Below are 118,907 nucleotides of genomic sequence, written 5' to 3' on the forward strand. Positions count from 1 at the left end.
CCAATGAAATAGTAACAACTCCCCATAGCCAGTCCCAGTATCTCTGTTGAGTCCATACACTTAGCTGCTTACTTGACTTTCATTTGAATGTCTCAAAAGTCCCTCTCAACTCAGCATTTCCAAAACCAAATTCAAGTTATTTTCCTCTCGAACCAGACTGTGCATGCCCCAGGCTTCTACCTCTGTTCCACCGCTTATGAGTGGCACCACTGTCCGTTCTGCTGTGCATTCTGGAAACCTCCGCTTTTTCCTCATATCCATTCTATCACCAAGTCCTGCTAATGTAACGTCTTAAGTACTTTTCTCCCCCTCTACTACCACCACATTGGTTTAAGCTACCCTCCTCTCTCACTATCTCTACTGAGATGACTTTATTACTAATTTTGCTATTTTAGACATTGCCCTGAAGTTCTTCGATATATCTCACGTTGACAAATGAGGTTTTATGTTCTGTGCCCCTGAAATTGGCTGCATTTGAGACTGCCCTGACCAATAAAGTCTCGTTTAAGTAGCACTGTGTTACTTTAGAGGTGGGTCATAAAAGGCAGGGCAACTTTATCTTGCTTGCTAGAATGCTCATATTGGAGCCCTGAGATGCTCAGATCACCATGTTCTTAGGAAGTCAAGCCACGTGGAGGGGCCACATGTAGGCATTTTGGCTGGCAGTTCTAATTTTTGCGCTGTCTCAGCCAAAGCCTAGACAAGTGAGCGATCAAGTTATTTAGATGATTCAGACCCTTCACTCCCAGTTTTTAGTCTTCCCAGCAAAGGTCCTAAGCATCATGGAACAGTGGCAAGTAATGCCTGTTCTCCCTCTGCCTTCTGCTCTCTCCATCTCCCACCTCCACCCCAACTGTACAAGTTGCAGAAGCACTAAATCAATCAGCATAATCAAAGATGGTTCTAGGAGATGAAAGGTACAGCGTAGGGAATATAGTCAATGGCATCATGATAATAGCATTGTATGGTGTCAGATGTGGCGAGCGTAGCCTAATACACAGACTTGTCCAATCACTATGTTGTGCACCTGAAACTTATGTAATATTGTGTGTCAACTATACTTCCATAAAAAGAAAAGCTGAGAAATTTAGCGGTAATTTGTTGAGCAGGAATAGTAATTGAAACACTGATATGTCCCATCTATGTCTGCACATTGCTACTTTGTTCTTGACACTGCAGAGCCAGAGTAATCTCCCTACTTAAAAATTGTTCAGTTGGGTCCCACTGCTCTTAGGCTAAAACTGGAAATTCTTTTGTTTTTTCAAGATTTATTTATTTATTTTAGAGAAGGAGAGAGAGCATGCAAGTGCACAAGCGGGAGGGGTGGGAGAGGGAGAGAGAATCCTCAAGCAGACTCCCTGCTGAGCGCAGAGCCTGACACAGGGCTCAATCCCAGGACCCTAAGATTGTGACCTGAGCCAGAATCAAGAGTCAGCCACTTAACTGAGTCAGCCAGGTGCCTCTAAAGATGGAAATTCCTAATGTGACCTCAAGGACTGAGCCAGGCGTCTCCACCCTCATCTTGTAGCACACACACAAACTTTGTCCTCTCGTTTCAGTTCTCTGTGTCCCCCACCCTCCTTCCTGCCATGGTGCTCTGCTCTGTTTCCTTTGCCTGCTCTACTCTTCCCCCACCTCTTCCCCAGAAAAGGGCAATTCATGCTGCAGGTCATACAGCAGTCATGCTTCCTCAGGGAGACCTCCCTTGGCTGCACAACTCTAGGTCACATTTCCTCATTGCATGCTTTCACTGACTCCCATTCCTCTCCGCAGGACAGTTCCCACTGTCAGAGAGTTTGCACTTTATTTGGAAGGTAATAGGAAGCCACTGAATGATTTTGAGCGAGTAATTGACAATGAGATGTAAAATATACCCAAGCCAGAAGCATGGATACATTTTACATATTTTGTTGTGGTTGTTCGTTTTTTTTTTTTTTTTTTTTGGTAAATATCGCATTAGTTTCTGTTTCCTGCATTAGACTGTCAGCTCAACATGTCAACAGACCATGTCTGTTTCTGCTCCCAGGAGTATTCTTGCTGCTTTGCCTGGGTCTTTGGTTTTTAATTCATATAACATGAGTATATCCTTGGAGGATCAATGAACAAACCTTGGGGGTTTAGTTACATGGTCAACGTTTTTAACCATTAGGGTTTATGGCACAGCTTTAGGTTATGGGGAGGGTAAAGAGATGAAGTAATAAGTCTGTTCTTCAGGAAATTACAGTCTGCTTGGGGAGAGATGCATTACTAGGATACGTACGTCAATACCTCTGATGGTTGAGCTTCTATTGTAAAACAGACACTATGCTAGGTGCTTTATATCAACTATGGTATTTATTCTTCACCACTCCTATTTTATAGATCAGAGAACCAAACCTCAGGCAGGGTTTGAACCAAAGACTCTGATTCTAAAAACTAGGCTGAACGCATGAGATTTTTCTTGGTAGAAAATATTTTAAGAACAGCAGTGGGAAATAAAGTAGATTGAATCTGATTTTCAGGATAAGGAATTTTGAGTTTATTCTGTAAATAGTGGTTGATCTACAAAAAGATTTTGAGCAGGAGACTGCTGTAATCAAAATTGATTTTTCAGTACCGTGACAGAGCATCTGGTGTTGGACTAGCCTTCTTACCACAAATAACTAGAGAAGCGGACAATACTTATTAAAAATTCATCCAGACTTTGGACGGCAGGCACTGTATACCTTGAAAGAAGGAAAACTGTTTAGGTAACTCCCACATTGCCTGAGATTTTTGCTTGCAGGCACTTTCTGAACTGTGGTGCAGGGCAGGGAGCACAAACGTTAACTGTGGTCATCCTTAGCTGATAAGACAGTGATCTGAGTTTGGAGATGTCTTGATGGGGAAAGAATACCAGAGAAAAGGGAACTATACAGAGAAGCACCAGAAGTCCTTTTGGGGATTTGGCTAAATATGAAGCTGCACACACACACACAGTTTGAACAAAGAACATCTATTGAAGCTGGAGCTAAAAATGAGATCCAAGTCTCTGTGAGAGGTAGGAGATATTTAAGTTTTTATCAGCCAAGCCAAAGTGGAGAAACCTTGCTGAAACTGAGTAGTAAGTAGAGTTAGTCCACCGTTGGTAAAGGCTAATCTAGACCCACCCAAGGAAGCTTTATAATAAGCTTTCAAAGGATCAAGTGGATCTACAAGTAAATTACTTCTTACTACAACAATAGTCACAATTCAAGGAAAATAACAAAATCCAGACACAAAACAGCATAGCATCCCAAATATCCAACATAAAATTAAAAAATCACAAAACATTCAGAAAATCAGGAAAATGTGACCCCCAAACCAAGAGAAATAGAAACAAATATGAGAGAGATGCTGGAATTAGCAGACAAAGATTTTTAAAATAGCTATTTTAATTACTTTCAAAGCTTTAAAAAAACGTGACCATAGTAAGGACCAAATAGGACATCTAAGGAAGGAAATGGCAATGAAAAGTTTAAAAAAAAAAACCCAAAACCAGTATCTGCCATGAAAAAGTCTTTCAGTGGGCTTAACAGTAGATTTAATCATGCAGAAAAAAAAAATCAGGGAACTTGAAGACAGGGTAATTGAAACAAAGAGACTGTAGCTTAGAAAAAGGAAGAGAAGGTGGAAAAAAGGAAAGAAAAGAAATTCAGGGACTTGTGGGACAGTAAGAGTCTAACACAACATCAAGAGTCTCAGAAGAAAGAGATTTAAATACAAAAAATATTTAATGAAATAATCCTGAGAACATTTCAAAATTGGATGAAAAAAATCCGCAATTCTAAGAAGCTCACCAACCACAGATAGAATAAATACAAAGCGATGGCATGCATAAGCAAATTGTTGAAAACCAGTGATACAGAGAAAATTTAAGCCAGAGGGGAGGAAAATATATTACTTATCGTAGAATGATAAGAATGATTGCTGTGTTGTGAGAAACAGTGCAAGCCAAAAATAATGAAACAACATCTGTAAAATGCTGAAAGAAAAAAAAACCAGTTAACCTAGAATTTTATATACACAGAAAATATCTTCTAAAAAGGAAGGTATGTGTTGTGGTGAGTGCTGTGAATTGTGTAAGACTGATGAACCACAGACCTGTACCTCTGAAACAAATAATACATTGTATGTTAATAATAAAAAAGGAAGGTGAAATAAAAAATATTTGTATGCAAAGCAAAATTGAGAAAATGTATTACCAACAAACCTTCGTGAAAAGGCAGGTTAAAGGCAGTTCTTCAGGGTAAAGGAATGTGATCCCAGGTGGAAACAAATTACACGAGGGAACGAAGAGAGTAAAACATGGTAAATATGTAGAGAATATGTTTGATAGTGGATTTAAGACATAATTTACTGTTTAGAGGCACCTGGGTGGCTCACTGGGTTAAGCATCTGCCTTCAGCTCTGGTTGTGATCTCAGGGTCCTGGGTTCGAGCCCCATGTTGGGCTCTCTGCTCAGCTCTCTCCCTCTCCCTCTGTGTTCTCTCTTTCACTCTCTCTCAAATAAATAAATAAAATCTTTAAAAAAAGACATAATTTACTGTTTAAAGTAAAAAGTAACTAACCATGTACTGTAGGGCCTTAATACATGTACAAATAATATGTATCACAACAATAGCCTAAAGGGGGAGATAAAACATATTGCTTTAATGGCTTTAATGTTCTTTCATTTTATTTACATGGTATGAACTACTGGAAGGTAGACTGAAAAGTTAAAATGCATCTTATAAATCCTAGGAATCTGTAGCAATATTAAAAATAAAGAGGTTGAGATAATAAGCCAATGGGGGGAAAATGCAATATTAAGATAATTAATCCAAAGGATGCCAGAAAATGATGAATAAAGAATAATAAATAGGAAACAAACAGCACGATGATAGCACAAACTCAATATTAATATTTACATTAAAATATTTACTTTGCTAATTAAAGACAGAAATTGTTAGACTGGGTAATAAATAATACATAATACCAATACTAATAATACAAATTTCTGGTGTCACTCAGATAATGCTCGGCTACTTACTAAGTAAGTCAAGTCATGGTGGCACTTATCATTTTACACAGTGCCTCTCTTGAAGAAGAAAATCTCCGTGCTAACAATGCTTTTGATTTCTTCCACAGCAAATAGAACTTGCAAATTCAAAACTAATCTTCTGTAATTCAATTCTGCAAATATTTGAAAAAAAATTAGGAATGTTTATAATTCCATGTAGTTACCACATCTGTTTTGAAATAATGTTTCAGAGTAATGAGAATGTATAAAACAAAGCATTTGGCTATGGAAACATTGGAAAAACAAACAGAAATTTAAAGGATGTTGTAAATTCTAGATCTTTATCTGGTAAAGTTAATCATTTTGAGTACGACCTGAATAAACATTCATAGTGGATTCAATAATATGAAGCTAGTAACGGGATAAAGAAAGGTTTATGGAGAGGGGAGGAAAGTAATGGGAATTCAGTTCACTGTGTGCATGAAGCAAATACAACATAGACATGTGAGTGTCTAAGATATCCTTAATGTTACCAATGAGTAGGATCCCAATCCACTCAAGATAAAGTAAATTATAATACAGAATCATAGGATTTTAGGGCAGTTAAAAGAAAAGAAAGTAAATGGACTAAATCCCCCAATTAAAAACAGAAAGTGTCAGTCGGAATTATTAAAGCAAAGCCCAAGCACATGGTGTTTACAAGGCACATAGCCAGTAAAAAGACACAAGTAAAATGAAAGTGGGAAGTATGCCATATAAACTTTATCAGAAAGCAGGAGTGGCTTTATTAATATCAGACAATGTAGATTTTTAGGACAAGGAGTACTGTCAAAGAAAGAGACATTTCATAATGTTAAAAAAAAGCAATTCATCAAAAAAGTAATAATTATAAAGGATATGTACCCAATAACAGGGTTTCAGAACACAGTAAATAAAAATTGCCAGAGCTGAAGTGAAAAATCACCAAATCCACAATCATAGTTGGAAATTGCTTTGATTTTCTTTCAGTAATATACTCTTAACCTTAAAATAGATCCAAAACACCCTCAACCTCTTTATGATATAAAAAACTCGATAAACACAAGTGATTGACCCAAACCAACCGACATTTACAACATTTCACCAATAACCACAGAATATTCTTTTCAAGTGCATATGGACCATTCACCATGATAGACTATATTCTGCATCATAAAACAAGTCTCAACACTTTAAAAGTATTAAAATCATACAGAGTGAACTATCTGACCAAGAGAGAATGAAATTGGAATTCAATAACAAATAGGTGTCTGAAAAATTCCTAAATTATTTGGATATTAAATAACGCACTTTTATATAATCAATGGGTCAAAGAAAAAGTTATGAGAGAAATTAGACAATACAGGGAACAGAATGTGTGCACATGTGTATATGTGTTTATATGTATATATTTGTGTGACAAAATCAAAGCAGTGCTTAGAAATACATAGCTCTGATTTATAATATTCATGAGTTATAGTAGAAGAGAGGGAAGGATTAAAATCGGTGACCTAAACATCTATCTTAAGGAAGACAGGAAAAGAACAACATTGCAGTTGACCCTTGAACAACATGGGATTGACCTGCCTGGGTCCATTTATACCTAACTTTTTTTGTGATAAATACAATATAGTACTGTAAATGTATTGTCTCTAACTCCTGCATTGTTCAAGCGTCAGCTGGAATCAAACCCAGACTTTATACTTAAAGGTAGAAAGCTGAATATTTTCTCCTTAAGAACAAGCAAGATATCTGCTCCTCCCATTTCTATTCAGTATTATACTAGAGGCCCTAGGCCGTATAGTAAGAGAAGAGATAAAGGACATAAATATTGGAAAGGAAAAATAAAATTATCTGTTTCCCAAAGAAATAAGTCTATATGCAAAAAAAAAAAATCACTCAAAGGAATCTAAAACATAAAAGCTTCTAGGGCTAATAAGTGAATTTACAAGGTCATAAGATGAAAGATCAATAAATGGAAATACTTGCTTTCTATACCAACAGTGAACAGTTAGAAAATAAAAATTTTTTAAAGAATATGATTTACAATATGTGTAAAACCTTTACATTTCAAACTATAAAACATTGGTGAGAGAAATTAAAGTAGATATAAATAAATGAAGAGATACAAAACATGTTTATGGGTTGAAAGTCTACATAATTCTAAAATGTCAATTCCCTTCAAACTGATCTACTGATACAATATAACTCCAATCAAAATTCTGGAAGATTTTTTTTCTTTTGCAGAAATTGCCAACCTGATTCTATAACTTATATAAAACCATAAGGAATCTAGAATAAGCCAAAATAATTTTGAAGAAGAAAAACTTGGGAGACTCATAATACCTGATTTTAGCTCTCACTATAAAGCTATGGTAATCAAGACTGTGTAATACCAGCATAAAGATAGACAAACAAATGAATGATGAAATAAAGAGTCCAGAAATAGACCCACAAGTATATAGTTTTGACTAAGACCTTAAACTACTTTATTGAAAAAAAGATTGTTTTAAGAAATAGGAATATAAGAGCTACATACCTCTATAAGAAATCTACCTAGATTCATATTTTACGTTACATAAAAAAACCTTAATTTAAGATGGATTAGAGGTTAAAGGTAAAAATTAAAAATATAATACCCCTGTAAGAAAACAGAAAAAAATTCACTTCACAATCTTGGAGTAAAAAAGATCTCTCAAAAAGGACCTTAAAAGCCTTAACTTAGAAAGAAAAAACATGTATTCGACTTCATCAAAATGAAAAACTTCTGCCCATGAATATTCACACAGCATCGTTATTTATAATAGCCCAAAGTGGAAACAACCCAGTGGCCCATCACCTGGTGAAAGGCAAACAAAACGTGGTCTATCCCTATGATGGAATACTGCTCAGCAGTAAGAACAAGTGAAGTTCTGATACACAGTAAACATGGAAGGGCCTCCCAAAACATCCTACTAAGTGGAGGAAGTCAGGCACAAAGACCACAGAGTGTGTCTCCCCTTGCATGAAAGGTCTACAGCAGGCCAATCTACAGAGACAGAATGCAGATGTGTTTGCCTGGCACCAAGAATGGGAAGAGTGGTTCGCTCTAAGTGGGCCCTCAACTCTCTTGTTGCAGTGGTGGGGATGTCCTAAAACTGGATTATGATGGTGGTTGTACAACTTACTAAATTCACGAAAAATCATTTGATTGTACACTTAAAATAAGTGAATTTTGTGGAATTAAATTATGCCTCAATACAGTTGTTGAAAATCATTCCAAACTGTGCAATGAGTTGGAAGAAAGAAATGAAAGGACAGTACAAAAGATATAAATGGAAGGCACCTTTTAAAATGTTTACAGTGAGTACGTGTAACCCATTTCAAAATTAAACACATTTAAAAAAAACCCAATGCCTTTGGGGGTAAACAAGAAAGATGTTATTGATAACAATGGACTATAAATATCAAATAAATAAATATCAAATGTTTGAACAAGGGATCTGAAAGACTTCTGTGATTAAAATCTCTAAATCTGTAAAACTTTTTTTTAATTTTAGGTTTTTTTCTTTTTTTATTATGTTATGTTAGTCACCATACAGTACATCATTAGTTTTTGATGTCATGTTCCAAGATTCATTTTTTGCATATAACACCCAGGGATCCCTGCAATACTTTTCCAAAAAGCACGGAAGAGGACTTAAATACATGGAATGGCATGCCAAGCATCTGGAAAAGGACCCTCATCATTGTAAAGACAGCCATTATCACTAAATCAATCCATAACCCAAATCAAAATTCTGAAGACTTCACAAAATGAAACCTAGAAATGACTCTAAAATTTATCTTTCCCTATCAAATACACACATATATTAAATAGAAAGTTACTGGTCTAGTAATTGACAAATAGAACAACAGGGGAAAAATAAAACTTTCCATAAGAAGATTCAAGCCTGGAAACAGGTTCAAATATTGGAACACATGAGGAGGAGGACTCATCATTGAATTTGATTTTACTGCCAACCCAGTAAAAACAAACTTAAAGTATAGATTCAAGTTAAGTACACAGGGTAGAGGGTGTGGCACACTTCTAAACCCGGTGCCTGTTTTCATGTCACATTGGGATGCCCTGAGTACAGCAAAGTCTCTGTCAACCTTGTCCAGGTGTCCCACATCCAAGCTAAGGGCCCAAATGTGGGATGAGCTGGGGAGCACCTGACAGGGGAATGGGTGGGGTGTGTTGACAGCCTTTACCCGCCTGCGGAGTCTCCAGGAGGTATTTGGATCTCCGGGTCTTTTCCCAGGAATGGTAAAGCCCCAGCCAAATGAGCCTGGGATCAGGAAGATGCTGGCAAAATACCTTTATCCCTTATTGGGACAGCCAACTTGGCCTCCTCTGTACCCTTTCAGAATCCAGTTCATAGACCTGGAATCATGGAGAGATCCAGCTTAGTTGCGGCCACTCTTAGAGAACCACTTGGATCCAGCAGATAATACATACATACATACATACATACGTATATACTTCTGCTCATGTTGGAAGACAGTGTTAAGAAAATGAATAGGCAAGGTACAGAACAGGAAAAATATTCACAAAAATTTACATTTGAAAAAGTTCTTTTATCCAGAAAAATAAATATATATATCCAAAATAGATGTCTGTTCCTTATGACCCCACAGTTCCATTTCTAGGTATATGTTCAAGAGAAAAGAGAGCAAATATTCACAAATAGACTTGTACAAGAATATTTTTAGCTGCCTTTTTTTCATAGTATCCGTGAATTAGAAACAATTCAAAGTCTATCAACAGGAGAACAAATGAACAAATTGATATAAATCCATAAAATGAACTATTATTGCTCAGGAATTCAGCTGAATAGGGATCAAACCATTCTGAACACCTACGAACTCAACAGGAGATCAAAGAGGAGAGTAGCAACAACTATCTGAACAGAGAAGCGACCACTTTCTGGAAGGTAGGACGTGCGGAGAAGTGAATCCGAGGTGATATTCGGGAGGATAGATGGCGGGGGAGGGGCCTCCGCCGGCCGCTTCTGGCAAGTGATAGAGCCGCAGAGCACAAAATCAGAACTTTAAGAAGTGGCTCCGCTGAGGGACGTCGCTCCAGTGGCTAAGCGGGGGGTGGAATCCTCCCGGGACAGTGTGGTCTCAGGACCCTCGGGGTCACAGAAAGACCGGGGGTGCCTGAGTGCGCCAGAGCTCCCAGGTATCGGAGCGGGGAAGCCGGCTGCAGAGACGGAGCTGAGGCGCGGGCTCTCAGCTTGGGGTGGCCATAAACCGTGATCCGCGGCCCAGTCGGGCCACTGCTCCTCCAGCAGGGACCCAACAGGCAGCAGATCCGGGGAGACTCCCCTTCCTTCCCAGGGAGGAGCAGTGCGGGAACGCACCGCAGGGATCTGCTGGGTTTGGAGACTCCACACGGGGTCGGGTGCCAGAGATAGCAACGCTCGGTCACAGGCCGGGTGAGCACGGAGAGCGGCCGGAGACCGGGGACAAGGGAGTGACTGCTTTTCTCTGTGGGCGCACTGAGGAGCGGGGCCCCAAGTTCTCAGCTCCTCCGGGTGGAGATTGGGAGGCCACGATTTTTGCCCTGGTCCTCCAAGGCTGTACGGAGAGCTTGCAGGGAACAAAATTTCCTGAGATCAAACCCGAGCAGCTTGCTTAGCCCAGACCGACAAGGGCGGGGCAATTCAGCCTCCGGCAAAGACATTTGGAAACCACAGCAACAGGCCCCTCCCCCAGAAGATCAGCGAGAACAGCCAGCAAGCCAAGACCAAGTTTACTGATCAAGGAGACCGGGAGAACTCCAGCGCTAGGGGAATACTGCACATAGAATTCATGGCTTTTTTTTTTTAACCGTGATTCATTAGTTCATCAAAGTTAATTTTTGTTAACTGTTTTTTTTTTCTTTTTCCCTTTTTCAACCAACATCTTATCAATCTTTTAAAAAAAAAAATTTTTTTATTTTTCATTTTTGAGTCATATTTTATCCCTTCATAGTAGTTACCCTTATTTTTGGCATATATATATAAGTTGTTCTCTCTAAAATTTTGAGATACAGTTTCTTCTAACAGATCAAAATATACCCTAAATCACTAGTGTATGGCTCTGTTCTAGTCTCCTGCCTGATCACATTCTCTCCCTTTTTTTTTTTTTTAAATCTTCTTTCTTTTTTCAAACAACTTCTTATCTTATCAAGTCCTTTTATAAAATCTTTTATAATTTTCATCTTTACAGTCATCTTCTATCCCTTCATTGTATCAACCCTTATTTTGTACATATATGTCTTTCTTCCTTTAAAATTTTAGGAGGCACTTTTTTCTAACAGACCAAAATACACCCAAAATCTAGTGTGTGGCACTGATCTATGCACTAGCCTGATCATATTTGATCACATTCTACTTTTTTTGTATTGTTCTGTTTTTGTTTTTATCTTTTATCTTTTTTTTTTTTTCTCTTTCTTTTCCCCTGGTTTCAGGTCTTTTCGGATTTGTATACAGTATATTTGCTGGGGACGTTGTAAACCTGTTAGCATTTTGTTCTCTCATTCACCTGTTCCCCTCTGGACAAAATGACAAGACGAAAAAAATCACCTCAGCAAAAAGAACAAGAGGTAGTACCGTCCACCAGGGACCTACTCAATACGGACATTAGTACGATGTTGGACCTAGAGTTCAGAATCATGACTTTAAAGATACTAGCTGGGCTTGAAAAAAGGGTGGAAGTTATTAGAGAAATCCTTTCTGGAGAAATAAAAGAACTAAAATCTAACCAAGTCGAAATCAAAAAGGCTATTGATGAGGTGCAATCAAAAATGGGGGCACTAACTGCTAGGATAAATGAGGCAGAAGAGAGAATCAGTGATATAGAAGACCAAATGATGGAAAATAAAAAGGCTGAGAAAAAGAGGGAGAAACAACTACAGGATCACGAGGGCAGAATTCGAGAGATAAGTGATACGATAAGACGAAACAACATTAGAATAATTGGGATCCCAGAAGAAGAAGAAAGAGAGAGAGGGGCAGAAGGTATATTGGAGCAAATAATAGCAGAGAAGTTCCCTAATGTGAGGAAGGAAACAGGCATCAAAATCCAGGAGGCACAGAGAACCCCTCTCAAAATCAATAATAATAGGTCAACACCCCGACATCTAATAGTAAAACTTACGAGTCTCAGAGACAAAGAGAAAATCCTGAAAGCAGCTTGGGAGAAGAGATATGTAACCTACAATGGTAGAAACATTAGATTGGCAACAGACCTATCTACAGAGACCTGGCAGGCCAGAAAGGACTGGCATGATATCTTCAGAGCACTAAACGAGAAAAATATGCAGCCAAGGATACTATATCCAGCTAGGATGTCATTGAAAATAGAAGGAGAGATAAAAAGCTTCCAGAACAAACAAAAACTAAAGGAATTTGCAAACACGAAACCAGCCCTCCAAGAAATATTGAAAGGGGTCCTCTAAGCAAAGAGAGAGCCTAAAAGCAGCAAAGATCAGAAAGGAACACAGACAATATACAGTCACAGTCACCTTACAGGCAATACAATGGCACTAAATTCCTATCTTTCAATAGTTACCCTGAATGTAAATGGGCTAAATGCCCCAATCAAAAGACACAGGCTATCAGATTGGATTAAAAAACAAGACCCATCAATATGCTGTCTGCAAGAGACTCATTTTAGACCCAAAGACACCCCCAGATTGAAAGTGAGGGGGTGGAAAACCATTTACCATGCTAATGGACACCAAAAGAAAGCTGGGGTGGCAATCCTTATATCAGACAAACTAGATTTTAAAACAAAGACTGTAATAAGAGATGAGGAAGGACACTATATCCTACTTAAAGGGTCTATCCAACAAGAAGATCTAACAATTGTAAATATCTATGCCCCGAACATGGGAACAGCCAATTATATAAGGCAATTAATAACAAAAGCAAAGAAACACATTGACAACAATACAATAATAGTGGGGAACTTTAACACCCCCCTCACTGAAATGGACAGATCATCTAAGCAAAAGATCAACAAGGAAATGAAGACTTTAAATGACACACTGGACCAAATGGACTTCACAGGCATATTCAGAACATTCCATCCCAAAGCAACGGAATACACATTCTTCTCTAGTGCCCATGGAACATGCTCCAGAATTAATCACATCCTAGATCACAAATCAGGTCTCAACCGGTACCAAAAGATTGGGATCATTCCCTGCATATTTTCAGACCACAATGCTTTGAAACTAGAATTCAATCACAAGAGGAAAGTCGGAAAGAACTCAAATACATGGAGGCTAAAGAGCATCCTACTAAAGAATGAATGGGTCAACCAGGAAATTAAAGAAGAATTAAAAAAATTCATGGAAACCAATGAAAATGAAAACACAACTGTCCAAAATCTTTGGGATACAGCAAAGGCAGTCCTGAGAGGAAAGTATATAGCAATACAAACCTTTCTCAAGAAACAAGAAAGGTCTCAAATACACAACCTAACCCTACACCTAAAGGAGCTGGAGAAAGAACAGCAAATAAAGCCTAAAACCCAGCAGGAGAAGAGAAATAATAAAGATCAGAGCAGAAATCAATGAACTAGAAACCAAAAGAACAGTAGAACAGATCAACGAAACTAGGAGGTGGTTCTCTGAAAGAATTAACAAGATTGATAAACCCCTGGCCAGACTGATCAAAAAGAAAAGAAAAATGACCCAAATCAACAAAATCATGAATGAAAGAGGAGAGATCACAACCAACACCAAAGAAATACAAACAATTATAAGAACATATTATGAGCAACTCTATGCCAGCAAATTAGATAACCTGGAAGAAATGGGTGCATTCCTAGAGATGTATCAACTACCAAAACTGAACCAGGAAGAAATAGAAAACCTGAACAGACCTGTAACCACTAAGGAAATTGAAGCAGTCATCAAAAATCTCCCAAGAAACAAAAGCCCAGGGCCAGATGGCTTCCCAGGGGAATTCTATCAGACATTTAAAGAAGAAATAATACCTATTCTCCTGAAACTGTTCCAAAAAATAGAAATGGAAGGGAAACTTCCAAATTCATTTTATGAGGCCACCATTACCTTGATCCCAAAACCAGACAAAGACCCCATCCAAAAGGAGAATTACAGACCAATATCCTTGATGAACATGGATGCAAAAATTCTCGCCAAAATACTAGCCAATAGGATCCAACAGTACATTAAAAGGATTATTCACCACGACCAAGTGGGATTTATCCCTGGGCTGCAAGGCTGGTTCAACATCCGCAAATCAATCAACGTGATACAATACATTAACAAAAGAAAGAACAAGAATCATATGATCCTCTCAATAGATGCAGAAAAAGCATTTGACAAAGTACAGCATCCTTTCTTGATCAAAACTCTTCAGAGTATAGGGATAGAGGGTACATACCTCAATATCATAAAAGCCATCTATGAAAAACCTACAGCGAATATCATTCTCAATGGGGAAAAGCTGAGAGCTTTTCCCCTAAGGTCAGGAACGCGGCAGGGATGTCCACTCTCACCACTGCTATTCAACATAGTATTAGAAGTCCTAACCACAGCAATCAGACAACAAAAAGAAATCAAAGGCATCCAAATCGGCAAAGAGGAAGTCAAACTCTCACTCTTTGCAGATGATATGATACTTTATGTGGAAAACCCAAAAGACTCCACCCCAAAACTGCTAGAACTCATACAGGAATTCAGTCAAGTAGCAGGCTATAAAATCAATGCACAGATATCAGTGGCATTCCTATACACCAACAACAAGACAGAAGAGAGACAAATCAAGGAGTCAATCCCATTCACAATTGCACCCAAAACCATAAGATACCTAGGAATAAATTTAATCAAAGAGGCAAAGGATCTGTACTCAGAAAACTATAAAATACTCAGGAAAGAAATTGAAGAAGACACAAAGAAATGGAAAAATGTTCCATGCTCACGGATTGGGAGAACCAACATTGTGAAGATGTCAATGCTACCTAGAGCAATCTACACATTCAATGCAATCCCCATCAAAATACCATCCACTTTTTTCAAAGAAATGGAACAAATAATCCAAAAATTTGTATGGAACCAGAAGAGACCCCGAATAGCCAGAGGAATATTGAAAAAGAAAAGCAAAGCTGGCGGCATCACAATTCCGGACTTCCAGCTCTATTACAAAGCTGTCATCATCAAGACAGTATGGTACTGGCACAAAACAGACCCATAGATCAATGGAACAGAATCGAGAGCCCAGAAATGGACCCTCAACTCTATGGTCAACTTATCTTTGACAAAGCAGGAAAGAATGTCCAGTGGAAAAAAGACAGTCTCTTCAACAAATGGTGTTGGGAAAATTGGACAGCCACATGCAGAAGAATGAAACTGGACCATTTCCTTACACCACACACAAAAATAGACTCCAAATGGTTGAAAGACCTAAACGTGAGACAGGAGTCCATCAAAACCCTAAAGGAGAACATAGGTAGCAACCTCTTCGACCTCAGCCGCAGCAACTTCTTCCTAGAAACATCGCCAAAGGCACGGGAAGCCAGGGCAAAAATGAACTATTGGGATTTCATCAAGATAAAAAGCTTTTGCACAGCAAAAGAAACAGTCCACAAAACCAAAAGACAACCGACAGAATGGGAGAAAATATTTGCAAATGACATATCAGATAAAGGGCTAGTATCCAAAATCTATGAAGAACTTACCAAACTCAACACCCAAAGAACAAATAATCCAATCAAGAAATGGGCAGAAGACATGAACAGACATTTTTCCAAAGAAGACATCCAAATGGCCAACAGGCACATGAAAAAGTGCTCAACATCGCTCGGCATCAGGGAACTCCAAATCAAAACCTCAATGAGATACCACCTCACACCAGTCAGAATGGCTAAAATTAACAAGTCAGGAAATGACAGATGTTGGCGGGGTTGTGGAGAAAGGAGAACCTTCCTACACTGTTGGTGGGAATGCAAGCTGGTGCAACCCCTCTGGAAAACAGTATGGAGGTTCCTCAAACAGTTGAAATTAGAGCTACCATTCGATCCAGCAATTGCACTACTGGGTATTTACCCCAAAGATACAAATGTAGGGACCCGAAGGGGTACATGCACCCCAGTGTTTATAGCAGCAATGTCCACAATAGCCAAACTGTGGAAAGAGCCAAGATGTCCATCGACAGATGAATGGATAAAGAAGAAGTGGTATATATACACAATGGAATATTATGCAGTCATCAAAAGGAATGAGATCTTGCCATTTGCAACGATGTGGATGGAACTGGAGGGTGTTATGCTTAGTGAAATAAGTCAATCAGAGAAAGACATCTATCATATGACCTCACTGATATGAGGAATTCTTAATCTCAGGAACAAACTGAGGGTTGCTGGAGTGGTCGGGGGTGGGAGGGATGGGGTGGCTGGGTGATAGACATTGGGGAGGGTATGTGCTACGGTGAGCGCTGTGAATTGTGCAAGACTGTTGAATCACAGATCTGTACTTCTGAGACAAATAACACAACATATTTTAAGAAAAAAGAAAAAGAAGAAGATAGCAGGAGAGGAAGAATGAAGGGGAGTAAGTCAGAGGGGGAGACGAATCAGGAGAGATGATGGACTCTGAAAAACAAACTGAGGGTTCTAGAGGGGAGGAAGGTAGGGGGATGGGTTAGCCTGTTGATGGGTATTAAAGAGGACACATTCTGCATGGAGCACTGGGTGTTATGAACAAACAATGAATCATGGAACACTACACCAAAACAAATGATGTAATATATGGTGATTAACATAACAATAAAAAATTTTTAAAAATGAACTATTATTCAGCAATAAATAAGCAAGAACTACTCGAATCCGATAACAACATGGATGAACCTCAGAACCCTTATGCTAAGTAAAAGAAGGCAAGCACAAAAGAGTACTGAATATTTGTTTTTACTTATATGAAGTTCTAGAGTAGGCAAGTGGAATCTATGGTGAAAGAAATCTGAGCAGTGATTTCCATCAGAGGGCGAAGAGGTGGGAGTGGTGGAAATTGCCCAAGGTGATATGGTAGCCAGCCTCCAAGATGGGCCTCGATGATTTCTCCCCGATATTCACAATGTTGTATAATTCCCTCTCACATGGTACCAGGCTTGGCCTGTAATAGAATAAAGCAAAAGTGAAGGCATGGTATGCGTCTTCTGAGATTAGGTTACAGACATCGTAGCTTCAGCCTTATATTCCTATTCTCTCTCTCTCTCTCTCTCTCTCTCGATCTTCCTCCTTTTGTCTCATTCTCTCCACTACTCTGCATCATGTCACGAACATCCCTATGCAGAGGCCAACGGTAAGGAGTCAAACCTTTTGCCAACAACTGAGTGAGCTTAGAAGTGCATCCTCCAGGTCCAGTCAAGTCCCCAGAGACTGTGGTCCTGGCGCCCTGCTTGACTGAAGCCTTGGGATAGAGGCTGAGCCAGAACCACCCAGTTGAGCCAGAACCACCCAGTTAAGCCACCCCCAGACTCCTGACCCTCAGAAACCATGTGAGATAATAAAACAGAAAGCTTATTGTTTTACATTGCTAAGTTTTGGGGGATAATGGGTTATTTAGCAAGACGTAACTAGTACTGGTGGGCACAGGAGAGCCGTTGGGGGTAACAGAAGTGTTCTATATCTTGATCGAGGTGTCAGTTATACAGGTTTATGTATATGTTAAAAAAACCCATAGTGCTATACTGTGAATATCTGTGAATTTATGTAAATTGTAACTCAAGACAATATATTGTCTATATAAAAACATTTAGGTTTAAGAAGTTTCTTAAATATCCAACACTCAGGCACAGTCTTGGGAAGATGTGAACCTTTTGGCAGACACCAGAGACAACTGAGTAGTAGATACTATTGCTTCTCATGGCTTCCGCCATACTTTGTAATATCTGAGCAGACTCTTCAGGTCTCTCCTATGGCTGGCAGTTTGGGTGGTGAGAACGTCCCTGAGAATAGGTGCCCAATATGAAAGTATAATTCTCAAATTGTTAAAATCAGAATTCTCATGGGAGTAGGTAGTATCTGTCAAAGTTTAATTAATGGGGGAAACAACAGGACATTGGAATAATTCCATAAGTTTATGAGAAACTGGAATGTTGAGATAATATTGCTGAGTTGGTTACAAAATTGCTTAAACCATGTCTGTTATGTTATCTTATATGTCAGACAGGAACCAAAAACTCATCTGACTTATCAGTTTTCTGCAAACTAATCTCTAACTTTGCAGAGTTGCAAAATAGCTGAGCTCTAACCAATTTTGAGTCAAAATTATGGTTTTTTTGGTGTGAGAAAATGATGATTTCCAGACTGGCTTGTTAGAAAATGTCTTACTCTTTATTTTTTTTTTTAACATTATTTTCAATATACCTTAAACACCAGTAAACCTTTTGTTGATTTTGGATTGAGGATCTCCAACTCATTTTTGTCTTTTGTCTTTGGTGTTCCTTAGAATGAATGTGTCGGGAAAACCAGTCGGCAGAGGGTGTGCAGGAAATAAGAGGAGGCCTCAAAGATGGTCCAGGGTATGGACTCTGAATGCCTGAGGAGAAGTTGGTGGTGCAAAGTAGGAGGACATAGGAGAAAGATACTGTGTTGTTAGAATCAATAAGATTTGGCACCTGGTTGAACACGAAGGGCAAGGGAGAGAGTTCCATCGTGTTGAGCCAGGGGACCGGGGGCCCATTAATAAACACAGAAACCTTCTGCGCTTAGAGGCAGAAGGAGAGGGAGTGGAAGTTGGAAGGAGGGGTCAGTGAGGAAGGAGTAGAGCCAAGACAAAGTAGCAACTTGACTTGGGGCACCCTTATTTGATGGTTCAGAGCATGGTGTTGGAGTCCTATGGATAAGGGTTTACACTTACGTACACTGTGTACGCTTAAACAAGTTACATCATCTCTTCAAGCCTGTTTCCTCTCTTATAAAATGGGGGAAATAATAGCTCCTTCCCTGGGTTGTCCTGAAGATTAAAGTAAAATCGAGAGTGTAACTATTCAGCACAGTGCCTGCCACATAAGAGCAATGCAGGAATAACTTCATAGCCAGCACGTTCTCACGGAGTCCCGGGTGTCTAGCATCGAAGGGGAGAGCCAAAGGACGATGTGGCAAAGACAAATTCAAGAGACTGGAGACTGAGAAGAGCCCACTGGATTTTTGTACTTAGGGCATTGCAAACTTCAATGAGAACAGTTTTACGAGACACGCAGGTGGGGGTAACTGGACTCCAGGGTTAAGCAGTGAGTGGGGTCTTGAATGTAGGGGTTATTTTATTATTATTATTATTATTATTTTTTTTTTTTTTTTTTTTGGTGGAGTTGGGAATGCAAGCCTAGGGTGTAGATCAGGGAGTGGCAAGGCTGAGGAATGTTCTTTGTTCTAGCTTTTCTGAGAGCGGGGAAGACTGGGATATGCTTGTAGACGGAGAAGAAGAGCCTCGTGGAGGACACAAGGAATGACAGCGGGCAAAAGATTTTGGGGAGATGAAAACAGAGTGGGTTGAGAGAAATTTTTTTCCTCAGCACCAGGAGGGAAGAAGGAGAAAAATGGGAGAAAATAAAGGGAGCTTGAGTTGAAGAAAAATGCGGTGAAATATATATCTGTGTTATCGTCATAGAGGGGTGACAGGCTGGTCTGCAGAGACTGTGGAAGTGAGGTGTGCACTTGAGGGAGCTGGGAGCTGCATGGCGTGGGCCCACATCGGGGAGAATCTGATAGGGAGACCATGCAAGAATTGAGAAGCAGGTGTGGGGGCTGGGTAGGAAGGAAGGAGGGGTGACATGGCCTATGTGAACAGGAACGGACTGAGGACGGGGATGGTTAAGGTCAGGACAAAGAGCAGCCTAAGGAAGAGTGAGTAAGGCATATGGGAGGCTGGAAGGAGGCAGAGAAACTTCTAAGATCAAGTTTGAAGTCCAAGGATGATCAACTACAGATTGGTTCCAAGGTATGTCTCTGCTTAAGTGTGGTTGAGGCAGAGTGGAGGTGAACTTTGTTCAAAGTATAGGAACTTCCAGATGTGAAATAAAGCCACAGAAATGGAAGCAAGAGAAGTGGGGCAGCCAGCACCGGGGCTCACACCCTCTTAGTGTGGGGGTGTCCAGGCCAGAATCACCTTGTGGGAGTCCCGTCAAACGGTCAAGGTGGGGCCAATTTTGAAACCCAGTCTGTCCCCTGGCCTGTGTGCAGAACAGCTTCAGAAGGCCTGCTGGGGACAGGAAACTTTTGGCTCGTGTCAGGGAAGCAGGCTCCATTCTCCTGTGATTTAGCTTTGCTCAGTGAGAACTCTCTTGAAGGGTCTGGGATACCAAGTTGCTCTGCCAGGTGATACTCACCAGAAATAGAAGTCTTGTGTTTAGAGCACCCAGAAACCCCAAACCCCTTGTAACTACCACTGCAGTGGGGGGGGGGGGGGATGACTGTGTTTCCAATTAAGCAGTATGGGTGGAAAGGCTGGGAATTCCTGAAGAGAGGAAGTTGGTTTGCCCTCAGAGTTCCTTTCCTGTTTGTTTGTTCAAATTGACATTTCAGTTTGAAAGTCTTAAACCTCCTGGGGTTATGATTTCTGTTTGTTTCTGATGGGACTGTTTTCACCCTGGAAATAGAAGTATGGGACAGGCTTGAGGCAAGTTTGCAAAACAGAAGACTGCCAGGAATCTCTTTTTTACAGATAGTCCCAGGCAATTCTGGCTAATTATGTGTGGGAATCACAGTTGAGAAGTACTGCTCTAGGTGCATATTCCAGCTAAAACTCCTCTCACCTATGTCATAGGCAAGGAAAGGAACCTGTACTGATTCATACTAGAATGTGAATGACTAATAGGAAATTATTGCATTCAGCCTCCTGTATCTCAGGATACAGTTACATCTCAGCAGAGACACACACTTAACTCAAAGGAATGACAGTGGTGGTGGAGTGTCTTCCCAGGTCCTGTGAAATCACATCACATGGCAGAGGACTATAAAGAAACATGCCCTCATGAAGAATGGAATATGTTCTATAAATGATGAATGAGTAAATATTCTCTTGATTGTAAAGAGTTTATATGGGTACAAGGCTTTTCTACCACACACATTCATAAAAAAAAGAAAGAAAGAAAGAAAGAAAAAGAAAGAAAGAAAGAAAGAAAGAAAGAAAGAAAGAAAGAAAGAAAGAAAGAAAGAAAGAAAGAAAGAAAGGAAAGAAAGGAAAGAAAGAAAGAAAGAAAGAAGAAAGAGAGAGAGAGAGAGAGAAAGAAAGAAAGAAAGAAAGAAAGAAAGAAAGAAAGAAAGAAAGAAAGAAAGAAAGAAAGAAAGAAAGAAAAGAAAGAAAAGAAAGAAAAGAAAGAAAAGAAAGAAAGAAAAACAACATTCTTTGTGGATTTACGTCTTTTAACGAGCTTCCGGGCCAGATAATAGATCAATGAGATAGGAACCACACCTTATGACTGCATAACTCTGTCATTTTAGAGTGTTCTTCTTACTAAATGCCCCAGCAATTCTACTAGTACCCTGATTATCTTTATTTCCTAGATTAGGGTCAGAAAGCCTGCTTTGCTCTCAGTGGTAGAACTAGAACCCAAACCCCTGTCTTCTCATTTTAGCACCAAATCTTTCTGGCACTTCACAGCGGTCCCTGACATCATAGCTGACCCCGTAGAACCTTCTTCAGACCTGTCCTCCAGCAGCGTGGTCCACAGGCCGCCACTTAACCTGTCAGGTATCTTCTGTTTCCAGGAGATCATCAAGTTCCCAGTGTTTGTAAATACTTAGCTAAATTTGTTGCAGATGTCTTGTTTCATGTTGAGAAAGAAGACTTTTTTTCTGTTAGGAAAATATATCTCGATGGAGAGCAGTAACAGCAGTGTTCGGCATTAAAGAGGGTGAGGCTTGAACTTGAGTATGAGAAACCAAGCAGCACAGCCAGTAGGTCTGGGAGTGGAGGGAAGGGTTACTAAAGATGTCGGAGAGAGGAAAAGAGGCACAGAGAAAGGGGTGTGGGAAGTAGGCAAAAGAGAAAGGAAGAGAGCCAGGAAAGAGGAATGATTTCTTTCAGGAAGGGGTGAGGAAGTATAACCCGCCCGATGGCAGGTGGAGGGTTTCTATGTGGATGACTCTTAACAGTTTAACTACTTCTTGGGGGAAGCAGTTACATGGGAGTGTGATATGGGAAATGCGATGTGCTACACCTTTGTAGCTGGCATAGATGCCATCAGCAAGAAGCACTTCTTGTCAAAAAACTTTCAAAACCCTCTTTGTAGTGTCCCTTGGAGAATATGTCACCAAAGCAGATCCCTGCAGTCTGAACATAAATAGTATCTACTTAGAGATATAGTGCACGGAAACCTCCCCCAAAGTCAACAATGAAAGATTCATCACTGAGACTAGTAGCAATGCTTTATTTTTTATTTTTTTTTAAGTTTTTATTTAAATTCCATTAGCTGCCATGCAGTGTGATTTTAGTTTCAGGTGTACAATTTGGTGATTCAGCACTTCCTTACATCACCCCAGTGCTCATCCCAAGGGCCCTCCTTAATCCCCTTCCCCTAGCTCACCCAACACCCCACTCCCCTCCCCTCTGGAAACCACCAGTTTGTTCACTATAGTTAAGAAGGAACAAAGGGGCAGTGCCACGCTGTCAGGAGCAACCCCACTGGTAAATACTGGTGACATAGGTTTATCTTTGTAGTCTTAGTGATAGGAAGCATGTCCTTTAGAACTCTGTCAGCTGAGCTTTTTAAACTGCCTTTGAGGGCAGTGTTTTTTCCTTGGGCAAAAAAGACTATTCTGAAGTTGTTTTTGGTTTAAAACTAATATTCAATTTATCAAAGCTAGAAATTTTTAAATATCTACTTTACTAAGGGGCGCCTGGGTGGCTCACTCTGTTAAGTGTCTGCCTTAGGCTCAGGTCATGATCCCAGAGTCCTGGGATCGAGCCCCACGTCAGGCTCCCTGCTCAGCGGAGAGCCTGCTTCCCCCATCCCTCTGCCTGCTGCTCTGCCTACTTGTGCTCTTTGTCTATTTCTCTTCAAATAAATACATAAAATCTTAAAATAAATAAATAAAAATCTACTGTATTATGGGTGAAGTTCCTTTAAAAATCATATTATGCCATTTATGCGTCTAACATTTTAACAAACTTTAACCCCAGGTTACTCCATTTACAGATTTAGTAAACTAAATATCTTCAAATATTTTCAAACTTCATTTATAAATTTAATGTATTTGATTATGTTTCTTTTCTTTGGCTAAGATCTTTCTAAGTATTTAATTCATTAATTCTTACATGTTTAAGTTCTCTCAGGGCTTCCAAAGATACATATAAACTTAAATATTCTGTATAAATAAGATTAGTGAGGATTCTATTTAAAATTGCAAGTCTAAGTCAATTACTCAATTACATTTTTTTTTTTTTAAGTCCCTCTATGTCCAACATGAAACTCAGGACCCAGAGATCAAGAAGTTTGTGCTCTACCAACTGAGCCAGCCAGGTGCTCCTTAATTATATCTTCTGAAATAGATTTAGAAGACTGTCATTCCAACAGGTTGATCTCTTAGGATTCAAAGTACACGATTTCAAACATGCTAATTCCTCAACACACAAAAGTCATGCTACGGTCACGATTCTCATTACATAGATGTGTACATCTCTTCCTCCGCAGGTCTAAGTACCAATGAGCCCAACCTGGGCCCTGCATTTGTAGTGCCTCAAAACTTTTAATGATTATTAAAAAGTGACCCAGTTATTTATGGATATACTTTTTTGTTTGGTTTGGTTTTTAGGAACTTTAATTAAGCACTTTATTTTGTATTTCTTTTTTTTTTTATGGATATACTTTATGGCTGTACCTTGATATGTGGTCCCAAATCCAAGGTCATTCTATTGACAAATTGTATAAAAAATATGCAAAATAAATTGCATAGACTTCTCATTTCAGTTTGTGTGTTCAGATTTTGTTAATGAAGCCACTCGAATTGTATATAACGTCCTGAGTTAGAGAAGCCGTGACTGCTATTGCCATACTTAGTACTGCCAAAATGGTATTCACCTCTTAGGGTCACCATGCTCATGCCCAGAGCAAGCAAAATGAGGCAAGCAGCCTCCCTTTCAGAGGGATGTCTGGAGTGTAATAAGCCAAAAAAACATTTGAGGTTTCGCGGTGAGGATTAAACGAAGTTTAATCTGTAAAGGCACCTAGCCGGGATTCTGGTAAGTAGCAGGTGCTCCAAAAGCTAGTTGCAAAAAGAATGGCCTGAACAGAAATTGAAATAGAAAATTAGAGATTTTCAAGTAGTTCTAGTTCCCTGTTATGGTCATCTGCTTGATCTGTCCTTACCTTTACTCTTCGGGAAGAGACTGTAAACATTCCCAGGCAAGTTGTATTTCAAATCGTTAGTCACGATCAACATGGCTTAGTCACTCTGTATACGTGATGCCTTTCATGTCAGGATGGAAAAAGAGCTCAAAAATAGAGGGACTCTTGTCTCACATAACAGTGATCAGGTAGCCAGGTGCTCTGGGGCTCGAAGATGGATCCACTTCAGGAAGTCATTCAGAATCCTGGATTCCATCCAGCCGGCAGCCTAGTCATTCCCCGGGGTCCAGTCCTCATCCGCATCGAAGGAACTGATTCTCCACCGTGGCCCATTGAGAGGAGAATGTATACTGTTTCTGTTCAACTTGTGACATGGATACCAGATGCTTGTCATACAGAAGTTAGTCAAGAACCTTGGTATTCATTTTATTGATACTACAACACGTCTTTCGACAGAAATATTTAGTTTAAAATTTTATTCTGTTACTGTATAAGCCTCAGGATGAAGGCCTAGCTTGTAAAAAGAGGAATTATCCTATATTTAGGCAAAACATGCTATCCGTGTGTTATAATTGGAGAGGACGTCAAGAAGTGATTTCTTCTTTAAGATAGCTCCCCCAAATTCATATGGATTTGAACACACAACATTAACTGTGTGTTCAACTCTCCCCATTTTTCTTATTGCTCCAGTGGAGGGAGTACATGTAGTTATTAACTTAACTTGTATAATCTGTGCTCCGAAGTAGTTAGTCTACAGTCGTTTGGGAATAATGTCTTTAGGGTTGGAAAGGAAATGAACAGTTAAGTTCCTACTTTTACCAGACATTGTGCTAGCTTTTTTCACATTATCTTAGTACCAACAACTTGGTACTATCCCCTTTTTACAGATAAGCATCTGTGACTTATATTAGAATTTAAGGGACTTCCACCAGATTAGACAGGTAGAAGGTTCCTGGGTGGAGCAGTGGTCCTAGAGATAAAAGGAAGGTCAAAAGACACGTGTCGACTACTTTGAGTAAAGAGCTCGGGTCCAATGGCCTTACTGGGTCTGCCTTTGAATTGGTCACAAATTGGTTGTATATGGCCTTGGACACATCTTATCATATCAGCAGGCTTCGTTACAAAAGAGAAAGTTGGGTGTAGATATTCTTTAAATTATCTTTTGTTCAAGATTTCTACTCCATTTTCTCAACTTTGACTTCTACTGAGTATTTTGAACACATGCTAAACTGATACAATCCATTTTACCAAGAAGATTATCTGATGACACTTTAGCTGAGTTTCTGAAAGTGCAATGTTGTCTTTTTGGCAGCCTTTTTGAAACAGTGTTCAAAATCTCCTGTTTCATTTTTACAGTTGGCCTTTCAGTGTCAAGTGTAATAGGAGGCTGCTGAGACGCTCAGATGTTCTCTTACCTAATGTCACTCAGCCGATGAGGGAACTTTGATGAAGGAAACACTAGGCTTCCTCTCTGATTTGGCCCTCTAACCCAACTATGGATCCTAGAGAGTTAACGCCTTTACTCTTAAGCTGAACATTAAAAAAATTCCTGATCTTTACCAGTTTAGTAGTAAAATGTTGGTACTGTAAAATCCTGGTACTGATCAGAACTCTGCACCCAATTCCAATATGTGTGTGTGTGTGTGTGTGTGTGTGTGTGTGTGTGTGTGTGTGTGTGTATGTTGGGGTGCGGTTCCCACACCAACAAACAATTCTCAGATAGCGTCTGATCCCGCAGGTTAAGGGTTCAGAACCATAAGACTGCCCCCATCCCCACCCACCCCCACTTCAAACACCAGTTGCAAATCCAGGTGTCTCCCATGCTTCTGACAAACAGGCTGTAGATCAGAGGTTCTAATGATCCCCTCCTTGGGTTTGATTAATTTTCTAGAGTGGGTCACAGAACTCAGAGAAGCATTTTACTTACTAGATTACAGGTTCATCACAAAAGGATATAACACAGGGACATAGGGGGCAGGGCTAGTAGCGAGCTTCCACGCTCTATGAATGCACCACTGTCCCCAGATCTCCGTGTATTCACCAACCTGGAAGCTCTCTGAACTGCCTATTTTTGGGATTTTATGGAGGTTCTATTTCCAGCCCCTCTCCCCCCTCTCTGAAGGATTGGGAGAAGGTGGAACTGAAGATTCCAAGCTTCTAATCATGGCTTGATCTTTCTGGTGACCAGTTCTTATCCTGGAGTCTACCCTGAGCCGCCTCAGTAGAACCAAAGATGCTCCTACTGTTCTTCTCACATAGGAAATTACAAGGGTTTTAGGAGCTCTGTGCCCGAAACCAGGGGCAGAGACCAAAATGTGTACTTTCTGTTCTCTCACAGGTAGATAAAAAAAATGCAGTAATTCTTTAAATTGCATTTTTCATAGGATGGCTCAAAACATTTATATGCACTTATTTGACCATTTGCATTTTTCCTTTGTAAATTGTGGAGTTTTTTTTTTAATTTTTTTAAATCATTTTTCTTACTGACTGGTAACATCTCTTAATGAATTAAATAGGAAATGAATCTTTTTTCTTCCAGTTTTCATTTGCCTTTTAATTTGTTTAAAGGTTTATGTACTTATTTAAATTGTAGATGAGAAACAGTTAACATTTTCATCCTGGGAGGCCTCAAATTTGGGGAGATACCATAATTCCCAAGGTTTTATTGACATATAAAATTTAAAATTTTATGTGATTATAACTATCTTTTCCGTGATGCTTTCTTGTGTATTTTATCATGGTTACCAGTCTAGATATGTCTCCATGAAGATAGGAAATGCCTGTTATTCCAGCTTATTCTTTTAATACTTAATAGTGACCTGAAATATAGAACATGCATAATAAAAGTTTCTCTAGTAGATAAATAGAAGGTGTGTGAGAAACAATTGTCCTATTTGCATATTGTCCCCTGAGTCACACTTCAGCATCGTTTGAATAGTTAGAGTCCATGTTCATCCTTGTCTTGGCCACAGTGGGCTTGGACAACCTGGAATAGAGGTGGTTGACCACTGGCAGTCGGGTATAAATTATACATGAAGACAGGAGAACAGAGTTTGTAAACTGGTTTTAAATGATTACAGGTTACTGGAGGAAGAATTTCCCCGTAAGAGACAATAAACCCCCTATGCCATTACTAAGGCATACATTATGCCATAATTTCCTCTTCTTGAGTCTTTACAATAGGGGATTTGTTGTCTAAATTTAGGCTAGGTGTCATTTTGCCTGGACTTAGAAGAAGGATGGGCTACTCTCTTATATTTACTTGGGACATGCCCTTCTGTGGACCTTCTACATCTCAGAGCCAAAATTCAGAAATTTGCCAATGCCCTTTTCATTGAGAATATCATAAAAATGTGTGTGTGTGTGTGTGTGTGTGTGTGCGCGCGCACGTGTGTGTGTGCGCCCGCACGCAGGAAACAGGAACCCTCCTGATATAAATAGGGGTATCTAGGGTTATCTTTTGCTTTAGCGTACGTGGTCTTGAATCACCTTTTAACTCATGTGATATCCTTGACCCACAGCTATATCCTTGACTTTTGAACAGCACAAACTTTTGGATTTGTATATATTCTAGGGTCTGCTTTTGCAGGAATAGAGGTGTCTTTTCCCAGGGTGGAGACCAAAGTTGTTCATCATCACTCTTACGCAGACATAATATATAGAAATGTAATTTAAAAATTCACAAGTTAAAGTCAGAAACACATTTGCTATAATACAGTCCACAAATAATACATTTCACTGTAGGAAAGTAGAAATCCTGAAGGGGAGAAAGGAAAACGAAAATCATTTACACTCCTCATGCAGATAATCTTGGACAAGAGTTTAGAGTTACTTCTCATAGAGCTTTTTCTGTGTGTGCGTGTGTGTGCACATATGTACCCGCTGCAAGTGTGCATGTTATTACAAATTGAGGTCATAACTTATATTCCACTTGAAACCTTTTTTAGAGCTTTATTGAGATATAATCAACATACAGTAAATTACACATACGGAAATTGTACAATCTGATAAGCTTTGACGTATGCATAAACCTTTGAAACCATCATCACAATCAGAATAATTAACATATTCTCTACACCCAGAAGTTTCCACAGGTCCTTTTAAAGTCCCTCCCTGCTGCCTCTCCCACCCCATCCCCAGGGATCCACTGATCTTTCCGTCCCCATAAATTAGCTCACGTTTTGTAGAATTTTATGAATGGAATCATACAGCATGTGCTCTTTTTCATCTAGCTTCTTTCATTTGGCACAATGATTCTGAAATTCATCCATGTTATTGCATGTATCAATATGTCATTTCTTATTATTCATTTAAAAATTTTTATTAAAATTATTTTATTATTTTCATTGTTCATAGTGGTGTCAATGCTCTCAATAATCCTGATATTAGAAATTTATGTCTTCTTTCTTTTTTTTTTTCACCCAATCAGTGTGGCTAGAAATTTATCAACTTTATTCATTTTCTCAATGAACCAGCTTTTGGTTTCATTGATTTTTCTCCTTTGTTTTTCTGTGTTCTATTTCCTTGTTTTATGCACTGATTTATATTATTTCTTTCCTTCTGCTTACTTTATGTTTCCTTTGCTCTTCTTTTTTCTAGTTTCTTTGGGTGGTAGCCAAGACTATTTATTGATTGGTGGACTTCATTCTTGTCTAATTTAGTGCTATCAAATTTCCTATAAGGACCACTGAGCTCCATTTCCCCAGTTTTGATATGTTGTGTTTTTGCTTCCACTCAGTCAAAATACTTTTGAGTTTTCCTTTTGATTTCTTTGACTTGTGGGTTATTTAGAAGTGTATTATTTAGTTTCCAAATATTTGAGGATTTTCTAGATACCTCTGTGGTATTGATTTCTGATTCAATTCCATTATTGTCAGATAATATACTTCCCTTTTATGCCTTGAACTTTTTCAGATTTACTGAGACTTGTTTTAGAGACCAGAATATGGACTCTCATAGTAAATTACCCATGTGACTTTGAGAAGAATAAATATTTTGCTGCTGTTGGGTGAGAGTTCTATAGATGTCAGTTAGGTCCAATTTGTTGACAGCGTTTTTCAAGTTTCCTATATGCTCACTGATGTTCTATTTATTCTATCAGTTACTGAAGTAAGGATACTGAAATCTCTGACTCTAATTCAGGATTTCTGTATTTCTTCTTGCAGCTTTATCAGTTTTTCTTTCATGTACTTTGAAGCTCTATCATTAAAAGTATAAATATCAAGGATTGTTGCTCTATTTTCTTGATAAATTGACTCTTACACCTTTATGAAGTAAACGTCTTTATTTACAGTAATATTTTTTGCCCTAAAATCTACTTTGTCTGATATTAAGATTGTCACCCCAGTTTTGTTTTCATTGGCATTAATATGGTATAGTATTGTATATCTTTTCTCTTCCTTTTACTTTCAGCCAATTTCTAGTGCATTTAAAGTTGGATTTGTACAGGTAGTTTTTTGCCGGGCTTTCCTTTTTTAATCCAATCTGATAGTTTAATCCAATCTGATCCACATTTAAGGTGGATATTGAGATGGTTGGGTTTAAAACTCTCATCTGAGGTTGCCCGAGTGGCTCAGGCAGTTAGGTGTCCGACTCTTGGTTTTGGCTCACGTCATGATCTCAGGGTCATGAGATTGAGCCCCACATTGAGCCCCCCAGTGGGTTCCCCGCTCAGTACTGAATCTGCTTGAGATTCTTTCTCCCTCTCTCTCCCCCTCTGCTCTGCCCCTGCTCACACATATATTCTCTCTCTCAAATAAATAAATAGATAATAAATAAATAAATAAATAAATATCTTTAAAAAATTAAGTTCTCATCTTGCTTTTTGTTTTCTGTTTGAGCCAATTTCTCCTTTTTCTGACTTTTTTGGATTAATTTTTAAAGCTTTTTATGATAACAATTTTCCTCCTCTTTAAGCTCTTCACTGTTATTCTGTTGTTATTTTAGTGGTTTTTTTGAGAGCTTGTAGAATACATCTTTATTTTATTTTATTTATTTTTTTGAGAGAGTGTGCATGAGTGCATGAGCAGGTGGAGAGGGTGGGCAGATGGAGAGGGAGAAAGAGATTCTCAAACAGACTCCACGCCTAGCATAGAGCCCAACAAGGGGCTCAGTCTCACAACCCTCAGATCATGACCTGAGCCGAAATCAAGAGTTGGATGCTTAACTGACTGAGCCCCCAGGTGCCCCATGTACTCTACATCTTTAAATACAGTCTACCTTCAGGTGGTATTTTACTAGTTTACTTACAGTATGAGGGATTTAGGGCAGTACACTTCCATTTCTCCTCTCTTGGCTTCTGTGCTATTGTTTTCATATATTTCACTTCTGCCTGTATTATAAACCCCACATAACATTGTAATTCATTTTTATTTAAATGTTACATTACCTTTTAGGCGATCCTAATGGTAAGAAATAAAAATCTGTATCTTTACCCACATAGTTAACATTTTTGGTTAGCGTTCCTATCTGTAGATTCAGATTTTTATCTGGTATCATTTCTTTTTATGTGAAGGCCTTTCCACTGAAATATCTCACAGTACTGTTCTGTTATTGATGAGTTTTTTTCAGCTGTTATATGTCTGAAAAAAATATTTCACATTCATTTTTGAACAATGTTTTTATTGGGTTGAAGGTTTCTAAGGTGACTTCTTCTTACAGTACTTTAGAGACTTTGGTCTAGGGTCTTCTTTCTTGCAGGAAATCTGATATAATCTTTATCTTTGTTGCTCTGTAGTAATATGTTTTTTCCCCCTCTGACTTTTTTTAATTTTTAAAAATTTTTTAAAAATTTTATTTTATTATGTTATGTTAGTCACCATACAATAGATCATTAGTTTTTGACGTAGTGATCCACGCTTCATTGTTTTCCTGTAACACCCAGGGCTTCATGCAGTATGTGCCCTCCTGCATGGTTCTGGCACAAAAACAAACATATAGACAGTGGAACAGAATAGAGAGCCCAGATATGGACCCTCAACTCTATGGTCAAATAATCTTCAACAAAGCAGGAAAAAGTATGCAATGGAGAAAAGACAGTCTCTTCAATAAATGGTGCTGGGAAAATTGGAAAGCTATATACAGAAGAATGAAACGCGACCATTCTCTTATACCATACACAAAGATAAACTCAAAATGGGTGAAAGATCTCAGTGTGAGACAGGAATCCATCAAAATCCTAGAGGAGAACAAAGGCAGTAACCCCTTTGACATCGGCCACAGCAACTTCTTTCAAGATTCATCTCCAAATGAAACAAAAGTAAAAATGAACTTTTGGGACTTCATCAAGATAAAAGGCTTCTGCACAGGAAAGGAAACAGTCAACAAAACAGAGGCAACCCACAGAGTGGGAGAAGATATTTGCAAATGACACTACAGATAAAGGGCTGGTATCCAAGATCTATCAAGAACTTCTCAAACTCAACACCCAAAAGACAAATAATCAAGTCAAAAAAATGGGCAAAAGACACGAATAGACACTTCTCCAAAGAAGACATACAAATGGCTAACAGACACATGAAAAAATGTTCATCATCATTAGCCATCAGGGAAATTCAAATCAAAACCACATTGAGATACCACCTTACACCAGTTAGAATGGCAAAAATGGACAAGGCAAGAAACAACAAATCTTGGAGAGATTGTGGAGAAAGGGGAACCCTCTTACCCTGTTGGTGGGAATGCAAGATGCTACAGCCACTCTGGAAAACAGTATGGAGGTGCCTCAAAAAAATTTTTTCCCCTCTGACTTTTAAGAGTTTCTCTTTATCACTGATTTTGAGTGATTTGATCCTGATATGCCCTGGGGTAGTTTTATGTTTTTAATGTTTGAGTTTCACTGAGCTTCTTGGACTTAGGGTTTTTATAACTTTCATCAGATTTGGAACATTTGGGGCCATTATTTCTTCAAATTGCTTTTTTCCCCCTGTCCTCCTTCTTGCTCTTTTCCTTCAGACTTACATTATACTTATAATACATGAGTTGAAATTTTCCCACAACTCACTGATGCTCTATTTTTCCTGGTCTTTTTTCTTTCTGTGTTTCATTTTAGATAGTCTCTATTCCCACATGATATATTCTTTTCCGAAATATTTCATTTTTATCTGCAGGAGTTCTTTTTTGTTTTCATTTTTTTGTGTTTTCTTTTTTAATAACTGCCATGTCTCTGCTTAAAACAGCCTTCCATGTGGTTTTTGAAAACATATAGAATTCAGATATAATAGCTGTTTTCATGTCTTTTTCTACCGATTCTAACATGTTTCAGTTCTGGGTCAGTTTTCATGGACTCTATTTTATTTTCATCAGAGGTAGTTTTCTCCAGCTCCTTCATGTCTTGATATTTTTTGATTGGATGTCAGACCACATTAATTTTACTTCGCTGGGTACTAGATATTTTTGTGCTCCTATAACTGTCCTTTGGTTATGCTCCGGTGCACTGTTAAATTGCACAGAAACAAGTGGATCCTTTTGGGTCTTCAAGTTTTCTCGTGTAACCAGGGAAGTATTTAGTCTAAGGTTAATTTACATGACTGCTTAGACAAAACCTTTTTTAGTAGGCTGTTTGATGACTCATGAATTACATCATTTTCCATTCTGGATAGTAGGAAGAGGTACTATTCCTGGTTCTGTATGAGCTGTAATGATTATTCTCTGTAATCTTTTGGGTGTTTCCTTCCTTGGCTTCAGATAATTTCCTCACAAGTGTGAGCTGTTCAGTACCCCCTGAGTAACTGACGGGCCCCTCTGCAGATGTCTCTATGCAGTGCTCCCTAAACTCATTACCTTGGCCTTCCCAGACCCCCAGCTCCGACACTTCAACTTGGAGTGCACTGGGCCCCATTTCTTTCCCACTCCCATGCCACAGTCCAAAAACTGTCCAGGCGATCAGCCAGAGTGACCATGGGCCTCTTGTGCCTCTCATCTCTCAGAGTCCATCGCCATTCATTGCCTGAGGTCGGTATCTTGAGAGCTGTTGGCTCATGCATTTTGTCCAGTTCTTAGTTGTTTTAGGAAGGAAGATGAATCTAGTCTCTGTTACTCCATCCTGGCTGGAAATGGAAATCACAAGATCTGTTCTTTACACACTTCAAATATGTCACAAACATCTCCTGTTTCTTTAAATATCATTAGTCTACATAACTTTTTGATGACTGCAAAGTATTTTATTAGTTAGAAGTAGCAAAGATTATTCAATCCATTAATGTGCATGGTTATTTCCCCACTCTTACCCACCACATTGCCAATGAGAAGCTCAATATTTTTGAACATCCATGATTTCCTGATATATATTAACAGAAAACAAATTGCCAAGTTGAAGAGGATTTTGATTTAAGTGTATATACTACCCTCTAGAAAGGTTGTGCCCGTTTGCACACCCAGCATCTCCCTTCCCTTTTTTGCCAGTATCAGATATTATAATTTCATAAAGCTTTTTATAAATTTGGTAAGTAAAAATGGTACTTTTATTGATTTTAATTTGTATTTTTTTATTACTTTTGAGGCCTAATATTTATAAGTAGCTTATTGAAAGGTTCTATAACCTCTTTTTTATATTGCCTATTCCTATCCAATTAAAAAATTTAAGTTATGCTTTGTTATTGATTTATAGAATATATTTCTATAGAAAGTTTGTGTGTGTGTATAAACCATTTAAGCCATATACAAACATATAAATATCAAATATTTCCCCAGGCTTTTGCTTGCTATTTGGAATATAGTCAAATGTAATGAAATTGATTTGACCTTTGCCATTATTGTTTCTGTCTTTATCATTTTGCTTTAGAAAGCCAAATATTACTCCTACCTCATAGCCAAGTCAATATTTTGTTCTATTTGTTGACAGCCTAAATTTCTTTTTTTACTTTAAAAAAACTACTTTACTTTTTTACTTTACTTTTTTTAAAGGTTTACTTTAATTCATTTGGAACTTAATTTTTTCATCAATTGAACTTTATTTTTCCACTAATTATATTTTGTAATGCTTATATTAAAACATTTACATTGCTTAGGTAAATTTAAATACCTTGAACATTATTTATTTAAAACCTGTTCTTGCCCCCAGATTTGTTATACTGTTTTTTATCATCTTGTGATAAATTCTTCTGAATGTTTACATCTGCTTCTAAATTTTCTATTCATTCCATCAAGCAATTTGTCCCCTCCTGTGGCTGCTCCATATTATTTTAATATTGGAACTTTATTGGACAGCAGTAGGCCCATGAGAAAATACTTGGAAGGATAAATCATCCATTTCCTTACCCTTTTATTATTCTTTTATTATTTTTAACATTTGCCTGGGAAATGCTATTCATTTTTTCAAGTATTCCTGGAAAGTTGAGAAGTGCAGATATTGGGTATAGTGTAGGCTGCACTTTCCTGGTAACTGAGTTCAAATCCCAGGTCCCCAGCTGACCCAGCAAATTAATTCAATTCTTCATGGCCCAGTTTCCTTATCTAGAAAGTGGGGGTACTAATAGTCACTACTTAATAAGTTTATTATGACAATGATTGCTCATATGGTGGCTGGAACCAATGCCTAGAACACATGAGAACTTAATAAAGTGTTAGTTTTGCTGTTTTTATTTATTCTCCAATTTAATTTTAGAATTATTTTGCCAAAGTCCAAATCACTCATTGTGTTTTTTATTGTTTTATATTGTTATGTTTTTATGATTTATTATTATTATCTCTTCTAAAAACATAACATGACTCTTCTTTTCCTTGTTTTTTTTGGTCTCTTCCATGTCTTTTTGTTGTGTGTGTGTATATATATCATGTTTATACATAATTATATATATCTTGCACAATTATATTCATACACAGACTCTTAGAAGTAGGGCTTAGAAATATATGGACACGTTAGAAATTATTATCTGAGAGTACTAGAGATAACATTCAGAAATACTCAAAACATCTTCTCTAAACAACGCTTAAATAGTCAGAAACACATGATTTAAGATGACTGTGGTGCCCTAGTATTCTGTTGTTTTGTGCTTCAGACATTAAGGGCAGTACCGGTTAGATATTATGAGCTATGTATTATGCAAGTACGTTGGCAAATAAATTGTTTTTTTTAAAAAAAAAACAAAAACAAAATATGTTATTGATGAAGGAAGTTGATTTTGGGAGAATTGGACTTGATCTCAGAAGGTGGCCTGTTATGAATATTTACAGGAGTGAAGAATTTCAGCAAATAAAGGCCATGTTTAAGCGTTTACCAGCCCCAGAGAGAGCTTGCTTCGGGATTTCTAGGTTTAGGAGACGTAGGGTCATGAAGGAAAATGTTGACATTTATTTAGATAAGAGCAAAGAATGAGAAGATGACTACAGGTTGGCCTTCCTCTTAGGTTCTTACAACATGAGAAGGTAAGAGAAGTAACTGAGATGCCAGAAAACACACAGTGGAAATATGGAGGACGTGACCTACAGATTGGATTTTCCTCTTACACACTCACTGTGTTAGAAGCCAGAGCATTTGCTTGAGAGTCCAGGGAGCAAAGTCCACGACAAGAGAAGCATCACATCACGGTAAGAACATTTCTGATCTAGACAAACATGGTTTGCCCGAAGTCACAGACCCCCTGCCCCCAAGACCAGGCTGTGGCTCCCACCCACAGCTCTCACTAGACCTTCCCTTTCCTATTGCAACTTGTGCTGTCTCTGGCTGTGCTTCTGGTAGCCACACATGGGTCATCTCACTGTCCTTAGAGACCTGTCCCCATGAGGCCTCTCAGATGCCATTGCTGACCAGTACAGACATGGTACAGACCCTAAACTTCAAGGAAACCACCATGCAATGCTGCTTTCTATGATAAAACAAGTTTGTTTCCTTCATGGGGCACCTGGGTGCTGCAGTGGGTTGTCTGACTCTTGGTTTTGGCTCAGGGCCTGATCTCAGGGTTGTGAGATCAAGCCCAGCTTTAGGCCTCATGCTCAGCGTGGAGTCTGCTTAGGATTCTCTCTTCTTCTTCCTCGCCACTCGCATGCACTCTATAAAATAAATATGTAAATCTTTAAAAAGTGAATTTGTTTCCTTCTGATAAGTGGGCAAAGATCTGTTTAATAAATAGATTGTTCATGTAGATACTTGATCTGATGAGACTAGCAGAGGAGTGCTTTGAAGAGCTGTGGAGCAGTTTCTCAGGTAGGAAGTCCTGACAACCCAGAGAACAAAAGACCTATTAAGTAGGAGAAGAAGTTGAATTTTTGATACTTTGCAAGGGAAATACAACGCAAAAACCCATGGAGGTCAAGTCATTTTATGTTAGCAAGGACCCCGACTTCTATCTCCTCATTGACAGAACCACAAGGGAAATAGTTGCAGACACGTTATTATCAACTAGTAGTTATCTACTGCTGTATAACAAATTTGGTAGCTTACACAATAAATCTTTAGTATCTCACACATTTTCTGAGGGTCCGAAATCTGAGAGTGCTTTAGCTGGGTGGTTCTACTTCAGGGTCTTTCATGAAGCTGTGGTCAACCTGTTGGCCAGAAGTTGTCATCTCTCCCAAGGTCTGGCTGGGCCTGGAAGATTTCCCTCGAGCTCACTCATGTGACTTGTTGGCAAGAGGCTTTTTTACCTCTCCACGTGCACCACTCCATGAGCTGGTCACTGCCCGGCTTCTCTTAGAGTGAGTGATTCAACAGGGAACCCTAACCTAATCTTGGAAGTGGCAAGTGCTCACTTGTTCCATATCTTATTGGCCACATGGACTTGCCTGGTACAGTGAGGGCAAGGACTACACAAGGGAGGCAGACATCACTGGGGGCAATCTTGGAGGCTGGCTGCCACACCTACTGAAGGTGCTTTTTCTTGGGACCTCACAATTTCTAGCTACCCAATTGCTCATTCTTTTGTTTAAACTACTCAAGTCTGACAGGGAACACATGAACCTCGTTAAAATGTGGAACAGTCTAAATATATTTTATAGAAGTTGCTGTAGGTTATATTAGGATAAGTGGGAGTCAATTATTAAGGGTAATTGCTTCAATAAAATCATGAACAGCCAATTAAAGTCCTGAAGATAGAAAAATTTTTACCTATATATCCAATCATAAAAGATCTGAAAGAACTTACTATAGGGTGACTATGAAGTAAGGTTGAATTTTTATTCCCTCTTAAATACGATGAGAACAGGGACTCAAGGTGAAGAATGGGGTAGAGACACACAGGCTAGTTTAATGAAGAAGTAAAGTTTCCAGTTATATGTTCAATTTGATTTGAGTTTTCTGAGTTAAAACACTACTCCTACAGTTTTCTGGGTTTTTTTTTTTCCATAGATGCTGAGATTATTTTATAAGTTATTCAGATTTTGTATTTATAAGGCTTTCCTAGTTTTCAAGTAATTATCTACTCTTTGGGAGAATAAAGCAGCAAGGCTTACCAGTCAATGTATTCAGTGGGTTGTAGCAAACAGATAAGAGGTGAGAAGGTGCTAGAAGGGGGAAAAAGTGATCATCAGGAGGGAAAGGTGGAACAAAGGTGGATGTGATAGAGAGAAATGAATTGGCAAGTTATAGTTTCAGCTTCTTTCTAAAAGGGATTGCAGCCTTTTTTAGCTGCCTAGCACCTTGGTGAATTTGGGGTGCGCTCATAGGAGGGCAGGCACTGGGAAGAAGTGAAAGGCTTCTGAGCCCCTCTGGGAGAGAAGGGGTAGTGATGGGGCAATGAAGGAAAGAGCACCCGCAGATGGTAGGAGGCCATGAAATCTGCCATGGTGCACAAGTCTTTGCTTGGTGCCCCACATTTTAGAACTGTTTGGTGTAAATGGATTTCTTGTGTACACACTGGAAAAGGAACTGAATTCTAGGCTGCTGCCGAGCAGAGCAGAGATGGGACTCATGGGGACAGCTGCCGGGGACAAGGGGGGACCTTGACATAATTAGCCCAGGAATTAGTGGACATCATAGGGAGGACCTGGGTTGTCATTTGGTTGTGAAATTGGCCGTGACTCTGAGCCAGTTATTCCCAGTTCTCCAAGGTGCAAGGAAGACCAACTAACCTCTCAGTTTGGGCAGTTTGGTGAGATTTTTGACATTTGATGTTTTGGGTTTGGGTGCAGAGCTAAGATGTCCTCTCCACGTGGACAAAACTCACATGTAAACACACAAACAAGCACCTGTATATATGCGCATGTGCACTCGCGCTCGCGCGCACACACACACACATGCACGCACACACTCCCCAGACACATTTCTGCTGTTCCAACACTGCCAATCTTTTGTTCTCATTTCAGATGAATGAGTTCAACCAATTTTGATCTTTCCTTTCATGTCATTGAATGGCGAGTTGCCACAGTATGTTGCTCTGCTTTCTCATAGAGAAGCATCACATTCTGTTGGTTCTGGGGTGCTTTTGTTTAGGAGAGTCACCTCCAAGGAGTCCAGTCATTTCTAGTGGGAAAATCATACTTGAAGTGCACCATCTTCAGGCCTGGGAAGAAACTCTTGAGGGGTGGGCTCTCGTCTCTCACACAGTCCTGTAGTCTTTCCTTGCCAGCTGGGTGCATCAGCAGGCATCTCTGAATTCCACATTTTTCAGAGCTCTTGCAGATAGAGAGATGGTTAAAGAGAAATTTCCTGAAGCTGCCCATGGCTATGAGGCGCCTCTGTGTTCCTTCAAATAAACCTGATAGACTGCGAGAGGCATTGGCCTCGCTGAACTTCAAATCGTTTAAACTGTTGATGGAAACACTGAAAGTACCATTACTCATTCTGATAACATTAAAGTATGTAAGTAACAATCCTGAGAGACTCTTTGAAAGATAAATTCCACAGCAGAGTTGTCCCGAGTTTCTAAACACTGCTGTCTCAACACTCCTATGATGGTAAAGTATATCAAAAGATCTAGAGTTAGAGGAGACCAGTAGCTCAACCAAGCCAGAAAGATTTTTAGAATTCCATCTTGAATAAAGACGACTCAATAGTCTCCCAATAACCTACCCTGTTTTTAAAATATATCCAGATTGTTGTGAATTTCTTTCTAATTTAAACTAAAAACTTTTAGATATGTAAAATGCTACATCCCCCCCCCACACACACATCTTATTTTTTCTTTATAAAGTTTAAATTCCTTGAGGTCTGGAATGAGTCTTAGAGTTCTCTCACATGTTTCACAGTGCCTGATAAGATGTTGGGTGCAGCCATGAGTACTGTTTGGTTTCTTTTTTTCTTTTTTTAAAGATTTTATTTATTTATTTGACAGAGAGAGAGATAAGGAGAGCAGGACACAAGCAGGGGGAGTGGAAGAGGGAGAAGCAGGCTTCCTGCTGAGCAGGGAGCCCGATGCGGGGCTCGATCCTGGGACCATGTCCTGAGCCGAAGGCAGACGCTTAATGACTGAGCCACCCAGGCGCCCCTACTGTTTGGTTTCTTGTTTGAGCATATTTTCCCCAGGTCTCTAGCAGCGGACAAGAGATGATAGATGACCTCATGTAAAAACATGTTCCATAAAAAGATGATGTAATGTGTAATTAGATTCCACTGTCAGTTTTTCATCTTTTATGTATAGTGGCCATAGGTAAGGAGAGGAGGTAATTTGACTTCCTTGTTGAGACTGGGTTCTTGAAGCAACTATGAAAAAAAGTATTTTGGGGGAGTGTTGCATGCATATGTGTGTATATGTGTGTATGTGTGCACATGCATGTGTTTAGTATAATTGTGATGGGCAGAATAGGTTGAGTATATGATAGGGCAGAAAACCATCGGTAGCCATTAATATGGCTGACCCCTTATACAGATTATTCATTTAGTATTGATAACAATACCCTTTGCACAAAGATGTAGAGAGATTAAGGAATTTGCCCAAGGTCACACTGCTGGTAAGGGGAAAACCAGGATGCATCTAAAGCTCATGGTCTCTCTGCTATAACAGAGAATTCTTTAGCAGATGGTACGTCCTGATTGTTTGAAAGTCACCAACACTTTGAACCAAAAATCATGTAAGTGATTAATGCTGGTTCATCCAGAGCTCTAATGATTGTAATATGTGTTCACGGATCTGTATTACCGCCATCCAAGGCTAGCTATCCGGTGGCACATGGAAAAAGCTCAGTTGCGGAGGCTTTGGACCCTGGCTTTTCCTGGTACTGCCTGTTGCCTTGGGTAAGGGAATCATCAGCGTCTCTGAGCCTCCGATAAGGCTCTGAGGAGTGCCTGGGATTGCATGTGCCAAATCCCTGCCCATGGAGCCTGGCTCCCACTTATGTGCCAGATACATATTAGGATTTTCAAACCATTCACACTGAGGAACCAGCAGTAACACTTGCTGCAGGAACGTGCACAGTTGCTTTAGGAGCTGGAGCTTCCAGGAAGTTACAGCTGCCAACTCACCCTCAGGGCACTGAAAGACCTGCCACCTACAAGCAGTCGGGGAGGTTTTGCTGAGAAAGTCACCCACAAGGGAAGAAGAGTCTACTTAAGTTGAAATGTAACCATTTAGGGAGATGATGTGAACATTGGGAGGGGAGCATCATCAGAGATCTTTGAAATAGACAATGTGGTGAAAACTGTAGTCGGCGTCTGTTAACAGCACTGTTCATGAGTTTAGCTTATCAGGAACCTGGTTCCTGTGTCTTCACTGATAAAGAAAATCAGAGGCTTTTTAAAGAAACAGTGGCTTTTGTATCTAGCAGAGACCTATTAAACAAATTGGTGTTCAGAGTTCAACTCTGTTGGTAGAAAGTGGGGGAAGAAAGAGCTTAAGTATGACTCGCTGATGGTAAGTGCCCTCGGGTTATTTTTTAAATACTTTTATCTCAAAGGGAATGACATTTTAAGGCAGAAAATTAGGTTAAAAAGAATAATTGCTAGCCATCTTTTTTTGTTGTTTATGGAAAAATAGTATTACCCATGGGAAAATCCCGTTAGAGATTGATGGAGTCTTTGGTAGTCTTGTTTGTATAATATGGAACTTTGGCCTCATCTGTTGGAAAGTTCTGGGAGAGGGTGGGAAAGCAAAGGGGCCTTGCTGTGGACACAGAGAGCGTGCATATTCCAGCTATTCTTTCTGGAGTCCCTGAAAATCCCAATGTGTTGGGGGAAAGAACTCAGAAAGTAAGGAGCTTCAGGGCAGTGGGGGTGAGGGAGAGGCGCGTGGTGTGGGAGAGGAAGTCAGTCATCAGGGAGAAGGAAACACAGGATGGAAAACAAGTGGAGGGTTTAAGGAGGAGGGCTGGGGTGAATAATTGATTTCAGTTCACATTTGTCATTGGTGCCTGCTCTGAGGCTCTTCTTTTTTTTTTTTTTTTAAAGATTTTATTTATTTATTTGAGAGAGAAAGAGAATGAGAGATAGAGAGCACGAGAAGGAAGAGGGTCAGAGGAAGAAGCAGACTCCCCGCTGAGCAGGGAGCCCGATGTGGGACTTGATCCCGGGACTCCAGGATCATGACCTGAGCCGAAGGCAGTCGCTTAACCAACTGCGCCACCCAGGCGCCCTCTGAGGCTCTTCTTGATGGCTCCATTCTCTTTCTCACTGAAGGCTGCCCGACCAAGGGTGTCGATCACAACATGGCAGAGCTGGCCCCCAGAGCCTTATCCACTGAGCGTCAGCGTTTCCTAATAATTTCCTCCAGGAGCAGAGACATGGGAGGTGTGCTTCTCCATGGTTGCCACGGTTCTCTTACCAGCTCCTGAGGCCAAAATGTCCGTGTGTCGTTGTCCCCCGAATATCAGTATGAACATTGCTATCCCATTTCTGCTATTCTCTGTAGAGAATTTGAGTCAGAAAGCCCTGGGGTTGTGCAGAATTGCATCTAATCCCTGCTCTTGCCCTTAGGTGATGCATGACTCTAGGCAATTCATCTAACTGCTTTCATTTTTGTATTCCTTACTCACAAAACCAGCATGTTAACACTAATGCCAAACTCCAAGGGTGGTTTCTAAAGATGAAATGAATGCAGAGTATTTAGTTCAGTACCTCGCTGACAGTAAATGCTGAGTAATGTCAGTCCTCAATGTTGTCATTATGTTTTTCCTTTCTGGCTCTGGGAACTCTTATGTCTGTGCCCTGCAGACTGGCTGTCGGGATGCTGATTTGGACTTTACAGAATCCCCATCAAGTCATCAGGTTCTCTGTGTTCTCAAACTGGTTGTTTCGATGAGGCGATTGGTCCCAAAGTATTTTCCTAACTGGCGCCTCTACTCTTGGAGACATGGGCCAATAGCTCAAGCGGGTCTGAGTGTCTGGTTTTCAGATATCTGCTTCTCCAGGAAGGGAGCTCTTCATCTATGTCCTTCCAAATACTCATCCTGGGATTGGGAGGGTCTTTCTTTCTCTGCTCACCCCTGCAGACTTCTCAGTTTTCTGTGAATGCAGAGATGGACAACTTCAAAGGAGAGAGTCTGCAAAGTTTTGGGTGACATTGGGATCCAAGAGCAAACGCACTGCTGTGAGTAGGCCCAAGGTGGGAGTCTACCAGCAGGAGTGAGGCTGAAACGGTGTGAGTGTAGCGGACGTGTGTGCACATGCATGTCATAGGGTCCTCGTTCAAGGTGAAGGGGAAGGTCCCTCTGGTCTGGAACAAAACTCTGACAGCAACCAAGTCCAGTTTCCAGAAAGAAAAAGGGAAAAGGGCCAGCCAGGTTATTTGGATTCTAAACAGGGGCCTTTAATTTTGTTTTTAAATTTTATTGTGGTAAAAATTCTTAATATGAGACCTACCGTTTTAACAAATTTGTAAGTGTGCCGACATTGTTAACTAAATGTTAACTAAAAGCACAGTACTATAGAGCAGATCTCTAGAAATTATTCATCTTGCTTAACTGAAACCTTATGCTCGTTGGTTACCAACCCCCACCTTTTACCCTCCCCTAAGCTCCAGGAAGCCACCATTCACTCTTTGATTCTATGTATTTGACTTTGCATCAGTGGAATCACGTAATATTTGTTCTTCTGTGACTGGTTTATTTCACTTAGCATAATGTCTTCAAGGTTCGGGCTGAATATTATTCCACGGTATGTATGTACTTCACTTTCTTTACCCATTTAACTCCCCATGGACTTACATTGTTTCCACACCCTGGCTATTGTGAAGAGTGCTGCAGTGAACATGGGAGGGCTAATATCTCTTTGAGACCCTGATAAGTACCCGGAAGTGGGATTGCTGGATCACTCGTTCTATTTTCCGTTTTTAACTTGTTCAGGAACCTTCATGCTATCCTTAGCAACTGTCCCATTTTGCATTCCCCCCAGCAGTGTACAAGGATTCCAATTTCTCCACGTGCATACCAACGTTTATCTTTTGTTTCTTTGATAATAGCCACCCTGGCAGGTGCGAGGTGCTATCTCATTGTCGTTTGGGTTTACACTTCCTGGATGGTTAGCAATGTTGAGCATCTTTTCGTGTACCTGTTGGCCATCTGTGTGTCTTCTGGGGATAAATGTCTATTCAAGCCATTAGCCTATGCTTTAATTGGGTTGTTCTTTCTTTGCTATTGAATTGTAAGAGCTCCTTATGTATTGTAGAAATCAATTCCTTATGAGACATATAGTGTGCAAATGTTTTCCTCTATCCCATAGATTGCCATTTCTCTCGGTTGGTCATTTCCTTTGTTAATGGAGACATTTTTAGTTCGATGTAGTTCCTCTATTTTTCTCTTGATTTTTGTCTATTTTACTATGCTTTTGGTGTCTTATCCATGAAATCATTGCCAAGACCAATGTCATGAAGCTTTTCCCCTATATTTTCTTTTAGGAGTTTTGCTGAAAACTGGGTGCAGACTCAGGAGAGACTGGAGATGTGGGGTGATGAAGGGGAGCTGGGTCATGGTTGGGGAGGCTCCAGCCTGTGTGGGACACAATTGTCTTTAGTTCACTTGTAATAACATAGCAGAAGCAGCAACAATAATTATATACTGAGGGTGGGCTCTGGGCCAGCACCTGAGCCACGTGCTCTTCATCTACCATATATCCTGTTGTCCTTATGATAATTCTGTGAAGTAGGGGTGACCCAGCTCTGGCTGATTCAAATCCTGTGCATTCAACTCCTATGCCATGCCAATGCTGGTGAGAGCTTGGGCTCACTCTAGCAAGACTGCATATGAGCACAAAAAGGGTTGGGTTGAGTCTGTGGGGTTGGCTCTGGAGCCCTGTGTGGCTGAGCTCCAGGTGAAAGGGGACAGTGCCGCGATGGAAAAACAGAATAAAGATGGTGTCCACTACAGTGTAACTGAGATTTAAACAAGACCTTATAACTTATTCCCTGGGTGGATGGTTAACTTTGAATTTCAACAACCACAGACCCTATCCAAGGCCACTTATGACAACTTCCTTCAACGTGACTGAAGTGTGGGTGTTAGGTGCCCATTTGAGCCCACTGTAAGCTGGCAATCAAGACTTCTCTCCATGTCCCTCTCAGAAGCCTGTGGTCAAGGTGCTGAAGGGACTGGGGATGAGCCACGGTGTACCGGAGTCTCCACACTCTTGGCCCCACTCACCCAACTGAGGATCCCAGGACAGAGGCTTATCCCTGAGGAAAGGGAACGGGATGACGTGTATGGATCTGAGCTTGTTGGTCCCTCTCCCTGCTCCTCACACTTCTGGCCCACTCCCAGGACCAAACAGCGCTTTCTAAAGTCTTCTTCACCCCAAGTCCTTAGTTGGCCAGAAAACATCAGCCACTATCTGCTGGAAGCTTGGTTTACTATACACTGGTATATGAAAGCTTCAATTCACCATCTGAGCAGTAACCTTAAATGCTAAAAAAACATCAGTCTCTTGACTCCTGCATTTAGGGGGGACAAGTTTCCTTGGGTTTTACTACTCCGTAGGAATGATAAGCAGAGAAGTAAAAACAAAGCGTTCAGTTGTGAATTCCCTCATCTTTTTTCTCTCCTTGTGCAGGACTCTGATAGATTCTGGCCTGGAATGTTTCAAAGTGCCTTATCTTCATTTTCATTTATTTTTTTGGCGGGGGGCATTGTTTCCGGGAAATTTAAGCATGTCACACCCAACAAGTCTCTGTTAGATCACTGCTGACATAAATACCAACTTTTAAAAGACATCAGGGAAATTACTTTTCAAAAGATAAAACAAAAAAATTTGAGGTTTTCAAAAAGTGATCAACATTAAGCTTTATATAATGAAGACATTTTAAAGTAAATCATGGTGACCAAGCAAATGATCTTAGAATGACTTTGCCTCCTCTGTCGTTAAGGAGTATTTTGAACAAATCAGAGGTTGAATTCAAACCTGACTCCTTTTGGCTTTTTGTCTTTCGCTGTCCTTTAGTATATGTGTGTTCCCACTTTAATTCTCCCTTTCTTCAATCTGTTAGTGATGGTTTGTGCCCCTGGCTTCTGAGCCAAATGCAGAGCTACTTCACCTACCTCCTATTTCTCCTTCCACCTTTATAATGAAAACATCCTTAAATATGGGATTCAATTCAGTAACAATCTATTTGGAGAGTAAATTAATCTTCATGCTTGCCTAACAATGTTTGTTCATTTGTTCATTCAAAAGCTATTTATTGAGGACCTATAATAGGATACATAAGGGAACAAAACAGAAAAAAATATATATGTGATGCATAAGTCAAGGATTTTGTGTGTGAGAAGGTTATAAAAGTCATGGAAAAAAATAGAGCAGAATAGGGAGACTGGGAGTGTAGGGTTAGTTGAGGAGGAGGTAGACCCCATTAAGGAGAAAGTGAGGGAGTGACCTGGACAGATGCCTGGTGGGAGGGAATCTCAGATAGAGGAGCCAGCTAGTGCAAATGCTCAGAGGTGGTGGCAGGTGTGGGGTGTTCAAGGAAGAGGGAGGAGAAAGGTGTGCATGGAGTGGAACGAGGGTAGGGAGCACGGAAGAACCTGAATCAGAGAGGTGTGAAGGGTGGCAGACCACGGAAGGGCCTTCTTGTCCATTACAAAGAATTTGGCTTTCATTGGATAAAAGGGAAGGCTTGAGGAGAAGGGTGATCGACAGGATCATGATGGTTTCTGTTCCAAACAGATTATAAGAGGCAAGGGAAGGACCAAAGAGACTAATTTGGAGGCAAATGCAGTCATCCAGGCAAGAGATGGAGGGGGCCTGGACCACCGGTGAGGGCTGTGACCAGGGGGCACATGCTTGGGGCCTGAATATACCTGCAAAGTAGATTCAGCGGGACTTGCTGATAGATTAGAGGGAATGTGTTGGAGAAAAATAAGCATAAGGACACCTCCAGGGATTCTTATTTATGCAGCCGTAAAGACGGAGTTACCATCAACCAGGATGTTAAAGGCTATTAGAAGAACAGGTTTTCAGAGAACAGCAGGAATTCAGCCTTGACAGGTTGATTTTGAGAGACCTAGGACATGGTGGAGGTGTCAAGTCTGCAGGTGACTACTTGAGTCTGAAGTTCAGGGGAAAAGTCAGCACAGCAGGTTTACCAGTGTGTAATCAGTGAGTAGGTGATGTTTAAAACCAGGAAACTGCTGGGGGAGGTCACCGAGAGGATGTGACAGTTGGTTGCCCCTCAAGCTGGGAGTCAGAGGCTCCTCCCCTCCTCCCCCAACCTTGGAATGTGGGTCCCGCTTGCTTTCTCCACTCTCAGAGTCTGTTCCCAGGGCATCCACTTGAGAGAGCAATGTGGTGCTGAGACCATCTGGAGGGTATACATTCCTGAACCCAGTTAAGTCCTCTATACAAACTTCTAAGATTTGGCGGGCAGGTGCAGAGGTCTATTCGTCTTGCTGTTACCTCGCGAGTAAGTTCCTTTGCTCATTAAGACTGCCACCTACCTATCCAGGGTGGCCTGCCTCTTTCTTCAGCCTCTCTCTGCGCACCCCCCCCACCCTGCCCCATGTATGGGAGCCAGTTTCAGATGATGCCTGGGAAGCGCCCGAGGAGTTTGGGAACCAACAAAAACTGGATGACATCACATCAGGGATGAGTGAAGGTAGAGAAGAAAGGAGCTCCAAGGACTAAACCATGAAGTAAAGGGAGAGGGGAGGCATGAAAGAGCAGCCAGTGGGGGTCCTGCAGGAAGATGCAGGAGAAGTCGCTCACCTGTGACCGAGACACCTTCAAGGGAAGGTGAAGGCGGAGGACTGACCCTGGCTTTAGCAAGGACATGGGGGTAATCATTGACAATGACAATAGCATAATGCCATTATGATCTTGTCGATTTATTAACAAATTGAAATTTAAAGAAACAAATAATGCAGTGTTCCCAAAGTGGATTCAGATTCCATCAAGTTATTTACAAAACAATCAAGCAAACAATCCAAACAAGAAAAAGAAACAGAGAGAGAGGATGATAAATTAACAATTTATTTTAACTTATGCTGAATTCTCAACACTCCTCCAGTATTTTACACAGAGAGATCCAAATTTATCTTTTAGGGAAAAGTGAATACTTCTCTGCAGGGAAGTTTCATGGTGAAAATAAGAAGTTGCTCTTTTGTGCCCTCCTGGTCTGTCTCCTTTCGCTCTTGAAGATCTCATTTAGTCTCCTGGACTTAATTTCATCTATACACTGGTATCTCCCAAATTTGTTTCCTTAGCCTGAATGTGTTTCCTGAACGTCAGGAGCAAGGACCCCCCTGTTGACTTGCCATCTTCAGTAGTATATCTAATAGGTATGTCAAGCTGAATATGTCCCCCACCGAGCCAATCTCATTCCAAAATCTGTTCCATCTGCAGTCTCCCCATCTCAGTGTCTAGTAACCCCTTTGTCCAGTTGCTCAGGTCAAACCCTGGAGTCACCTTTGGCTGCTCTCTTTCTCTCACATCCCAGATCCTATCCATCAAAAAATCCTATTAGCTGTACGTCAAGGTATATCCAAACTCCAGCCTTCTCTCACCACCTACACTGCCATCTGCCTTTTGCCTGGAGGACAACAGAGCCTTCTGATCTGTTCTTCTCCTTCACCCCTAGTCCTCCTTAAGGACATTTTCAGCTCCCATGCCATTCCTTGGCTTGAAATCCTCCAACGCTTTCCTTCTCACTGAGTATAAATCCAAGGGCTCAAGATGACTCATGACACTTTGCAGGCGTGGATCGTCAGACCTCCAAACTGCTCTTACTTTTCTGCCATTTCTTCCTCCACTCGAGCACATGGCTCCCTGCTTCTCCTCTGACCCACCAGGCCCCCTCCACTCCGGCGCATCCACATGGCCTGCCCCTTCTGCCCAGGCTCTGCTTCGGCAGTGTATCCAATGTCCCCTTCCTGGTTGGCCTTCCCAGGCCCCCCTACTTAAAATTCCATGTCTCCACCTCTCTTTCCCTCCCTCCTCTGTTTTCTTTTTCTATTTGTAATACCATCTAAAATCGGTTATAAATATTTTTTACTTCTCTATATTGTTTATGGTCTTTCTTCTCTGCCAGGAGGTAAATTCCATGTGGGCCGATATTTTCTCCTGTCACTGTTTTGCTTGGTGCACTGCTGTACCCCCAGGATCTGAAACAGCGATAGACATCTGAGAGAGGCCCTCACAGGGTTCTGGGTTCAACATTTTGTGCTTCCAAGCCCTATTGATGCAGAATTGATATGCAGGTCCATGCTAGTTACTAAAACACTGAAATACTTCCTTACTGATGAGTAAGGAAGTACCCCTCCCCACAACCACAATACCTTCCACTGTACTCCCCTGGGACCTCCCCATGATCCAGAAAGCACAGGGTTAAGCCCAGCTCCTTTGCAGTGGCCAGTGTCCTTGTCACTGGTCAGTGCCAATGTGATGTTGTTTCTGTCAGATATTTCAAGCACTACCCAAGAAATGACCAATGAGCTTAGCTGGTTGCTCATAATCTTAGATAAAAAATTGGAAATAAATTCAGGGAAGAAATTTACCTAAAAGTTTTTTTTTTTTTTGCGGGGGTGGGGGTGGAGAAGGACAGACCACAGAGTTTGTTCCAGATAACTTATTCCTGGAATCATTCTCCTCCCTCCCACAAAAAAATTAATAGTTTTCTCTACAGATCATTTATTTGGGGAAGTTTGATGACAAAACACTGGCAAGACCTCCAGTGGAGATTTCTGACGGTATCCCAGAAATGAAGCTGGGTCTCTTGACTTCAATAGAGTGCTTCTTCTATTACATATGTTGGAAAATAAGACTTTATTTTATTTTATTGTTTTACTGGGAAATAACTAACTCAATTGAAACCACAGATCTTAAATGTCGAATGTGATTTAATGATTATATTCACTCAAGTAATTACCATCCCAAACACCATAGAAAACATTTCTTCTTCCCAGAAAGTTCCTACCCACCCTTTTCCCACCAAATTCCCACAATTTCAAACACATCCTTTCTGATTCCCAGCAAGAGATAATTAGCTTGCCATTGAGCTTTATAGAAGTGCAACATGTGATATATATTCTTCATGTTTAAGCATAATTTGGGGGGGGATGGGCAGTGCTTTATTATTTTTTATTTTGCAACAAACTCAAACTTACTGGATGTGATCTTTTCAAGATTCATCATGGTATTATATCAGTAGTTCCTTTTTTTTTAAATGCCTTTTCTTTATCCATTCTCCTGCTGATAGATGTTTGAATTGTTTTCTGTTTCTGATACATGAGTATGGCATTCATAAACATTCTTTTACAAGTGTTTTGTGGACATGTGCTTTTAATTCTCTTGGGGCAATACTGAAAGTGGAATTGTGAAGTCGCAGAGTAGATGTTCCTTAACTTTTGGTTTTGTTTATCGACTCACCAAGATGTACATGCAATCAAGTGCACACATTTTAGGTGTAAAGTTCAGTAAGCTGTGACAAATGTGTACCGTATGAAACCATCATCTTAAATTCAGATATCATCCCATCAATTTCTCTTATTTCTCTCAAATTCTCTTCCTTTACGGTTCATTGACTCCCACAAACTCCCTCCCATTACCTTTGCAGTTTTAGAACATTATAGAAATGGAATCATACAGTGTGTACTCTTTTACACCTGGCTTTTTTCATGCAGCCCAGTGTTTCTGAAATCCATTCATATTGTGTCCTTCCTTTATTTATTGTGAGCAGCATTCCATCACGTCCATTCACGTGTTGCTGGTCATCAAAATTCTGTGACTGTTTGGGTACGAGTCTTTTTGTGGGCATAAGTTTTGATTTCCTTTGGGTAAATCCTTAGAAGAATTTCTGGGCCACATGGTGAGCAGTTGCCAGAAGCTTCCAAACTGTGTTCCAAAGTCATTTATCGTTTTACATTCCCACCAGGGATGTATGGGGGTTCTAGTAGCACCACAGCCTTTTGCCAACGCTTGGTATTGTCAGTCTTTGTAATATCGTCAAATAGAATCTCATCGTAGTTTTAACTATTTACATTTCTCTAATGACTAGTAATTCTTAGCATCTTTTTTATGTGTTTGTTGGCCATCAGTATATTTTGTGAAGTCGCAGTTTGAGTCTTTTTCTCATTTTTTAAAATCAGGCTGCTTTGTCTTCTTCACATTGATTGTATGAGTCATTTATAAATTATAGATACAGGTTTTCCATCAGATATATAAATTGTATTTTGCCTGCCTGCAGCTTGGCCTATTCAAACCAATGAATTTAGTTTTCGTTCATGATTACTGAATTTAGTTTTCTTTCATGATTACTGATTTTTGCATCTAGTCTAAGAAATATTTGTCCTTGTCCAGTAGGAAAACGATGAAGATTTTTCACCATGCAATTTTTACAAATATGATCCATTTTAATTTTTACTTGTGTATAATGTGAGATAAAGATATGTCTTCCATCCATACAGATAGCCCGTTTTTCCATCATCACTTGTTGAAAACTATGCTTTCCCATAGACTTCTGTTGTTGCTTTTATCAAAAATCAATTTTCTGCATGTGTGAGTCTATTTCTGGACTCTTTTCTTCTGATCCTTTGATCTATATGTCCATCTTGATGCCAACACCACACTGTTTCATTATTATAGCTTTATATGAAGTTTTAAAGTCAAGTTATGTAAGTTCTCCAACTTTGTTCTTATTTTCAAACAATATTTTGGCTATTCTATGCACTTAAACTCCCAGGTACATTTTAGAATTCTCACATAAATTATAGATGCTGATTCTAATGTTGGGAAAATAAAGGCCAGACTGAGCCCAAGAGAAAGGAAGATATACAAGAAATAAATGAAGAATGAGAGATGCAGGCTACAGGTTATAAAATCTTCATAAAGTATTAGTCTTAAGGGGATCTTGGTTATAATTTAGTCATTGCACAAGACGGCTGGCTGGTTTTCATATGGCCAGCACCTCTGTTTCTCCCTCCTCTCTGTCCTCAGTCCTCAGAGTTCCTTCTGGCTTGCACGACACTCTCTTCTTGGCCTCAGGAGTTCCCATGGGATGTTCCAAGAGTGACTTAGGCCTCACCTTATCATAAGATAGAACAGAAAAGCTAGAGTTTCAAGGAAGAGATGGAAAAGCAAAGCCCAAAGTACATTGCTCCTGCTCAGATTTGTATACAGACCTTTCCTTTCCAGACCAAATATTTCAACCCCTAGTTGGTTGTACCAGTTCATTCAACGAACATTTCCAAGCATCTACTTTGTGCTGGGCACTCTGCCTGGTGTGTGAGCTGTATCCATGGACACAACTCACAAAAATTACCTCTCCTTCTAGAGCTCATAATCAAATGGTGGAAAAAGAATACAAACAAGAAACACAATTCATAAGTAGAAAATTAAAAGCTCGTGGTTGCCCCGTTAAAAGGCCAGAGCTGGGTAAGAAAATAGGGAATGGGGGAGGAAACACAGCCATTTAAAGTTGATTGATCAGATACTCAAATGAATGTTCTGACATCAACGTCCATGACTGCACTATTCACAATAGTCGAAGGTAGAAGCAACTCAAATGTCCGTGAATGAATGGATGGATAAAGAAATTGTGGTATATTCATACGATGGAATATTATTCAACCACTAAAAGAAATGAGGTACTGATATATTCTTCAACATAGATGAACCGTGAATATAGTCTGCTAAATGAAAGGAGCCAGACATAAAAGGTACTTATCGGATGATTCCATTTATATGGAATATTCAGAAGAGGCAGATCCATAGAGGCAGAAAGCAGACTGGTGGTTGCTAGGGGCTGGAGAATGAAAGGAAGGGGGAGTAATTACTAATGGGAATGGGATTTTATTTGGAGCGATGAAAATGTTTGGGAACTAGACAGATGTGGTAGATTCACAACATTGTGAGTATACTAAATGCTACTGAATTGTCACTTTCATCTGATTGATTTTGTTCTGTGAATTTAAGCTCAATAAGAAAAAAGTTACTCAGAAGTAAGAGAAAGGAAGGAAAGAAGGAAGGAAGGAAGAAAGGAAGGAAGAAAGAAAGAGAAAAAGAAAGGGAGGGAGAAAAAATAAAATTAAGTAGTCAGGGTAAGTCTTTTTGAGACGGTACCACAGGAACACTGACTTCGAGGAGGTGAGAGAATTAGCCTGGTGGGTAACTGGAAGAAGCTGTCCAGACAGAAGGAAGAGCAAGGGTACAGTAGAAACTGCCCTCGTGTGTTTAGGGTTGAAAAAGAGGAGTCAGGAGAGTGATGGATATTCTCAGAGCTGCTGTAAGGGGGTTGGCTCTTCTTCTGGGTGAAGTAGGAAGACATTGGAGGCCTATATGATCTGACAGGTTTTAATAGAATTTCTGAAGCCTCTTTATTAGGAGCGGTCTGAAGGGGGGGACTGGTGGAAGCAGGGATAACTCTTATAAGCTATGGTTGCCATCGAGGCTAGAGGTGATGGTGGCTAGGGAGAGGAAGGTGGCAGAGGAGGTGGGGAGAAGTGGTTGCAAGTAGGTTGTGTTTGAAGGTGAAACCTATAGGATGTCCTGATGGATTGCAGGTCAGGTGTGTGAGGAAAAGAAGAGGCAATCACACACGGCGAGTTTTGGCTTGAGCAACTGGAGGGATGGAGCTGCCATCACTGAGATTGAAGAAGCCTATGGGAGAAGTTGCTTTTCTTAGGGGTGAGGCAGGGAAGGAGCGTTGAGATCTCCTAGAGTTTGAAGTGTGGCAAAGAAGAATCAAAAGATAAGTACTCTGCCCAAGGTGACACAGTGGATGGTGTTGCCCCCCAGAGCCTTCCCCCAAGACCACCTACCACCACACAGGATCTGCCCGCCATCTGTTGCAGTCTCTACAGACACCCCATCAGGAGAAATGGGAGAAAAGGGACATCCAGAATGCTCTCTAATGAAATGGGGAAAAGATTTCCCCTTTGCTTATTCTTGTGAAAATTACTGAGTAAAAACCTGACCCACCTGGATTCATGTATGTGTAATATGACAAAAATGTCCTCGTTTTTAACGTGGCTTACAGGAAGACCAGGCCATACATGGCCAGCTCTGGAATATGATACTTACATCTTGATTTAGTTATGATACCAGGCAAGACAAATGGAGAAGTCTTGCATGATATCTTGTAAGTTATGAAATATTTGAGTGCCACAGTCCAAATGCAAGTTGCTAGCTGTTACTCCGAAAATAAGGGCTTTTGGTTTTTGTTTATTTTTTGGCAGAAATGTCAGTGTGTTAGATTATAAATAGGGACACACCAGATTTCAAAATTATAATCCAAAACCTGAAGAAAATTATGGCCAAACTCAAAAGTCAGATCAAAGTTATGGCCAAATTAAGTGAGATTAATTTTTTTTATTTTTCTTTTAAGATTTTATTTATTTATTTGACAGAGAGACACAGCGAGAGAGGGAACACAAGCAGGGGCAGATGGAGAGGGAGAAGCAGGCTTCCCGCCGAGCAGGGAGCCCAAGGTGGGGTTCGATCCTAGGACCCTGGATCATGACCTGAGCCAAAGGCAGACGCTTAATGACTGAGCCACCCAGGTGCCCCTAAGTGAGATTAATTTTTAAAATGAAGAGTAGTTCTGAGAAATCTTAAGAAGAGGGTATCTGCTAGAGAAACAAGCAGACACTGAAAGCTTTCTTCTTAACTTGACAGGAATCAAAATCTCTGTTGTATTTATTAGTTAGAAGCCCTTGCCTTTCACATTTTGTCTAAGTTATTATGAACCATTATATGTTTATGTTGGATGGTGTCATAGTAGTGAGAAGCCAAAGTGGGTTAGTTATTTATAAAAAAGAGGCTTTCGGGAAATTAGACTAACTTATTTTGTTTAATAACCCAGCCCAGAATTATAAGAAAGAAAGTTTGACTATTTTTTTTCTCTTTTTTAGTTGATTTTCAAGGAAAAAAAAAAGCTTTGGCTTCCACAGGTTTTATTTTAATCTGTAAAAGTTGAGTGGTGTTGATAAGTACTTCAGTACTTTGAGTGAAAGGACTTAATTGTTGAATGGATTACTGGATTATTTTACCATAATCATTAGATTTTACGAAATGTTTCTGCCAGATTTCAGGATCATGTTAACATTCTAACTGAAGCCTGATTTTTTTAAAATTTTTTATTGTTATGTTAATCACCATACATTACGTCATTAGTTTTTGATGTAGTGTTCCATGATTCATTGTTTGTGCATAACACCCAGTGCTCCACGCAGAATGTGCCCTCTTTAATACCCATCACCAGGCTAACCCATCCCCTCTAGAACCCTGTTTGTTTTTCAGAGTCCATCATCTCTCATGGTTTGTCTCCCCCTCTGACTTACTCCCCTTCATTCTTCCCCTCCTGCTATCTTCTTCTTTTTCTTTTTTCTTAACATATGTTGCATTATTTGTTTCAGAGGTACGGGTCTGTGGTTCAACAGTCTTGCACAATTCACAACACTCACCATAGCACATACCCTACCCAATGTCTATCACCCAGCCACCCCATCCTTCCCACCCCCCACCACTCCAACAACACTCAGTTTGTTTCCTGAGATTAAGAATTCCCCATATCAGTGAGGTCATATGATACATGTCTTTCTCTGATTGACTTATTTCAATCAGCATAACACCCTCCAGTTCCATCCACGTCATTGCAAATAGCAAGATCTCATTCCTTTTGATGGTTGCATAATTTTCCATTGTATGTATATGTATATATATATATATATATATACACATATACAGACCACATCTTCTTTATCCATTCATCTGTTGATAGACATCTTGGCTCTTTCCACAGTTTGGCTATTGTGGACTTTGCTGTGAAGCCTGATTTTTAACTAAGAAATCTTATTTAAAACTAGGAAACCCATGGAAATGTGGTCTAGTCTCATGAAGAAATGCCTACATTTAATCAAGCTTTTTGAAAGATATTTTAGTGTGCAAAATAAAAGTTCATATTCAAGTATAAGAATGTTCAAGTTCATATTATTTTATTTAACAAAATGCTATGCAGAGTTTAACCATGCCATGGGCACTGTTCCCAGTTCACCGGCTCCTGATTCTGTGGTCTCAGCGTGAAACTCATATGATCTTGATAATAAGAGCTTGGACAACTAAATCAAGACTAGAGATAAGCAAACCCAATTCCTCAAATTGACACCAAATATGTCATGGTAAATCTCCTAGCCGTGACAGGACTTTCTATTTCTTCCTCTCAGAGCACATGACTGATGTCCAAATTAAGACTGAATCCCCAAGCAGATGGGCATGCCTGCTCAAGAGCACTTCACCTTGCTCACCCAGTGGCAGTGTGACCTCATGATTAGGCATCTAGCCTTTGGAGCCAGCCTGCTTGGGTTCCATCTCTTAGCAGTATGTGACTCGGCCAAGTTGCTTAACTTTTCTGGGCCTCAGTGTCCTTATCTGTAAAATGGGCATTGTGACAATAATGCTTGCCTCCGTGGGTGTTGTGACAATGAAGGAGTTAACACATGTAAGTCACTTAGGACTGCATCTTGGCATAGAGTGAGTTCTAGATAAAGCTTCACTATTATCATTACATTATTGCGCGGGTCGGCAATTAGTCCCTGAATCCTTCGGAGATGTGGTAAGTTTTAAAAGTGAATTGAATTTACTCTTGATAGAGTCATTCCAGTCATGCATAGCTAGAATCTAATTTTGCAATTAACATTCGTTTTACATGGGGTCCGAGAGTTGAAGGTTATGGTCTTCCTAACAGCCCCCTTGAGGTAGCCTTCTTACTCATAGTTTTCCTCTACGCTCCTGAACTCCTTAGAAAAACTGCCCTTTTCCATTCAAACTGATCTGAGTCCCTACAGGGACTTATATTGGAGGAGCTGACATGTTGGGGGAACCTGGTTTTGGACGAGACTGTGTCACATTCTGGACCATAAGCAGAGCCTTTACAAACCTCTGTAAAGTCTGGCTTACTTCTCATTGCTTGTCCCCTCATTCGTTTTTGGAACTCTTTGCACCAAAGCTGCCAAAACTGGATGAGCTTGTTTAGCTAGTGTTTGCCAAATGAAATGTTGAAGGATATCTGGAAAGGCAGACTCAAGGTCCCAAGACTTCAAGATCACTGAGAACCCAATGAGTAATAATATAAGGGCAATAAACAGCAAGCATTATTTAGCTAAACAAACTGATGCTAAAATAAGGGGAGGTGGTTTGATTGCTTCATCCAGAGGGATTACTCAGTGTTGTCCTTATGTTCAAATATTTATGTACCAAGGTCAAGAATTCTCGGGACATGATGCACCAATATTTTTCAGCAAGTCATGAATTGTGACTACAAGTCAAATTTCAGTGTGGGTGGAGTGATGAATTGCAGGATGCCTTTGAGTGTCTCCCCTTCAAAAGGAGAGAGTGTGTGCACCTGAGGAGACTTCGGGGGCAGAAGCCACAAGAGTTGGAAACTATTCTTAGCTCAGCCTTGGACTTGGAGTTCATTCCCTTCCGTCCTTCAGTTTAGGTAAGCATCAATTACTTATCTAAAATTTATGATAAAAACTTTTCCATACACGTAATAAGAAAAGTACCAGTAATTGATGTTTAGAGGAAATGTGCTTTCTTGAAGTCTGCTTAGGGTTGTTGTGTCTATTGTTCTATTTGCTAGTTTCTGTGTTAGCTCAATCCCTTCCCTGACTTTTTAAGAAAAAACCATCTAGTTTAATGATTCTCTTGGTGAAAGGAAAAAGAAAACATGTAATATTTTTCACAGACCTCCGACTATTCTCAGAAAAACTCTGGTGAACCTTGGGGACAAGTGGAAGCAGGTACACATTTTTGAGGGTTTGGCGTTGTGTCTAGGGCAATTACTTAATGATTAACGGTCGACCCATCACTTTCCTATATTTTTAGTTGCTTTGTGATGACTATGTGCGTGTACCCCTGCATGTGGGTCACACAGCCCCCAGCCTGGATGGCTATCTGTGGTTTTACCTTGGCATTTATAACATCGTATTTTCCAGGGTCTGTTGAATTTTATAGTTTTAATTTGTTTCAAAAATAGAAACTAGTTTTCTTTCCTCCTAATTCAGTTTCTTCCAGTACATTCTCATGATACTATGAAATAGTATGACTATTGTAGGGCCTACGTGGCCCAAAGTTTCAGTAGGAATAAGTGCAATGTTTCAGGTCTGAAATCCTGCTGTTATACATATTTATACCTAATAAATACCTGTTGATTGATTAGTTCTCCTGGGGGGGGTATTGAACAAGCAAAAATCATGACAGTAAGTATTTTGCTTGTGATTTTGTATGATTTATGTTTCAGTAAGACCTTGAAACTCTATCCTGCTGTAAATCTCAAGGGATAACATCAACCTCCTAGGGGAGACCTTCACCATCATATGTCACGGATTCACCTTGAGTAATCTCAACAATCAGTTACCAGCACTTGCTCTGGATTGATAAGCTGAGAATGAGACTTTGGGTTGTGGCACTTTTAACAATTCTCGTACATTCCACAGCAGCTAAGTTTAGTAAGTACTGCTTTTCAACTAAAATTGTAAAATTTTAAAATTAAGTAATTCCAAAAATATTTGCCTTGTTTTCTTTCTTAAAGGTTTTATTTATTTATTTGAGAGAGACAGCATGATTATAAAATTTTAAAATTAAGTAATTCCAAAAATATTTGCCTTGTTTTCTTTCTTAAAGGTTTTATTTATTTATTTGAGAGAGATAGTGTGATTATAAAATTTTAAAATTAAGTAATCCCAAAAACATTTGACTTTTTTTTTTAAAAGATTTTATTTTTTATTTGAGAGAGAGAGGTAGCACGAGCTGTGGGGAATAGCAGAGGGAGAGGGAGAAGCAGACTCTCAGCTGAGCAGGGAGCTTGACACAGGGCTCGATCCCAGGACCCCGAGATCATGACCTGAGCCGAAGGCAGATGCTTAATATAACCAACTAAGCCACCCAGGCGCCCCATCATTTGCCCTGTTTTAAACTGCTTGCTTCTGGTTGTTCCTGGAAAATTCATTTATGCCCTGCAGTCATTCTTTATCACTAATCTCTCAGGACAAATTCTTCACAAAAAATATATCATAATTTTAGTTTAACCTATTTAAATACATCAAAACTTAACCTGCTGCCTGCATGTAGGAGAGAGAGAGAGATGTGGCTGCTTTCTCACTAGAGCAATGTAGGAGGGTTACCTCCAAGTTAACGCACTAATCTGTGGTACCCAGTAGAACATTTCATAGAAGATCTTTATCATTTACTATTCTTTCTCAGTGAAATTGTCACAAAAATGGTCCTTTCTATATTTAATCCTAGAAGGACAGAATATAAGAATTATAATGTTCTATGATCATTTCAGGATCCCATTTATGCTTTGTTTGTTTGTTTGTTTGTTTTTTGTATCTGCAGGCAAATCATCCTGGGGCCTGGAAAATGAGGCTTTAATTGTGAGATGTCCTAGGCAAGGAAAGTCTCGATACCCTGTGGATTGGTATTACTCAAAAACCAACAAAAGTATAACCACCCAGAAAAGAAATCGTGTATTGGCCTCGGGGGAACGTCTTAAGCTTCTCCCGGCCAAAGTCAATGATTCTGGAATTTATACTTGCATTATCAGAAGGTATTAACCAGGCAGCCACCATAATCTTCGGCTTGTTCCCTTTTCTTTGATAATTGATGGTGTGAGCTGTCCTTCCTTTCTAGACCTTTGTGGGACAGCTGGATTTATAAAGTGGTTTGAATAAAAGAGTACTTCTAGGAATGCCATCAGATTGGGGCTTGGGTGATTATGAATTACTTAGAGGTAGAATGGCAAGAATTAATTTGTAGTCCAATTAGGAAAAGACCTAGCTTTCCTAGTGACCAAGAGAACTGAGAGCAATCACTCACTTTGGCTGGAAGTAAGAACAAACCAGCAAAAAGACCCAGTAATCTAGATGTTGGGCATCAAGGAGGCCTATGTGGGTGCAAAAGGGCTCTCACCAGTGCCTTAAACCTGAGAGGTAAGCTGAAGAGGGTTGTTTAAGATTGTGTGCTTGCAAATTACTTACCCTACATGTATATTGTTAAATGTTTTGATCTTGTGTCTGTATTTGGTACACACAATATGTCAGATGAACTACATCAAAATGCAGGATGTGTATAGTTAGGTGCCTAGGTTCTGAGGTCAGACCAGTTTTAGTTTCAAATTCATGTTCTGTCACTAGTTGGCTGTGTGATGCCAACAAGCGACTTCTCTGTCCCTCTCTGTCATCTGTGAAATACATATGATAATATAGCCTACTTCAAAGCATCCTTATGAGAATAAAATAATGTAATGTTAGCACCATGAATGGTACATAGAAAGCTCTCAATAAATACCACTTAAATCTTTGTAATATCCTTGGCATGAAAAGGAGATCTGTTGTATAAAGAAATGGTGAGGGAGTCATTTTCAGGGCTACCACAGGGGCTATGTTTTATCTCAAATGCAACACAAAAAGTATTTAAAACTCTAGATTTTTATAGATATTTTTAAATAAGAAAACAACCCCTGTACATCAGTTGTTTGAAGGAAAAAAAAAAAGCAATATTAAGTAAAAGCTTAGAATTGGATAAAGTCATTTCATTTCATAATCCTGAGTAACTTCTTAAATCGTTTGACTTATCTTAATAGTCCTACCTTCAATAAGATTGGATATGTAAACGTCACCATATATAAAAAAAAACCAGAATGCAATATTCCAGATCATCTGATATATTCAACAACATCTGGATCAGAAAAAAATTCCAAAATATATTGTCCTACAATTGACCTCTACAACTGGACAACACCTGTTGAGTGGTTTAAGGTAAAAGGACATTTGGGGGAAATGGATGAAAATTACACAAAACAGGTGCAAGTAAAGAGTCGCTGAAAATGGAATGGAATTTTTCATTGCAGAATTGTAAAGCTCTTCACGGGCCAAGGTATCACATACACAAGACCTTTGTGCTGATTGACAATGCGACTAGCAAGGACACAGGTGATTATACATGCAAATTTATGCACAATGAAAATGGACTCAGTTACAGCGTGACGGCAACCAGATCATTCGTCATGAAAGGTAAGCTACTGAATTTAACAAAATACAATATTTGAAAAAAAATAATGTGGGAGGAATTGTACCCTTCTTGTTGATTTTCCTAGACTGCAGACCCCCTTATCTGCAGGGGATATATTCCCAAACTCCCAGTGGATGCCTGAAATAGGGGATAGTACTGACCTTATATATACTATGTTTTTTTCTATCCATACATACCTATGATAAGGTTTAATTGATAAATTGGACACGGTAAGAGATTAGGAACAGTAACTAATTAAAAAACAGAAGGATTACAAGAAAATACTGTAATAAAAGTTACCATAGATCTTAGCAAACTCAGCATGCGATGTTTTTGTCTTTCCTTATTAAGTCGAGAGCTTTCACCTTTTCACCTCAAGGAAGCGCTCAATGGCCTCTCTCTGGCTTTTCTGCATCGCCTGCATCATTACTCTTGTGCTTTGGGGGCACTAGTAAGTAAAATAAGTGTTACCTGAACACAAGCAGTGGGATACCGTGACAGTCTGCTCATAACTTAAGAAAGCTATTAAGTGGCTAAAGGGCATGTGGCAGATAGAGTGTGGATCTGCTGGACAAAGGGACGATCCATTTCCTGGATGGGACGGAGTGGGGCATTGTGAAATTTTATCATGATACTCAGAACACTGAGCAATTCAAAATCTATGAGTTGTTTATTTCTGGAATTTTCAATGTAATCTTTTCAGACTGAGGTTGACCGTAGGTAACTGAAACCCTGAAAAGTAAAACCGGGGATCAGGGGCACTACTATGCTTCATGGTCCTCCCTGAGAGGTCCTCCAGCTTCATCTCATCTTGCACATTCTCTACAACAGAGCAAAGAGCTTTTCTAAATGTGCTGTCAAGATCTCAGGAATGTCAGAGGGAGTTTACACTACTAATTTAAAGCCAAATCTGTTCTCTCCTCTATGACTTAAACTTTTCAAAGATGGCATGATCTGAATCCTAATAAACTTTTTATGGATGGCAACATAAGTATTTGCAGAGCTAGATTAACTTTCCTTCTCCCAGTTTGTTGTCAGAAGTTCTGTAAGTAGAAAAAAAATCTATTTAATCTCTAATATAACTAACTGGATTAGAAATTTAGTGAGAAGTTCTATAAAGCGATGGATAGATATTGTTGGGTGGTTTTTAATTGTCAACCCAAAGTTATCAGGAGGCAATAAGTCAGCCAGAATGTTTATTTGGGATCAAATAATTGCAGTTTGGGGTACACAGATTTGGGGAGCAACCCAACTAGTGTCCCACTAGGGAGCAAAAGTCGGGGGATTTTAAAGCAAAGAGGGAATGCATGTAGACATCGTTTACAAATAATTCTAATGGGTATTAGCAGTAGAAAGCTAACCTTCATTTAATATAATTGGTGACTAAGGCTATCACAAGCAAGTCTCTTATTGTACCAAGTTGCGCATGTTTGGGTTCATTCTTGGAATATTTATAGTCTCACTAGTTCAAAAGTTCATAGTTCTACCAGTGAGGACATGGGGCCCATCTCCTTATTGGCCTCCTGGCTCCATTTCAAAACCTCCTGACATAAGTGACACCATTCCATTTCACCTTTCACACAATCCTGGTTTGCAATACTTTCTACATTGTCAATGACCTCAAGTAGATAATTTGATTCTAAAGAGTGCTTTTCAAATGTTAAAGTCTCTAAAACCTATTGGTGGTGAAATACCTCACCACCAAGGGTATCAAATCTACAAGGAGTCGGGGTTTCCTTAGTATCACATTATTCTGAAATAAATGAGAATCAAGGGGTGTAGGAATGCAGCAATCCTTCAGAAAACCCCCTTCACTGTCTCTAGGCATCGGTGCCACAGAATTTCCACAATGGTGAAACTCTGTGAGCGGAAGGGTGGACCTATGTGTTTATCATGGTCATAGGGCTTTTTTTTCCCATTCAACAAGCATTTATTAAGTACCTTATATGTGCTGTTGTTTCATGGGACTGTTGAAATCTTCCTTCCTGTAGTGTTGTGCTTATTCTGTAGAATTGTGCTTTTCTAGAAATTGCCAGGTCATGTAGTTTATTTAATGTGTTGGATTAACATTTGTTTTAATGATATAAAAGAGAACAGAAAATATGAAAGAGTATCATAGGTAGTAAGGGAAAGTATTACTTGAATGTTTTCCTTTTCCGTTTGTGTGTATGTGTGTGTGTGTGCATGTATTTGTTGCTGTGTGTCATTGTCAGAAAAATATGAGAAACATTGCTATGAAATAGGATAGAAATATGAAAACACAAGCTTTGCATTGATCACCATCCAATGCTCTCTTAATATTTATATTCTCTTTGTCTTTGATTTAAGAGGAGGAAAGCTTTTCTTGGTTTCCAGTAATTATAGCCCCTCCGCAAAATGAAACAAAAGAAGTGGAAATTGGTAAGAAAACTTTAAGAATGCTATACGTGTTACCTGAAGAATCCTTCCGTATGACTCTTGATCTGAATTCCCCAAGCATGGGTCAGGCAGTTAACGTGCTGGATCTTGGTGATTAAATGAAATGTGATGTGTAGAAATATTCACCTGAGCACTTGCTTAATATTAGGAATACCCAGCATTTATATTTGTATTGTACTTGTAACTCATGGTGCTTTCACACATACTATTTTACTTCATTCTTCTCTCCAGGAGGTGGACATTGTTCCCAATTTATGCTTGTGGTTACTTAGGCTCACGTAGGATCAATGACATGCCCAGGGTTGTGAATAATCAATGATAGAAGGATCAGAACCCAGGTTTCCGACTCTGCCCATCTCTGTGTTCTCTGGTTCCCCACCGGAAATGAGATACAGCTCAAAGTTCTTGGCCTATAAGATTAAGTCCCTTCATGAACTGGTTCTTACTGCATCCTGGCTCATCCACAGCTGTTAACCCCACTTGCCCCGTGTCCCCACTGCGCTGACCCCCTCACAGTTGTTACACTAATTAAGGCAGCGTTTCCACGCTCTTTCTTGCTTTTGTTCATGTTGTTCCTCCTTCTCATCTCTCAACAGTGAGCTCAAATACCACTCCCCAATGCCACCCTCTTCGCCTGCCACCAGAACCTCCATCCGATCAGGTCCAAGGAAACCATTTTCGCATACGGCCATGGCAGTGCTGCTCCCTAGAATGACCTCTCCCTCTGTATTCCCAAGTCGTTTGTCAGTTTTTCCATAGAAGACTAGAATACCTTGTATTTTAATCATTTGAGTGTGCTGTTGTCACCTTCTGAGACACTCTGCATTCCTCACCCCTCTGCATACTTCTGGACCCAGGAACCAAGGGCTCAGTAAGGGATGGCTGAATGCATGTCCCCAAGCATGAGGGCAGCCCCCATGCTTTCAGCTCAGGGTGGAGGAAGCCTCAAGTAAAAGGAGTTGTAATAATGGAGAGTGCTCTTGAACGATTCAATACTGGGATTGTAGCTGGGTCGAACAAAACAGTTTTACCAACCAAGGGGCTTCCAGAGAGATGAAGAGAATTCAGTAAAAGGAGAAAGATGTGGAAGAAAGAAGTCACAAAGAAATTCCAATTTAGATTAAAAAGAAGCCCTACCTTATAATCTGGGATTGATGAAGCCAGAGTTATTTATCTCCTTAGTTTACGCAGCAGATGAGAGGCAAGTGGGAGCAGAGCTTCCTCCAAACTGAATGAAGGGGGTGGAGGCAAGGCGAGGGCCTGGGACAGGGAGGGAGGTGCTAACAATAAGGGAGGGGAATGGAATCAGTTCCCGGCACACACCAGATGTTCAATGATTTTTTTTCCCACTGCACACACTATTGGCAGAACTGAATTTTACCGGTGAATTTCGTCACTTCTCACCTAGGAAAACGAGCAAACATACTTTGCTCTGCTTGTTTTGGGAAAGGCTCTCGGTTCATGGCTGGCGTCCGGTGGAAGGTGAATGGAACCACAGTTAAGAACTTTGGTGAAGCAAGAATTCAAGAGGAACAGGAGCAAAATCAAAGGTATTCTTATGCTGAGGTTAAAACATCCCCTTTTCCTCCCACACAATTTGCAACAGCAAAGTAAGCATTGAAAGTAACATGTCCTCTTTTTAATTTTAGCAATGAGCTGACTTGTCAGAACACCATTTTAAGAATAGATGATGTGAGAGAGGAGGATTTGTTGCTGCAGTATGAATGTCTGGCTCAGAGTTTGCATGGTTCGATACGGCACACCGTAAGACTAAAGAGGAGAAGTCCAAGTAAGGAGTGTTCCTGAGACTTTGGTCACCCGAGTTAGCTGCATCAACTGTAAGCTGAAATCATTTGCTTAGAGAACAATGTGTTGGAGTGTGGCTCTCAAGACAATGGAAGTGGCCCATCTCGTAAAATGAGCATCTCCTCTTAAGAATCCTGACCATTTGTCGTATGGTTTCCCAGTTGCTTCTCTACAGCTTTACTTTCCGCTTCTTCCTCCCCTCCCTTCTCTCCCTCCTCCCACCCACCTCTTCCTTCCCTTCCTTCCCCCCCACCCCCACCTTCCCTTCTCGTGTTGGCTCCTCTTTAACACCCAACTGCTTCCTTGGCCATCCTTCTGCTTTTATTAGCTCTCTCTGTCTCACTATATATGAAAGACAACACACTAACAGCAAACGTGAACATGCTCTTTGTTACCTTTCATGACTTTTATGACATGTCATAAACGCGTTCCCTTTTATAATTTTTTTTTTTGGTCCTGAAGAATGCACATTTTGTTAGTGAGGCCTGCAGAGTGGATGAAAAAGTGAAGTGCTTAATTACTGCCCATTCCAGGAAGAAGATCTTAGATGCTACTTTGTAGTAAGACATCGTATGCTGTCATTGTTAAACTTTATAAAACATTAAATTTATCTATTTATTTATTTTTCTACTTGCAAAACCGAAAGTATTTACCATCTGGTCCCTTCCAGAAAAAGTGTGTGACCCTTGTATCCTGTCTATTTGAAAAAAAAATTACTTGTGCACTAATACCATACTGTCTTATTTCCTGCAGCTGTACAATCAACTTTGATTTTGGGTAGAGTAAATCTTCCAATTTTGTTCTTCAAGATTGTCTTGGCTATTCTTCCACCTTTGTATTGCCACATAAATTCTCTTCAGATACATTTGGATTATAAACATGTTTTGCTACAAGTTACATAGAAAGTTTTATAGCTTGTTTTATAATTACTTAATGTGTAGTAGAAATCTTTCCATGATACTAAATGTTCTACACCATGATTTTTAATGGCTTCATAGTATCCCATTATACAGAGAAACCATCATTTATTTCACCAAATACATTGTTTGGCTACGTGTCATTCTTTTTCTGTCTTTTTAAAGATTCAATGTATTTAAACTAAAAAAAGAAAACACAACCTGTTCACCCATTTCTCCCACACCCACCCCTATCTCTGGTAACTACCAATCTAAATGTAGGTAAAACTCACGGGAAGTGTGGTAGTTCAGCTCATTTCTTTACTATATCTGTTATTCAACATGCAATTCAGGTACCACCTTTTGTGAGGAGACTTCCTTGGCCACCAGTTTGGAGTCTGTACTCCTTCCAGGTGTTCCTGTAGGGCCCTGTCTCTATCTTTATACTCATCACACTTACAAAAATCTATCTGAGAGTCTGCTGAATGTGACTCTAAGCTCCATGAGGGCAGGAACGGTGTCTCATCCATCTTTGTGGCCTCCATCTGTAGTGCAGTGCCTGGTACCTAGCCTGCACTCAATAACAATTTGTTGAATGAATAAATGAACGCATACCAAAGTTATCAAGGAAAACGAATTTTGTACATTTCCATTGCTCTAGCTATAAGGCCTAATTATTCAACAAAGCAACAGTTTACATTTATGTTTGTTAGGGTGGATAACCTTCCCAGTAACTTGGAAAGGCCAAATTGGTTAGTTTTATCTGAATCTAGCATGCCTTTAATGACTTCATTATAATTTGATGCAATAAAATATAATTATAACAAAAATAGGAAACTGACTACTCTTCAGTAGATCACGTTCAGACACTATATATAATCTTTTACAATGTAACATTCTCTTTCACAAATAATCAGCAGCATATGGAAGCAAGGTGCAGAGAATGATCTGTCTTGGGTACAGGTAATAAGAAGACACATTGTAAAGAATCTGAAACAGCAATAAGACCATCTAAGAGTCATTGTGGGTTTTTTTAAAGATTTTCTTTATTTATTTGAGAGAGAGAGAGAGAGAGTAAGTGAGTGAGCGAGAGAGAGAGAGCACGAGCGGGGGAAGGAGCAGAGAGAAAGGGAGAAACAGACTCCCCTGCTAAGCAGGAAGCCTGACACGGGGTTTGATGCAGGTCTTGACCCCAGGACCCTTGGCTCAACTCCAGGATCCTGGGATCATGACCTGAGCTGAAGGCAGATGCTTAACTGACTGAGCCAACTGGGCACCCCAGAGTCATTGTGCTTTTAATCATCACCTTACCCAGACATCACTAACCAGTGTCAGTGATGACATACTCCTCCTCTGGGGGCGAAGACTGCTTCTTCCTCCCACTCCCTTGGTATGTCATTGCATGCAATGATGTCAGCAAAAATAGTTTTACAAACATTTCCTTCCTGAGCACCTGTCAACTTCCTCTCCTGTTTGCATTTCCAGGCAAAGACATCTTGTTTGTTAGACGAAGCATTGAATCTAGTATAAATGGGTGGGGAGAAAAATATGGTATTTTTACACTTGTCACTCCACGCACAACTACGTGGAAATTATTTAATGTGTTTGTCACGTAGCCAAAGGGAGAGTTAAGCCCTCAGTTTATACCCCCAAGTGGGATAGAGCCCAGATTGATTTGGATAAACACACAGAGGTACAATGTGATGAAAAAAAATCGGGGGTGATAGATAAGCAGACCACCAATTTGATGTGTTCATGTTAAGTCTCTGCCTGAGGTCATGCTTGGAATTTTCCCTTTAATTTAGACTTAAACCACTGATTTATAAGTTTTTATCAAACAAACAGAATCATGACATTGAGTGCTATCGAGTTCCATGGGTTGCCAGGTTTCTACCAGTAATAACAGAGTCGCCCCAGGACATATGGACCACATCATAATGTAATATCAGGGCAGTCTGGTGGTGGTAGCTGGCACCGTGGATCCCCAAAGAGAGGGGAAGCTGTGCCCTGCCCCCCTGCCCCCCCCACCACCAGAGCTGCCATTGCCTCGATGTCCCCATGCCTTGCTTACGTTGTCACTTTTTGAATGTTCTCTGATGACCTGTGTATTGGAATTGTTTTCATGTTACATGTACTTGGTGACTTTTTTCCTTCTAGTTTATTTGTATGTGCTACCCTTCCCCTGGTTTTCTTTAAATAACATGGTTACACTCTGTTTTGACAACTGTGTACATTAAACAAAAACTGTTGCTACAGCAGTTTGTCACAGTGAATTCCTTTGTTTCTCATCACAAAATAAATTACAGTATCTCGAATTTCAACAACAAGAACTTTAAAAGCTTATGTTCCCGTGATTAAATAAATACTTGACACTCATAGTAATAGTAGTACACATTTATTCATTGTTTCCTTTAGACCTGTCTAAATATTTTCCATTTCATTTCTTATTTATTTGATCAATATTCCACGAGGAAGAGACTGTTACTACCATCCAATATTGCAGATAAGGAAACTGAAGCAAGAGGAGGTTGAAGAACTTACCAAATTAGAGTTAGAGCCAGGACTCAAACTTAGGCAGTGTTTTCTTGTTTTTAAACACTTTCAGAAAGTATTTAATGTTTAGTCACCATATACAAAATTATTTATACAGGTATAAAGTTATGAACAGAAAGATATTGAACTTCAACTTTCTTTACTGTCTTGGATTAACTTCTTTCCTCCCAGTGGAGGCAGCCAGCCATACGTGCAGTTACTTCACCACGATCTCCCCCAGAAATGTGGGTTCCCAGAGGGTATCCAGATAGGACTTTTTTTTTTTAAGATTTTATTTATTTATTTGACAGAGAGAGCGAGAGAGCACAAGCAGGGGGAACAGTAGAGGGAGAGGGAGAAGCAGGCCTCCCGTGGAGCAGGGAGCGCGAGGCAGGACTCAATCCCAGGACCCTGGGATCATGCCCTGAGTCGAAGGCAGACACTTAACCATCTGAACCACCCAGACGCCCCCAGATAGGACTTTTAGAGAGAGTGAGCTGGAGGCGAATCCCGTCGAAATGCTTTCCTTAGGGAGTATTTATCATTTATACTGATGACAGTGCAGGTAGTAAGCTCTCTGCCAATTTCCAGTAACAGGCCTCCTCCATTGCCCTCTGGTTTTGAATCTCTTCGCCTTGGCCATTCTTGATTTCACAGGGCTGGATACTCAGGATGCTGATGAGCTATGGGGGGAATCTGTGAATACGGATGAATGATTTTCTATGGCAAGACCGGGACCGCTTTGCTTTGAGACTTCAGACAAAAAATGCAGGGAGAACGCTATAAGAGACAAATCTCCTTTGAGAGTCTTCTTTAAGTGCAACTACTTGTAAGAGGACAGTTAATTCTAAAGAGAGAAGGAAACTTAAGATAGCCAAAAATACCATTAATGAGTACAACTCTTGTATTCAATTTGTGCATATCCGTTACAAGTCCTTGAAATCGGGAACCATCTTGTGCATGCACTTTGTGAAGCAGTGAGTATGTGACACAGTTCGGTGATGAGAAGAGTAGGGGGTGGGTTTAGAACCTAGAACCCCAGTAATCTGACTTCTCCATCAATCATGCTTTAGAGACGTACACGGCCCCTGTCTCTTCCCTGTTTTCCAATGCTGTAAGACCCCAAGACCTTTTGATTCGTTCTCCTTAGTGCCCCGACACCAGGCATATCCGTTCCTTTCTCATTATTACATGAGTCTGAACCCTCCTTATCTTTCACCACAAGTATTGCAGAAACTTCCTGTCCATTTTCCTCTAAGTAATTATGGTCTCTTCTCACATAGACAAATCTTCCCCTACCTTCAGATTAATCTTGTTTGTCAACCCCTCTCATTGTTAACACCCCACTCAACGCTTCTCAGTGGCTCCCATAACGTTCCCGAACAAAGGCAAAATGCCTTAACGGGAGCCTCAAGTCTGGTCAGAACCTAACCCTGAACCACATTTCTTATTGTGTCTTCCACTAATTCCCCAGACTGGATTACTCTAGTTCCTCAGAGAGCACACCACATCTCTGCCCTCGGGCTCACAGCAGCCCCTCTTGCCAGGAGTACATTTTCCTTGTTTTGCGGTTCTATAAAACTTCCCTCCTCCTGCAGGAAGGCTCCACTGCCCAGCCTAGCATGGAGGGAGCACTCCTAAAAGCCTCTGCCAGCTCAAATTACATGTTTACCTCCTATCTTAGTGAAGTTTACATTTCCCTCGACACCTTTTATGCTTTGAGAATCCCCTACAATGCCTAGCCTGCTGCCTTACCCAGAGTAAGCGCTCAACAAATGTTCACTTATTGATTCTTAAAGCAGCCATGAAAATCCCAGGTAGGCATCTCTTGTATGAGTCTCTTGTACTCCCAGTGGAGGTCAGCAGACATGCATTTGTTTATTTTACCGTGTTTTAGTAATAATAGTGATCATTTTTGTCCTCCCCTTATCTTTTGAATAGATGACCAGCAGAGCACCTACTACATACTGGCGGGATTTAGCACCTTGTTAATGCTAATCAATGTCATGGTGATAACGCTGAAAGTGTTCTGGATTGAGGTTATTCTGCTCTGGAGAGAAATAGCTAGATCTTACAAAACTAGGAATGGTAAGTGGCAAGTTTCACCTTTTTCTTCAAAAGAAAAGGATCCATAATGGCTGTTGGCTACTTGTCTGTTGATCCCTTAATAGCTATGCTACTAAACCCAGATTTTGCTTGCTAACTTATTGTCGGCAGATCTTTTTGTTTTTCAGTCCACTCTGAGGCTGTTCTCTATCCTTTTTTGTTGCTCCTTATGGTTCTGAGATTCATCTCAACAGCTCAAATTTCTTCCCCAATAGGCTTACTGTTCCTACTAAATCAAGAACAGAATCAGCCGAAGTCCAGAAAAGTTTAAACATACTGGAAAATGTGTATTGGTAAAACTTTATGGAATTCAAAACATTAACAAAAGTGTTCCTGCTTTCCAGATGTGAAGAGCTTAGAAAGGGCCATCAGAATGCAGGTGTATTTTACCAGAAAGCCCACTCCATAAAGAGTCCTACCTATGTGCATAAGTATACACATGAAAGAATACATTTATGCCTGCTAAATCAGACATTCTTTCCTTTGGAGGCAGATATACTTTACATTTTCCATACGGTCCAATCAACGAGGGCTAATTATTTGATTCTCCTTTCGCATTTTCACTTCCTAAGTTAGGTGAAAACAATAGCTAAAATTGAGATCGACTCCAAACAACAGAAGACTCCTTATCCATGACAATAAATATTTACCAATAAATTATTAATTAAATTTGACAATATGGTGGGTGCTAAACTGGACTGACTCTTGCCTATTCTCTACCATTCAGTCTGAGACAGTAAAGGGGGGAACTTGGGATTAAGATGGATTTTTCTGATAATATTTGGTGGCGGTAGATTTTTGTCACCATCTCTGGATTCTAGAATATTTTGGGGGATAGGATACAGGCAACAACAACAATAAAGTTCAGTGAAGAATGTCTAGGAAGAGTCAAATGGGAATTTTCAGAGCCAAGTAATAAAGTTGTACTTCTTGTTCTCATTTTCAGATGGAAAGGTCTACGATGCTTATGTAATCTATCCACGGAACTATAAAAATAATCCCGAGAGGGCCAATGCCGTGGGGCACTTTGTTCACCAGATTCTGCCTGATGTTCTTGAAAATAAATGTGGTTATAACTTATGCATTTATGGGAGAGATCTGCTACCTGGAGAAGGTAAAACTATCAACATACATCAAGGACAGAAATTCACATTTGTCAGAAGGCCAAGAGATAGGTGGTCTTACCCCTGTGTTGGGCATAAGACAATCATTATTCCAGGTCTTAAGACCAGAGTTTTTAAATATTTCTCCAGAAGAAGGAGATACTCATTCTTGTTCCTCTTGCTCCCATGGCCAACCTGATCATGAGGTCTTCACAAGAGTATCAGTGATGTGAAGACACGGCGAGGTGGATTGAGCAAAGCACTGCCCCTACTTGACTTCCCATGTCCACCACTAGGGATAACTGACATATATCTTAATTCTTTCTAGATGAACCAAAAGAAGACTCAAAAAACAAAGAATTTTGTTCCAATATCCAGAGGCATTGGCTAAAATATTTGCAAGGATTCAGAGAGTCTTTATGATTTTCCTTGTATTGGAGAAACATTGCAAATGTATATTCTCACAACAACCACTAGAGCTGTCTTCTGTTTCTTAGTATTCCTAGTCGATTTCATGTACCTTTGACAGTTTGTCACAATTCTGGCCTCTCAGTAGCTGTTCTCCTCCTCCTCCCTCTATATTTATGTCAAGTACCCATGAGCCGTCCTTATAGCTCTTCTCAAATTCCTGAGAGAGCAAGAAGTGTTTGGAATGTGAGTGAAGCAGGAGCATCATGAGGGTAAGTCCACTAAAGTTAATGCTTAGTAGACTGTGAATTTAAACTGGCATTTCCACTGCAAAGAGGGATTCAAGCATCTAGAGATTTAAAGGAACACACAGCAGGTGAATCTGGTTCATCCTGGGATATTTGGGCAATGTTAATCACCCCACAATGGTGGGGGAGACTTGTAAAATGAACAATTCAGGAAAATGGAATCCAAGTTTTCTCTAGAGGCTTGCTTTCTCCTCCAGCTCTCCCTTCGGCTCCTCATTCCAGGAGAGAGAAATGAGTCGCAGTGCTCAAATGCTCTTTTCATGTTACACATCTGCTCAGGGAGCTGTTTGCAATGTCACACCACCTGCCACATCTGGCTGCAAACCTTCATCACTTTCGTCTCAGATCCATCGCCCTCATTTCTAGTTTTACCTCCCTCCAGCCCAACGTGAACACCAGCTCGCTGAGGCCCAAGCTTGCGTGGCCTGCATTGTGCTGTTTTTCACCAGGGGACGTTCCCACTTCCCCTCCCTCAAGGATGTCTTCTGACCTTACTTTAACCAAAATAAGATCAGATCTAACAAAACAACATCAAACTTCATTCGTCCCTTCGGAAGAGTTCATGACTGACTGCATCAGTGTATTTCTTCCCATGCTAGTTAACTTCCGGAAGATTGCTCCTTCAAATCCACTCTGTGCCCCCCTCCATCTAGTGGCCCTGGGGGGGGGCTGGTCATTATGGAATCCATCACGCCCCTGCTGGGTTTGGCCAATGGAAGCACTGGCAGGAGTTCAGAGGCAGGCATCCCGTGAGGTTGCCAGGGTAGCTGGGCTCTTCTCTCCCAGAACATGGGCTCCTTTAGCTGCCTTTATATTCATTAGCTTCCATAACTGTTTCCTCCCCTTCACACCTGGAGGAGGGTAATGCTTCCCTGTTATTTCCCCTGCTGGGGTCCTGAGGCATCTCTCACTGATTTCCCTTGGCTCTGCCCACATCTTTTACAAATTGTCCTTCATTAACCTCTCTTAAGTCCGTCCTTTTGAGTGTGCCAAGTTTTCTGTTAGGATCCTGAGGTCTGTACCTGGCACTATTCAACATTTATTTCCCTCGTTCCCACTACATGGTTTGGCAGTCTTTCAGCTGCCACCCTCTGAGAATATCTGGAGTGGTTTCCTTTGTGGTTGCGTTTCTTTGTTGTCTCTGTTCCCTCCTTGCTGTGAGAGCTGAATATTTTACACATTCTTCCTAAGTCTGCCCAGAAATTACCTGCCATCACCATGGAGTTGATGCTGTATAAACTCTAACTTGATAAGGGGATCTGGTCTTCCTTAAGATTTTTTCTAGTCTGTATCAAATCAGTTTCTCAAACAGAGATATTGGGGAATGATGTGACTCTAGGACTCCCTTAGAGACTTTAGTCAGTTCAGAGGAGCAAGGGTTCCTAAGAGTGAAAGTACTAAGCCCTCGTAAAACACATAAGCTAATATTCTAAGAAGATAATATGTAGCTAATGAACTTGAATTCTAATTCTCCCACTAAATATCTCTACGTAGCTGCCATTTAACTCCAAAGACTCTGTTTTAGTTAGGACTGATCTACATGGTAAGGAAGAGGGGCTTGGGACTGATGTGCTGCTCACAGCGAGATGGGTAAGTCGAACATAACAGGTGGTCCATCCAAGCCCATTCCCCCTTTCCTGAGTGAAGAACTGATCAGTGTCAGAATGTCATGCCGGATTGAAACCATAATGTTTTTTTTTTTTTTTTTTTTTTTTTTTTTTAAGTTCAGAACATTTATGATCAAAGCATTAGACTTAAAAATGCAGCAACAGGAAATGTGATCTTTGTCTTTTATTCCCAGATGCAGCCGCTGCAGTGGAAAGCAACATACGAAAGAGTCGGCGGCAGATTTTTATCCTGACTCCTGAGATGGAGCAAAGCAGGGAGTTTGCCTACGAGCAGGAGATTGCCTTGCACAGCGCCCTCATCCAGAATGACTCCAAGGTGATTCTTATAGAATTGGAGGCTCTGAGCAAACCCGGTGGACTGCAGTTTGGGGAGCTGCAAGATTCCCTCAAGCATCTCATGGAAGTGCAAGGTACCATCAAGTGGAGGGAAGACCACGTGGCCAACAAACGGTCCCCGAATTCCAAATTCTGGAAGCACGTGAGGTACCACATGCCTGTGCCATACAAACCGCCAGAGAAGATACCCAGTTTGGCTTCCCTGAGTGCCCAGGGGCAGTAAGGTTTGCTTTGATGTGCTGATAATGCACCTGATTTCCATTGACCTGAACTCTTCCTTGCTGGATGACGCCACTGGACAGGACACCAGAGCAGAGCCACGAGGAGTGGGGATGTTAAGAGTGTGCAGGCCTCCAGTTTCATCTAGCAACTTTACTTCCATTTTCCTGATTCTGGGGGGATGCAAAATGCCCAGAAATTTTTATCCTCCATCCCCCTCTCTTCACCCCACTTTTCCTTCCTTTTCCTCTTTTGCTGGTTTTTCTCCATGTGGCCTAGGATCTTTCATTATGCTTTTTTCCCCCTCTTTCTCTCTCTTTCCTGTTCTCCTGCTCTTGATTCCTTGTCAATATTCTACATGTGGAACTTTGGAACTTCAAACTGGAAGTGTTAGAGCTAAATTTTCATGTAACCTTGAAGAACACTCAGATTCCCACAAGCAGAATATTAGCAGTGCATCTCGTTCCCAACAGACCAGAATTTATTACATTTTATTTGACTGGATGCTAGGTTTTATCATCCCAATGTTGTCGATGTTATTGGAGGGACTTATCCGGTTACCATTATGATCAAGTTTTTGCGGTTCTAAAATTTCTTACAGAGATGTTCATTCTCTTTAGAAATATGTTTTTTCTCACTCTAAAAGTTACGGAAGAACAGAAAATATGAAAGAAGAAAACAGCAAAAATTATCCATAAATCCATCATCCTAAGATAATGAGTTTTAAACGTTGTGGTAAATTTAGTATTTGAAAAAAAATTGAATTTGTGCTGCAACATACCGTTTATGTAGCTGAGCTCCCACAGCATGTAGTTTTACATATTTTTCTATTTTATATCATGGTAAAAACATTTGATGTGTCACTTAAATTTTAACATTTTAAATATTCATAGAATTCTATTTCATGGTTGTGCCACAGCTGATGTGCCTCATTAGTTATCATTGTATATCTGAGCTGTGTTGAATTTAAACGGCCCTCATTATAAGTAATTCTTCAGTGACCATGTCAGTATATCTTAGATTTCCCAATTATAAGTTGTTGTTGTTTTTTTAATTTGAGGAACTGGTTTGTTGTGACATTTCTATGAAATCAGTAGGGCATTTTGGCAGAACCATTTGGCAAAAGTGAAGGTTAAGGTGCACGGTCAAGGCCACTCCCATTAATTCCCTAAAGGAGTTCAAATGTCCTCAAGGGGCACAGAGTCCCACTGTGGATCCAGAACTCAGCAGTGTCTTCTCGGCCTGGGAGTCCTGTCAAGAGTTCAGATTTTACAAGTGGATGGAGATCCTACCCTCAGCTGAGCTGCTTCAAAAAGTGTATGATTTGGGTTTGGTTTTTTTATTTTATTTTATTTTATTTATTTATTTGACAGAGAGAGGGAGAGCAAGAACAAGCAGGGGGAATGGCAGAGGGAGAAGGAGAGGGAGAAGCAGGCTCCCCACTGAGCAGGGAGCCAGACATGGGACCTCCATCCCAGGACCCTGGGATCATGACCTGAGCCAAAGGCAGACGCTTAACCTACTGAGCCACCCAGGCGCCCCTATGATTTGGGATTTAACTGCAAAAGAAAACTACATGCCAGACCCTTGACGAGGAGTGTAATTTTGAACTGTCATTCAATGCCTGAAAAGAAATTTCTGTAAGGTTGCCTAAAGAATCTGTAGTTACCCATCCCTCTATATACGGTATAATCTAAATCTATACTCCCCGGATTAAGGTTGCCAGATAAAATACAAGACATCAGTTGAATTCAAAGAATGAAATTTCATCTGAAATTGATCTGAAATTCAAATTTAACTGGGACTCTTGTATTTTTATTTGCTAAATCTGGTTCCCCTACACTGGTTGGTTATTGTGCTTTTATATGTTGATATTTGATTTTATTGAACTACTAAAACAATTAACCTGTGGGAAGGATGCCCTCTAGTTGATTAGTTAACATCACATAATTTGGAATCAACAAGCCATCCTCTGCTATCAACCAGCTGTGTGACTGTGAGTAATACCATCAGGAAGAGATGTGCCTTTAATCCTGCTTCCCCACCCACCAAGACTTACAGACCTGTTTTTGATCTGTGGACATAGAGAATTTTGGAACTGATTTTATTTTCCTCTTTACTTTAGCTACTTGAACGCATAGAGCCAAAATTGGGCTCTTTCTCCAGCAAGTATGTAGGCTATAACAAGGAAGTTCTAATAATCTCTTTCCTGTTTTTGACGTATTTTATTTTTAACTATATTTTAACTGTCTATATTGTAAGCTGCTTTGCAAATATTTAGCGCTTGCATTTTTTGAACATGAGCTGAATATCTCTTTGAGAGGGGCAGGGAAAGGAAGGGCGGTGGAGGGGTACACAGGGGAATCAGGCACACTCCTTATTGACCTTATGGGGTTTGAATCCACTGAGGAAACCCAGAGGGATGAGGGAAACACTTCACAGAACCCAGACAGAGCTGGCCCCAGGGCAAACTCGCACATTGCTGAGCTCACTTCTCCAGGACTTCTTTTCCCAAACCTACACATCACCTCCCAAGTCACCTGAGCTACAGTTTCTGCAACTAAAACATGGGAGGATGGAGGAGAAGAGCTCTGAGGGCTTTCTCAGCTCCAGGAGGCTGATTCCAAGTGCCTGCTCACAGAGAGGCTGCAGAACCTCCAGAAGTCTGGCTTCTCTGGCACCACAGACCTCTCCCGGTTTCTTCATCTGTGCGGCGAGAGTAACAGATGCTTCGCCTACCACACAAGGTAGTGTGAATAAAATGAACTCAGCCAAAACCAATGGGGTACCTACCGTAGGACCCTGGTAAAAATTCTGGTGAATTATAAAAACACAAGGAATTGCCCTTACTCGAGTCAGATTTGCCTACGATAAAATGTAGATCCTAAGTTTGATGAGTCTTGACAATTACATATACCCGTGTAGTTGCCATCCCAAACAAGGTAGAAATATTTCCACCAGGGGAGCCTGGGTGGCTCAGTCAGTTAAGCATCTTAGTCTTCATTTTGGCTCAGGTCATGACCTCCTAGGTCATGAGCTCGAGCCCCAACGTTGGGCTCCCCAGTCAGTGGGGAGTCTGCTTGAGATTCTCCCCCTCCTCCCTCTCCCCACTCGTGCCCTCTCTCTCCCTCTAAAATAGAGGGATAAATAATAAATCTTTTAAAAAAGGAGAAATATTTCCATCACCCCCCGGGAAAGTCCCATCCTGCCATTTCCCAGCCAATCCCTCTCCTTCCTGAGAGGCAAACAATGTTCTGATTTCTATCTCCATGGATTAATTTTGTCAGATCTTGAAATTTCTATCAATAAAGTCAGAGAAGGAGCACCGGGACTCCCTACTTCCACACAACATAACGTTGTGGAGTTGCATCCATGTTTTGCATGTGTCCATACTTTGTTCCTCTGTGTTACCGAGTTGTATTCCATTGTGTGGCTGTACACAGTTTAACCTCTCCCTGGTGATTGACGTATGGGTTGTTTCACATGGTACCTATTGTGAATATGGAGACTGTGAACATTCTTGTGGACATGTGCTCTTATTTCTCTTGGCTCGATAGAGTGGTCCCTTTTAGGAAATCGTCAAATTGGCAAACTAATTGTACCATTTTACTTTTCCTCCAGTCATGTACGAGACCGCTCTTGTTCCAACTCCTCACCGATGATTGGTACTGTCAGGTTTCTTTGAATTTTAGTTATTTCAGTGGGTGTTAAAAGAATCTCATTGTGGTTTTAACTTGCAGTTGTCTGATGATTAATGATGTTGAACCTTTTTCATGCTCTTATTCATCAGGAAGATTCATGTATCACTCAGTGAAAGTAAAATCTTCTACACATTTTAAAATTGTGTTGTTTCTCATGTTGTTGATGTGTGGAAATTTTTTAATATATTCTGGATACAATTCCTTTTCAGATAGATGTAAGGTGACAATTTTTCCAGGTTTACCTTCTTACCTCTTCATTTTTTTAATGGTATTAGCAGATGGTTTTAATTTTGATAACACTAAATTGATCAGTTTTCCTTATATTGTTAGCACTTTCTGTGTCTTATCTAAGTTGTTTTGTTTTGTTTTGTTTTAACTTAAAGGTCTGGAGATATTCTCCCATGTATCTTTATGAAATATTCATGGTTCCAGATTTTATATTTAGGTCTATGGTGGCGTAGGTCTATGATATTTGCATATAGGATGAGGTAAGGGTCAACCTTCATTCTTTTTTCTCCATAGAGATATGCCAGTTGCTCCACTATACTTGTGAAAGACTTCTCTTTCTTTATTGAATTGACATGGTGCCTGGTCAAAAATCAATAGGCTATATATGTGTGGGTCTATTACTCTACTTTCTATTATTTTCCATTTATATACTCATGCAAATATCACACTGTCAAGATTAGTATTGCCTTACTCAACAAGTCAGCATAAATCCTCTAACTTTGTTCTCTTTTCCCGATTGTTCTAACTATTCTAGGTCATTTGCATTTTCACATAAATTTTAGTAACAACTTCTCAATTTTTTTTGAAAATTCCTCCTGGGATTTGGATTGCATGAAAAATACAGACTCTATAACCTATAGAGCCTAAAAATGTATAGACTCTATAAACTCCACAGTTTGTGCAGAATAGCTATCTTAACAATGATGAAGTTACCTGCAGGCTTCTTATAGATGTTCTTAATTAGGTTAGGGATGTTCCTTTCTATTTTCAGTATTCCTAGTGTTATGAATGAAGAAAGGCTATTGAATTTTGTCAAATGCTTGTTCTTACTGTGTTTATTGAGATAATTGTATGATCTTTCTCTTTCATTATATGATGAACTATTTTGCCTGAATAAAAAGGATGAAAATCACTGTCTCATTAAACCCTCTCCCTGTCATGGGTTTCATTCTTCACTCTTGTTGGACAGATCCTACTACAGACCAGTCTAAAAATGTATCCTGAGTTCTACCACACTATAAAAACTTTGAAACACATGTTCTCCTTTGCCCTCCTTTTCTTCTAAACAATTTAAAATCTCAATTCAACACCTCTGCCCCCTCTCTATTACTTCCCAAGAGAGAACCCCACCCCCACCCCCAGCCTAAGCAGAAGGCCTCAGCACAGATCTGAGACTTGAGTGCCTCAGAGAACGGCGTCCTCCTCACTTTGGACGACCTCAGGGAACCGTCCTCTGTCTTTGGGGCTCTTCCTTGGCCTCTTTCTTGTCTGCAGCCCTCCCCAGCTCCTTCCCCTTGACCAAAGACAGTGCCCCTCTGCCCAGTGCAGGCTGATTCCCTCCCCACCTAACTCTAGTGCAAACCTCTCGGTGGGCCTGTAGGGTGCGCAAGGAGCAGCACCGAGCGCCCGGGGCCCGGCAGGTCCCTCGGACACCGCCCACCGCCCGGGAGCTCCCGAAACTTGCAGCGCGCGGCTGGGACCACAGTCAACCTCGGCGCAAGGGCGAGGCGCCGGATTTTCCAGCTGCGTGCGGTTGCGCCCGCGATCGAGCGGCTCCCGGAACTCAGAGGCGGGGCGCCCAGGTGGAGGAGTCCATATCCCTGGCACGCTGCGAGGGGCGCCCCAGACCAGGAGCACCCCGGAGCCAAAGGGCTCGAAACCGGGCGTACCCCCCACCGAGGAACACCGCAAACCGGGAGGGTTCCCGGCCCCCAGCCCCTCCCCGGGAGAAAACCCCGACGAGGAGCATCTCTGATTGGATCATCCCAGACCCGGGACGGTCCGCGGGACGGAGCAGCGCCCCTCCTAGCACTGCGGACACGGAGCTGCGTGCCCCCCACAGCCTCCGCGGCTGCCAGACGCCTTTTCTTTCTTCTTACTCTGTTCTTTTTTTTTTTTTTTTTTCCCACTCTCTCTCTCTCTCTCTCTCTTTCCCCAACCTTCTCTAGTAGCTTTACATCTTTAATCACACTTGCGGCTCCTCTCGTTCCTTTCGTGTTTCCCAGTGCTAGGGAGGCAGCGGATTGCCGTTTCTCTCCTGCTTTTGGAACTCCTACCTCCGTCGTCGCGACCAGAGTGGAGGAGGGACTGCCGCCCCGCCCAGCCTCGGGGGACTCCCCTCTGAAGGTAAGAAGCGGCGCCCCGCTGCCGGGCGCACACCCTCCCCACTGCTCTCTGCCGCCAGCACGCCCCGCAAGGGGCAACCCGGCCTCTGCGCAGGGGTTCTGAAAACAAGATCGGTTAAAATGTGTGCCCTTATGTGCACAGATTTTCCTCCACTTATGATGGGGGTAGTTCTGAAAAAGCCGCCCTAAATTGAAAATATTCACTACTGGAACATGCATTGAATACACCTAACTTCCTGAACATCATAGCTTAGCCCAGCCTACCTTGAAGGTGCTCAGAACACTTACATTAAACTACAGTTGGGCAAAATCCTCTAACATGACGCCTAATTCATAATAAACTGTTGAGTATCTCGTTTAATTGATGGAATAATATACTGAAAGGGACAAACAGAATGGTTGCATGGGTACAGAATGGTTGTAAGTGTATCTGTTGTTCACTGTCATGATCCTCAGGCAGACTGGGGAGTTGCGGCTAGTGGGGATCATAGGGCATATCACTAGCCTGGGAAAAAAATCCAAATTCAAAATCCAAAGTATGGTTTCCACTTGAATGTGTATCTCTTTTGCACCATCAATCAAAAAATCACAAGTGGAACCATCAGAAGTAAGGACTGTGTATGTGTATGTATACATGCAGATATACATGTATATACATCTGTGTATATATAGTTTTAAATATTGAGTGTGTATACATATATGTTCACGTGTCTGTAAATATACACACATATATGTGCGCGCGCGCACACACACACACACACACACACACGAATTGGTGAGCCAGCATCATTGACTTTCCCTGATAGTATAATTTCAGAGGTTAAAACTTGCCAATATTTCTTTTTTTCTGAAAAAGGGAGAACAGCTAAAGTAATTGGTAGTTTTTACTAATTAAGCACTTGTCTGACATGGTGTAGAAAACTTTTAGATGCATTATTTTCACATAATCTTCCTGTAGGCCAAAAGACATAGGCACTATCATTATGCTTAGTAAAGGGGAGAGAATCAAAGCACAGAGATGTTTAGGAATTTATCCAAGGGCATCCAGCTTACTAATAGATCACAGATTCACACCAAAATTTCTCTGATTCCAAAACTTTTGCTTTTAATTCGAGGTGCTTCCAGGAGTTAGAACCCCAAGCAAGTTGCATTGCAGTTATGAGACAAAGTAATGACTGGGTGATCCCAGTCAGGTCTAGACTCCTGAGGTTATGGTATTAATTTCATCCTCTTCCCTTGTTCTCTTCTTGGCAACCTCAGCAAACACTCATTTGGTGCTATGCAGTGCTGGGATCTGGGGCACACTTCTCAACCCGAGGGCCTTGAATGGCTTGGGGGGTGTAAATTTGGGAGACTCCGGGTGTATGCAGGTTCTGGTCTGGGAACACGGAAAGACAGGGTCCCTGCCCTCAGGGAGCTCCCAGGGAGTGGGGATGGATCCAGGAATAATGGGAATGCAGTGTGGCGCAGATGTGGACAAAGGCTGTTTGGGGCACTAGCAGTCAGAGAGTTTCCTTGAGAAGGCAACCATAGAGCCAGGTTGTAAGGACTGCAGGGACCCCGCAGTTAGAAGCGAGAAGGTTCGGGGAGCAAGACTAGCACGTGCACAGGAGGAGGTGGGGGAGGCATCAGGATACCAACACATATCTGTGTGGCAGGACTCTGAAGTCGGAATGATGTTCCTGGTCTTGCAGATGAGAAACCTAATTCAGCGTAAATGCTGCTTTCCTTAAAAGCGGAAGCGTGTGTGTGTGTGTGTGTGTGTGTGTGTGTGTGTGTGTGTGTGTGTGTGTGTGTTTTATGTCCCAGATCATTTTTTCCTCTTTGCATTGGTAGTTTCATCATCTCAATTGGTGAGTGAAACACTTAGGCATCGAACACTGTAGAGAGGGAATTATTTTAAAAATCACTGGTGTTAAGATTTTCACCAAGGCACTTTATCTTAGGAGGTGCTCAATTATGTTTTGCTGGTAAGAGTGACTTACATTGAGCCAATCCACATCGATTCATGTGTCAGTCAGTGTCACTCTCTACAATCCGGACCGGTTCACCTGGTCCGGTCCCAGCTGCCTTAGCAGAAAGGACTTTGAAGTAGCCTCACAACTATGGGTTTCTGTGAATTACTTTTTTTTTTTTAAGAGGATGGTCACTTTGTTCAGGGTGGTGTCTATAAACAGGGCAGGTGGGCAGGGCCAGGGGCTCAGGAGATGAGCTTTCAGACAATCTGCAGGGGCCCGGACTGTCCCACCTCGGGGGTCAGAGAGAACAGTTGGCTTGTATCTGACCAGCACCCCAGGTCACACAATTTTTAGAAGAGAACCTTTTTCATTTAGAGAAAACATCATGCCACTTGGTGAGTTAGGGGAAGTTTGTGAGTGTTCTTTGTGTGTGCACATACATACTTACATATATACGTGCGTATGTATGTACAGATACTTAATATCTCTTAAATAGGAACTTGTTAAATGTATATACTTACGATACATTAAATTTACTTTTAGGCATACAAATAAGTCCCCTAGATTAGTGTCTCCCTACCTTGGTTGCATATTAGAATCACCTGGGAGATTTGTAGCAATCAGAATGTCCAGGCGGTACCTCAGGTGTCTGGCTGGGGACCCAGGCGTTATTATTATTATTATTTAAGCTCCAGGGGAGAATGAGTGCCCTAGACTTCACATCAGTTGTTAAAACATATTTTCCAAGATGTCATGATTTAAGAAGCACTTCGGAGGTAAGATTATGCAGATGTTACAGTGGATCAGATGATTGACTAAGACACCAAACTGTATATATTTAATGAATTGAATGAATTCATCAACTCAGCAAATAATAAACAAACATAAAATAAAGTATATCAGTTAGGGATAAGTGCTATGAATGGAAAAACAAAGCGCAGTGGAAGAGGAGGGAGTGGTGTGCGTGCGTGCGTGCGTGTATTTGCATCCAAGGGGTCATGCCGTTAGATTTCCATGGAGTGCTCGCAGAGGGCCCGTACGTGGTAACTATGCGCTGTCAGCACACTGTAAAGGAAAAGCAGGACTCTTTAATTAATTATAGAGAAGTAATTAGTAGCTCTTTGAGAAAAAAAAAAACCATTAAAATATCTAAGAACTGGACCAAAGGCATAAAAAGATAGTTCATACACACGGGAATAAAATAGCTAAAAACTACATGCTTAATATTCTGCCTTATTTATACCAGTAGAAATGCAGGTTTAAAAAAGCCACAAGACACCATTACCAATTTGAAGAGGGAATTACTTTTAAAGAATTTGAACGCCCAATGCTTATGGGGGTGTGGTAGATGGATATTATCTTGCACAGCTGAGGAGTATGAATTATTACATTTCTGGAATGTGGTTTGATAGTATATGTTAATCACATTTAAAATGTATTCTTTGACCTATAGATAGTATTGCCATTGTCCCAACACCAAGAAAATAATGAGAAAGGTAGATAAATAACTAACATTGAAGTGATACCTATTATGCACTGGATACTTTGCAATAGAAACTCACAAAACCTGCACATCACTTCTGGGGGGTAGTGTTGTTACTCTCTTTCCTGGGTAAAGAAACTGAAGAGCAGGGAGGGTAAGTGAATTGCCCAGAGTTATTCAGCTGGTAAAGAGTAAGATGAGAATTCAAATCCAGCCAGTCGGGCACCAGAGGCCGTGATCCAAAAACTGATCTGTACCACCTAGCACAAGAAGATAGTCATGGGGGTTATTTTGTAATAAAATATATCTTATAGATTGTAATACACCCATATCGAGGGATATATGGAGCAATTAAGATGATGTTAACAAAGAGATCTTTGTGACTCAGGGAAGTGCTCATTGATTAAGTGAAAAATGCAGGATGTGAACATTTTTGAAGATTTTAATTATTTGAAAATCATGAAGAAAAAGTACAAGGAAACATGTTAAAGTATTATGCATATTGAGATCATTTTCTTCTTTTCAATCTTCATTTTATACTGTCCTATATTGGGCATTAGAATACTTTAAAGAAGTCAAAAACAATTATTTATTATTTATTTATTTATTTAAAAGATTTTATTTATTTATTGGAGAGAGAGAGAGTGAGAGATAGAGAGCACGAGAGGGAAGAGGGTCAGAGGGAGAAGCAGACTCCCTGCTGAGCAGGGATCCTGATGTGGGACTCGATCCCGGGACTCCGGGATCATGACCTGAGCCAAAGGCAGTCGCTTAACCAACTGAGCCACCCAGGTGCCCAAAAACAATTTTTTTAAAAAGAAAGAAAGAGAAAGAAATTTAAAAATTATGGAAAGAAAAAAAATCAATATCAAACATAACACTAAAAAAAAAAAACCCAAATTCCTTCATGAAAGAAATTTAATATTTACATTCTCCTATATATATCTTATTAATACTTACTAGGGTATCTGTGACACTTCCAGAATAACTTTTCTTTTGGAAATGAGCTCCATTATTTAATATCTTAATCTTTTAAATCCATAATAAGTACATTAAAATTTATATATATACACAGAGCAGTGCCAATATCAGCTAATTTGGGATCTTAACATGTTTCATGTTGAAACTCAGAGGTGACTCATCAGAATGCTGGATTATTTCATAGAAACTTTATCTCTCAGTAGACCTTGAAGATTAACAAAAAACCCAAACCAAGAACAAAAGGGCTGTGCCCTTTACAAGGCTGTGTCAACCTTAGCCAGAGGAAACGATACTTTTCATTCTACCTGAGGTAAGAGAATGGATAGTTAATAATAAATGTGTGTATGTGTGTGTGGGTGGGGGGTTGAGTTCAAACCACAGAACCATAGAAATATTCTAATTTGGTTATGAACAGTTGGTACTTTCCACACGTACTTAACTCTTTTGTCTTTACTTTATTGATTGTTATCTCTTGGAAATTACAGCAGATGCTTTGTGATGTTATTCATAAAGATTGATGTAAATGGTTTGACAGCTTAGCCATTAAACTTCATCCAGGATTTGGGCATTAACAGTCTTTTTTTTTTTTTAGTACGGGAGGTGAGTGGAAGTTGGTAACAGAATTATCTGGGACTGAGGAGCTAGCATGCATCCAGAAAGCCTTCGTTACACTAGTTCATCTAATCACTCAATAATTTTGGTAATAGGCCTTGTTATTCATCTCCATTTTGGGAATGAGCAGGTAGGATCTGATACTTCTAAGTAACTTGCCTAAGGTCGCACAACTAGTCAAGGCTCTAGCTTCAGTGTGCGCGATGCAAGGAACATGGGATTGCTTATGAAATATTCACACTTGGTGTCAGAGACTCACTGCCACTTTCCCCCATTTTACTCTCTAAATCTGTAATTCATAGGCTAAAATATGTATTGGAGTAGGATTGAAATTCAACATAGTTTTGAGTCCATGTAGATTAGGCATTTGGAGTGTAGGAAACTCCTGCTTTCTCTGTTTCCCTAAAATAAATGCACGTGGGCATGTGTGTGTAAATACACACACACACATCCATACACCTATTCCTCTGTAACAAGTATTAGTGCTTACTCTATGCTGGGCATTGTTCTGGACTCCAGTGATACAATAATGAACAAAACAGACTCAGTTCCTAAGTTACGAAGAGCTTAGTTCTGAAGAAGGAAGATGGATATTTAAAAATTCAAGCCACAAATGAAGATCATGATGAGCATTTTGGTGTGATGAGAGAAAAAAGGACACACACACACACACACACACACACACATCCTTACATGGGCAGACCTGCCATACACATCTCGATGTATCACAGACTGTCTATTCATAGAACAGTAGATTTTCTGGAAATATTTTTGGTCTCAACTTTGACCTTTGAGGTAAGGTTTAGTAGAACAGGCCTGACATACAGCAGACTTTTTTGTATTGGAAAATTGCATTCTTAGGAATTTCTTTCTGGATGCCGAAATCCATTACCTTGAAATTTTATGAATTCTGTGTGGCTGAAAGTTCTGAGAATGCTTGGTGAGTATATTAAGGGATATGAAAACTTACTGCACTGATTTTTTTAAAAGTCTGTGTGCCAGAAGATTTTTAAAAACCCCCCTCATGGGCGCCTGGGTGGCTCAGTTGGTTGGGCGACTGCCTTCGGCTCAGGTCATGATCCTGGAGTCCCAGGATCGCGTCCCGCATCGGGGTCCCTGCTCAGCGGGGAGTCTGCTTCTCCCTCTGACCCTCTTCCCTCTCGTGCTCTCTGTCTCTCATTCTTTGTCTCTAAAATAAATAAAATCTTTTAAAAAAAATCTCCTTCATCCTACAGGTGTATGTTTATTTGCAAGTTTTGGCTAAACCCGTCTTACTCTGTTTTCCAGAGAAACTACTGGAAGCAGAATCCTCAAGATGCATCGTATAGAACTACTCTTGACACTTTTGGCACTTATGTTTACAAGAACCTCAGGTAAGTGAATATAATCATTCACAAGCATACTTCATGGGTCATCTAGAGGGAATATCAAGGTTTCACTTCTTTATGTGGAGGTGGCTATTGAAGGTGCTGAATTTATTAAAATTAATGGTTTTAGATTTTACTCTGAAAGTTACCAACCATATGGTGTCCCTGTCGTAGAGAAGAAATGTTTCATAGAAATGAAATCAAGGGGCGCCTGGGTGGCTCAGTCGGTTAAGTGGCTGCCTTCAGTTCAGGTCATGATCCCGGGGTCCTGGGATGGAGCTCCACGTAGGGCTCCCTGCTCAGCGGAGAGCCTGCTTCTCCCTCCCCCTCTGCCTGCCGCTCTGCCTACTTGTGCACTCTCTCTCTCTCTCTCTCTGTCAAATAAATAAATAAAATCTTAAAAAAAAAGAAATGAAATCAAGTAAAGAATCATGTAGGATTACTGAAAAGGAAAAGATTTAGTCTTCTGAGTTTATGCAGAGAAAACAGGATTGTATCTGGAAACAAATTACATTTGTCTGAGATGGAAATCTGCTTTATGTTATTTAAAACTGAAGAGTTCACAGCCATCTTTATTATTATTATTATTAAAGATTTTATTTATTTGAGGGAGAGAGAATGAGAGAGAGAGCACATGAGAGGGGGGAGGGTCAGAGGGAGAAGCAGACTCCCTGCCGAGCAGGGAGCCCGATGCAGGACTCGATCCAGGGACTCCAGGATCATAACCTGAGCCGAAGGCAGTTGCTTAACCAACTGAGCCACCCAGGTGCCCAGCCATCTTTATTATTGATTTTTAGAAAGTTTTACACACATTCTTTTTCTCCCAACATGAAGGCCAAGATTCATCTCATTATTTAGGTAGTGAAGACAGTGAGTGGGAATGCCTTACAGGTCTTGAGGGAAGTACTTGAGTTAGAAGGAATACATAAGAAAGACCGCATAGACTAGGGAAAACAAGCAGGCTTTATATCAGGTGGCAGGTACCAGTTTTAACTGATTAGCAGTGATGGCTTGGAGACTTTTATCAAGAAGGATTCCGTGGCTTCATCAGGATCCTTTGGAGAAGAGATTCATGACTGATTAGCAAGGTTCTCCTTATGCTTTGGAGGAGAAGGTGGGAACACAAGTATTGATTTGCCTTGATCTGTTAATTAGGAGAGGGTAACACATAAGCCCATATCCCCTACTTTCAGAATTACTGCTGAAGAGATAGGGAATTTAAATTATTGATACTTTCAAATAACTCCAGTCCAATATTTACTTAAGTGGGTCCACTTTTGTTGAGATCCTGACAGTGCAATACTACCCAGATGTTAAAGGAAGGAGGTAGATCTGCTCCTCTTGATGCCAGATGACTAATCTTTTAGAAACTGCAGGGTGAAAAAGCAAGGTGCAGGGAAGTGTGCATTGTGGATACCTTGCTCTGTAGACACACACTAATAACCTTGCCCCCAAGTTACAGTGAAACATGTTTCAGGCTCAAAACTAGTCACACAGCCTATTCTATAAGGTTACTAAGGTCCCAGCTCTTTGTCCTTTTAGGTATCTGAAGAGCACCTTTCATAAAGGGTTCACTCTGGGCAAATATGACAATATTCTACGTGAGGATTCATTTAATCTAGTAGAAGTTGAATGACAGTATCCTATTTATTATCCAAACTCAAGACATTTCCAAACACAGACATCATTCCAAAGGGTCTAGGTTGTTGACCCTGTTGGATTCTTACTCTCTGTTCATGTAGGAATGGGAGTTCTTGCTCTGGGCAGTCCATACACCTTGAATTCCACTCACTTTTTTTTTTCAATCAAAAACAATTTCTAATCAACAAAGCCTATAGTGTGAAGCATAAGAAAGATTAGGTAGCTGAAGCCATTAACTGCCAGGGGAGCGTGAACTTTCAACTCCAACCGTCTACCCCTGGAGGGTCTGTAAGCCAGGTTAGGTTTCTACAAATGATAAGTCCTCCCCCAAAGAAATGGTGAATGTGTCTATCACAACACAAGCACAGGTGTTTATAGACGTGTTCTTTTTTAAGAGTGGCCGAAACCTAGAAATAACCCATATGTTCAAAACCCACAGAATGGATAAATTGTCAAATATGAACACAACTGGATGTACATAACTATGAGAAAAAGAACAAATCACTGCTTCATGCAGCAACATGTCTGCCTATCAGAGACATGATGATTTAGGAAAGAATCTAGGCAGAAGAGCACAGACTGTAGGATTTGTGTCCTTTGTTTTATGTATATTATATCCCTGAAATGGGAAAATAAGTGAAATTGTTTTTGACATGCCATCCTTTTGGATGTCCATTAAAACTAACACCAACACTTACACATGTATCACACCTTCTGTGTTGAAGTAGTGAAATGTAAAATGGAGTTTCTATAACAACCACCAAACACAAGGTTGGTATTCATTAACACTTGTACTTTGAGGTAGATTTCGACCTCCATGTTTTCAAAGAATACTTCTACCATTTGAGCCACTTCCTCTTTACATTGTGGTTAACAACATCGAGTTAAAACCAGACAGTTGCTTTGAGAAATAGACCCTAACTATAGAGAAGACCATGCCCTCAGAGAAATGCTCTACTTAATTTAAAGATTCTCATTCTCAAAATTCAGTTACAGGGCACTGTTGGTGGGAATGCGAATTGGTGCAGCTAGTGCAGAAAACAGCATGGAGGTTCCTCAAAAAATTGCAAATAGAAAGACCATATGATTCAGTAATTTCATTACTGGGTATTTATCCAAAGAAAACAAAAACACTAATTTGAAAAGGTACATGCACCCCTATGTTTATTGCAGCATTATTTACAACGGCCAAATATGGAAGCAACCCAAGTGTCCATTGATAGATGGATGGATAAAGACGATGTGGTGGATATATATACACACAATAAAATATTACTCAACCACAAAAAAGAGTAAGATTTTGCCACTTGGGACAGCATGGATGGACCTAAAGGGCATTATGCTAAGTAAAATAAGTCAGAAAGAGAAAGACAAATACCATATAATTTTGCCTATATGTGGAATCTAAAAAACAAAACAAATGAATAAACAAACAAATGCAGACTCCTAAAATACAGAGAACACTTTGGTGGTTGCCAGAAGGGAAGTAGGGAGATGAGTGAGATACATAAAGGGGATTAAAAGTACAAATTTCCAGTTAGTTATAAAATAAATAAATCACGAGGATGATAATTACAGCGTAGGGAGTATGGTCAATAATATTGTAATAACATTGTATGGTGACAGATGGTGACTACACTTATCGTGGTGAGTACTGTGTAGTGTATAGAATTGTTGAATCAATATGTTGTACACCTGAAGCTAATATAAGACTGGATGTTAATTATACTTGAATAAAATAAAAGGGCATGCTGGAGCCACCGGAGAACAGGATATGGAAAGGGGCCATGAGGGCTGACTTTGGACTATCAGAAGTTCAAAAGGAGGGGAATGATGACCCTGTCAGCTGAAAAGATCAGATAAATTTCTGAAGACAGAGTATCTGGGTTGATTGAGAAAGAGGGAGGGGAGAAGGGAGGGAGAGAGCGAGCTTGCAAGAGCATTCAAGGAGGGAAGTAACAGATACCCAGATTTGGAGTGATACTGTATTAATCAATCCTTGTCAGTCCACGTGGTAACCCAGAGAGATAATGAACTCACACACACTCTAAGCTATATAGGAGCACCTTAACCAGCCCCAGGCCTGCCCAGGGAATGGTCAGGTAAACTGATTGAGAGCACACTTCTGGTGAGACAGGGCAGGAACTCTGAGGACTCTAGATTTCTTGTTTTCATTTCCATGGAGACTCCCCAGCTAGGGATATTTTGGGGTAGGTGTGGCAACACGGTGACCTCTGTGGTTTTCGTTAGGAGGAATCTGGAATGTGTAACATTTTCTTTGGAAAAGACTTCACTGCATTTATCTGTCCTCTAGCTATGGTAGGTTAAGTTTGGGTCGTGTCCTGTTTGGGAAAGGCATTAGAAATGTTGTCTACATTTATGCCCTGAGAGTGTCCTAGTGTTGGAAAGATTGACTTTCTGTCTCTTAGTGTTGGAAAGATTGACCCTTTTTAAAATGAGAACTCACAAGACTGAGACATTGAGATTGCTCAGGACTTTCTTACTCACCTGGCTTATTTGCCTCATGTGTTATGAAAGAAAACATTTACCTTTGTCATTCTGTTTTTGTTTTTCTTTTACTTTGCTAATCTTATGAAGAAACTTGTACTTCACGTTTTAACATCACCGCAGTCAGAGGGGAACCTTTCTATCTGAGATATTGCTCATCAGCATCTGAGCCCAAGAATGAAACAGCCGTCATAAAATGGTACAAGAGCAATGGATCACAGGGGCGCATTGAGCTAAACTCAAGCAGTTCACCCAGAATTTCTCTGCATGATTATGTCTTGGAGTTTTGGCCAGCTGAGCTGGAGGACAGTGGATCTTACTTTTTCCAAATGGGGTAAGTATAGCTTCTCTTTGTGTTAGTGTATTTCATAGCACTCTTGGACTTAGTTCAGCAAATCAGATATACAGCATCTGAAAGGATAATCCATGCATTTACTCTCCCTTACCCCCCCTACAACATGCAATAAATACTTCATTATGGAAAAATTAAATATCTGCCCTTGTGTTTATCTTTTTAGTGATCTTAACGAAAGATTACCTTAATATCTCTTTTGGGGAATCCTTAGCAAAGATAAGTGGGTACCAAATGAAATTCATTTTAAAATTCAGCTGCTCCTACTGTGTAGAGTTGTTGGTCAAATTGGATAAGTGAGGACTCTATATTGAACGTGTGGTGAAGGGGGGCAACGTCAGCTTCCTGGGTGGCATCCTCAGGCTGGGGCAAAGGGTCGGAACTGGTGTGGACTCATCCCGGTCCAGTTTTCCGGGGTTTGTTGAGTATCGGGTGGTAGTGTGAGTGAGGGATGTATGGGTCTTGCACCCAGTCACAGACCTACAGCCAGGAGCAGTGAGAGAGAAGAGCCCAGAAAAGGCTTTGCATGACTTTCACGGGACAGACCCCTATAGTCTATGCCAGGACACTCATAATCAAGAGTCCAAGAGTCATAAGTTCTTTGAAATGAGAAAAACCAACTGAATGTTTCAGTGATTATTACTGAACTGGGTTCTCTTTATACTTTATTTGGTGAGCTGGGAAGGAGCAGCTGGGACAAGCGGTGTTCTATGTGATGGATTATTAGTCTTTATGACATGGTGTTTATCTGGCATGTTTGTGGTGCTGTGTATGTACTTGCCTCTGCACGTGAGTATGTGTGTAGTTTTACAGAAATCTGAGGCTGACCTGGGAAAGATAGCTCGGGCCCAGGGGAGAGGAGTGCTGGTGGTGTGCTCTCAGATGTAGTAGATTTCTGGGGTGGGTCCTGATCATTATCAACAGTGCTGTTGAGAGCGGAGTGAGATAATCACGGTGAAACCTTGTTATCACTCATGTGGTTTTGCCCAAAATGAGGTCATTTTGGTTTGTTTCTATACATAGGAACCCCCAGGAGTCAGAAATTCAAGAACTCTTTTCCTGTTGTTTGTTTTGACCAGTGAATTTTGTGTGTTCCTTGAAGAGTGACGATTCTAGAAGTAGCTCACAACTGGGACTTTTCACACTAATGTAGAATGGATACTCACAAATGGGGTAAAAAAAAAAATCTCCCTAGTCCTGATTTAATAAAGGCATGATTTAAATGCGGGAAGTACTCCAGACAGGGCAGGAAGAGCACATTGAGGGGAAGAGTCAGTTATCCACAAACATCGCTTGGAGACAGATAGGGACAGAAGGCAACGTCTCTCTGATACGGAGGGTGGAGAACACAGCCTGGCTTAGGAAGGAAGACTGGAAGCATCAAATAGAGACAGGCTGTCGGAGAAGTGTGGAGAACTAGGAAGATGATCGGACAAGGCAGGAAAAACAAGGTGGCTCAGTGGCTGTGGTGATGAACTTTGAAAGGTGTTGGAGGCTGACGAATAAAGTGAGACTAATGTGATGGAATGAGGAGAGACCTTGACAGTGGTTTTGGGAACATCAGTGGGCGGGGTGCAGCACCTGGGTGGCTCAGTCAGTTGAGCTGAGCGTCTGCCTTAGGGTTTGGTCGCGATCCTGGGGTCCTGGGATCGAGCTCTGCATCGGGCTTCCTGCAGCAGGGAGTCTGTTTCTCCCTCTCCCCCAGCTGGTGGTCACTCTCTCTCTCTCACATAAATAGATAAAATCTTTAAAAAAAGAAAACCAATGGGAATCTACACAGTTTGTTTTGGACACCTAGGGGCATTGAAGATGGGGATTTCTTCAAATTTGGGTCACTGGTGAACAATATCCTCTGTGTGTGTGTGTGTATACGTGTGTGTGTGTGTGTGCACAGATTTAGATGAGCAAGCCTCTGTATTTCATGTGGAATCTGTCCATTTGAACCATAATCCTTTCATTTTTCAGGAGCCCTCTGCTAATAATCAAAGGCCTCTGGAGACTGATACTTGAATCCTGAAGTCAGATCAAATTTTAAGAAGGAAATCCACCAAGAAGGGAGGGGATGCAGGAGAGAGGGGGTGTTTGATGCTAGAGGGGAGGGCATGAATATAGAGAGAAAAGCACATGCAGAAGTCTCATAGTCATGTTCTAGATTGACAAGCAGCAAGATTGACTTGGTAAGGGGCCTCCCAAGAATGGGCTAAAGCTTTTCAGATCCCCTCTTGTGTGGCAGGAGTGGCGCCTGTGACCAAGAATGGATGGCCTTGTGGGAGAACAGGGGTGGTCACAGCTTTGGTCAGTTGGCCTCAGCTTCACACTGGCCTTCATGCTCCCCGAGCAAGGACAGTGTCCCCTTGTTCCCACATTCCCAGGGCAGTGGCTGGGACGTGGAGGCGTTCTGTCAGTCAGGACTTACTGAGAGTTAGGAATTAGGATTGCAGATGTAGAGAACAATATGGCCCGATAAGATGGAAATATGCATGTACTGTCTTCCTCGTAAGTGACAGGACAGAAAGATCTGGAAATAGAACTCTGTCCAGCTCAGCGGCGCTGAAGTCGGGGAAACATTAGACACACTTGGGAAGACGATGATGCCAATGGGATTCTGAATCCTTTCCAAGGGCCGCGTAGCTCTATTATGTTCCATGGCCGCTGACCTACCGCCTTTAACCTTGAGGACAGCTTGTCAAGCCACCCACCACTTCCTGCCCAAGGGAGAAGCCAGACTCACCTCGACTGTGAGAGCATAGTATCGGGCAGTGCAGTCCTGGTCTTTAGCACCAAACTGAAGTGTGTTTGCATCCTGACACTGCCGCTGACCGGGTGTGGGAACTTGGGCCAGTTATTCAGCTTTAGGTGAGGTTTAGCTTTCTGACCTCACGTAAGAGAAATCGCCATCCCCATTGCACATGCGCGGTGCAATGCCCGGAGCTCAGTGAGTGCTAGTCTTCCTTCCACGCTACTGTAGACTTAGGGCACTGCAGGAGCCTGTGGTAGGTACAAAAGGCACACTGGACAACTTAACCACACGTCTGTTGTGTTTAGTATGGGGATCTGTATATTGCATGTGCAGTTTAAACAAACATCAGGTTGCAAACGTTTCCTTGTTTCCTGGCCAATAGAACATTATTGTAGAATGTAACACTTTTTTAAAATGTTTTAACTTAAGGGGCGCCTGGGTGGCTCAGTGGGTTAAGCATCTGACTCTTGATTGCAGCTCAGGTCATGATCTCAGGGTTGTGAGATCGAGCTCCTTTTTAAAAACTGTGTTAAAGTTGTTTCCTCTTCCAGCTTACTAATTTCTAATCAGAAGGAACAACACCAATAAAATCAATTCAAACTAACGTTTGCTCAGTAAAGTGCTAATATAGTTATGCAGCCACTCCAGACTTGGCTTTACTCAACAGTAAGAGAAGAGGATTAGAAGAAATTGCCCAGAGAAATATAAAACCCAATGCATATATACACACTTCCAGGAAACAAGTTCAGGAGTTTGTTTGTGGATCTCATCAATCCACTGCTACTGTCCCATCCTGAGTTAAGAATCTTTGAACTTGTACATTTTCAAAGATCATTGAGGTTTTAAACATTTCTGTCCAGACACCCATAATATATGGTCTGTAGCAGGTGTTGTGTGTGTGTGTGTGTGTGTGTGTGTATATGTACCCATAATATATGGTCTGTAGCAGGTGTGTGTGTGTGTGTGTGTGTGTGTGTGTGTGTGTGTGTGTGTGTGTGTGTGTGTGTGTGTGTGTGTAGGACTGCTGAGGTTTTTCTCTTTCACAGCCCCTTACCCTTGTCCCATGACAATTGTTAAATTTCTTGCTGCACTGAACCAAAATGGGGCAGAGCATGGTCTGGGCATCAGTGAATGAGCCTCTTTATACAAAAATAAGGAAAGGTTTTCACTGGTTGGATTGGTTACTAAAAGGTGGTATTTGCAAAGTCTCTGTACTAATTATAAAATACCTTTAAACCTTTGTTTCATAGACATGATACGCATGAATGGAAATTAAATGTCATTGGAAAAAGTAAACACAGGTGTTTTGCTGAAAGACAACTAATTAGTAAAACTGTGGAAGTTCAAAAATCTTTGCATGTAAACTGTAAACAAAACACATACTATTCAAAACTGGCCAATAGAACATCACTGTATAAGGTAACACTTCTAAAATATTTTAACTTAAGGGGCGCCTGGGTGGCTCAGTGGGTTAGGCGTCTGACTCTTGATTTCAGCTCAGGTCATGATCTCGGGGTCGTGAGATGGAGCCCGGCGTCGGACTCTGAGCTCAGCAAGAAGTCTGCCTGAGAATCTCGTTCTTCCTGTCCCCCGGCCCCTTACTCCTGCTCTCTCTCTTAAATAAATAAATCTTTAAAAAGTATTTTAACTTGAGGAAAAAAAGCCCAAAATCCAAAGTGAGGCTGTGGAGCATCCTTGTCTTGTCCCGTGCAAGCTGCCTGACCCCTCGACAGCTCAGCTGCCCGTCTGAGCAAGGTGTCCCAGCAGGGTTGCTCAAATGAGCTCCTGCCCCATATTAAGTGTTTGATAAATGGTAACAGCTTCCTCTTTCTTGCCCTTCTTTCATTTTCCTCCTCTTTTGATAAATTAAATTTTAGGAATGCAAGATTAGGGATTTTTATTTTCTTCTGCCACATAGATTTAAAATTTTAAATTCTATTGTATACGATATTTGTATTGTATATGTATTTTTTCTAAACATATGAGTTCCTTTTATAAAGATGGAAGATGGGAAAAATGCACAATGAAGACAGCAGAGCTCACTCAGAATTCCCCCAGCCAGAGACGTTGGGATTTTTGTGTGTGTAAACATCTACTTTTAAAAAGTGATATTTAAAAACATGTTTTTAAATAAAAATGGTATTTTTAATGGCTTGTATTTTTCCTTTATCCACTAAAAATTATATTGCGATTATTCCCCTACCTCTTTAAACATCCTTCCGAACGATTCCATTGTGTATTACACTTGTGTCTAACTAATCCCCTGGTTTGAGGCATTTGTTAGTTTCCTACTTTCCACTCTTATTTGCATAGCTAAAATAAGTATCCTTCTAGTAAGTCTTAGGGTGTGTGTATGATTTATTCTTCAGTCACATCCCTAAAAGTAGAATTATTGGATCAAAGGCTCTGAGCACATTTATGGCTTTTGCTCCACATTATTAAACTTCTCTCCGGGGAGCTATGCTAGTTCAAAACCCTCTTTTCCAGCACCACCACACACTGTGAAGTCATACCGTTAGAATCTGACATGCAAAATTTCTGTACTTTTCAGTAGTTTTTTTCCCGATTTCTTTTCTTAATAATAAATTGAACATCTTATGTATTTATTGCACCTTAGGATTACTTTTGTGGATTATCTATTTTCTTCAGCTGGTGTACCTTTTACTTGAATTGTAAGAGCTCTTTTAGACAATACTATGGAGATTATATATATATTCACAAACGTATCATAGATAAACTTATAGTATATACATATATAATACATAGACATACTTAAATTACATACATGCAGACACCCAACACAAATTATATTATTTCTATAGAAGAACAAACCTGAAAAATGTGACTCTGTTACGGAAATTTTAAAGAGCCATATGGGAGAGTGAGCCAGACAGAAACCCTTCAGAAAGTTGAAGCTACGGATGATTTCCTAGAAATCTTTGTTTGCGTATTTTGCTTCACCACTGTTTACTTGTGATTTTTCAAGGAGAGCTCTTATCCAAATGTTTTCTAAATGTCTGAGTCAGTCCTGAGTGGACTTGACTCTATTTCCTATCAAATGTGCAAATATTTAACAGTAGTTATAATTTTGTGAGGTTCAGTGTACAGGTTTCAAGAAATCTCAACATGTGGATATTTAAATTCAGAAAATAGATCTGCTGAGGCTGTTTCTAGCTAGATGATTAAACACAAGGTTCATTATTCTCAGCCTGTTTACAGATCATGGCCTATCTGAGGGGAGGAGAGCAAGGAAGCTAAATCAGTAAACACATGATTGGAAATAAAAATGAAGAGTCTTTGATATTTAAATGTGCTTTGGAAAAAAACAGTTTGGGGTCATAAAAGTTTGACATGTACAGAAACAATTTACTGAAATGAGGATGCGGGTGGGTGCTTCCATGCTAAGCAACCTCTGGGCTTAGCCCCAGTTGCTGCCAGCTTTGGCACCTTCGAGAGAGGTCTGTGGGCAGTACATTCTCCTTGTTCCTAAGCAGGAACAGTGTCACATAGTCAAGGTTAGCGATTTACTTCCCATTTTCCATATCTGGATGTTAGATCGCTTAGAACCTCTTCCATGGGTGACTGATGGCTAGATTGAAGAAGGTGGCTTTTTTGTTTTTTTTCATTCCTGTGACCTATATGGAAATTTGTGGTGGAGAGACATGTTTGTGTGTGCCTGTGGATTTGAATATTCTTGGTACCTTTCTGATCAGTCCACTGTCTTCTGGTGGAAGACATCAAGAGGCTGGTTGGTTTGCTAGGTACTCAGGTCTCTGAGTAATTTTGCTCCCACCTCCACTACCCACCCCCAGGATGGATAGTCCTGAGTATATGGACTTAAACTACAAGTGTTACAAAATAGAGTTGGGCAAAAAGTTTTCACCCAAGCAAGGATTTTTTTGTCATAGTGATTACTCTCTCTCTCTTCCTTTACCTCCTTCCTTCCACCCCTCCTTCCCTTCTCCCTCTCCCTTTGTCTTTACCCCTCCCCCCCTTTATGTGTAAAAGAGAGAGATTAAAAGAAAATGACAGGAGCAGCTACAGCACCCCCTATATTCTATTTCCCAGCATGTATTAATAACAACAATAATAACAGTAATGGGACTATGTTTCATTGTTGCCACAGAGGCAGTACCAGATCCCTGGGACATCGACTCAGATATTACTAGTTTTCAGTTTCCCCCTTTTTTAAATAAAAATCTTTTATAAATTTGAATCAATATAACATGATACTGCTTTTACTTAAAATATTTTAACTTGCTTTTTTCCTTTTTTTTGCAAAACAGAACTGTGAAGAGATGGAGAACAATAAAAACCCAGTTTTACAGAAGAATGCGGAGTTTAGAGATCAGGGATATTACACCTGTGTGTTTTTCATTCATCATAATGGAAAACTATTTAATGTCACCAAAACCTTCAATGTAACAATAGTTGGAGGTAAGAGAAATTTTAGAATGGGAAAGAAGCAAATGTATCTTTGTAAAATGAGTTTTCTTTGTAATGCAGGAATCCAAAGGCAACTTAACTTGGAGTTGTGACCACATTGCTCGCTCAAATATAAGGGTCAAATTGTTTGGGCATCATTCACCACATTGGAAAGATTATTTTCAGCGGGGGGGGGGGGAAGTAAATGACCTTTATATAGGTGAGCCTCCCATGAGCCAGCATTCTTATTTCATGTTTGAGTAATTTGAGGAATCTCTTGTTTAGCATATGCTTTCACTCAACAGATATTCTTCAAAGTGTCTATAATTCAATAAACTGTACTGAGCATCAGGAGGTAAAAGAGGCAGGGAAATAGGAAATAAAGTGTGTAACGTACTAGAGAAATTTGAGTATAGGCAGGAGAGGTGATAATCCACATAGGAGTACCCTAGTATATGAAACTGGATTCATCTGTGAGGTGTTAAGGGTGCAGAGAGAGTCCAGAGGAAGATCAGAGTCTGGAGACTCCAAGCTGAGTTTAGAGGCTGAACATGAGATGGGCAGGAGGACATGCCGGGGACAGGGTGCTCTGGGATTTCAATGATATACTTCAAGTTTTAGTAGATGGCATACTGTCTTAAAGATATTCTTTTACACCACCCCTCCCCTAGGGCTCCCACTGACATTCCTGATGGCGGGGCGGGCGGGGGCGGGGGGGAGGAGACGGATCCAGAGAAAGATAAGCAATAGCAATTTTCTACAAAATCACCCCTTTGTCCTGGAATCAGTTCATGTCCCTCAATATTCTCAAGACCTGAGAGTTCCTACTTTCTCTGGTGGCATCCCAGGTCCTGCTGTCTGCCTGTATTCATTCCACACATGCCCAGAGAGTCTGAATCCCAGAAGAGCCAAATCTGACTCGCTTGGAGTTTCACTTTGCAAGTTTCATCCTCCAGTTCCTACCCACACACTCACCACTCGTTTCTCTACCCTTCACTCTGCAGCATCACACTTCCCGAGAGGGCTTAGGTAGGGTTGGTGCCGGAGAGCCCCTTAGGCTCCCTTCACTCCTTCTGCATATACATCGTGTTTGCTGAGCACCAGTAAGCCCCAGGAGTTTGCTGAGCATCGGGAATGACTGCTCTGTACATTACTTGTAAATGCCCCAGAAGCACCGGCTGTACCAGAAGGGAGAGTCTAGGTCATGAAGAAAGTTGCCAGTGCTGATCTTTGGACTGACAAGAACTTGACAACGTAGCAGGTTCAATATGTGCTCTCCGTATTCGGCAGTTATTAGCTCCCTAGGTCGTATGACAGCATTCAGAGGGAAGCTGAGGCCGAGAGTATTAGGTACCTCTAGTCAGGGTCAGAAGTCACTCGAACAGAAGCAGAGCTGAGCCCGCAGGTGTGGACATCCCTGCAGGGCCAGGACTAAGGTGAGGCAAGCGAGGCATCCAGAGCACAAAATTGAAGCCGTGTTTCCCTCACTGTTTGCGTGGGAAGGGTCGACACCTGAGAGCGAGTGCCTTGCCTACTGCACAGAGTAGAGTCCCTGTCCCCAATAAATCTGTCTGTGAGGAGTTGATGAGAGCAGACAGGAGGAATAAAGGCAGAGCAGAAAGGCATTTCCCGGGGACTTTCCCACTAAGTCCTGCAGGTGGGTTTGTCCGCCTGGATGGACATTTTCCTCTGGCGTTTAGCTGCAGAAGCCACAGATTTGAGCTGAGGGAAACCCAATTCAGTGTGTTTTCTCCAGTTATATTAGCTTTGAGTTGACGGAAAGCGAAACGACAAACACTATCAGCTGCAACCATTAATTAATGAAAATACGGCAGAAGTAAGTGTAAAGTGATGACTATTAGGATCTTTGTCACATGGTATAAGGGTGTTACTACAAATACTTGTCTTAGAGAAGCTCAGTGTAATGCTGACGCATTTTTCTTTTCTTCTTTCACTTTTAGATCGCAGCAAAATAATTCCTGTTCTTCTTGGACCAAAGCTTAACTATGTGAAGGTGGAATTAGGTATATTTCGACATACGTATACTCTGCATTTAGGAATGGGGGTAAAACTGAGTCTTCCAAGGCTAAATCTGACTCAATGATCGATCCATATTGTGCGTGCATCACACGTGCCAGGCTTAGTGAAGAAAAGCCTATCATTGTTTGAATGTTGCCATTTGTAGGCTGGTGAAAACGAATGGTCTGTTGAAAACATTATACATAGGGTTTTGGTCACCCTGCTGTGGCTTTTCTGTAATAGTCTTTTGGCCACTTTTAAATATGAAAACTCTAGGGGCGCCTGGCTCAGTCGTTAAGCGTCTGCCTTCGACTCAGTTCATGATCCCAGGGTCCTGGGATCGAGCCCCATGTCGGGATCCCTGCTCCGCGGGAAGCCTGCTTCTCCCTCTCCCACTCCCCCTGCTCTTGTGTTCCCTCTCTCGCTGTGTCTCTCTCTGTCAAATAAATAAATAAAAATCTTTAATAAATAAATAAATATGAAAACTCTGAGAGAACACTCTGGAGGAATGATTCAGACTTATTCTGTGGTCTGAATATTTGATTGATGAATCAATGGGCTTTGACTCAATGGACTTAACTGACTGTACATTTAAGATTTGCCTAGACAGGGCTTGATGAAATCAGTGCATCCAGTTGCATAAGTAATTCCTTTCCAAAAGGGAAGGAAGGAAGGAAAAGAAGAAATTCACATATGCTACACCATGTTTTATATTAGGTGATTGAAATATATTCTTGAATTAAATCTTCCGAACAACTCCAAGGGGTATTATTCCCATCTTGTGGATTAAATGACCAAAGCCCAGGAGAAAGGGTTCAGTAACTTGTCTAAAGTTAAATCAATAAAAAGTGGCAAAGCTGGGGTCCAAGTTGCTGTTCACTGTTTCCTAAGCCCACACCTTTGGGCCAGCATCTGTCACAATCATTTGTGGGACCACATCTGCCCAACACAGCTCGGATACTTTGCGATTTGTAGTTGTTGTTTGCCTGCTTTTTATTGGTTTCTGAACTTAGCTCTCTTATTTCTTTCTTCTCATTTTGGGCTTAATTTGCACCTCATTTTTCATTTGTCGACATGGAGACATAGAGAATTAATTTCAGTCAACCTCTCTTGTAGCACATGCATTTTAAACTCTAAAGTTCCCTCTAATCATGACTTGAGTTGTTTCCAACAAATACGGGTATGCCATATTTTCATTACTATTGGGTTCAAACATAAAAAAAAAAAAAACTTCCCTTGTGATTTCTTCTTTCTTCTATGGATTATTTTTTCTTCTTAATTTCCAAATCTTTGGAGGATTTTCTAGTTGTTTTTTGTTGTTGTTGCTGTTATTGATATATAGTTAAGTTCCATTCTGGTCCAAGATTATACACTGTATCATTTCCGTCATATGCAATCTGTAGTAACTTGCTTCAGGACCAGAATGTGGTGTGTCTTTGATGAATGTTCCAAGTGCGTCTGAAACAAATATGCATTCTGCAGGTTTTGGTTTTATCATTCTGTAAATATCAATTATGTGAAGTTAGCTAATGGTATTATTCAGATCATCTGTATTTTAACCAAGCTTTTGTGTGTTTTCTTTATCTGTTACCAAGAGATGTTAACATCTCCAACTACAATGGTAATTTATCTCTGTACCCTTTAGTTCCGTCAATCCTTGCATTATATATGCTGAGGTTATCTCATGGGCATATACAAACTGATGCCTGTTGAATTGATACTTTATCATTATAAAATTTCTCTCTATCTATCATACTTCTTTCCTGAGTGCCTACTTTCTCTGATAATGGATAGACATATAGGTTTTCTTTTGTTTGAGACTGACAGGCTTTCTCTCTCTCTTTTTTTCTTTTACATCTTTTTACTTTTAGCATTTCTTTGTAAATCAAATACACATAAAATGTATCTCACATAGATGGCATATATTTGGATCTTTTTTGAAATCCAGTCTGTATAGTGTGTAATCCACTTGCATTTCATGAATTATGGATGGAGGTGGTGTGAAGCCTCTCATCTTGCTACCTGTTTTTTAGTTGGTTTATGTGTTCTTTGGTCCTTTTATTCCTCCCTTCCTTTTGGATTCATAAAGTATTTTCTTTATTTAATCTGCTTTGTTTTCTTTTGTGTTAGACCTTTTTGTATCCTTCGTTAGCAGTTCTAGAGATTACAGTATGTATCCTTGTCTGACTGCAATAAGACAAACATACATCTCAGCACATTCATAACTTCACAGCATGGGAGGACCTTGCAACAGTTCATTTCATTTGTCCCTCCTACCTCAGGTTGTGCTGTTATTTTATGTATTTCTCTCTTGCAGATGTGCTAAAACTCACAATAGATCACATTATTATTGCTTTAAATAACCCACAGTCTTTTATGTTTACTCAAATATTTGTATTTTCTTGTGCTCTTCATTTGTTCCTGTAGTTGCTTGCTTTCATCTGGGATAATTTTTCATGAGTCTGAAAACTTTCCTCTGGGATTTCTTGCAGTGTGGTTAAGGTGGGCGGGGGAGGGGCACGGGGCCTTCAGGCCTGTGTTTGTTGTACATCGTTTCCTCTATGGGGGTTTTCTCTCCTAAGTACTATGAGACTGTAGGAGAAACCGGTCAGCCTTCACAGCCTCCTCAGCAGTCATCCTGTAAGCCCGTGTGGCTGTCAGAATTTCCACTGGGCTCTCTTTTTTTCTATGAGATTCCCTCTACGCTGTACAAACCAAAACAAATTTCTCCCAAGAATAAGACGGCTGGCTATCTCAGCTCCCCCCCCGCCACCCCCGAAGGGCTTTTTCCTGACGGTGTTTTCAGCTCCACTGTTTCTCTTTGTTTTCTCTGCACTTGGGGGTCTATACCTTTTAGCTAATTTCATTTTTTGTGTGTGACTTACCCATTTTGTTTTTCTAGAAGTTGCCGTGGGAGTGTTGGTCTGACAGTCCCTACTAAATTGTATGTTGAAAAGAAAGTCCACTGGCCACTCTAAGTTTTAATAATTGATTTAAACATAAACATTTGAAGAGAAACCAATTCATATTTTGGTGATGGCTTATAATTGCTACCTAATTTCTCTGCTTTATACATTTTTTTAAATTTAAAAATAAGGCATATCTGTTTTGTTTCTGGAACATAGCACTATATTATCTTTATATATTAGGTTAACATATAGTGATTATATTCATTTTATACCTTTGGGAAATCTGAGTTTCTAAGATCAGAACATTGGTTATCAACTTTTATGTAGGAAAAGATGTAGAACTCAACTGCTCTGCTTTGGTGAATGAAAAGGATGCAGTTTATTGGAACGTGTGGGAAGAAAATGGAAAGGAACCTAATGTACATGAAGAGAACATAACAAGAACTAGGTATGTATATGTGATACATTATTTGTCACAATATATACAAATCACCTTTTGTTGTAGATACATGATATAAAAAAACACCAGAGTCCTGGACATCTGGGCTCTTTCCATAGTTTGGCTATTATGGACATTGCTGCTATAAACATTGGGGTGCATGTGCCCCTTCGAATCGGTATGTTTGTATCCTTTGGATAAATACCTAGTAGTGCAATTGCAAAAACAAACAAACAAACAAAAAAAACCCCAGAGTCCTGAATCAATGACTGGATGTTTAAGTTTAAATTTTAATTATAATTTACATATTTTATACTTATAATTACCATGCTCTAGGTTGACGGATTATGCAGAAATCTATTGCCAAGATCTAAGCTAGAAAAAGAAGGTCAGTGGGACTTTTTCACATCATCTTACAAAAGTAGCTTTTGGTCAGTCAGGATCTGAAGGGGATGGGGATTTTACTTAAGCATCTTATAAGATTGGTAATCATGTAAGAGTCTCCAAAGCTTGTCAGATGTAAGTTTTGTCTCAAGGAAACACTAATGTACACGTCACCTACCCTGTGACATTCACTGTTGGCAGATTGACATTGAACATAGTTATTATTGCAGCATTTTGCTGTCAAGAGTCCATTAATGGAAATTAGAAACACAGTAAGAACAGGTAAAAGAAATTTAAAAAAAAAAAACACAAAGAGGGCATTGGTTAGATGTAAGTATCTAGGAGGCAGCTCTTGGTGCAAAAAGTTTCAAATCACATGTGTATTAGTACTTACATAGCCTATGTTCTTCCAGTAAGGAATGGTCACACTTATTAAAACATGCCAAGCCTGTGGTCATTAGGTGTTTCTGAATGACTTCGGGTCATTACTCTACTTAGTAATGTCCTGATACACTCAGGTTTTAGTGAGTAGTAATCCCAAGGTGTCTGTCACCTTGGCTGCACTTTTGAGGTTTTTTTCTGCCTTTTATACTTCAAAACATTCCTTGTCATCCCACAGGCAGCTCTCGATTCTTGCTGACACTTGCCTGCGAGCTTCTAATGGTGCAAGGTCTGTGGCCTCGCCCGGTAGTGGGCGTGTGAATGCTGGTCCAGCTGAAATACATGTCTTGCCATTGTGTCTTATCCTCAGCATCAGATCTTCACTCGAGTTCTGGATGTCCCCCTTCTCGTGATCTATTGCTAATCTTTGGGGGGACAGAAGACCAACTTGCCAAACTATTTGAAATGGAGCTTAAGCTAAGCTAGGGGAGTAAGGTGGTCTTTCTTTAGAATTAGGTGCATGAGCTTTTTCCGTCACCTGTTTTGGCTTCTCACTGACCTTTTGTGCCTTACTTTCGGGGTCTTTCACTGATTTTAAATAGTTGATATTTCTGGTTTGGTGACTTCTGTGCAGAATTACGTTCTAAAATGTATTTGAGACTATTGGAGGCTACAGTGGGTGCCGTGTCCCGAGTACTAGAGACACCTGCTGTGGCAGGTGAGTGACCCCACCTGGCGAGGGCTTTCACAGGTTGTCATTGGTGGGGAAGCTGATGTCATGGGCAGTTGCCTTGCATCAACGATAGCACAACGTGAATCTCTTAAGAAGAGAAAGACAACTTGCTGCTGGTGTTTGTCTAAGTCATTTTCTGACACTCCCTGAATGGCTTAATTGGTATTTCTCATGTGCCTATGGGTGCGTCTGAGAATAGTGTCATTCTTTTTTATTTTTAAAAGATTTATTTATTTATTTTAGAGAGAGAACATGCAAGCAGGGGGAGGAGCAGAGGGAGAGGGAGAGAATCTCAAGCAGACTCCACACCGAGCGTGGAGCCCGACACAAGGCTCTATCCCAGGACCCTGAGATCATGACCTGAGCCGAAGTCAAGAGTCGGACACTTAACTGACTTAGCCACCCAGGTGCCCCGAATAGTGTCATTCTTAAGTTTATTTTCAATGCTGAACAAATAAAAGTGATCTTTAGGATTGCATGGAGAAACCTGATAAGAATCTGTATTTATGCCAAACCCTTTTGCAGCCTTGTCACGATCAGTGGAGACCTCCCCGTGGGAGGAAAACTTAAGTAGTTAGGAGACGAGAAATAGGGGGAAATAACTGAGAGAATATTTTCTTGTGTTTTCAAGTCAGCATCATTACCTTCCAGCATTTTCATTCTGGGCAGTGCACAACATCGTTCCCCAGGTGGTCTCAGGAAGGCTGTTTCTGCCCGCCCTGATGCTCCCTGGAGGAGCCGAGATTCTTGGTGGCCCAGTCTCTGAGTCCCCGTCAGAAAAGGAAGGTTCCATAGAGCCAACAGATCCACTGCTCTTGGGTATTTGCACGTATGACTTCCTCTCTCGTGGGTAATGTTGCTGGTAATGACCAACGCCTATCACTGAATTATTTCCTCTTTTACAGGACTCCAGATGGCAAATTGTATGCATCAATAATACTGAGAATTGAGAATATTAATGAAAAAAATCTTAAGTTTTCATATAATTGTGCTGTGGCCAGCGAGGGAGGCACAGACACCATAAACTTTGTCTTGTTGAAAAAAGGTATGAGAAAGTTTTATTGTGGAAGTTTGTGGAAGCTTAGAATGTTGCTGCTGAGACACCCCTCAAAGATCACCACTCCCTCATTTTACAACCCAGGAAGCAAGCTCCCGAGAGGTGAAATTGTCGACCTTGTGTCAGGCATTCAGGCTAAACTGGGACTCAGTGCCCAGCTGGAGTTCCCTGTGCATTGATTTTGTGCAAAGAATGAAAACACAAACTCTTATCTTTTGCTCTCAATCATATTGCAGACCCAGGTAGAAACCAGGGGCTCCGGACAGGGAAGCAGATGCAGCCTGGAGACAGATGTGTGGCTGGGTGTTGTGGGGGAGGCAGGCAGGGCAGCTCCGGCACACCCACAATGATCGTAGGCAAGCTTGCAGCTCAGTGTAGGATGAGGCCAATGATACTGGGTGTACTGTTGCCTCCAGCTTACCTTAGCTGGGCACTGGGCACAGGGGGCCCTTGGGTGTGGTCATTCATTCAACAAAGATGAACTGAGGCCTCCCTTCCTTGAACCAGTCCCTGGACCTGGCAGGTAGACAGTTGATGGCTCACATCAGTAGACTCCTAAAGTTTTGCACTGCCTACCTGACGGAGCATTCCGGAGCCATCCCCCTCCTTCCTCTGCCAACACAGTACAACCCAGGTCCATTGACCCAGAAGCTGCTCAGAAGTGGCTTCATATTACGGATGAAGATACTAAGAGTTAAGGGCATCAGTGACTTTCCTTAGGACTCAGACTAAGTGATGGAGCCAGGCGGGGAGCCCAGATGATCTCAGTTCAGTGCTTGCTCTCTCAAGACTATGCAATTCATTTATGTTCACAGCATACTAGCTGAGATGTAAGTTTGGGTCCCTCTGCATTTCACCCTGATATCTTACTGTCCTAGAGACTCACCTTCCCCAAGTTGGGACAGGCTATATCACAATGCTTTCAGGTCAGGTCTCTGAATATGCTTGTACCCATTTTTATTCTTTAAAAATTGGAGTAATAAGATCAGTACTCTGGACTAACGGCAGAATGTGGACTAAGTTGATAGGATGTGTTGGGTTCACAACTGGATCACTGGTCAGCGTAAAAACTGACAACTGTGGTGTGATGGTGGAAGACACTGGTAAACTGTCTTTCACTTATTATTCCTGTTGTCTTTTTCTTTCTAGAAGAGATGGTTGATATCCCAGGCTACGTCTTCACCAGAGGAATGATCATAGCTGTTTTGATCTCAGTGGTAGCTGTGTTCCTAGTGATTATGGGTGTCATTTATAGAGTTGACTTGGCCCTATTTTATAGACATTTCATGGGAAAAGATGAAACGTTAACAGGTAACGAATATCGTAATACTGGGGTTTCTTATCTTACGGCTTCATTAAGAAACCAAATAAAGAAACACTAATCTTCATTTCATTTCATTTTGATTATATTGTTGTCTTAAGGTGTGGTAGAGGTTTTCCATCGGAAAAATTGATTTGAACATTGCCTAGCATCTTTCCTTTTTGTACTTACTTGTATGTTGCCAGAAACTGTTTGCCAAACAATTGTTAATTGTTTTATACATGTATGTCATGTCCTTCTAAATGCACTGTGAGATGCTTGTGCCCAGGGGCTATCGTTATTCACACACTATCTGGGCACCGTATATAATGTGCATGATTCAGTAAACTTCGTTTAAATAGAATTGAATTGTATTATGGTTCATTATTTTAACCTGACAAAGGAGGCAACCTGATGTATCTGCAAGAACCCTGAACTAGAAGCCAAGTGACCTGGGTTCTAGCTTCCTAGATCTGTGTTTTTCTCTGTCTGGTGACCCTGTGTCTCCGTTTCTCTATTTTTAAAGGTAATTTGAAGAAGTCCTCAAGTTTCAAGACAATTACTGAATTGTGTCAACTACAGTTTAATAAAAAAAGATAATTCCTGAATTTAAAAAATCAGTCTAATCCATTGCACTTGCTTTGTGTGTGTGTGTGTGTGTGTGTGTGTGTGTGTGTGTGTGTGTGTGTGTGTGTAAGGCACACAGTTCAAAATGCAGAAAGTCCAAGAGTAGAAAATCGCCCTGTCAGCCTGTCCCATGTCTGTGTTTCCCACATCGTCTGCCATTGATAGTATATCCAAACAAATATGAATATAGGATCAAATCCCACACCTATCTAGGACAGATCTGGGCAAATTATGTACACTATTCTGAACTTTGCTTTGCTATGCTTTGGATGCACTTTGGTATCAGTTGATAAAGCCTCCTATTTGTTAGAATTGTGCAGAGTTTTATGTCTGCAGATGTATCCCTGTTTGGTCACATCTTGGGTTATTCACAACCTTTTGTTATTACAGAAATGATGTGACAGAGAGTTTTGTAGAGTCATTGTTTCATCTGTGTGCAGGAAAAATTCCCCAAAGTGGAATTGCTAGCAATAGTAAAGGGTAGATACAGTTGTTAATTGGATAGACATTGCCAATTTGCCCTGCCTACTACCATACTCCTACCACCTTCAAAGAATGGGGGTAACTTTTTTCCCATGGCCTTGCCCACATCCTTTTGGCCATGTGCCAATCTGATAGGTAAAAAGTTACATCTCAGTGTAGTTTTCATTTGCATTTCACTTACTATGCAAGAGCGTAATTTTTCATTTGTTTAAGGCTCATTTGTATTTACTTTCTCAAAGTACTCATTCATATCCTTTGCCATTTTTCTGTTGGGTTGTTGGCCTTTTTTTCTTGTTTAAACCTTTCTAGGAGCTACTTATATTTTAAGGAGGTTAGCCTCCTGTCTATAATATGAAATGGAAATATTGTTCCCAGATTGTAATTTGTCTTTTGACTTTGCTTATAGTAGTGTGATATGTGGAAGATATTTTTTATTATTCTTAAAGTATAATTGACACAGTGTTATATTAGTTTCAGGTGTACATTTTTATCATTATGGAAGGTTTTTTTAATGTACTCAAGTTTATCCTTTTATGGTTTCTAGATTTGTGGTCACAAGTAGAAAGACCCTCCTGACCTCAAGTTATGAAAGAAGTCTCATGGTGTCCCTGTGAGATTTTTCTAGATTCATGATTCACATTTACAGCTTTTAGTTAATAATATCAAATTAACAAAGCTAATTACTTCAGCTTTGAGCCTGTGTGTGTATGCAATTTTGGTGATGGAGAAAAATGCTACAACTGAGAGATCTATTTTTGGTACCTTTTGAACAGGTCTCTACTTACATGGACCAGAACATATCTCAAAATGGGCATTCACTAATATCTTTCTGATCTTCAACGAAGATTTTTTCCCCCTTTCCCCCTTTCTGTCTTTGACCCAATTTCACAGATAATTTTTTCAGTTCGCACTTCCTGCCTCCCAGTGTGGCAGTGCATAGAAACATTTATAGATGGGCTGTACATCAGCTCTTTTAAAAGTATGACCCATGACAGTGATCAGTCGTGAAAAAGACAGAAATAGAGACATAAGTACAAAAACTAAAACTTTCATAGCAATTTGATATCGATGCAATATCCAAGAATGTTTTCAGTATTGGTTTTTGAAGGATTGGAAATGAAAGAAAGCAATCAACCCAAACCAGTCAAATGAAATGAAAACATGATCATTTGCCTAACACAGTTTGAGAGGCATGAGCCTGACTTCTTAAAGTCCCAAATATACATTCACGTGAGGGTTTCGTTTATACAGAACCCAAAATAATTATTATTAGCTTCCAAATACCTTATTTTAAACACTTCACTTTGTCAGTTATCAAAACCAGCAAGCCATTCAATTACCTGGGTTTAAAAGAAATTGTAATATAAATTACAAGATTTGCTAAACCAAGAAGAGAATTGCTTGAAATTAGGTATTTGAAAGCGATCGATAGCTGAAAAACCATTTTTTCATTTTTCATGGCTAAGAGTAAAGCTGTATTACTTGTATATCACCATATAAACTTAACTGAATTGTTTTCCTGGTTTATTGCAATAGTAACATCATGATTACAAAAAAAAGGTACCTTTTAAAAAAGTGTATTTATTTATTTCTTACATCTTGGTGCCTATTCTAATAACTGACATAATGATTACAAGTGCAAGCTGTAGCTCTTACACTATTAAATAGTTCTATTTCACAGCAATCTAACAGAATTACTTGGGGCACCCATTTTCTGAGTAAACTAGGAACTGGTTCGGTTTTTACCAACTTCACCTACCTTCGATATGCATGTGAATTCTGCAGGTTTTACCAAAATATCCTTGCTTTTATATGCATGCAGTTCTGCAAAGCAGTTGCTTTCCATCAACAATAGGTTCGGACTTGAACTGCTGAACCTGAATGCCGTAAGTAGAATTGAAGAAGCTTTGCCAGGAACAAAAAGAGTTGTTTTGTGAACCTGGATGCCACTGAAGATACTAGGCTGAATTGTTGAGCATAGGTGATATGCACCACAAAGAACATGGACCTAAAATGGTTTTGTCCTATTAGATTTTAATAAAGGATCCAATTATACTTAGTTTTCAACTCAGTAGCAAATTCATAATCCCAATACTATATGCAAGCATAAATCCAACCCCTGTACCATCTAACCAATTGTCATGGAACAGGGAGAGACCATTCCCCGCCCACTTCCCCTTCTTCCTCTACCAGTCCCAGTTAGCGTCAATTGTATTATTCAGGACCTGACTCAAAATTTCCTTTTCTCAGAAAGCATGTCCCCTAGAGATCACTCTTTAGGCTCTGACCAAGCTGATTCTGTTTGTTTTACTTGTTTTGTTATACTGTCTCGCATCTGCTAACGTGTTATTTGTAAACGTTTTCAGTTGTTGCATTTGCCGGCTTTGTCTTCTCAGATAGGTTGGATGAAGATAGAAGAGGGTGGTGTATATAATTTTGTAGTTACCCAGATAGTGGGTAACTACAAACTGCAGCTGCAGACCCACAGTGGTCTTTGTTATTTAGGTAACTCTTTTGTTTTGACTTTGTCCCGTTAGCCTCCGGAACACTGCTTCATTATCAGGAATTAAATAGGAGAGATGTTATTATCAATGAAAACCTTTCAACAGACAGGAAGTTTTCATATTGGCATCTAAGAACATATAATATTTTTAAATATCACAGCATGTGTTACAATAGCATAGTGCTTAAATCACTTCTATTGTTTCTTCCTGCTTGCCAGTGTAAACGCTCAGCTTTGTTTCTGCCTTTGCCTTCCAATGGGTCATTTTGAGGGTAGACATTTTAGGATCGTGGTAGAATTAGCTGATATGAGAAAGCCAAGGTGACATTTGCTTTCCTCTCCTGGAACGAGGACATAGTTGGGCTCCTTGGTGCCTTTTATTGCCTTTAAATTCCTTTAGTTTCTGGATTTATATCTCGTATTTCTCTCCATGCCTCTATGGTGTCAAACAGTGAGAGTCTTAACATACATGCTTAAAAAACAATTTGCTAATTGGTTGCTTGATTAGCATTTGGGAGGTTTGTGGAGGCTATTTTTTGTTTGTCTTTAATAATAATTGAATTTATTTCTTGTTTTTGACAACTTAAAAAATCAGCGATAAAGAATAATGCCTAAAAAGAACCACAGAACCAAAAAATATTTGACGGACCTTGCAAGTTACCTAGTTTAAACATTCTTGTTCTATTTTTAAATTGGTTTTCTGGCAAAAATATTTTCTGTATTCTTTTTTTGAACGACTTCATTGAGCTCTAGTCAATATACAAGCAACTGCACATATTTAATGGGTACAATTTGGTGAGTTTGGATGGGAGGATGCTCTACTTAATTTTTTCCTTTACAATGGTTCCACTCCCATTTTTTGTGACTTTCACTCAAATTTGTACTTAAACTTTTATTTGCACTGTAATTAAAAGAGTAAACCTTATTTCCTAGATGGAAAGACATATGATGCTTTTGTGTCTTACCTAAAAGAATGTGGACCCGAGAATGGAGAGGAGCACACCTTTGCCGTGGAGATTTTGCCCGGGGTGTTGGAGAAACACTTTGGGTATAAATTATGCATATTTGAAAGGGATGTCGTGCCTGGGGGAGGTAAGAAAGGGAATACCAGATAGAAAACTAGTAGAAAGGTTTTCTTTTTAAAAGCCAAATAGTGTAGCCTTGCAAAAGACAATCCTGTTTTGCTTAAAAAACAAATGAACATGATCCTCCAAACCAGAAATAACCAGGTAACTCAATATAATCAATAGTGAGAAAACAAGCCAACTACACTGCTTCTGAGAGTGGCCTCCCTGGGGCCCAGACTCTTCATTGCCCTTCCTAGTTCTCTGAACCTTTGGGGAAAGGGCATTCCACTTTCAGAACCAGACTCAGAATTCGCATTGTCCTGAGGCATTTATCTAGAAATGCCCCACAGTAAGAACACCCTTCTTGGTAATATTTTGTACAGCAGGACCGGTTCCTAATTTAATACGTGATCCTCTGGACTATAAACACAGTTCATTCTTACCGGAAAATACTTGTTCTTTATTGGGTTGACACTGGTGTGAAAATTACAGTAAAGGCTAGGAGAGTCGGAAAAGGAAAAATAAAGGAAGATTGATGATTTGTGTCGGATTTTAGTGATGCAATTCAGTTTTTTATTAGTATCTGAATACAAATGACCACAAAACATATATTGAAGCAAATTCCAGTTCAAAGCCAAGAAATTTAGGAACACGTCCATATTTTCTCTGAAATTTTCCAGCGCAAATATTTGAAATCTGGTGTCAGAATAGTTTGGGTGCTGATGCATTACCAAGGATGCAATATAAGTGTTTCTACTGCCACCATCATTCACTCAGCCAACATATACTGAGTGCCATCGTCGGGCCGAATTCTGAGCTGGGCACTGAAGACATAGCAGTAAATAAGGAATAGCTGTGTTTTTTCCCCCTCCTAGATTACAAATGAGAAAGGGAAAATACTACCAGTTAGAAGGAGAAAATACTACTACTTTTTCATAAACAAATACTAATTAATTAATAAAAATAGATTTCTTCTTAGTTCTCAAATGAAAAGAAAGACTGTTTGTATATTTAATTGTAAATAGTTGGGATCAAAACCTCTATTGGAGAAGGGGTAGAGGTCTAGACCAGAAATTGCCAATCGATCACCCATGGGTCAAATCCAGGCTATCAGCCTTGTTGAAACACAGTGATGATGCACTCTTTAGTTTGTGCATTGTCTGTGTTTGCTTTTGAGCTAAATAGCAGAGATGGGTAACACAACGCCGGAAATCGTCCCTCCCTGGCCCTTTACAGAAAGTTTGTCAACTTCTGGTCTGGTATCATGGTGGGATAGATATATTTTTATCTTTAAATTCAGATTTCAGTGTGCTCCTCCCTGCCTGCGGAGAGGCAAGATAGCATCATGGGACTCTGGAAGCAGACTGCTTAGGTCCTGATTCTGATGCTGCCATTTACTGGCTGTGTGACTCTGGGCAAGTTACTTAACCACTCTGTACTTCGGCTTCCTCGTCTGTAAAATGGTGGTGATAATGATGCTTTCTACATAGGGTCATTGTGATGCTTTAATGAGTTGATATATATAAAACATCTAGAAGAGGGTTTGGCACAGAGTAAGGGTCAAGTGTTGGTTATTGCTGTCACCTAGATGATTTTTTGTTTTAGATGATTGTTTTTAACAGGTGTATAAAGTTGAGAATAAGTGGTTTGTCTTGAGAAAAATTATTAGTGAAGTAGAGTTAAATAATACAAAAGTAGACCTTCATCTCCTGTCTTCCTTCTTTAATTTTTAATTAGTTCTCTTTAATTACTGTGCCACATCTTGCATTTTTAGCTGTTGTTGATGAAATCCACTCATTGATAGAAAAAAGTCGAAGACTGATCATCGTCCTAAGTAAAAGCTACATGTCTAATGAAGTCAGGTACGAACTTGAAAGTGGACTCCATGAAGCGCTGGTAGAAAGGAAAATTAAAATCATCTTAATTGAATTTACACCTGTCAGTGACTTCACATTCTTCCCCGAATCACTACAGCTTTTGAAATCTCACAGAGTTCTGAAATGGAATGCTGATAAACCTCCGTCGTATAACTCAAGGTTCTGGAAAAATCTTCTTTATCTGATGCCTGCAAAAATGGTCAAGCCATGCGGAGCTGAATCTGAAGTCTTACCTGTTCTTTCGCGGTCCTGACCATTAGGAAAGCTGAACATAAGAAAGAACTCTTGGCACTCTGGGCCCGGAGTGGATGAGCCTGTTTTTAACAAAGGGCACTATTAAAAATATTTACCTCTCTGAAAATCCTACTTAGAGTTTGAAGATGACAGTCGTCATTATGTTGCCAGGGGTAAGACTGAAGACTGAGCCTTGGTCATGTGCTCCCAGAGGAACCTGGGATTCCAAAGAAATGCATCTCCTGTTTCTCCCTCCTCAATAAATGGCCCCAGTGCTCATTCTCAATCCACGTTCAGCAACTGTGAGGCTGATATGCCTTATAAAAAGGGCACATCTTTACGTTTTTAATGCTATTGATTGAATTAAAGGATTGTAAGTTCATGAAGTGGCATTTTCTATGATCCAGTAGGTGATGTAATAGCGGGAACGGTACCTTCACACTCCCACAGTGCAGCCTACCTCTAAGCACCATGGATAGTGCCTGGGATGTGGTGGAGAGCTGGTGGGGCTGTGTGCATCGGGGACCGAGGTGTGACAGGGCCTCAGCCTCAGGACACGTTTAATGTGTCCCGGCCACAGCTGCAGACCCACAGTTGTTGGGACCCGCCTGAAGCACTGCACAGGGCTTGCTTAATTGGGCCTATTTGGAGGGAACTTCCCCAAACTGTTTTATCTTTCATGAGAGGCACACATTTGAATTAAGATAATTCTCTGGGTTTTTCAAAAATGGTCTAAAACATTTGTTGATTTAACAGGAATGTTTATAGATAAGACAGGTGCCAGATCATATCATCCATATTAGCCATTAGTCACTATTATCCATTAGCCACAGCAAAATATGATAGTTACTGACTTGATTTGTAAAAAAAAAATGACATATTTAAAATGCCTCCAAGGTGGAGGCAGCATGGCGTGGTGTTTGAGCATGAGCCAGACAGTCAAGACACTTGAGTTCGAATCCTGGGCTTGCTACTTACTTCGGGGACCCCTGGAGCCTTTTGAACCAATCTGCGCCTCCATTTCCTCATCTGTAAATTTAGAATTTATAGTAATTGTACCTACTTCACAGGGGAACTAACTAAATAAATATAAATAAAGTACAACAGTTCTTGGCACAGACTTAATAGTATATGTGTGGCTATTACTACTTTACTATTAATTGCTACTATTAATTGTTAGATGAGTTATTTAGCAGTGAACTAAAATGGAAGGCAGAGAGCAGGAAAAGGAGAGAGACCTGGAAGGAAGGCAGTTTTGACTTGAGGACATTTGTATATAGAGAGAAGCATATGGGAGAAGCATATCAATAGGGTGAAAGGTATTTCTCCATTAGACATGTGAAACTTTTGGCATTGGGAGACATGTGTCTCTCACTCTAAGGTGAGCCCAGCACTGTAGGCTTTTTTGCTGGCCTCAGCAGTCATGGCTGTCCATGGAAATCACTGAGTGAGTGACGAATATCCACCTTACACAGAAAGGAAAGAGTTGGGTTAAATCTGGAAGCCTGGTTAGAATATATGGGGTGCAAGGTGAATGTTCCAGAAAGATTTAAAGCAGAGACTGTTAAAAACAGTTGTAGTAGATACTGCTGGAAATTAAAAAATTGAGATTTTGTTAGATTTTTGATGTGAGAAAGTGATTTACTTTTGTAGAGCTTAAAATTTTGTGTGCTAGTTGGGTGGCTTAGAAAGTAAAAGAATTTATTACTAACTTAATGTTTTATGTGTGAAAACATATGGTCTAGAGAAATTGTATTGCTATCATTGGAGTCTCTAATACATGGACTGATTTTGCTCTTCTCTCTTATTGTGTGTGCTATAAAATACGTTAAGTGTATTTTGCATTGTGTTAAATACATATATTAAATGTATGCCTTACAAGATATTAATAAACCATTGGTCTAGTGCTCTCAATTTTGGAATGCTTCTTGATACCTTTTTCACTTACATGAAAATTCTACTTTCTCATTCTCAACATAGATTCCCACGTGTTTCAATAAGATACGGGTCATTCAAAATGGACTTCTACATCTATATTCTTCTGTTTTTTTTAATGTCACATTACTTTGTACCTACCTTCTTTGTTGTACCTTCCATCCAGCAGCAAAAGGAGAATTCCCTTCTACAAAGCCACAAAGCCACTCAACACACAGCACAAATATCAGCTCTTCACATGCCAGTTAATTCACGTGCATATTTTTAAGTTTGAGTGCAAACAGTTCCAACTAGGACCAATAAGTAATTATTATTGATAGAATAACGGCATTCTCTTCTGTGGATTCAGATGTCCTTAAACTGTGGGGGCCATTTATACTGGAAACATTTGTTAAAATAAAGTTATATTCTCTTAGAGCAAAGAGAGAGCTTATTAGCCACATAGCCCCAACCCAGGAGCCTGAAATGTGCTAAGTTCAGGGACTTGGCCCAGCTCACACAACTAGCTAGCATGATAGCTGGGGGCAGAAAGGTGTGTCACCTCTTCTCTTTGGAGTTGCCTGTTGGACAGCAAGTCTTGGGATAAGTTTCTGGAGGGTGCAGGCACTTTCCTGGGTGGGGTCTGGGGCATAGCCTGCAGAGAGGAAGCATGGCTATTTAGGACTAGCTCAGAGGAGGACAAAAGAGTATGAAGGATCTTCAGCCTTTCTTCTCGGCTACTAGGGTAAGGATGGGGGGGGGAATAGCACTCAAATCCTGCACAGGATGAAAATGTACACTTGACTAGAGCATGTCTGCTGTGCCATCTGCCAAGATACAGGGAGTTAGACCTCTGATGGTACTAGGAGCTCCCGCTATGTTGATGCTGATGGTTGACCAGGTCAGTGAGGCATAGGGAGGCCAGGACAGCCAGGGAGGTGCAGAGAGGAGGAGCTTCCCTGCAGCTATCAACATACTTGTCTAAAGCAGGGACAATGGCAAAACCAGTGCCCAAGGCCAAGTCGAATCGTAGCTTTAATTTCAAGGAGGAAATAACTGAAGTGCAACTCTGAGGGAGGAGACCCAGCATCTGAGAGAAGCATCTTTCTGAGCAGAAGCTACTCTGAGAGGTGGGCTCAGGAGTAATGGAGGGCTCTTCAAAGAGTGAGCAAGCCATAGCTCTAACAGGAAACGGTGTGTGTGTGTGTGTGTGTGTGTGTGTGTGTGTGTGTGTGTGCTGTGGGCAGGGCACACGGTTCTTTCTGCCTGTTCCACCGGTAATGACCACAGTCCAGGCTGGGGGCTCCGAGACCAACGTCTATATTTCTGTGTGAGGCTTGTGACGACAAGACTCTATCTCTTTACAGCCTATCTTGTGGTTGCTCATACACACTCAGGGAATGTGATTTATGTTATATCCATTTATACATCAAGATATACAACTTGATGTGCGTGCTTAATAATCAATGGTGAACATGCTAAGAATAGACTTCTGGATTGTGTTTTGGGAGTCCTAGGGCTTTTTGTTTGTTTGTTTTGTTTTTTTATTTTATTATGTTATGTTAATCACCATACATTACATCATTAGTTTTTGATGTAGTGTTCTTCATGGTGCCTTAGGGACCATCCTGGGCAGTGGGTGGAGTGCGGGGGAACATGGGAACTGGGTCCGGTCTTCTCTCCACTGCGCATTCCTTCCAGATACCTCAACTAGAGCAACACTGCTTTTACCCATTTTTATGTTGAGGTTCCACATAGTCATTTTATTTATTTTTTATTTATTTTTTAAAAGATTTTACTTATTTATTTGACAGAGAGAGACAGCAAGAGAGGGAACACAAGCAGGGGGTGTGGGAGAGGGAGAAGCAGGCTTCCTGCCAAGCAGGGAGCCTGATGCAGAACTCATCCTTTGCCTTTTCATATGGATTGTCCTTTTGAACTCCCACTAGCAATGTAAGGAGTACTTACCTTAGTTTTTGCCAATTTTTCTGTGAAGATAATGATCTTTTTCACATCTGTTGTTAGAAGATCTTTACATATAAGCTATTAAGACACTGCAATGTAAGTTGCAAATATTTTGTGTTCCCAATCTATCACTTGTATTTCTACTTTGCTATTGGTATTTACCCATTTCCTGATTATAGAGGAATTTACCCATTCTTCCAATATTTGTATATATCCACTTTTTAAAATTTAAATCTTCAGTTCGTTTGGAATTTATTCTGGTGTGCAGGGCAAGGAATGGATCCAGTGAAACATTTTCTACATGACAGTCCAGTTAGCAAAACATTACTTTTTAAAAATACCATCTTTTACCCACTGATGTAACTTTCATTAAATTTTCATATCCCATCAGATCTATTCCTAGACCATCCAGTCTTTTCTATTGGTCAACTTTCTATTCATGAGATAATACCACACTGTTTTAATTATAGAGGTTTAAAAATGTATTTTAATATCTTGT

The 118,907-nt window shown here is 40.4% G+C and overlaps 2 protein-coding genes across 10 annotated transcripts; both read left to right on the forward strand.

Annotated features, from left to right (window-relative positions):
- Positions 1–40,970: 40,970 nt before the first annotated feature.
- On the forward strand, positions 40,971–77,446 carry IL1RL1 (interleukin 1 receptor like 1). 2 transcript variants are annotated; one of them, XM_027622739.1, is made up of 13 exons: positions 40,971–41,066; positions 56,820–57,059; positions 57,309–57,363; positions 57,864–58,071; positions 58,961–59,171; positions 60,207–60,381; positions 60,474–60,636; positions 62,963–63,034; positions 64,461–64,602; positions 64,702–64,841; positions 70,228–70,374; positions 71,339–71,506; positions 74,013–77,446. In XM_027622739.1, exons 4-13 carry the CDS (start codon positions 58,011–58,013, stop codon positions 74,396–74,398), a joined length of 1,665 nt encoding a protein of 554 aa, XP_027478540.1. In that variant the 5' UTR covers positions 40,971–41,066; positions 56,820–57,059; positions 57,309–57,363; positions 57,864–58,010; the 3' UTR covers positions 74,399–77,446. The 2 variants fall into 2 exon arrangements, with proteins under 2 accessions (XP_027478540.1, XP_027478539.1); XM_027622738.1 differs by lacking the exons at positions 57,309–57,363; positions 70,228–70,374; positions 71,339–71,506; positions 74,013–77,446 and having other exon boundaries at positions 40,988–41,066; positions 64,702–65,666.
- Positions 77,447–79,825: 2,379 nt separating this feature from the next.
- Positions 79,826–116,430, forward strand: IL18R1 (interleukin 18 receptor 1). Of its 8 annotated transcripts, none has more exons than XM_027624091.1 (14): positions 79,826–80,450; positions 85,072–85,181; positions 85,464–85,471; positions 86,345–86,423; positions 86,771–86,856; positions 91,090–91,333; positions 95,342–95,510; positions 98,378–98,528; positions 100,478–100,540; positions 103,772–103,892; positions 106,287–106,426; positions 107,588–107,749; positions 112,285–112,443; positions 114,193–116,430. In XM_027624091.1, exons 5-14 carry the CDS (start codon positions 86,799–86,801, stop codon positions 114,546–114,548), a joined length of 1,623 nt encoding a protein of 540 aa, XP_027479892.1. In that variant the 5' UTR covers positions 79,826–80,450; positions 85,072–85,181; positions 85,464–85,471; positions 86,345–86,423; positions 86,771–86,798; the 3' UTR covers positions 114,549–116,430. The 8 variants fall into 8 exon arrangements, with proteins under 8 accessions (XP_027479892.1, XP_027479894.1, XP_027479893.1 ...); XM_027624093.1 differs by having other exon boundaries at positions 85,075–85,181; XM_027624092.1 differs by lacking the exon at positions 86,345–86,423.
- The last annotated feature ends 2,477 nt before the right edge of the window (positions 116,431–118,907 follow it).

The sequence above is a fragment of the Zalophus californianus genome, chromosome 8 (assembly GCF_009762305.2).
Source record: "Zalophus californianus isolate mZalCal1 chromosome 8, mZalCal1.pri.v2, whole genome shotgun sequence".
In the NCBI taxonomy this organism is placed as follows: domain Eukaryota; kingdom Metazoa; phylum Chordata; class Mammalia; order Carnivora; family Otariidae; genus Zalophus; species Zalophus californianus.

Bases quoted from the DNA above. Each gene is read 5' to 3' on its own strand.
- IL1RL1 (XM_027622739.1), top strand. From the start codon at position 58,011: ATGAGACTTTGGGTTGTGGCACTTTTAACAATTCTCGTACATTCCACA. The intron at 64,603-64,701 runs GTATTCTTATGC...TTTTAATTTTAG, and splicing joins GAACAGGAGCAAAATCAAAG to CAATGAGCTGACTTGTCAGA. The intron at 70,375-71,338 runs GTAAGTGGCAAG...TCTCATTTTCAG, and splicing joins ATCTTACAAAACTAGGAATG to ATGGAAAGGTCTACGATGCT.
- IL18R1 (XM_027624091.1), top strand. From the start codon at position 86,799: ATGCATCGTATAGAACTACTCTTGACACTTTTGGCACTTATGTTTACA. The intron at 95,511-98,377 runs GTAACACTTCTA...TTTGCAAAACAG, and splicing joins ATAGAACATCACTGTATAAG to AACTGTGAAGAGATGGAGAA. The intron at 106,427-107,587 runs GTATGAGAAAGT...TTTTCTTTCTAG, and splicing joins CTTTGTCTTGTTGAAAAAAG to AAGAGATGGTTGATATCCCA.